This window comes from Lepidochelys kempii, chromosome 2 (genome assembly GCF_965140265.1).
Source record: "Lepidochelys kempii isolate rLepKem1 chromosome 2, rLepKem1.hap2, whole genome shotgun sequence".
NCBI classification, from domain to species: domain Eukaryota; kingdom Metazoa; phylum Chordata; order Testudines; family Cheloniidae; genus Lepidochelys; species Lepidochelys kempii.
The window spans coordinates 114,240,671-114,373,943 of NC_133257.1; the positions used below are offsets into that span (position 1 = coordinate 114,240,671).

Genomic DNA, 133,273 nt, shown 5'->3' on the forward strand with positions numbered 1-133,273 from the left:
TTAAGTCTTAGCCACTATAAAGCATATTTTACTTTTTTTGCTTGTAACCATTTGATCTTTTCCCTTGTACTTTAACTCACTTAAAACTTGTCTTTTTCATTAAATAAACTTGTTTTACATTTAATCTAAACCAACCCAATGCTCTGTTTGACTTGAAGTGATTATTAACTCCAGTTAATGCAACAAGCTGCTGTGCTTGTCTCTCTCTACAGGAACAATGGACTTTATTACTCCTCTGAATGTTCCAGGAGAGGACTGGACATTTCAGGGCAGCACTCAGGACTGGGGGCTTGTCGGGGATCACTTGGCTAATAGTAACCAAGGCTGGTGGAGCCCAGTGTGTGGCTGTCGTGTAACAAGCAGGTTACTAGAGTCAACACAGACACTCAAGGCATACTGGTATGTTGGCTGGGACCATCTAGACACAGAGCTATAGCATTTTAAGGCCCTCAGGTCAGGATCACAGAAAAAGGGATTGCACAAGCTCTTACTGGTCTGGGTTGAACTCCAATATGTGGGAAAGGCTCATGGCCAACACCAAACCCAAGAGGAGGAGACATGGGGTGCTCTGGTCAGGGACTCTCTTCTGAGGGGGACAGAGACAGCCTTCTGTCAACCTGACGTGATGTCCTGGGAGGTGTGCTGCCTGCCTGGAGCCCACATGCAAGATATTACAGAAAGATGGCCAAGGCTCATCCATCCTCCTGACCACTATCCCATGCTGCCCATCCATGTGGGCACTAATGATACAGCCAGGTATGACCCTGAGTAGATCAGCAGAGACTACAGGGCTCTCAGACTAAAAATGAAGGGGTTGAGGTTGTGTTCTTGGCCATCCTGAGGGCGAGAGCCCAGGCAGAGACATGTACATTCTGGAGATGAAGACATGGCTGCATAAATAAGGCCAATGGGAGGGCTTCGGTTTCCTTGCCCATAGGATGCTGTTTTGGGAAAGAAGGACAGCTGGGAAGAGATTGGGTTCACTTCACCAAGAAGGGGAAGATCATCTTGGCACACTGTCTTGCCAACCTAGTGAGGAGGGCTATAAACTAGATTCAAAATGGGCAGGCAACAAAAAGACAACAGATAAACATAAAAAGGTGACCTTAACTGCAGGCTAGATGACTGGGGGGGACGGGACACATGGAAAAATTCAATAGGGTAATAGGAGCAACAAGAGGGAAATCAGTGGAGGAATCTGCTCAATATCTTAGATGTCTATACACAAAAGCAAGAGTATGGAGAATAAACAGGAAGAACTGGAAGATAAGTCCACAAACTAAATTATGACTTAACTGGCATCACAGAGGTGGGATAAAGCTCATGACTGGAATATTGGTATAGAGGGGTATAGCTTGTTTAGGAAAATCAGAAAGGTGAAAAAGGAAGGTGGTACTGCATTATACATCAAGACTGTATACACTTGTTCTGAAGTCTAGAAGGAGGTGAGAGGCAGACCAGTTAAAAATCTCTGGGTAAACATAAAAGTGGAAAAAATATGGGTGATGTCGTGGTACGATAGACCACCAAATCAAGAAGAGAAGGCGAATGAAGAATTTTTAGAACACAACAGAAATATCCAAAACACAAGATCTGGATGTAACTACTGAGACATCTGTTGGAAAAGTACTAAGGCAAAATACAAAACTTCCAATAAGTTCTTGGATTGTAATGGGGACAACTTTTTGTTTCAGAAGACGGAGGAAGGAACCTGGGGAACAGCCATTTTAGACTTGATTCTGACCAACAGGGAGGAATTGGCAGAGAATCTAAAAGTAGAAAGCAATTTAGGTAAAAGTGATCACCAAATGATAGATATCATGATTCTAAGGAAAGGAAGGAATGAGGAGTACACAATAGACTTCAAAAAAGCAGATTTTAACAAACTCAGAGAACTTGTAGATAAGGTCCCCTAGGAACAAAATTAATATAAAGGGATAAAGGAGTTCAGGAGAGCTGGCAGTTTCTCAAGGAAACAATATTGAAGGCATGACTGCAAACTATCTTGATGCAAAGGCAAGACAGGAAGAATAGTAAGGGGCCAATATGGCTCTATCTGGAATTCTTTAATGCCCTGAAAATCCCAAAGGAATCCTACAAAAAGTAGAACATGGATGAACTGCTAATAAGGAATACAAAAGAATAGCACAAACATGTAGGGACAAAATCAGAAAGGCTAAGGCACAAAATGATTTACACCGAGCAAGGGATATAAAAGGCAATAAGAGGAGGTTCTTTAAATACATTAGGAGCAAGAGAAAGACAAAGGAAAGTGTAGGTCCTGTACTTAGCAGGAAAGGAGAGCTAATAACTCTGAATAATAATACTCTGAAACCTAATAACCAGTGACATTAACCAGGCTGAGATGTTTAATGCCTATTTTGCTTTAGTCTTCACTGAAAAGGTTAATGGTGACCAGGTATACAACAGAACTAATATTATGAGGTAAGTTGTATTTATTCAAGTCATCAAAGCCTGATTAAATTCAGCCTAGGGTACTTAAATAACTAGCTGAAGCAGTGTCCAAACTGTTAGCAATTGTCATTGAGAACTCATGAAGGATTGAAATCAGGCAAGATTTCCGGTCAAAGTTTCATTGAATAATAAAGCAGCAACTTGTGCATGTTCAGAATAACAGAGATCCTTCTGAGATTAAAAATATGATTTAGTATTCTAAATCTACTGGCAAACTGAGACTGCAACCCTGGTTTCCTGCTGATTACTGTAAAGGTCATCAAACCCTGAGAAAAAGCAGTAGTCTAAATAGAATTGAAGAGCAGACCGCTAAAGGCAAGATGCAATTCAAGAATTAAATTTTCCAATATATGTTACTTTCGTTTGCTACACATTAATATTTTGAGGATTTGGAATATCAATGGCAGCGTCAAATACAAGACCTACAATTATTTGCGCTGTTTAATCAGTTTTCCAAATAAGAGAAAACTTTCTCAGAGGAGGCAACATTTATTTTAAGTAAAACGAGGTATTGAATTTACATTCTTGGAGAAAGCAGCTCTGTTTGCCCAAAGAACAAGTATGGCCCAGACCTCCTTACAGTCCCTCTCATATGTGCCACCAACCTGACTATGGAGTGGCCACCTCTAGGGGGAGAGGAAAGGTCAGTCTTTATGCCCATTCAATTCAGGGCCTCTCTCCAGAAAGTGCCAACAGAGTGCTGGTTGTAGTGGTGAATACAATATGGAAAAATCACCTGCAAGGAACAGAACCATCAACTTATTTCAGACCCCGGCCATTGATAAGCCTTCAAATGGCATAAATTACAGTTTCCTTTGACCTGGGCGGGATTAGAAAAAGGGATCTACAGATTGCAGGCTCTATAGCTCATCACCAATGCAGTGAACCAGAGAAGAAAACTTTAAATGTCTCTTACCGGAAACTATTCTCATCTGGCTCCATATTATTGGCAGTAAATGATTCTCTAAAGTGGTTGCTGCTGTCTAAACCTGCACTAAATCTCAGAATAAGAGATCAGGCTAAGTCAAGGTGCACCCTTCTCCCTGTTTCCACGCTAGTTCCAACAAAGATCTCTTTCTGCCGGAAACCATATAAATATATACTATATTGTAATGTAGATATCCTGGGCAAAATCTCTCCAGCCTTCCCCGCCCAACTATTTCATTTTTGTTTCCCAAAATATTAAAATATTCTATATTTTAAGGAAAACATAGATGGGAGGGGAGCTTTTATCATTTTATCCCTTCATTAATTTATGTTTTTCCCCACAAGTACAAGATCTGCATTCTATGTACTGATGCCACATGCTTGGCGTAAGACCATTCAATCCACTGCCTACCGCTAGAGATAGTCAAAGAGCCTTTCCCCTAAATGAGCAATCCTTTCCTACCTTCCACCCACTGGATTCTTTCCCAGCTGCTCTTTAGTACCTGCATTCAAATGTTAATTTTCTTACCCAGAAAAAAGGCCAATTTACTTTTCATTTTTTTTGTTCATATTTTTTACCACTTTTCTAAAAAGCACTACTTTTGGGTGTTGTAAATGTCTGTCTAAGAGAAGGTATAAGGGAAGAATACCTATGCACAGCCAGCATAAAGAATCCAGTCAACAAGAAAACTGCACAGAAGGCAAGAATATTTGGTTCACTTCATGTGTTAGAGATGTATTTGCAATGCAAATTTGCAACCGGGGTTAAAGAGCAGAAATTTTAGAGATCTTGGGGTAAGCCCACCTCAGATTGGGTGGTGATGGGGAGGAAGGTAAAGCAACAGTTGCAATGTGATGTCCGTCAGACTATAAATCAAATAAATATGATTTTAAAATGATGTATCTAAGAGATATAGCTCTCTCTCAACTATAGCTCAGCAGATTGGAAGCTCCAGCAGGAAGTAGCAGCAATATAAGAGAAAAGTATCATCACTGAAAGTAGAGGCATGTTTCCATATAAATGGCAAGCGTGCTGGATATAGGTACTTTTCAAACAAAGAACATGAATAAACGCAGCCTAAGAGCTGATTTTAACATCTTCTAAAAATTGTTAAGAAAAAGAACTTGCATTTTATTTGTTGCAGACGATCAATGATTTCAAATCCATTTCATCCTGATAATATTATCCGTATTGGGCATTAATATGAGACTATGAAAAGCTAGGGCTAAACTGATAAAATAGATAAAACTTATTAATGATCAAGTTATTTTGAAATTGTGTACATCTTATTTTCAATATTTTTTTTAATTTTCATATTCACTGTGAACAGTGAGCAGAAGAAGGGTGAGGAGGAAAATAAAAGAGTTTTAACAGTTTAGCAAGAATGCTAAGTAAAGAACCCAAGAACTGATATCAAAGAAACGTTTATCATTTGATTTAGGGCTCATTACTGAATTGCAGCCACTGTACAGTAAGTTATTGTTAGAGATGGGCTCAAACCTAACACCTGGATTAGAATAATTGTACGATTTGGGCCCACATCTCCAGTGATTGCAATTTTTGTACACTCAAGAACACACAATAGGAAATTTCACAAAATGCTCAGTGCAAAGCGACTGAACGTGTGAGCGTAGAACCAAGTCTTTCAAATCCATTCTGTGCAAGGATATTTTCAAAGCTGTCAACTTTAAGACTATCCTAAGCTGTGCGCACTAACATTTTTGAGAGAAAGTGGGTGTGGCAATATGTTTTATTAGATCAACTTCTGTTGGTGAGAGAGACAAGCTTTTGAGTTTACACAGAACTCTTCTTCAGATCTGGGAAAACATACAGACCTTGAATGGTCCCTTGAAATGTGTGTTAATTACTTATGCTAACAGTCTGTTCTACCTTGTATTTAGCTGACACACTCTGGATACCTTTCCCAGACCTGAGCTCTATGCAAGCTCAAAAGCTTGTTTCTCACCAACAGAAGTTGGTTCAATAAAAGATATGACCTCACCCACATTCTCTCTCTAATATCCTGGGACCAACATGGCTACAACAACACTGCATACAACATTTTTGAGACATGAGTTTCTAGGCCATCATTTGCATGCAACAGTACAAGCTGAGAAATCCAACCGTGTCCCTATTAAATGACATGTTTGCAAGATTTAGGCTGGAAAGGAAAATTTCAGCTCCTATTCTATAATTGTCAGGAAAAGATCAATTGATTTAACCTGGTCATGACCCAGCTATTATTTAAAGGAAGTAATTGGCCAGATAGTGTTACAACCGCTAATACTTTCACACAGGTGCAGTGCCATCTGCTTCTGCTCACTCTCTCTGGTATGTGGCTATTAGATGAACAGTTTAAATCCTTAGCTCCTGAGGTTAGGATTTTTTTTTTAAGTAAGTAAAAATAGCTGGTTGAGATTTTATAATCCACAGAGGATAGCATCAAAAGCCTTGGATAAAATAGTAGGGAAAGAAAAGGGTGAAAAAGGCTTGCAGGGCATTGTACTTTCATGCTGAACAATTAGATCCAGGGATTTCTTTTTTTTTTTTTTTAAATAACCGATGAATCAATCCATTGTGATGTTTGCATTTTTAATACTCCAAATACTCATTTTTCAGAGACAACAAGATATGATTAATGTCTTAATTAGTTTTAGCTAACTCAGTGGCCTTCCCAACCTGAAATCACCAACTAGATAAGCCCACCCAATTTTGGGGCAGATAAAATCTCGCATGTCCAAAACTGCATATTTGTTGCAGAGCTGTTGGGGGCTGGGTGCATGAATGTGGAGGCTGCTTTTGAACATTTGGCTCAACAAGCAAGACGGTTATTAACTGTCTTTTCTTCAGCACTTCCAAGATAGAGCATGACCACTAGGTGCGGAGGAGCTTGAATTAAATATGATGCAGTTGGTCAGGATTTTTTAGTAAGGCAATTTTGCTCTGAAATCCACAGTATTACAATAAGCTCCAGATTCAAAATTGAATGCATGTGAACCTGCACATTACTTTAACACAATCCCAAGTTAATATTTTGACAACAGGAACAACTATCCATCCAAACTACATATACTTTGTCACTTAATAAATGTCTACTTTACTCTTGCCTTGTTTAATCATGACAGTAATATATGTTTCACTCTCAATTGATTTGAAGTACCTTTCAGATGTCCAATGCACTTATTGCATTCTATGTGCCTTGAGGCCTCACTCAACAAAAACAAGTACGTCCAGCTCCTACATTACTGAATTACCAGAAAATTTGCTTCAAAGTTCCATGGCAAAGGCCAGACTTTTTTGTTTTCTGCTCAAAATTTACAACAGGGACTCACCATAGCATTTGGTTTCCACAGGAAAACTTAATGATGTTTCCTGCTTGGATGAAACAGCTTTTCCTGTTCAAATAATTAGTCATGTGGTTTTGGCTAGCAGAAGTGCTCAGAAGTTAGAGAAGATCAGTGTTGGGCCTGGCAAAAAAAATATTTTTCTTTTAACCATCCAAATCCTAAAAATTACTGATTCATACACTATTGTAAAGCTGAATTTGAATTCTTTGCTTACCAGGCCAAAACAAAAAGAGGAGAAAGAGACTATTTTACTGATCCAAAAAACCTGAAATTAAATTGTAAAGGGACAAATTCTGATCTTTTGTCATATTCATTTTCATCCTGCTCCTTCTTCCCTCATCCCTCTGTGGGATGTCAGGTTCATATTTCCCCCACTGTTCTGCTGCTATACCAGTGAGTAAAATGCCTGTCTTAAGATCTCCCTCAGAAGCAAGTAAAAGTATAGATGGTTAATAAACAAACATGTTAACAACTATTGACAGTCATTTCCCCCATGATGAATAGCAGCTGTCACACTGCATATTTAGCATCCATGCAAAAGAGACTATGGATATAAACTCTTTTTACAAAATGAAGGATTTTGATTAAAGGCTGATTTGATTTTGTAAAAGAAAGACAGCATGTATATATCTATCTGTTGTAGTCCTGTTGCAGAATGTTGCATGATTACTAGTACAAACGATGAAGATCCTGAATAATCAGAGACAAGAGGGATCTAAATTCTCCTCCTTTTATCACAACAGTGCCTGAAGGTCCCAACCAAGTCAAGGATCCTATAGCAGCCGTTCTCAAACTATAGCAACCGAAGGACCCCCATTTTGATTTAAAATTTTCCCCAGACCCACTCAGCCCCAGGCCCTGCACCCCTTCACCCCTTCTCCCAAGGCCCCACCCTGACCCTTCTCTTCCCCACCTCTTTCCACCCCCTCCCCGAGTGTGCCCCGTCCCCTTCCCCCCCCCCCCCCCCCCGATGCCTCCTGTATGTCAGAGAACCAAGGGTGCACCAGGGGGTCCACTGGCCTCGCTGATCAACTCCTCCCACTCCCTCCCTCTGCCCCTTCCTTCCCAATGCTTCCTGCACACTGTGAAACAGCTGTTCCGCAGTGTGCAGGAGGCACTGAGAGGGAGGGGAGGAGTTGATCAGCAGGGCCGGCGGACCCCCTGGAGTACGTCCGCCAACCTCACTTTGGGAAACACTACCCTATAATGCAAGGTACCACCCAGACACATGGTGAGAAACAGTCCCTGCCTCAAAGAGCTTACAATCTACCTAGAAATGGAGGACATGAAAAGCACAGAGATAAACTACTTTGCTTAAGGCCACACAACAGGGTCAGTGGTAGAGCCAGGAATAACACCCAGGTCTCCAGACTCCCAATCTAGGGCCAAATCTGTTAGACCATCTCACCATCCTCACTGGATCAGCTCCTTGGGTTCCGGGTTAGTCTGATACAGAAAGTAGAAATTCTTGAACACCTTACGTTAAAAAGAAAATTTGTAATAAATGATACAGTCAGCACAGCAGACCTCTTCTTATGTCAGGACCTAACGCTCATCCACAATGATGGACTGAAAAGCCCCCCATCAGCATTGTTAATACTATGTTGGGGGTCCAAGGAGGGAAGGGGCACTGAAACAAGGAGAAAACTTGGAGATAGGCCCTTAGGGAATCTTGGCTGTTGAAGAGTGTGTGTGTGTGGTGGGGGGAGGAACTTGCGGCCATAGATAGGAGAGTGAGGTGCTGATATTATTGCTAGATGGACCCTTATGGAACTAATAAAGCCGAAATTGTTTCAGGCTAGGAAATAGTCCTATATTGCTGAAATGGGTGTAGTCAAGGGTGACAGGTACTGCAAGGCCCAAGTAGGAAACCTCTTCCATCTAGCTTTATAAGTCAGTCTACCCAAGACTCTCCTTATTTGGAGAAGAACATTCTGAACAGCTTCTTTCAGTGGATGTCATCCAGCCAGCATTCAGGCAGTCAGACGAAACAATGGTGGGTCCAGGTGTAGGATCCGACTGTTATTCTGTGAGACAACGTTAGGCAGAGCAGATAAGGGGATCTGGGGCTGCCTAAAGCCGTTCACCAGATCCAAACACCAAAACTGCCTGGCTCATGCTGGGACTATCATAGTCAGTGATACTACATCTTGCTTCCACTTCCTCGGGACACTTAGTATCATTGGGATCAGTGGGAAGGCATACATCAGTTCGAGCGTCACTGGGATGAGAAAGGCATATGACAGAGAGCCTGAAGTGGAGCGCCCTCAAGAGCAGAACACAACATTTCTTGTTCTGGCCTGTAGCAAATAGGTCTATTTTGGGGAATCCCCACTTACAAAAGATGATCTGCAACACTAGGTCTTTGATCATACATTCATGATTATCTGAGAACAATCTACAGAGGCGATCTGCTAGCAAGTTCTAAATACCTGAGAGAAGGAACTATGCTGATTTGAAAATTGTTTGATAGGAGCTATTGTCGTAGAATAAATGTTAAGTGAAGTTGCATGATGGGGTACGTTGCGGAAAAAGACCAAAAAGAACACACACCAGTAGGTGCACGGAGACACAGAGGCTTGGACTCCTGGATGGAAACTCCATCCAGACTACCCATTGAGGACTTTGTGGGGTTGAATTTCAAACACTGGCAGTTGGCTCCTGGAGAGAAGGTTTGGCAGTTGGCTCCTTGTGAGGAGAGGAAGCACTACTGGGCTCTTATAAGCTTAGGATATCCCTGTTAGAGAAAGAAGTAGGAAAGTTACTAAACACTATTATATTTACTTGTGTTAAGTAAAAGTTTTGTGTTATGTCAAACTGAGGATTTGAAGAGTTTTTTTGAAGAGATCTGCAGGTCCTTTGAAATAGAGTTAAGAGAAACAGCCAAGATAACCCAATATTTACAGGTCCTGTGAAGAAGATTAGAGTGGTAAAAAAGGGCTGTACTGGTGACCCAGAGGCACTGGTGTTGTATAAGATGTGTGCCCATGAAGGGGCAGGTCATGACAGCATGGAAGATTCAGGGTCAGTGGTATGATCTAGTGACAAATACATCAACTCCTGAGCTAAATGGCCTCCTGACAGAGCAGAGATGACCTGGTTTTCCCGTGCATGTTGACATAATGCATAGCTGGTGTGTGTTCTGTCAGCACCTGGACTGTGGATCGCTGCAATAGGAAGACTTTGTGTACCAGGCTCTGAATTCCAGGACACTTATGTGCAGATGAGTTTCTTGAGGGGACCATAAGGTAGTGTGTTTTAAGATGATCTAGGTGTTCTCCCACACCCCTGAGTGAAGGCATCTTTCACAGGAGTCTTGGCTGGTAGAGCTGCAGAGAAGGGTACTTTTTTGCACACCTGAAAAATTTTTCACCAGTTTAACAAGGGGAGAACTTCTTGTGGGACAGTGACCATGATGTCCATTTGAAGTCTGCTGGGTAGATATGTTGTTTTCATCCACCCTTGTATGAAGCAGAGAAGTCTGGAAAAAGGCATTTCTGGGAAATATCATCTTATGCCCCTATGTAACCGGGGGTGTGCTCTTATTGATGTCTTTGGGTGAGCTTCAAGTGGGTTGTTGAGGTCCATTATAGTTTGGAATTGTTCTCATGGAAAGTAAGCTCCCACTGTTTTGGAATCTAATGAGGCTCCTACAAACTCTGTCCTTAGACAAAAATGCACACTTAGTTTGACTCAGTTGACTTTGAGGCCCAATTTGGCAAAAAGCTTTAAGGTTACTTGAATTGAGTTGGTCGCCTACTGGGGTGACCCTTCCCTAGATCAATCCATCATTGAGATACAGGTAGACCTGGATCCCCATCTCCTCAACTGAAAAACTATGACTGCCATGCACTTGGTGAACACTGTTGGTGTTGTGGAAAGATGAAAGGGCAGGACCCTGAACTGGTCAAAAGAATCTAATCTCATGTGCATGGGGTGCATGAGCCAAGACTGTGTGACCCACGTGAACAAATACTTGGAAAAGAGCCTCTGCATTTGGAGAAAAGAATAATTAGTTTGGCCAAGTATAGCTATTCTATTTCCTTCCAGGCTCTAGTCCTCCTCATTTTCTATTCCCACTGTCCCCTTGTTTTAGTCCCAGAGAAACACCTAAAAGGTACATGTACACAACTGAAGAACCAGAATTTCAGTGAGACAACATACTTTGCTCTCCTTTAAATGCCTCAATCTCTATGGGCATTACATGCTAGAAATCTGACTCTGAACTTAAACGTGGTGGATTCTGAACAACTAACAAATGCTGCTATTGCTTGGCACATTAAACACACAGAGAAAACCTTTGTTAATATGGAGTTAAGTTGCATGGGCTCAGCAGTGCCCTCTACTCCTTGTGCTCTAAGAGTTTGAATTCCCAAAAGTATTGAAAAACCAGGAAATGCAGAGTTAAGGTGCCCTTACATTGATCATACAAAAACGTTAGTATGCAACAAAAAAATCAAAACACAAACTTTAGAAAAAACAGAAACTGAGGAATTAAGATGGTACTTCATAGATACCCTCCTCCCTTAACCTGAACTCTGCGCACCCCAGGGCCTATCCTGGATCAATGGTGCTTCACAATGTGGGGCCTGCAAGGCTGTATAAGTCCAAGACCTTATTTGCAGTTGTGAAGGGCACAGAGAAAACAGAATTTTCTATTAGATACAGGTAAGGGACTAGAATGTTCCCAGTTCCTCTGGGCATCCCTGCAAGGGAAGAGTTAAGGTTGCTTTGTATAGGAAGTAAGGTGGTGGGGAGGGAGACTATGAGGTATGGCAGAAGGAGCAGAACGAAGGCGAAACCAGTGATGAAAGACTTGAGTAGAGATCTACTCTTCATGTACCAAATTTTTTTCCTCTTACTCTCAAATCCGTGACTTTTCCTCTACTGCCTCTTGCGAGTGAAACACCATTGCCTCTCTTAGTTTCCAAAGCCACACTCATGTCAATTCAATCCCCTGGTAAAAACCCTTTTCTGCTGCAAAACACCCAAGAAATTTGTAATTTAATATTTAAATAAAAAAGAAGCACTTCTGCTGCTCTGTGTTGTGTCTATTTGTTTATACAGGCATTCACAGTGTACTGTACAATGCCAAGTACATTGTTGGCACTAAACCAGTAACAAATAATTCCTAAGATACTGGACAGCGTAAACAAAGGCACAAAATTAACTGGGAGAATGACAAAGGACACTAGGGAGATGAGATATCTCAATGTGGGAAATGCTAATACTGTTTATCTCTGTTTAAACATGCAGTGCTAAGATAATGTCATTAAAATAAAGCTGAACGCGGAGATTGCATTTTGATCATTAGTTAGCAGCTGTTCAGTCTGGCAGGAAAAAGAAACATATAAGCCAAGAGCACCATCTAGTGACAGAACTCCTGCTTTGCATAAGAACCAGTCAAACCATTTGACAGGTTTCAGAGTAACAGCCGTTTTAGTCTGTATCCGCAAAAAGAAAAGGAGGGCTTGTGGCACCTTAGAAACTAACACATTTATTTGAGCATAAGCTTGCTCACTTCATCAGACCATTTGGCCAATCATCATCCTAAAGCAACAGATCATTCAGGCATTTTATTCCATAAATTGTTAATTACGTGAGGTTTGTGCTTTCCTCTGAAGCAGATCAATTTCATAAAAGGCAATTCCTATTTTTTGTGTTTTTAAAGGTTATTTGCTTGATTATACAATTGATGAAGGATTTCTCCTTTTTAGGTGGTAGATTGATTTCATAACTATTGGGCCAGTGGAAATCTGGAGGAAGGTGGGCTAACTTCTTCAGAATCTGAGGAATATAAGCACATTTTATTGAGGTGCTAGGTGCATCTTCACAGTTAAGGTTGAGTTTTGCATATAGATATTTAGAAAAATCCATAGTATACTTAAATTCTTTGAACAAATTCGCAAGACAGTAAGTTGCACATGATTTTAAATGAACAGTTTTAAACTGAATTAGCTTTGGCCTATCACAATGGGACAGAACATTCTCCAAAAGCAAGGTCGGAGCCCTATTGCATGGGACCCATCCCTCATTCTAAAATAGAATGTGCATGTGGGCCCTGCTACAATGACTTTATATTTGAGACACTTCTCTCTTAGCACTGAACTTTTACTGAAGAACTACAGTCATCTATACATTTTCCATGGACATTGGCAGAATTGGTGACAGGAGCTCCTGGATCACTCTGCAGCATTGTTCTGTTAAGTGCCAGTAGGCACAACAAAGTGGTATGTGTACATGTCCCCAGCCGCTAACTCTCAAGGTTAAGAGGGTATGAAAGACCCCTAACACTAGACACTCTGCCAGTCCTCTTTCTACCAGCAGAGCCAATAACCCTTCCCTGCATGGGATTTGTTTTTCTCATTAAAATGGTTTCCTAGTTGGTGTTAAAAATTAGTTTACCTAGGAAATTTGAGTGAATGATGCAATTTTGTCCATCTAGGGTCTCAGAAAACATGACTTACAGATCTACCATTCTACTTCAAACGTGTATCTTATCCAAACTGAAGTCTCAGCCTGTCTCTCTGGCATTTCCCTGTGCATGTCTAGCTATCAACTCATGCCCAACATGGCTAAAACAGAAATCTTAATCTTTCAACAGCCCTCCCGACTTGTTCCTCTCTCAATTGCTGTGGACACCACTCCATTCTGCCTGCCACTCAGACCCATAACTGGCACAACATTTTCAACTCCGACCTCTTCCTTGGACCTCACATCCAGGTGATGCGCTCGCTAAATATTGCCAATTCTTTTTGCATAAGATCTCTCAGTTATGGCCTTTCCTATCCATCCAAAACAGCTAATGCTCTCATCCAGCCTCTTATCTCACATCTCAGTTACTACGTCCTTCTCTCTAGTGTTCAGAAATACAAGCAGCCCACGATGCCAGCCTCTGTCATCCTCATGGTAAATTTTCAAATGAGTAGTTTCAGGCTCTCTCCCATGTTGTCTGTCACACTTGGAAGTCACTCCCTGTAAGCTCATTGTTCTCCAGCAAAACCCTCCTTAAAACTGTGCCGTGATACCCGCAAAAAAACTTGACAATGGTTCGGCTGCGAGTGTGCTGGCACCACTGTGGATCATACTGACCAGAACGGTCTCATGTTTTCCTTGTGCTCCCCCATTTCTCTTTATCCAGCTGTTATTTCTTCTTTTGTACTGCAGCCGTCAGCTCTCTGAGGCAGGGACTGTCTTTTGGTTCTGAGTTTGTACAGCACCTAGCACACTGGGGTCCTGGTCCCCAGGGCTGTTAGGTGCTTTGTTAATACCCAAATTGTCCATTTGAAACATACGTCTACGGAGCTTACACCCCACGGCTGCTGGACTGCTTGACACGTAATTCCTACAGTGGGGGGAGGGAGGGCAGTAGGAATAATTTTATGGAGAACACAAGCTACCAAACACAAAGCTGGCTTGAATATTTTAGAATAGAAGACATGTATTGTTACAGCAACTGAGAAATAATTGAAAACAGACAATTCATACAGTTGAAACAAGGATTACTTGTAAGAGTAGCAGCTTTTCAGATGACTACGTCACTCGCACTGGTTGAGCAGAAGTACTCAACAGTGAAATGTAATCACCACCCAGCAGGTACTGTTCAGATGAAATCTTTGCTGTTATGACTGAAATAGTCTTAAATGCCCATTTGCACAACAATTTCAAAGATAAATTGGAGTATACACATCTTAATATGCAGAGGTACAGACATCCAAATAATACACAACACTATCACTTCTGTCCTTCAGCAACAACATTTTTTCAGAGGATTTGTCCTATAGTAGCATTTAATTTAGTTCATCTGATCTGTCAAAACCCTTGCCACTGCTCCCCAGCACACACCCCTTGTCCCATTAAACGAGAGCAGCGGCAGCATGGCCCATTTAAGAAAGAAAACCAATTGGGTATTTATGATTCCTGAACAATTTGAATCAGTTTCATATATATTATAGGTGCTGAATAGGCTTCATCTGTCAATGTATTTTTAGTGTGAGGAATCTTATGAGAGAAATATTTAAAACTAATGATTACTAGAAAGCAATTTAAAGAGATTGTGTTGATAGTCCAAAATCATAACTTTAGAGGCAAAGCTTTTAAATGAATCAATCTTTAGCCAAGTATGAAAAATTACATGAGACTCAAAATAATGGTATGAAGTTTAGATGTTTGTTTATATAGTTGAAGTTTTACTGCACTGATTTACATTTCAGCATGCTGGTCATCAACTCAACTATCAGATACTATGGCAAATATATATTATACATATACACACACACACACACACACCCCGACCGACTATTTGATCAAGGAGAACCAGTGGTAATTTGAAAGTCTGATCTGGGTAACACTAGATGTTTGACATTAATGCTTAATACCACTAAAAAAAACAAACTTAGATTTCCAGATGGAAAAAGAGTCTTTTTTTAACTTTGGGAAGTAACAAGGTCTTTTTACATCAAATAATGAAAAAAAATGAGATCATATTTTCAAAAGTGCTTAAATGGCTAAGTGTAAGTCCTATTTTCAAAAGTAACACAGGCTTAAGAATTTTTCTCATTGCAAAGGTACTCAGTGGCTGCCAAAATGTTAAAAATAGTGATGGAGAAAAAAGGAATTAAGGTCATGGTCAAGTTTTCAAAAGTGACTTAGGCACTTTTGAAAACAGGATTTAGGCAGACATGCCAAACTCATAAAAAAAAAAAAAAAAGGGCAGAAATTGGGCTTGTTTTTGGCTTAATTGGCTTGTGAGTTGCTTGTTGGCTAGTTTTTGACTTGTAGCTTGTTGGGCTTGTAGCTTTTTTTTTTTTTTAATAGGCTCCTGGCAAGCCGGGGCAAGGGGGACGAGTTAGGGGTGCACAGCAGGCCCACCACAGTCCCAGACTGCATGCCAGGGAGATCTAGTCACAGAGTGTTGGGGTTCTTAGGGATTAGCTTGTTTTGGCTTTGTTTTGAAATGGGATTAGCTTGATTTTTGGCTTATTGTGAAAGCCGGAGTGCTTATTTACCGCGTGAAAGTTGGCAACTATGGATTTAGGGCTTGTCTACATGGCCAATTAGCATGCTGAAAACCAGGGTGTGAATCTACAGAGCACTAGCACTAACTGGCCATGCACTAATTGGCTGGGTGGACCCTGCTACAGCACACTATTGTCTGCTTTGATGTTTCAAATGTATGTCAAAGCGTGCTGTAGCAGAGTACACATGGCCAGTTAGCGTTCAGCAAGCTAGTGTACTATAAATTCACATTGTGGCTTGCCATGCACTGACTTGTGTTGACTCAGGCTTCTAAGTAACATTACGGTCAATGTGAATTAGGACCTGAAGTCATTTGAAAATAGGCTTTAAGTATTTTTGAAAATATTACCCTTGATCTTTAATTCCTTTTTTCCCTTCTATCATTTCACATTTCAACATTACTTTGGCAGCCACTCTCAAGAGTACCTCTGTAATTAGAAAAATGCTGTAGCCTATCTGGAAAAGGGAAGTTACTTACCTTGTTGTAACTGGAGTTCTTAGAGATGTGTGGTCTCTATCTGTATTCCACCGTGGGGTTCAAATTCATGGAGCTCATGCATACCAGAGAATTCTTGCCAGTAGTGTCTGTTGGTGCACACCTTTGGCACGGTTCTCCTTGAGTTCCCTACCAAGGATATAAGGGGCAGGGCAGACTGATCACCTTGCCAGTTCCTTCTCTACTGCCAATATAGTCATGATCCAATGCAGAGGAAATGGAGGGCAGGTAGTAGAATACAGTTAGGGAACCACACATCTTTAAGAACTCTGGTTACACTAAGTAATTTCCCTGTCTTTTTTCAGTGCTGGTCCCTATGTGTATTCCACTGTGAGCGACTGAAACAGTATTCAGAGCAGAAGAAAGTGAGATGATGCAGGTGGTATAACTGCTTGGAGAACTGCTGTCCTAAAGGATGCATCAGCAGTGGAGTCCTCGACCAAGGTGTAATGTCTTGCCAACGCATGTGTGGAGTTCCATGTGGTTGCCCTGCAAATATAAAGCAGCGGTACCTCTTGAAATGAAGCTTCCGAGGTTGCTTGGTTCCTTACCTGGTGTGGGGGAGGAATCTGTGTAAACTGGTAACAGAGTAGGAAACAGCCAGATGTTCACTGAGAAGACATCTTGTCCTTGTATTGTTCTGCTATGGAAGCAAAGTTGAGGGAATGAAGTCTTAGCTCCACACTGGAAGCATGGGGCTCAGGAAAAAACACAGTAAGTGTATTGACTGGTTTATGTGAAATTCTGAAACTATCTTGGGAATTAATTTTAGGTGTAGTTGTAGCGAGACCTTGTCCTTATGGAATATTGTGCATGGTGGATCAGCCATAAGGTCCTAGGTTTAACTTAACCTTCTGGCTGAGGAGATGGCAGGAAGGAAGGCAATCTTCACTGACACGTGAGACATGGAACACGTAGCTAGCAGTTCAAAGAGTGGCTTAGTGAATGCTAAAAGAACTAAAGTAAGATCCCAGTGCAGGGTTAATTTCTTTACCAATAGAAAGGTTCTGATCAGGCCCTTCAAGAACCTGGCTGTTACCAGACGGGTAAATATCGAGTTGCTGGCGGGTGACATCCACTAATTGCTGACAGGTCAACCTGTAGTGAGCTAAAGGAAAGTCCCATTGTTTTGAGGGTAAGAAGATAGCGGATAGTCCGAAGTAGCAGGAATCTCTCTAGAGATATGATTTTGCTGGGTCCACATAGCGAAACATTTCCATTTGGCTAGATAACATTTTCTGATGGAGTCCTTTCTGTTATTATTAAGAATGACTTGTCAAGCTTAGAACATTTCTGCTCTGAAGCTGTGCACCCATCCAAATACCAAGCCACGAAACAAACAGCCATTGGTGTTGGGATGCCTGAATCTGCCATCAAGAGATCTGGAAAAGTCTGAATGCTGACAGGTGGATGGGATGACATTTCAAGGAAGTTTGGAAACCAGAACTGTCTGGGCCAGCTGAGGGTAACGGAAGCTGACTTGTGACTTGGCCAGTCGAATCATCTGTATAACCCGAGGTAGCAGAATGGGAAGCAAGACATAGCTGAAGTGATCTGTCCAATGACTCTTTTGTCTTCTAACTGAAAAGATTTGACAAGAAAGGTAAATCCTCATAAGTGTTCTCCCCTGGGAAACCATGAAGTGTAGCCATGATTTCTGTCACCTCTTGATGATCTTGATGCCATAGCAGCTGCATTGACTGGAGTTTGCAAAGAGGTTCTAGTTTGCCCTCGTCCATAAGGTCCTGAAACTGAACCCTGTTCTCCTGAAACAACTTGTTCCTAAAGTCCAGGAACTCAGAGTAATTCAGGAAACCTTGATAGTTTGAGATTCAACACTGAAGGCCAGTAAATGTAAATATACTTTCTTTTCCATAAGGTTGAGAAGCTTGACCTCCTTATCTGTGAGAGTGGCCCTTTGGTGTTGTCTGGATCTTTCCATGGCTGCCTGGACCACCAAGGAGTTTGGGTGGGTGAACAAGAACTCTGTTCCTTCAGCCGGGACAAAGTACTGCTCCTCTACCTGCTTGGAGGTAGAGGTATGTGTCATACAGTCCTTGTCAGTTGTCATGACCCATGGGTCTCCAACCCAGGTCCACAGGAACAACCATGATTCAACCCTCCACTTGTCAGCCTGCTGACCCAAGACCCATGAAGCCCAACACCTGTTTGAGGCTCCACCCATTGGCCGAGTCCCAGAGCCGTTGATTTGCTGGCTTAAGTAGGGCCAGCAAGCCACAGAAACAGGAAGCTGTTCTAACAGCTAGGATCCACTCTGCTCTGGACTGTGTACCTTGTGACCCCTGCTCCCCTTACTTGACTTCCTGACATACTGACCTGGCTTGGCTCCTGACCTCTGATGTGTGGTTCTGATCTCCAGTTTGTCTCCTGCTTCTGACCCCTTGGTATCCTGACCCAGCCTGACACTCAGCTCCCGATTGTGGACGCTGGCTCTGACCACTATGTCTGGATGCCCACAACCAGGCTTTGATCCCAGTTCTAGTATGGCTCATTTACCAGGAGTACAACCCAATTGGAGCTTGTAGGCAGCAAGATATCTAGGAGCTTATGCTAAGAATCCTGGACCTCCTCTAAGTAGACTAAGATCTTTTGCCACTTTCTGGAACAGCTCTTGAAACTGTTTGTGATCATTAGGGGGGAGGGGGAGAGAGAGAGAGAGAGACTGAAGCAACCACCTAAATGGGTGACAAGGACAAAACCCCTGTTGGAACCAGTGCCACCAGGGGATCTGGCTTGTCTTCCCCTTCTTGCATTGGGTCAGGGTATTTAGACTGATCCTGTGGAGGAAAGACTCCCTGCTGGAATGGATGGACTCTGGGTAACGTGTGTAAGGGTCCTCTTGCCAGTATATAAGTAAATAAGGCCAGTATGAGGGGTCAAAGGCAGATTGTAGTGATCCCCAAGGCACTGGGTACCATTGGTCCCAAGGAGAAAGCTCCTGTCTGTGTGGCTGAGACTAGTTCCAGGAGATTCTGTCTGGGCTGAATTCCCTGGGTGGAGAAGCTGGTTCCACTGGTATATCCGACTCTCCCAAAGATGAGAAAAGGTCAGATATAGCTCCAGCAGCAGCGCCATTGGTTCCACTGAGAGGAAATTGTGGCTAATGAATGGGACGGAGGATATACTTCTTCCAGAGTCCTGGATTCTCACAACCATTTGTATCTCTCTGGTAAGGATCAGTCTCCCATAAACAAGGGAACATGTAGGTTCAGGAGGACAACAGTATTCTCCAGAGTGGTATAAGTCACTGGCACCTTCAAAGATTGCATCGTCACAATGTTCCACCGGAGAAGGCTCTGGTCCAGAAAAAAAGGTGTAGGCAGTGGTTCCTTATGAGGCCATGATGGTACTGCTAGTGAATGAATGTCTCTGACCTCTTGGTTTTTGACGATACTGGTAGTGCCCGATGCTTCATGTCCTAGTGTTCTAGAGGACACCACAGTAGATGTTGAAGTTGATGTGGAGGCTGGTACCAAAGCTGCCTTGCTCCTATGATTCTTTTGAATGTGTCTATGTAGCTTGGGCGTGAAGGCTCACCTGACTTGGAAGTAGGTCAGGACAGGACCTCTCCTTTTAAAGGGTCTAGGAGGGAATCTGCTTTTATGTTTGGAGTGTGTGTCCCTTATTCTCAAGAAGGGGCCTAGCCAAAGGGTCCTTTCCTCTGCCCTCAAGTTGGACATAGTACTAGGGGGCATGCTCCTTGTGGATTCTAGCCAATGTGCAGCAGGAGTCTCCCTGGTCTGGATCTGACTGGGACCTCATTGCACACTCCAAAAGGTGCTTCTGAAGTTGAAGTTCTTGCACCTGCCACATTCCACTGGAGCAACAGATACTTCACTTAGCAGAGATCTGAGCTTCAAGGAGGCAGGAAGAGGCAGTGCTGGTGGCTGTTGCTGACTGAAAATGAGCGGGGGCAGGAGTTTCAGTTTTTGAAGACCGGTGTGCTGGGCATAATCTAAGACCTGCACTGGGAGACAAGGTGCGTTCCCCAGCCAGGGGATTCTAACGCTTACTAGGGAACTATAAAACATGAACTGACAAATAACCTGAATATTTACAGAAGAGAAGGATCCGCTCTGGAGAACAGTGGAGAATTCTCTGGCAATGCAATGGGTAAGGAGAACCTGGAGAGGTGGTTGATCCACCCCACCCTTATATTCTGTGTGGAATGAAGAGAGTGGGGGTGCAGGTGTGGACCAATGGACATTACTTGGAAGAATTTGCTGGTCTCAGATAAAGGCATGTGTACCCACAGTGGAACACAAATAGGGACGAGCACTTGAAGAATAACCCAGCTTTCATATTGTGCAGTGATACTCAGGCTGCGGCTCATGAGCCACAAGTGGCTTTTTTAATTTATTTCCTTCAGCTCTTTGCAGCACATATTTAAACACTATGTGATTTAATTATTAAATAACCTAAATTAACAACCAGTCAGGATGCTTTTGCTATGTTATTAACCAAATTAAGTGATCAACTTGCACTATTAACTTATTTGCTGTGAGAATATTAGTTGTGTGTGTGTGTGTGTGTGTGTACACACAAAATATTTCTTGTCATACTGTTTATGTGCATGCAGCCATCTGTGGGTCCAGCTAGTCATTGGCAAACAATACACAATTATTTGTACTTGGATGTGCAAATTTGATCAGTATCATTAGAGTTTAGAAACTGACAATTCCATGTACAGAAAGCATGTTCATGAACATTTGATTAGAGAAGCTGAATCAGAACATAACTTGCACTCAGTCACAACAACATTTAAATGTAGTGATGACATAATTCATGCAGAGGTTACTGTGCAGCTACAGAGCAGAAATCAAATACATGAAGTAGCAGAACATCAAGCGTCTGGAAGAATACGCACCACAGATTGATATCAAATTTAAGTGATTATTTTGGCTTTGATCCCTTTATATTGTTGATTGTCAACCTTTGTACAGGCATGCTATTACACAAAGAAAATGGCAATACATACAGCTTTAAGATCAATTTATTTATAAGTGCATGAAACAGGTTACAGAACATTATTAAAATACTGGCTTGGGGATTTGTATTTTTTTTTAACCAATGTTTAATCAAATAAATCTGTACAATGAGTACTGTCTACATACTGGGTTAATTTGTAAGTTACTGTATATAGATCATTACCAAAGATTTCCTCCAGTATGTTACAAAGATGAAAACTGCATAAAGACCCCCTGAAATCTTATGACTAGACAGGGCAATGTCAATTGTGCATCACTGCTTTGTAGCTGAAGCAATGGAGTGGAAATATGTGCAGAAAAATTTGCTTTAATCTAAAGTAATATGCCAACTTTTATTGCTACCCTTTGAAGAAAATGAGAGGTGAATGTGCTGTGAGAAACAGAGAAAAAACATTTGTATGGCTATACTAAGATCATTACTGCAATTAAAATACAGAAGATTAACTGCAAAACTTTTATAGTCAAGAAATTATTGTAGGTTCATAGTAAGGTTTATACACAAATACGGAAATAAAAAAGTTGCTTTTATAAAAATTTTAAAAGTATACAATATTTACAGATTGTTAGGTATCATCCATGGAAGTATTTTAATCTTAAATTAGAGCTAAACTATTATATAACATGCAGTACATACAGATATAACTAACTTTAAACATACTGTTTCACACAACGTAATATGAATAATTTCTCAATTAAATTACCTCTCAACTCTCACTATTCTTGCTATCTTTAAGCTTTACAATAAACCTCAGGGCAAATTTTCAGCTAATGTAAGTTTGTGTCATCTGAGAATCTGGCCTTTATTTCTAAAAGAGGAACATACTATAGACTAGGAATCACATAACACTTTCTCCACCTCCATTTTTCTAATGCCTGGAGAAGCTGCATCTACTAGGTTTCCTATAATTGAACATTATTATTTAAATCATGGTTGACCAAAAGCCAAAATAAATTCAATCCAAATCGATCTTTATCAGCTTGCTACTGCAATGACTATTAAGACTAGATTTTTAATTTTATTAATCCTCTCAGAAATCCTATTCTTCTCCCTTTTATCTGATTACATAAGGGCCAAGTGATGTCTGATTTTTTTCAGCTGATTCAAGATGTTCACATATGGTGGGAACTAGCTTAGCCCTAATGGTTCTTTTGAAGAGTCTCTACTGGATTCTTAAATATTTTTTAAAAAAAAACTTAAAAGTTCCGGCCTTCATAGACTGTATTGTTGCAACTAAAACTCTAAGGCAGGGGTAGTCAATTATTTTTTGTCAAAAGTTCAAATTTCTTAGTCAAGGTCCACATTCCAGAGAAAATAAAAAAAACAACAATCATAGTAAGTAAATAAAAATATTTTGTGGTCCATTCAAAAGCACCTGGCATTCTGGATTTGGCCTATGGTCCGCCTTTTGACTATCCCTGCTCTGAGGATTACCAGAAATGTACACAATCAATGTACTTTCATAGGTCAAGAGAAATGTTAAGCATTTTTTAACTTGTAGTTTGATTTTTACTATATCAATATATACAACTTATATAGTTTACACAGTTTTTAAATGGGAAGAACAAACACCTGTCAACCTAACCATTCTTACCAACATTCCTCTGAAAACAGATGACATTATTTAAGACAATAACTAAATTACCAGTATCAAGCTAAGGGGCTAGCTTTCAGAGAAAAATGGCTTTATTTAGATCAGTCAATAATTACTTATTCAGTTAATCTTCAGCGTTTATTGAAAAAAATGTTAGTTATTTAGTTTGGCTTATAGATTAGTTTCCCCAGCTCATAATAGAAGCTGGAAGAGCAAATGCTGATTCATTTTGATTACTGATAAAGGGAATAGTTAACATTCATGCAGTTTTAGTGATTTAATCTCAAATATAAACAAATTTTCCTACTTCTGATAGATTTTTTTCAGTGTAATAGATCATGGAATTGAAAGATGAACATTTGAGGTGAAAAACTTCTTGTAAGAGGAATATTTCTGTAGATATCCTCACATACTTCTACTCTAAAATCAATTACTTTTAGCTCTGCTGTAGTTGGAAATTACTTTGAAGTAAAATAGCACTGCGGGGTCTGATGTTGCATCTCTTTTAATTACACTACATATTAAACTTTCATGTAAACTAAGCATAAGGATGGCTTTAACTGCTTCAACTTTTACAGTCTGGAATCAAGCCATGGTCTTTCTGGTTCACGAATCACCGTAAGTAGGTAGTAAGGATTCTGCAGGCCACGGTCTGCAGTTACAATGCACGGAACCAAATGGAATTTACTTTAAAAAATTTGTTGGCAGGCAAGATTGAATAGAAACTAGCTTGTTTTCACACAGCTGTGTTGGGTCTCTACCTCTGTCAAGAGTGAAAAGGTAACAAGAGCTTTGTCACTCGAGTAAACAAAACAGGGTAAAATACACCCATCCACAGAGGCTAGCGCAAGGCCTATGTACCACCGAAGGCCCACTTAAGCTGTACTTTGAGGGCATAAAGGGGGATTTCAGCAGTGCATTGACCTTGTGCTGGCCACTATATTAGAGTGAATTTTACTCAGGAGATCTGCTTGCTGTGGATGATGAGTTGATGCATTTTTTTAAATGATCACTTTTGGGATTTAAATTCACAATATTGTTTATTTTTGGAATGTCAGTGAAATATGTACAGTTCCATTTAACAGAATACTCAAGCAGCTCATGGACACTTGTCTTACCTTCTGTATTTATTTTAAACTAGAATCTACAAGTCCAAAATCAGAAGACTGGTCAAAGCTCCAACATATGATGGATCAGATGGTTTAGCTACAGATATTATTTTGGACTGTAATTACAACTATAACTTCAAGTTTCAAGTATACATACAACAAAACCAACTCCTACAGTAGAAAGAAATGGTTGTCAGATATGTGAAGAGGGGATTATAAAACTGATTCCTTTCAATTGCAATGCAGAATATTTCCTTAGCAAGTCATTATTTGAAATGCCCCTGCTAAACTAATGGAATGATGTGTTAAATTAGGCTATGTGAGGATATCCCAAAAGTTAATTTTAGGTGGTGAATTTGAAAGCTAGAAATAGACCTACTGTCCAAGAGCGTCAACAACTAATTTTTAGTTCCTTAAATGTAGTCCATAAAAAAGAGAAGAGACTACACAAAAAATGGTTAAGAGGCAAGGGGGTGCCCAGGAGAAATACTACCAATACATCAGCTACATGGAAGAATTGAGAGCAAGTCTTAATCTTATTGTGAGTATAAGGATCTAATATTTTTGTCTGCATGGAAACTTCCACCTTCACAAATGTATGTGGAAGGGAATAGGGTTTGTGTCAGTTTCTTTCAACTGCTGACACAATGGAGATTGTTAAGTATATCAGTAGTGAAAACAAATAATCCCAATTTTAAAATAAGGTAACTTGAAAACAAAGTTTGTCTGAAAATTCTGTGCCTGTTAGTTACATATAAGATTACTGTAATTCAAAGTTTGTGAAAAAATATTTTACTCAATGTCTATTTGACAGCACTGCATATAATCAGTTTCACCTTTAACATACCTTTATAAACAGGGGAGAAGAAAAATTCTTATAAAAGAAATTTTAAATAATCAGGACGCGTTATTTAAGTTGTTCTACAGAAACTGGAATTTAAAATATGAATCAATTTTTGAGACAATTCAAGTTAAGAGTCCCTTTAAACAGTTCAAAATTATTCCTCTTCCCTCCAATTTGAAATTTTCTGGGGTGCTCTCTCCTTCCCCTCTATTTTGCATCTGACAAGTTCCTGAAGACTTGAGTGTGGTGAAGTGAGGTTCCTGCTCATCAGGCATCTCCTCTCCAATACTCTGCAGTCAGAGATTGGGGAAGGGGATAGGTCTGAAACCTGCCCCAGAATTACAGGCTGAGCAGCTGCAGGACTGAGGCTTCTGCTCTGCATGTTGAGCCACTAGGGGTATGTCTACACAGCAACATAAGGCCATGTAAGCAACGTAAGTCCCCCTGGCATCCACACCCCAATCACGTAGGGCTCAAACCTAGGGCTCCAGGACCCTGCAGGGCTGGAGGGTCCGAGCCCATATTAAGCTGCGACTGTGTGTCCAAATCCTATTGCTTTCCCATGTGTATGCGGCCCCTGACTTGACTCAGGTTCCAGAAGTCCTCCAGATGTATTCCAGAGTTCCTGGGAGCAACGTCCTTAGCCCTCTTGGTATCCGCTCTACTCTCTGGCCCCCTCTGGGCCTACATGTGCAAGGGCACCTGGGCAGCATGCGCACTGTCAGGGTGGCAAGTGGGAGCCAGCCCCAAAATTTCCCTGCAGCCTCCCCGAGTGGTGGCTCCAGCTTTTGCTCCTCCTCGCTGCTGTGCAGAGCTTGCCTGGAGCAGGGAGCAAAGCTGACAGGGATCCAGACTGCCAGGATCAGAAAGTTACTCACCTTGTGCAGGAATGTAGGTTCTTTGAGATGTGTCTCTCTATGGGTACTCCACTTTAGGTCTTTGGGTGCCCTTGCACTTGTAATCGGAGATTTGTGGTAGCAGTGCCCGGCTGGATCGCACATGCGCGGTCCCCGTCTCGTACCACCTCAGGCAGTTAACTGGCGCTGTGTGACCAACACCCCCTCAGTTCCTTTTCTACTGCAGAGATTAAGTGATAAACTCTGAAGCAGAGGTGAGGAGGGAGGGTAGTGGAGCACCTACAGGGACACACATCTCGAAGAACCTACAACAAGGTGAGTAACTTTCTCTTCTTCTTCAAGTGCTGTGCCTATGGGTGCTCTGCTTTAGGTGACTTTGGAGCAGTACCCTCTGGTGGAAGAAGGGGGCTTCGGAGTTGAAGTCATGACAGAAGACAGCACAGTGAGTCTGAAAGAGGCATCAGATGTTGCCTCTTGCTCTAATGAGTAATGCTGCGTAAAAGTATGGGCTGAAGCGCAGGTTACAGCCCTACAGATGTCCATGATAAATACGTTGTTAAGGAAAGCAAGAGGTCGATGTTTATGCTGTGTCTGTGTGGGACATAGTTTAAACGGAGCCATGCTTGCAGGCAACACGTGTAATCTTGTGCATCTGATGACGAAGGTCACGGCAACCATGTGGCCAAGAAGTTGCAGGCAAGTCCTGTCAGATACCCGTGGACTGTTTCATGTCGTGGATATGAGGTTGATTAGAGTGAGAAAACGTTGCCTTCGTAGAGAGGCTATGGCCTTGTGTTAGCCGACGGCCAAGGATGTTTGGTGAGGTGCCAGCTATGCCCGTTTATACCACCCGTGACTTTAACCGCTAGGACGCACTGTCCCTTCGCGGCGGGCAGCCCGGGCTAGGCTGACGGATGCCCCAAGGTCCTAACCACCCGTGACTTTAACTGCTAGAGCTCAGAGCTCCTTCGCAGCGGGCAGTCAATACTGACTGACAGGTGCCCCAATGGCAGCACTAAGAGCCTCTCCACACCCGTGACTTTAACTGCTAGAGCTCAGAGCTCCTTCGCAGCAGGCAGCCAGGATTGACTGACAGGTGCCCCAAGAGTTTGCCCCGTGGAGGCGGCACAACTCAACGCTAGGCTCTTAGTACTCTCACCTAATGGCCAGGCTTTAGAGCCAAAACGGCTGAGGTTCTTTAATTGTGTTGGCTGCTTTACAGTAAACCAGAGAAAACAAGTCAGGCTTATGCATAAATGGTTACCAAAAATTTATTAAGCTAGATTCTAATCATGTGGTTACAAAATTGCTAGTGCCTACTTATTTAAATGTAGAGATGTTACACACACAAACAAGTTACAAAACTGAAGCCACAATCCCAAAGAAAGAAAACAAAGTATAGAGCTCTATTTCAAAATATGTGTACACTAAAGATAGGAGATCAGGTGTGGGTGCTTCTTACCCTCCTTGCATCTCTCGATTCCAGCGGTGCCAAGCCAGGATCGGTCACTCAATTCCACGGAAAGACGAATAAGGGACAAGGCGTAGGGACCCTCTTAGCTGCAGAAGCCTTGGGAGGCTGTCACTTATCTGACCAGCAGATAGATAGTGAAAGCACTCAAAAATCATGGTGCTGTAGGTCCCCTACTTATACCTCTGTACTCCTTTATTCTCTTTCTCCTTTCTTATGCCAAATTGAGGCTGGTCTGTCGGGGTGACGCCAGCTTTCACAAGAGTAGTTTACACTTGCAAAGGAGAGAAACAATAAGTTTCGACTACTGGACATTTCTTTTATCAGGGTAAATATTTTCCCAACTAGGATGTTGGTGTGTGTGCATCACGCTATTTAGTAGGGGCTAACAGCCATGTCTGTCACAGGGCCTCTGCCTGCTGTGAGCTTAATCGTTGTATCTGTTCCCAGAGGCACATTGTAGCAGCACACCTGTGCTTTCACAGCTTCAAAGGCTGTGCTGGAATATATGTTAAGTGCCCTGTTCCTGCTTCCTCCTGTGTTTCCAGCAATGCTGGTCTGAGAGGGGGGGGGGCTGGCTGTCTGGCTACACCTTGGGAGAACTGAGATGGGCCCCAATGAACTCCAACTCTTGCACTAGTATTAGAGTGGACTTTTGTGCATTTATTTGGAGTCCTAATCTCGTGAAGAGGGTCACCATCTGTTTGGCGGCTTGTAACACTGCTTGCCGTGTTGGTGCTTTCAGCAGACAGTCGTCCAAGTTCGAGATTATCATGATTCCGTTTCTGCTGAGGTAGGCAGCAACCACTGCTAGTACATTTGAAAAAACTTGAGGGGCATTGGATAGGTCAAAAGGAAGAACCTTGTATTGGAAATGTTCCTGTCCAAAAGTAAATCAGAGAAACCTCCAAAGTGAGGGATGGATTGTTATATGAAAATACGCATCCTGGAGGTCGAGGGCCGAGAACCAATCCACTCTTTCTAGTGCTGGAATTATGGTGCCTAGGGTGACCATTTTGAAGTGCTGTGTCTTCACGAACTTGTTGAGTCACCGTAGATCAAGTATGGGTCTCCACCCACCCAACTTTTTCTTTATGAGAAAATAGTGGGAATAAAAATCCCCTCTCTCTGTGTCTTGTTGGAACAGGTTCTACTGCTCCTAGATTTATGAGATGGATTACCTCTTGACACAGTAGATGCTCATGAGAGGGGTCCCTGAACAGGGATGGGAGGGATGGTGAATAAGGGGTTTGAAAAGAAAGGGGCTGGAGTAACCAGTTGTATGATTTCTAGCACCCATCTGTCAGATGTGATCGTTTTCTAGATTGGATAAAATGGAACTAGGCGATCTCTGAAAGGTCAGGAGAGAGTAGACGTCTTCAGCACAGAAAGACATGGAGCTCTTGGGCCCTCAACAAAAGCTTCAAATTTGTTGCCTGGATGTCTATGGCTGCGACGCTGCTGCTGAAAAAATAGGCTGTCATCTTCTCAATGGCCTCTGACTCTCATATGCCGGTGTTGCTGTGAATACGGAGCATGGCTGTAACGCTGAGGGGCATAGTAACAATGCAGCTTGGAGGGCTGTTCCAGAGAAGAGTTGTCCCTGATAAAACTCCTGAAAATTGTTCTTATCTTTGGAAATAAAGTCAATAAATTCAGAAAACTGTGTAGTAGTAGTTGTAATCATATTTTGCCAGCAAGGTCTCATAATTGGCTATCCGGAGATGTAGTGTAGCCAAAGAGTAAACCCTGTGGCTGAAAAGGTCAAGCCTTTTCCAGTCCTTATCATAAGGTGTGTGCTTGGGCTGCTGTTGCCTGTCACATTCATGGAATGCGTCAACCACCAGTGATTTGAGTGCCATATGGGAGAAGAGGAAGTCTGTGCCTTTCACTGGCACATAATATTTTTTGTCAAGCCTTCTTGCAGGTTGGAGGAGCAGTTGCAGGGGTCTGACAAATGGTCTTGACAGGTTCCATTATTGCATTGTTCATAGGTAAAGCAATTTTGAAAGAAGAGGATGTATTCAAAATGTCCACTAGTTTGTGCTGTATCACCTGGACCTCTTCCAGAGAGATGTCCAGTGAACTTGCTACCCTTTTAAGTAGGTCCTGGAATTGTTTGAAATCATCCCCCATATTAGGAGGAAGAGGCATGACGGTGGAGGAGGCACAATTCTTACTGGTGGCTGCTCTCACTTTTCCTAAAATATTGAATTATCTTTAGGAAAACAAAATAAATATGCATATATACATGTCCAAATCATTGTAATTTATTTATTGCTAGCTAGTAAGTCTGTTGCTAAAAGTGATATTAACAAACATACAAATACCACTTTTCACAGCAGACTTACTCAGCCCTGGCAAGCCTGGGGACAAATTAAGCCCTGGATGGAGAGTTGGGGAGGGAGTGGGTGCCAGGCAAGATGGGGGTGGGTGGCTGGGGGAGGCAGTGGGGGGCTTGAGCCTGAACCAGAGCCAAAAGTCATGGGGCCCGGGGACAGAGCCTGAAACCGTGTGGCTGGAGCAGGCCTGTGACTGCGCAGCCAGAGCCCGGAGCTGGAGTCCAAAGCCCCATGGCCAGAGCCTGCTGCCCCACCACCACAGCACTGAAGCTCAAAGCCTGAGCCCTACCACCCCTGGGAAGGAAAAGAACTCACCATCTGCCTGCTCCTACAGCATTGTGCCTCAGCTGACTCCAGGTGGAGGCCCCAGCAACCAAACACCAAGGCAGTGCATCCAAGAGAAACAGTGAAAGGAAGGTGGAGGATGCGCTACTTCGCCCACCCATCTACAGCCCAGAAGGCTGTGGCCGCAAGAAAACCCACTAGTGGCTGTATTTGAGAAACATTGCCATAGGAGGCCAGGGGAAGAGAATATGAAAGTTGTCCCTGCCTAATCTGCCTTTGACCATCAAATAGCTAAAAAAATTAACAAAAAGTTGTCCTGCTCGGGGGGGGGGGGGGGGGGGGGGGAGAAAAAAAATCAGAGACGGGAGAATTGCAGGGGCCTTTTAAATGTTCCAAAAATCATTGCAACTCAGCAAATGAATTTAAGGTTCTTAAAATATAGGTCACGTGTTCCCTAGAAAAGAACTGATTGCCAAACACAGTAACATGTTTCATGGGTAACAGATACTATATGCAGAAACGGGGGGAGGGGGGGGAGACAAAAACAACTACTCTAAAGATGCAGCAGTTTAAACAAAATCTTTACATGTATTTAACAGCTACAATAAAGGCCGAAGAGATTAGCTGGGGTTTAATGGCTGGTTAGATCATTAATGCATAGAAAACACCCAGTGCCTCACAACTCTTACTAGTTATCTCACACACACACACACACACAATACCACTGTAGTTTGGATAAGCACACTGAGATTTCTCCTTACCTCAAGTACCTTGGTCTGAAAAATTCAGGCTGCAAGCCTCATAACAATTGTCTTCCTAATTTTGGCCATGACAAAAATACCATAACAGGTTCTCTTTATTTCCACTTCCAAAGTGAGCACAGCAATTGAACAAAACCTGATAGAGTGAGTGTATCATTTTCTGAGTTATGGTGCAATTTGGTCCATTTATTTTACCTAAAGCGAGATTCACCCATCCTTAATTACAACCCAGAATACTACCACATCTCAAGAGCAAAACTTCAAGTCTTTTTCCTGATCATCTTGCTATAGGGTGTGATTATAATGAACTACTTTGGATGACCATGTACAGCGCCATAAAGCTAATACATTAATGATGCAATATTACGTTTTAATGTATTAAAGGCATATTAAAATATGCTCAGTGAATGAAATGTCAAAACACACATGCAAGTGAAAAAGAAGTTTACAAACATAAGGACAGATTTTCTAAACAGTTATTATACAAAAAGCTATTTACTAGATGGTACTATGTACAACAAAAAAGACATGTAATTAAAATAAAAATCAACTGATCATACAAAAACAAAAAAACAGAACAAATGAATAGCAAAGTGCAAAACTAAAAGAATCATTATTTCCCTTAGATTAAAACAATCACAATTCAATGAACATTAGAAATATATTTATACTGCTATGTAACATTACAGATAAAGACAGAAGTATAAATCACTCTTTGGTCCCCGTGTTCGTACATTAAAACTGGTTTAACTACTGTCATTTGTTGCTGTAAACAACTGAGGAGTATGCCCAGAATTACATTGCTAACCATGGTACATAGAGATCAGTTCAATAAACATAAGAAGATTATCACCAAAAATTAAAAAGATCTGTAATATTTTCTTCATATAATACAGCTGTTCTAGCTATCTGAAAACAGAATTCTTCTTTTTTTATAGTGATGCATAGCTAATAATTAGAGTGAGCTGGTATTTAAATCTTGAAAAACCAAAAGAGCTTCTATCTTAAAGTTACAAGTGGTTGAAGTTTCTTCACATCAATTACCACACTGCCATTCTTCCAAAGACCAGAATTGTGTAGATATATTGCACTTCTACACTACTGTAGTGAATAATAACCATCAAGCGTATCCATTTAGGGCCATTCATATAAAAGATGCCTTGGTCTTGAAATACTGCACAGTACTATTACAATAAAAGAAATAACACTGTCCCAAGAAATTTACTCTGAGATGTTGTGTGAATTACTAGCATGCGCAAATTCTAAAATATATTTTTCACAAAATGGATTATAAAAAGACCATTCCCGGTTATTACGTGTATACATTTAGACTATTACCATTTTTTATAATAAGGGCCCAAGAGTGTAACAGCCATCTAACTCCCAAAAGCAGTCAATGGAATAAAACTTCAGGGCTGAAACTGATCTATTTCTTTCAAAGGCATAAGGCTACTGAAGATGTTTTCACCACTGGTAACTGCTTGTTCATTCAAATACTATATTTTAATGTGGAAAGGCAATAAGTTAATACTGTACTTTGTGACAAGCTAGTCATCCTCATATCTCCCCCATAAAGGAGAGCAGTTAAGAATTCTTCCTCAGAGTTGATAGTTTTGTCCTATTGACATTTGGTGAGCCACTTGGACATTGACTGCCTACTGTTGCTAAACATTAATACCATATAGTACACATAGACAACTAAGCAACTCAGACCATATTTTAGAGAGTGACAATTCTGTATGCAACGTATATATTTTTTAAACCTAATACATGCTTGAGCTAAAGATCATTCAACAGCTGGTCCTAATATTGCAGAGGTTTCCTCCTCTGAAAAATGCTGACCTATATCATAAGGTGGCACACATTAGCAAACACTTCACTGGCACCTCAATTGAGGTGAAAAGCACAGTTTACCATTCAATGAAATTTTAATTTTCATTCAAACTTCTGAACTTAGTAATGGTGTCTTTTGTAGTCATTGGCTTAATACGGTGAGACTGAAGAGTAATGGTGTCTTTTGTAGTCATTGGCTTAATACGGTGAGACTGAAGATGTTAAATTGTCATAAAACAACGTTATGAATAGAACAGCAAGTTAGTTAGATGTGCAAAAAAATCTGAAATCTAAGATGCAGCTTTCTAGTGAAAGTTAAGAAGTCTTGAAATTATTCAAGTTACCGAAGACTATGTTTTAGGAAAGGAATTTTTAGATCCAGACAAAACGTGGTTCCATAGTTTGTCACGTCATAAGAATTCATTACTCCTCCCAGTACTTCTGTTGATTAAACCATTGCATCAGATAACCAAATCTGTTAGTAAAAGCAACAAGAGAACAAGCAGTAAGAGGACAGTAAAATTATTTAAATTCCTTCCCCTAAAATCTCTCTCTCCAAGGCACATTAAATTAGAAAGAACATAACTTCAGTTATTTTATTTATACTAAGTTTTTTTTTTAAGTCAGTGAGTTGACTATCTGCAATCAATTATTTTTCATAAATTAAGTTATTGAGAAAAATTTAAATAATTATCTACAGATAGCAGCAGCCTACCAATTACGAATAATAACTGATAAACTAATGTTTATGGAGGAAAAATGGTAAAATCAGATTTTAATTTATTGTATTTTGAAGCAGTGAGCAAAGTGATTTTTAAGTAACCATTGTGACAGTGTCCTTTTGATAGTGCTGCAAATACTACTGTTTCAACAGGCCTGGAATAATCTTGGACATCATGACAGCAACACCTTTGGTGCATAAGCCCTCCCTCTCTATGCACACATTTATTCAACTGTTGTAAAGTACTCCACTGAAGCAGGATATGAATGATTCCCTCTTTCCTCACACAGACCTTCTTGCCCTTCTGAATTCTGCACTCCTGTAATATTTTAAAATTTCTATTCACTTTGAACCATTTTATATGTGCATTTTACATGCATATTACCACTGTTCCTTTTAAAGTAGAAAGAACACAAGTCTACTGAAAGCTAAATATCTGAAAACTCCACATAGGATAAAATGTGTTCAGAAATGAGGAAGTTCATGCATCGCACTATTGTTCCAGTTTTGATACTGATAGACCAGATCTTAACATTAAATTTACCATTTTTGTTCAGCAGAATACTGGAACAATCATGTACCAAACATAAAATATTTCTTAAAATCCCTTTCAATTTTTTCTTTGTTGTTTCTTTACTTGTTTTTTTAATTCTCTTTCAAAGCCTAGATCAGACCATGTTTTAAACATTAGATGTTTCAGAATTAAAGACTGGTTCTGGTTTTTAAATATCATTAAAAAGAAGATTTAATTGCAACAAGTAACTTCTCTGACATCACACTGGAAACAACTTCTTTCTTTGAAGATAAACACAAGTACCTTTTTCAGAAGGGTTAATGAATACCTACATTTCAAACAAAATTTATGAGTAAAGGAATAATTTAAATTTCATTTGTAAATATACATAATAGATTGTACTTAGTTTGCCCTACTCACAGTCTGCTTGATGATTTTTGGACTGATAAAATACCAAGTATGTAGAAATAAAACCATTAAAATCTCTTTTCTATAGGTGGTGAACCTCACAGAATTGCTTCACTAAAGTCCTCCTACATATAGTGCTAACCACATGAATTTTATGAACAGAGCTGCTGCAGTCCTATATCCCAGTAATACTCATGTACAGTTAAAAAAACAAGTAGTTACTTCATATGCTGAATGGGGTAACACTCAGCATTGAGTAGGATTGAGTTAAACAAATGCAAGTACCTTACTAGTTTACCTGAATTAATGTGGAATATATTCACAGCACTCCTCTATTACTACAATTTCAAATGTTCACACTATCAATAGTTAAAAAATTAAACTTCAAGTTTGGCACATGTACCTATTCTTCAGAAATGTCCCTGTATTTCAACACTGTTAAGAACAATGATCTCATCATCAAGTGTTAACCTGATTGGCAGCTCTTCAAGGTGCTTTATCTCACAACTTCACATACATTAATTGCACCTTTCCTGTGACTGAGGCACATAAGGTGCAGAGCAGTAGTAAAACAGTGTGGACACTAGAGGGCAGTCCTTTCCCACTTGACTGAACTTCTAGATTTGAAGTTCAGGTCCCATATTCTTCCTGTTGCACTAATCCATGTCCGCCAGCCACTGAAGCCACTTTCAGGAAACTTCTCTGCAGACAACAGGTTTCCTTATATCAACTGACTGTTTTCACAGAAGTCTCAAAGTGTAGCAAGAATCCTTGAAAATGAGATAATCAATGTCAGTACTGTCTGTCCAACTCCAAATACCAGTGCTTCCAAAGGAGCCATGTTCTTCCCTGCTACTCTGTAAATTCCAGCTACTGCTGCACCTAGAATCACAAGAAAAAACATGTGAAATTATTACACGAACAAAAGGTCAAAGCGGAGGCTTATGATGATTAATATCAGGTCTCAACATATTCTATTAGCAAACCTGTTATCAAACTATTACTGCAGAATTATTAACACCAATTTGCTTTACTTCTCTCACTGTCATGATAGGCATTAAGTATAGTTTCCCAGCTGAAGTGCAGTTTTTAAAAACCTAGGAAATTACACACATATATACAAATGTTCCTAACTTTCAAACAAATACTTATACATTTTATGTACTTATTTTTGTAATTTGTTAAGTTTTGCAGTTTCCTCAGACATTTTCACACTATTTATCTTTGTGTAAAGAAGCCTTGCAAAATTGCCAAGAAAATTTACCAACTGATACAGTCTACTTGTATCCCCTTATAACAATGCTTATAATGAAGAAAATAATAGTTTTATTCACTCCATCAAAAACATTTGAATTTTGCAAAGCTCAGATACAGTAAAATATTTATATCACCCAACAATGTTCTACATTTCAACTGGGTTCCCCTCCCCATAAACTATTTTTAGTGAGACTAAACTCAATTTCATCATAGCAAGTCAGTATCATTCTGACTTACCAGTGCTAAAATCTTTAAGAGTTGTATTAGAGGTAGATAAAAAAACATAATACTAGTAAATGTTGCAATATCACTCAGCAGAATATATGAAAAAGAATATCAATATAATGTTCTATATAATGTTTAACAGCGAGGAAATAATTTTTCTTGCACTTCTGCATGGGGGCTTTCATCAAAAGTCTGTATAGCACCAAGAGGCCAAGATAGGTTCTTGGTACACTAAAAAAATAGAATACCATACTGTAAATTAACCAGACTGCTACTAGCTTGCTAATATCACATGCAGTATGTGAGATTTCACAAATCAAGATCAAAGAATAAAATCATGCAGTCTTATTCACCAGTGATGTAATATGAGTAAAAGTGACATTATTAGCAGTGAACAACAGTTGGGAATAACATGCACTGCTATACCAGTGATGAAGCTATGAACCAGGAACATTAGGTTTTGCTGTATAACATTTAATCTTTGCCTTCCAAAATAGTGCTAGATGTTTCCGTTACAATGAAACTCAGTCCTGCTTAGTGTACCTTTGCAGTCTGTCAGTAGAAGAATATAAGAGCCTGCAACAGTTCTGTTAAGAGCAACTAATTTTTCTATTTGCTATCCCATGTGCTAGCATGATCTGGATCACAGTAATCCATTTTCAGTGCACCTTCTTTTTCATGCCTTCAGAAAACATATGGAGGGCAACACATCCTATTTCAGCATTAGAAGCAGTTTCTTAAAGGAATAAAAGGTTGGTGGAATGGTACACATTTAGTATGGAAAATGTACATGCCACTTTATTACAGTTCAGTACTTAAAGATCACAAGGAAAAGAAACAGCCTATTCAGGCTCCAGAAAGTAGGGAGAACATATGGACACTATTTGACATTAATGAAGACAGGTTTAGTTGAAACATGAAAAGAGCCCTTTGTAGGGTCAATGTATCATGGGATGGTGTGCCAAAGTAAACAGAAGCAAGGAATATTAACTTTAAGGAAAAACACTACTTTGAACTGATTTTCAGGCTCAACATGTCTAATTATGTATCTAATTTGGCACCTTCTAAAACCAGAAAATCTTGTTTTCATACCAACCATAGTGCATGCTGCTATTCCAAATCACAAAGTACTGTGTTCAAAACAATACACTCCATGTAGGTATTACTGGGGTTGGTTAGGTTAAAAGGGATTTTTTTTATTCTCAGAAAAACTATTCTGTGCTGCCATCTACAGTATCTCACCAGAAATACCACGCTTATATTATTTCAACCACCTGGGACAAACTCTTTCCTAAATGTTTCTTGCCTATTCACTGTCAAAATCAAACAGATTCTTTAGACAGAGCCCTTCTTCCTGCATTTGAGAGCATTTCTGTTGGTGAATGCACCCCAAACTGAAATCCAGCTGCTTGGTTTTAACAAACAGCATTCCTAAAAAATGGTCTCAAATTCTAGTGTCTTAATAGTTGGGACAGAGATTGAAGAGCTCTTGAAAGGCTTGCAATATTTAGATGAAAAAAAGTCATTGCTGTTAAAAGTCTCTCAAACTACCAAAGTTTGAGAGGTTAATCTATTCTTGTCAAATTCAAATTAGGGTGTGTCCAGCATTTGCATTTTATAAACAGAGGAAAATTGGAATGGAGCCAAAAAACACACTGGTTGAAGTCTGCCAACATAATAAACAGAAAAGTAAGCAGCAAATAAGTAGGGGAGCAAAGAGAGAAAACAACATCTGAGGAATATATGTATCAAAAATTCCTGCATCTAGAACATTGTGGCAAGAAGAAAAGAGATATGCATGACATTGTCCAATGTTGTTTAATCAATATCTTACAGCTTCTTGTCTACAAACATTAAATTCCATTAGACAACTTGCATGCTCTGTCAACATTTAGTTGTAGTGCAGTTAACAAATATTCCTTCTCCTGGCACAGAGATTCTGGACTTCCTGCCAATTAGTGGGACAGGATTTCCCATTTGTCAAATTACAATTTCTTTATTTAAATAAGCTATTCTGCATTTCCCAAAAACACAACAGAAGCAGGAGATGTGAAATGTAAAATGGAAACTCAAGTTGGTCTTGTCACGTGGAAATAATTACTTTAAATTTAACCTAGCTGAAGTACAATACTAAACAGGAAAAGGATGGAATACCTCAATTCACATCACAATTTGCAATGCAGTAAACTATTAAGAAGGGGAAAAAAATCATTTCATGGCCATAGCTGATCTTAACAAGTTTACTACAGCCTGCTGTGCAGGTTAAGCAGCAGTGTTCTCTGCCACTTGCCAAAACAGACAATACCTGCTAATAAAATTATTTTGCTCCTCTAGTATCTTGATTAGCAGCTAGTGATGCAGTGTTCTAAGCCAGCCCTTGGAAATGATGCACTGAAAGATTGAGGAGTACAGCACATTCAAAAAACATGGCAATGTGCATTATTTACACAAAAACAAATTTTGCCTACTTGTTATAAAGTTTTTCCACAAGACAGAACTCTCAGACAAACAACTGGGTTGCTCCTCCTTTTATGCATAAAGGAAGTGAATCCGTTCCAATAAAAAAAACATAATGTCTTTAAATTCCAACCCCAGTACCATATCTCTCCAGCTTCAACTATCGCAGTACATTAAAAAACACCTTATGTAAGTGTGACCCACAGTAAGAGCCATCTAGATCATTCTAAAAAAAAAAAAAAAAAAAAAAAAAAAGGCAATTCTGGATTGGGAAGTAAACTGCAATGAAAATACCCTTTAAGGCACGGATACCTAAAGGCTTGGAATAATTATGGTAACTAGTAACTTCCTGAATGGGGTGGCAGATATCTATCAGGAATCACTGCCAGTGTATGGACAGAGTGTGTACAGTTTATGTGACTTTATTCTTTTGCTTTTACTGGACAGCAAAGTTAGAGGGTCATCCTGAAACACCCCATTCTTGCCTGAGACAGGGAGTATCCTGGGGAAAGAGAATGTTTTAAAAGTAGGGCTGTGAAACGATTAAAAAATTAATTGCTATTGATCACAATTTTAATCGCACTGTTCAACAACAGAATACCAATTTAAATTTCTTATAAATATTTTTGGATGTTTTTCTACGTTTTCAAATATATTGATTTCAATTACAATGCAGAGTACAAAGTGTAGAGTGCTCACTTTAATATTTTTATTACAACTATTTGCACCGTAAAAAAGATAAACAGATAGTGCAATCTAAGTGTCGAAACATGATGGAGCATGCAAATGTTTAGCATATCTGGCACATAAATTCCTTGCAATGCCAGCTTCAAAAGTGCCATGTGAATGTCTTTTATCACTTTCAGGTGACATGGTAAATAAGAAGTGGGCAGCATTATCTGCTGTAAGTGTAAACAAACTTTAGCGATTGGCTAAACAAGTAGGACTGGGTGGACTTGTAGGCTCTAAAGTTTTACATTGTTTTGTTTTTGAGTGCAGTTATGTAAAAAAAAAAATTCTACATTTGTAAATTGCACTTTCACGATAAAGAGTTTGCACTACAGTACTTGTATGAGGTGAACTGAAAAATACTATTTCTTTTGTTTATCTTTTTTCAGTGCAAATAGTTAAAATTAATACGAAGTGAGCACTGTACACTTGGTATTCTCTGTTGTAATTGAAACCAATATATTTGAAAATGTAGAAAAACATCCAAACCTATTTATGATAAATTTAAAGTGCTATTATTAACAGGGCAATTAAATCTGGATTAATTGCAATTAATTTTTTTAATTGAGTTAATTTGTTTTGAGTTAATCTCTTGAGTTAACTGCAGTTAATTGACAGCCCTATTTAAAAGGCTTGTACTTTTACAGTTGTTCTTGTGAAGTGCAGGAAATGGCCCACCTTGATTATCACAACAAAAGGTTCTCCCTTCCTTCCCCCCACTCTCCTGCTGGTAATAGCTCACCTCTCCTGATCACTCTTGTTACAGTCTGTATGGTAATACCCATTGTTTCATGTTCTCTGTGTATATAAAATCTCCCCACTATATTTTCCACTGTATGCATCCGATGAAGTGAGCTGTAGCTCACGAAAGCTTATGCTCAAATAAATTTGTTAGTCTCTAAGGTGCCACAAGTACTTTTTTTCTTTTTAAGAACAAAACTGTTGCTGAAGCTGTTACAGAGTACCAGGGAATGTGATAAAGCCAGAAACATACTCTTTTTCTCTCACCTGATTTCCTGACCAATCCTTGGAGGGAGTGGAATGGGACAAAAAGGAATAGGGATGACATTTTGCCTATAGCTGAAGTAGGGAGTCAATGGCCTAGGTTTTATGGTCCCTACACCTTAACAAGAACCTTTAGACTTCAGTTTATCCAGTTTGCAAAGAGATCTAGATCTAACTTAGCTCATCCCACTGATGGTACTAATGACTCCTTGGTTGAAATTACTCCTGTAGTCTACTGTGGTTCTGTTCAACCAATTCACTTTAGTGTGGGAAAATTCCGTACATGGGCATTGTTTTAATGAATGAAATACAAGTTTCTACCCCTTTGCTTTTTTGGGCTTTACTCCAACTCTTAGGCTTTGTCTGCATGATAAGTCATCCATATAACTAAATCAGTTTAGAAACAGATTTAGTCAAGTTGGTGCAACCTCCTTGTGTAGACTCTTATTTTGCTTAGAGAACCTTTTTGATTTAGCTTAAGTTGGTGAGTAATTGGCTTAAGCTAAATGAATAATGCAGTCAAAACAAAATAGGAGGTTCACTTAAAAGGGGTTGCTCCAATTTAACTAAATCATTTCTGAACTGCTTTAGTTATATCCATGCAATTCTCACATAGACAAAACAAGGCCTTAGTTCCTCATTTGGGTCCAAGGATTGAGCGATGAGTGAGTGGAGAGGTTTTTTCTTTTGAAGAGAGGATTTCCCACATTGTCAGAAAAGTGCCCGTCTGTCTAGTCTGCATCTGATTGCTCAGAGGTCTAACTCCTTCAGGACAATTGTTTCCTGTCAGAGCATAAGTTGGTTCAAAGCGGGGATCCAAGACATTGAGGTTATTGGTGGCCTAACCACCAGGTAGTAGGACAAGACCAGCAGAGTCACTGTGGCAAGCCAAATACAGAGGAAACCATTGTGAGACTAAGGTTTTGTCTACACTACACAGCTTTTAGCGACAAGACCGTGACGCTAAAAGTCTGTCAGTGTAAATGCTGTCTGTCAGCACTTTTGCCAACAAAATACTTCCACTCCCCATGAGTGGGGTTTGTGTTGTTTACACTACCACTTGCTGCCACAAAACTTGTGTCTTTCGCGGGGGAAAAGGGGGGCTTTTTAAGCACCTGTGAACAACAAAAGTTGTGTCATTCAAGTGGCAGCGTAGACAAAGTCTAAGAATACATGATTTCCTTCCAATAACTAGAAACACTTATCACAGAACCCCAGGAGACTGGAGAGCTGTTGCTTCCAGTCTCAGTAAAGAAGAATGGAATTACACCCTTTCCAGAACAGAGGTCTCCCCTCGTTTTGCAAATATGAGGACACAGAGATTTGAAGAGTCCTCTGCTCCTCTGACAGTTCTGTACTGCCTTTATCTTCACACAGGAGAAGGAGCAACCAAGTTGACATTCTCATAGGAAAAACTACATGATTAAGGTAACAAATTTGTACGAACAGTTATCAGAATAGCTAAGAAATAACGTTCTTTTAAAAATAAGATGTAAAACTATATGTAAAAACAAAATAGACTTACTGGTTATCATTGCTCCAGATACAGAACCCAGAAATCCAATGCTGACCACAATGACAGAGATTAGTCTCCCCTGCCTATGCCTCTGCAGCATCACAAACATTAACACTCCCACAGCACCATGGACAAAGAGAGAGGAGAAGAGAGCCCATAGGAAAACCCAGTACCACATCTCTGAAAAGAAAGCAGTCAAATAAAAGTTAATATTCTGATGTATTATAAAGCAAGCCGTTTAGAAATACTGTATTTTATAATGACAGGTTTCAGAGGAACAGCCGTGTTAGTCTGTATTCGCAAAAAGAAAAGGAGTACTTTTCTATGATCAAAACCTTGATCTATGCAGGAAATAGCCCGACTTGATTATGTAAAGAGTTGTCACTTTGGATGGGCTAGCACCAGCAGGAGAGTGAATTTGTGTGGGGGGGTGGAGGGTGAGAAAACCTGGATTTGTGCTGGAAATGGCCCACCTGTTGATCACTTTAGATAAGCTATTACCAGCAGGACAGTGGGGTGGGAGGAGGTATTGTTTCATGATTTCTGTGTGTATATAAAGTCTGCTGCAGTTTCCATGGTAAACATCTGATGAAGTGAGCTGTAGCTCACGAAAGCTCATGCTCAAATAAATTGGTTAGTCTCTAAGGTGCCACAAGTACTCCTTTTCTTTTTGTGTATTTTATAAGACAAACATTGATTTCCGTCTTCAGAAGAAATCAATCTGAAAATAGCGGTATGTGCTCAAGACACTGTACCTATTAGGCCAAACATCTTAAAGAAACACCCCCAAGTATATCCAAAAATTCCAAGTAAAATTTGGGTCCACCTTCATCAGAAGAGCACCTCTGAAGCAACGTGTTTCCCTCAAGTTGTTTCTAAAACCAAATTTCATTGTACTTTCACGCTAATATATAGTATCTACTGTAGAACTATTCAACTATCACATGCAAACAAGCTTATCAAAAATATTTAACAAGGAAGCTTAAAAAGATGCAAAGATTAGTGATTTAAATGGGGAAAATAAGATGAAGGCTAGCACCTTAGCTAATCAAAAACTTAAATGAAGAGTTCTGACGAACAAATTCACCCCAAAGGAGCGGAATTTTTACTACAGTAGAACCTTGGAACCTCAGGAATGGAGGTTGGCCCGAACTTTGAAATGTTCCATAGCTCTGAAGCAAAAGTTTACGGACTTCAGCCATATGGCGGGGGGTGAGGGGGTTTGGGTTGGCAGCTGCAAAGGGGGTGTGGCGTGTCAGGGCTCCGGGTGGCTGTGGCTTCTGCCCTGGGGGAGAAGCAGGGCTCAGCACTTTAGACCTGTGAGGGGTGCTGGGGCTCAGGGCTTCAGCCCCACAGCTCCATTCCCAGCTTCCGCCCCACGGGGGGTGCTGGGGCTCAGGGCTCCCAACGGTTCCGCTTCCGGCTTCAGCTGGGGAGAGGGGTGCCAAGGCTCAGGGCTTTAGCTACAGAGGTAGCGCTGGGACTGGAACTGGTGCTCCCCTCATAGCTAAATCCCTGAGCCGCAGCGCCCCCTGTGGGGTTGAAGCCCCAACACCCTTTGTGAAGCTGAAACTGGGATCGGAGCCCCGGTGCTCCCAAGAGAAAGAAGCCCCCCGCCCCAGCTGCAACTACAAACCCCGTGGCTGAAGCCCTGAGCCTGGGTGCTAACGCTCTGAGGCAGTATAGTATTTGCTTTTTTGTTTTAGTCTGTGCTGCTGCCTGATTGAGGACTTCTGGTTCCACAGGATGTCCGGTTGACCGGTAAGTCCATAACTCTGGTGTTCATATCTCTGAGGTTCTACTGTACCTAAGTCAAAAACCTAATGTTTATAAAGAGTCAAATTACAAATGGTTTTTATATTTCTAGTTGCTTATTTACAATTAGTCAACAATGTCAGTCTAGTAATTTCTACTATTTCTTCAAAATATGCCGACATTATATTGTCACAGCTGGGTAACCACTAAAACTGAAGTTCTTAATGGTGTAATACATGTGCTTGAATACAAACAGGTTCCCCCTTTTAAATGTCAGATAAATGTTACTACTACTTTGAAAGTAAAGGAGCAGTAAGGATCATTGAAGGTATATGGGAATGAGAGAACTACTAAGAAATCAGAAAGGCCACTTAAGAATGCTCCCATTCACTCCAGTGCTACGTGCCTCAAACCCACAAATCTCCTGACTCTTTATGGGTGCTTATCCATCCCTTATTTGCATGCCAAAATCTCTAGCTTTCCCCTCAACTTCTAAAATGTAGTTATACATTAAAAACAAACAGTGAAAAGTTAGGGGTAGCATAAAGTATTTTTAAGAGACTGTCAAAAGATTGCCAAAGAACTAGATAACACTTATTGTAGTGAAAAAAAACAAACAAACCAAAAATCAATTAAAATTGAATTGATTGTACTAATCATGAAAACGAATTGTAGCATATTCCCTGTGTGTACTGTGACAAACCTCTGTCCTTGCCTCCCGTGGGTCCCACGTTTCCTGGCGGATTTCGCTAGCCTCAGAGGCTCACTGTGACCCTCCACGTAACCCTTCTCTCTCTAGAGACAAGGGTCACAGTCTATTGAGCCATTTTCATCATAAGCCAGCGAGGGAGGTGAAGAGAAGTTATCCGTCCTTGCACAGTCTCTGTTGTCTCCCAGTCTCAGTGATTAATCAGGGGGCAAAGGGCGTGGGGGGGAGCCCATGCCCACCCTCTACTCCGGGCTCCAGCCCAGGGACCCTAATAGTATCAGCTATGGTAGCTGACCTTTTAGAAACATGACATGTACAATTCCCTGGGCTACTTCCCCCACAGCAGCCCTCATTTCCTTAAGCTCCACTTCACCCTTACCCCCGGGCCTCCTTCCTTGTGCCTGATATGGTGTGTACTACTCAGTCTCTCCAACAGCGCAACTTCCTCCCACAGCTCCTGACATGCACACCTACCTGACTAACTGGGAGGCTTTTAACTAGTTTCAGACAGCCCCTGATTGACTTCAGGTGTCCCAATCAACCTAGCATTCTCCCTGCCTTCTGGAAAGTTCTTAATTGGCCCCAGGTGTCTTAATTGACCTGGAGCAGCTGCCACTTCACTTATCCTGGTACGAGGGATTTGTATAGCCTGGAGCTAATATATCTATCTCCCGCTACTTTTCTATAGCCATCTGACCTTGCCCCGTCACAGTACTTTATATTAATTTCAATAAAAGTCTCAAGTGAATGTTTAAAGTATAACACAGAACAGTACATATGGCAGGAATCAGGAAACCTTCCTACAAAGTATGGATCCAGTGTCCCATGAAGTACACAGGCCCTGCTTATGACCCACTGTAAAATGTGCTCTCTCTTTAACTGAATCCATTCAAGGTTGCCTTTTTAGAGCCTTTTCTACATTGTAAAATATACCCATTGCTGATGGTGCAACCAGCTGAACCAGTGCTGAACACAGTTTATCTGCAAGCATAGCCAAAAACATAAGTCTACAGCTCTGTTTCAGAAAATGATTAGTCAATCCCCATTTCTATGCATTAAAACTGCTGCTGCAGTCTTAGCCTGATATTACTACATTATTTTACAATCAGAAAGTTATTTTCACAGTTATAAGGGCTGCCAACTTTTCCTTTTTCCAATTCCATGGTCAAAGAACTACAAAAGAAACAGGATTGGATAGTGAGAGGATTTATAATTAAGAGCCTAAGCACTAGATGATCAAGAAACATTCCCAGAAGGTTTTTCTCTTGAATTTTCAGTATGAAGAGACAAGCTATTTGAATGGTATCCGCGCTGCAGTCTCAGCCAGGATTGTGTACCATCATGATAGTGTATTAATATAATACTGATATAAATGACCCCACAGAATAAGGTGCAAGAGTTGATAGCATCCACTGTTTTGGAAGAAGAAACTGTTCTGCTCTTGGTAAGTGTGCACCCCATGTGCTCAGGTTTGGATTCTTTTGGGTACCAGTGCCTGCTGAGTCTATACATGCACCCCATGTGTGTCCTCATATCTCCCACCCAAGAGCATAAAGATCCAGGCAATCCTAACTACCTCTCAGTTCCTTCGCCAATATAGAATCCAGGTGTTAAAAGACTCTGCAGTAGCAGGGAAGGAGAACTGGTCATAAAATATATATATCTGGACAACATCTCGAAGAACCACAGTTACCATAAGGCCTGAGCGTGGAGATGGTCCAGGTGAATTCCCCCATACTAGACTGGAAACGTCTGTCATCTGTGCGTTGGATGGCAATAGTGGAAATAAGGGTAAACCCTGCATACTTCTGGAGGATCTGTCCACCAATTTAAATATGATGGGATTTGGGGGTTAGTGGGATCTGCACTCTCATGTCTAGATGTCTGTTGAGTGGATATATAGACTTCAGCCACTCTTGCAAGCATTGAAGGTGAAGTCTGGCACGCAGAGTTATGAAAGTGTGAGAGGCCACATGCCCTAGGAGGCTGAGGCAAACTACTGATGTCTGAGGTTGGGCTTGTAACTGATTGACCAGACTTACTATGCAGTTGAATCTCAGATGAGGCAGATAAGCCTTTGCTGTGGTGGAGTCCAGTAATGCCTCTATAAACTCTATTGTTTGGGAAGGAAGTAAAACCAACTTTTCCTTGTTGACTGACTCGGAGGGAAGCAAAACACTGGAGTACCCGAAAAGGGCAAAAGTCACATGCTGAGTAAATCTCTCCCAAATGAGCCAGGCTGTCTAGGTAAGGAAAAACTTGGGTAACTTGTTTTCTGAGGTATGCTGCCACTACCACCAGGCATTTGATAAATGTCTTTGGGGCAAGACCTGAATACCAATTCTGCAGATGCACAGAGGGAATTATGGAGAACACAGTGATCATTCTTAAGATGAACCTGTGGATGAAGATGTTCAGCTGTTGCAAGTCTGTAACTGAATGTCAAACCCCTTTCTTCTTAAGTATTCAAAAGTAAGGGGAATAAAACCTGTTTCCCCTGTAATCTCGAGGGACTTCAACTGCTCCAAGACTTAGGGCAAGTCTATACTACAAAATTAAGTTGACTTAAGTTATGTGGATGTACACCCACCACAGTAGTTAAATTGGTTTGGCATGTCCACACCAGATCCTTCTGTCAGTGGTATGCGTCCTCACCAGGAGCGTTTGTTTGCACCGATTTACCTTGAAGTGTGGGGCACTGACAGCTGGAACAGTCAACGTAGTGTCTATGCTAACACAACGTAGTCAGGTCAACGCAGACCTAAGCACTACGTTGCTTGTGGAGGCAGAGTTAAGTTGGTGTAGTGGGTGATTTACAGCAGTGGGAGCAATATTGTAGTGCAGACACATACGTTGACCTAACCGTAGTGTAGACCAGCCTTAGAAATTATTCTACTTCTTGTTGTAGTGTGCTCTAGTTAGAAAGGTCTCTGAATATGGATGGGGAAGGGATAAGTGGGGTGTGAAGAGTCTGGAATTGAATGAATGGAGTACCCCACCTCTGCAATCTCCTGTACCCATCAGTCCATAGTTATGAGATGAAAAACTGTTCTCAAATTGAAGGAGGTGGGGGAAGGGAAGAGAGAATTCTTTAAGAAGTTATGTGGCTCCTAACTGAGGAGTCAAATCTGCTTTTTGAAAATGATGCTGCATAAGCAGCTGAAGAAGAAGAGACCGATGGCCTTCTCCTCTGCAATCTGACTCTTTTTGGACGCTTCAGACAGTCTGTGATGCAAGAAGCCTGGTTGTCTGATAGTGCTGAGGCCTAATCTGCCTTCGCCTGAGTGCTGATGTATACATTTACAAAGACCTCAATGTTGCCCTAGAATCTTTTAAGGAGCATAGGGCTTTTCCAGTCTTGGGACTAAACAATACAACATCGCTCAAATGGTAGGCCTTCAATTGCCACCTGGACTTCTTTAGGTATTCCAGAAGATTATAACAAAGATCTCCTTGTGGCTATCAAGACAGCTATGGACTTTGCTGCCGTGTCTTATCCAGTGCAGCTTGAAGAAGAGTATACCACCAGCATTCCTTCAGATGCAGGAGATTACAATTCTCCCTAACTCTCCAGAGGAAGTTTATGTAAAAATTTATCAGCACTATTCCAATTTAAGTAATTGTATTTTACTAATAAAACATGGTAATTAGCAATCATTTGTAAAATGGCTGATGAGCAGTTTTTTAGTCCCAACAAGTCCAGCTTTTTTGGTTCCTTGACATGGGTGTGGTCTTCGATGGTCACTGTTGTTTTGCCTTTTCATGAGCCATTACCAGGCACAGGTTGAGTGTAAAATTGTTCAAACCCTGCCGATAGGAACAGATGTTTCCTCTCTAGGCACTCAGGTGTAGGTGCCAGAGATGCTGTTGTCTGACATAGTAAGTTGGCTATTGTGATGCTACCAGGTCTAGTGCCAACTCTTGCCAAGGTTGCAGGCATTAGCTAAGATCTAACAAACTGATAGCTGGAGACCAGACCAGTTCACTTATGTGTTAGTATTGCTCAAAATAGGTATTAGTTTTATAACAATGTATACACTCTACAGAATGTTGGCAAGTTGCTGCATGTGTTAATCTTATTTATAATGTCTGTATTACATAAGAAAATATGGAAGTTTTACTTTGTAACTTTGAAAATGTTCACTCTAAACTTGTGAGCACAGATGGGAAGAGCGTTTCCCACCTCATGCATCCACAAGGGCAATCAAAATCAGATAGGCCATCAAGGAACATCGTAATATAAAGGATTGTGATATGGCCATATCACACCTTGGAAGTGCTACATGCAAGGAAGCTCATCTTATGGACTTGGAGGCTGAATGAAAGAAATAAAACAAAGACACAGGAACATTTTCCATCTCCTTGTTGTTTGAACTCTCACAGGGCCAAGACTAATTGAAGCTGGAGACCCCAAGGTGTTACTCCTGGGTCTGCCCTGAAAGACATTCTGAATTGACAGATCACCACAACTCTGTCATTCTTAGCATTGAGATTGCAACTTATTTGTGTGTATAAGTTTGCTTGCTTTAAGCTGTAAATAACATTCCTTTTCCTAGGCTACATCTACACTGCAGCCAGGCTCTAAGTTCTGAGATCAATCCATTGGTGATCGATTTAGTGGGTCTAGTGAAGACCCGGCAAATCGACAGCAGATAGCTCTCCAGTCGATCCCTGTACTCTACCTCTGACAAGAAGAATAAGGTAAGTCGTAGGGAGAGTTTCTCCCGTCGACACCCTGCGGTGCAGACCTCGTGGTAACTCAACCTAAGGTACGTCGACTACAGCTATGTTATTCACGTAGCTGGAGTTGCGTAGTGTAGGTCGACTTACCGCGGTAGAGTAGACATAGCCCTAGTTAATAAATCTTTAAGTTACTTTATTACAGGATTGGCTATAGGTGTTGTCTCTGGTGTAAGATCTAGGGTACCCACCGATCTGGGGCAAGTGATTGGTCTCTTGGGTCTTGAAGCAACCTGAATACTTCGTGATTTTTGGTGTAAGTGAACATTTACCACTAAGTCCAGCTTGCCTGAGTGGCAATATAGACTAGAGTGGCCCAGGGAATGGTCTATGACTCCATGGTGAGACTGTTACAACGATCCAGGAGTTCACATTTGTCATTGGCTTGGTGAACTCTAATTATAGAGCATACCACCAGTTTGGGGTGACTGCCCTCTTTTTGAGAGTCTGCCCTGAGGTAGGCACTTATGGTCATAAGCCACTCCAGACAGTGTGACAGCTGGCTCAAGCATGTTCTCATTTATTGGCATCACAAGATGTCCTCGCGGAGTAATATGCAATTTGTCAAGGAATTTATGAGATTTTCCCTAGAAAGCTTCCACTGGACTCTTGTGTCTGCCATGCAACAGAACAGCTCTTGAAAGGTCTGCATCAGGCTGCATGTTAGTGAAAGTGGGAACCAAAGTCTGATCATGTGACAAAAAAGAGATGGGAGCAAAAATGTTGTTCTCCTCAGCCTATGGATCCTCTTCTTCAGAGTCTTGCTCCTGTGACTATTCAGTTGGAAGGACTGCTGATTGGGCCACCTGCAATGCTCCCCATACTTTGACGGACAGAGGCACCTCATTCTGGCTGAAACTGTAGATGCTGACTTCCTGGCTGGCTGTAAGACCCATGGTACCCAGTAGGGCCAAGGGTGCTGATATAGGTATGCCCTAGGAGGCTAGGGGATAGGTACCATGGAGTCATGTCCCTTTTAAGCTTCTAGGCCTAAGGTATGTGCTCTAGTCTCCCTTTTCTGAAAGACAGCGATCAAAATGGCCTAGGACTTTGGGGAATATGTTGGTGACATCTCCCTGCTGCTATCTGAGCCAGAGGAAGAGAAAGAATACTCTCTTCTCTCTCTAAAGTTGAAGTAGTGTTAGCTGGAGTGCCAGGTGCTTACTCTGAACCCTAACGGATAGCACTGATGGACTGAGCATGGTTCTAGGATAGTGGTCGGTACCACAAGTGGAATTTTTACCACGACCTATGAATCCAAGACTCATTTGAACTGTCACCATAGGATTTGATCTTGGGTCACTTCTCAACCAGAGAGACAGGAACCTGTCCTCTGGGAGGCAGGCTGTTGATGATCAGCATATATATATATATTATATATATATATGCTGAGTGTCCTCAGATCTACAATAGGACAAAAAACCTCTCTTCTTGAGAATGAAGAAACACCTTGAGTAGAAGACTTTTCCCTTCAATTCTGGTGGAACTTCTATTACGACTTCTAGATGAAGTAACAAGGCTACTTCTGTATGTAACAAGCTCTTATGGGAAGGGTCCTTGAAAATGGTTGGAGAAAGAGGGTCGGTATAGGTAAAGAATGGAATGGGGGAGCCATGACAGTGATCTCCCGTCCGTACGTGAAATGTCATTGTAGATGACATGCAGTGGAATAAGGTGAGGAAACTTCCAAAGGTGATGCTCTCTAGACTGCATCCAAAGTGGCTCCCAATGGTACCATCAAATTGGCTGACATGTTGTGGGAGGGGTGTATTGCTGAGGAAGGCTGGCATCCTCTGCTGTATCTTCCTGGCATGGTCACGTCTCAGTATGTTATTTAGGTTGCGTAGGATGGTAAGATAGTGCCTATTGTCTTGAATAGGGCTGAAGGCAATATGACTTGCAGTATGGTGGTGGGGTGTAAATCCACAAAGAGCAAAGGTTGAACTGAGTCCTTGAATGAGCGGACAGGTAGAGCTCTAAACTCATTGAACAGGCCTAAGCCCTCAAAAGGCAAGTCCTCAATCGTGGCCTGTGCTTCTCTAAAGGGCCAAAAGAAATCTGATGAGGTTCAATAAGGATAAGTGCAGGGTCCTGCACTTAGGATGGAAGAACCCAATGCACAGCTACAGACTAGGGACCGAATGGCTAGGCAGCAGTTCTGCGGAAAAGGACCTAGGGGTGACAGTGGACGAGAAGCTGGATATGAGCCAGCAGTGTGCCCTTGTTGCCAAGAAGGCCAATGGCATTTTGGGATGTATAAGTAGGGGCATAGCGAGCAGATCGAGGGACGTGATCATCCCCCTCTATTTGACATTGGTGAGGCCTCATCTGGAGTACTGTGTCCAGTTTTGGGCCCCACACTACAAGAAGGATGTGGATAAATTAGAGAGAGTCCAGCAAAGGGCAACAAAAATGATTAGGGGTCTGGAACACATGACTTATGAGGAGAGGCTGAGGGAACTGGGATTGTTTAGTCTGCAGAAGAGAAGAATGAGGGGGGATTTGATAGCTGCTTTCAACTACCTGAGAGGTAGTTCCAGAAAGGATGGTTCTAGACTATTCTCAGTGGTGGAAGAGGACAGGACAAGGAGTAATGGTCTCAAGCTGCAGTGGGGGAGGTTTAGGTTGGATATTAGGAAAAACTTTTTCACTAGGAGGGTGGTGAAACACTGGAATAAGTTGCCTAGGGAGGTGGTGGAATCTCCTTCCTTAGAAGTTTTTAAGGTCAGGCTTGACAAAGCCCTGGCTGGGATGATTTAATTGGGTATGGATCCTGCTTTTGAGCAGGGGGTTGGACTAGATGACCTCCTGAGGTCCCCTCCAACCCTGATATTCTATGATTCTATGCCTGAAGCCAAGAGACTTGGTACATTGTCACCATAGTGGCCACAGACCAGGCTGCAGTGTCTGAGGCATCCATTGCTGCCTGTAGGGTTGTCTTGGCCACTAATTTGACTACCTTAACTAAGTCTTTAAAGTTTCCTCTCTGCTGTCATGCTGGAGCTTTGTGACAAAGGAAGTCACCCTGTCCCGTGTTAGAAAGTCATAACTGAGCAGTAAGGCTTTAACAGTTAGCCACACGCAACTATAAGAAAGCGGACTGTATGACTTTGTCCCCAAAAGATCAAAGCCTTTTGTGGTTCTTGTCCTTGGGGACACACTTACTCAATTTTGACTTTTCTTGTACTTCAGACACAATTAAGGAGCCCAGATTGGGGTGACCAAAGAAGTACTCAAATCCTGTGAGAGGTACCTGTTACCTCTCCTCAGTTTGTTTTGCAGCAGGCATTATGGCAGCTGGTATCTGCCACAGGGCCTTGGCCAGGTCAAGCAGTCCCTCACTAACAGGAAAGGCATCCTACTTGGACTCGAAATTAACAAGATTTAAAACAGCTTGAAGAATATGCTGTTTTGAAAGGCTTTGAAAACAGACTCCGGATAAAACTTTCAAACTTGAGCATCTAAAGTTACACATCTAAGTAACTGGTCTGATTTTCCACAGATGCTGAGTGCTCACAGCAAGTTCAGTATACAGTATCTCAGGGGGGTGGAAGATGTATTTAGCTGCCTATGTTTTAGGTATCCAAGTTCAAAAATTTTGATTTGGCTGGTTTGCCTGTAGTTGACTGGTTGGTCATATTCGTTCAAGATCAAATATAGTAATGGAAGTTTAGGAAAAAACACAAAGATACTGCCAATTGAAATCCAGTCAGGTTTTTGTTTGTTTAAAATAGACAGGCTGGGGGAAAGTGGGGGGGGGGGGGGGAGAACAAGGAAAGGTCTATAATCACTAGAAAGAACACTTCTCTCAGAGACGTAGAATTGAAACCAGGAGTCCCAAATCTCAGTATTCCTGTTGTCAGCAAATATTTGTGAAACCCACTGGCAAAATGTCTTTCATCCCTCTCTAGTGCCTGATCCACCTATTCAGCCTGCTACAGCTACCAGTTTGTTAGCTCAAGTGGTCTGTGCTTGGGATGAAAAGATCCAAACCGCACTGATGACTCAATTTGGGTTCAATATAGCTCCCTGTGATTAAAAAAAAAAAAACCAACCTCTTTAAAATTTAAACATTACATAAAAAAGAACTACATTGAAAAATGCAAAGGCTGCAAAATCCAACACCCAAAAGTTAGGAAATACCAGGAGGTTGCTAATGAAATCCCCTTGTTCTTATGAATTATGACAGTCTTATTATACAATCACATACATTTTTTTCCACAAGACCACTGCCTCATTCAGTGCACAGCATAGATGGGGCTCTGGAAATAGCTTAGGGTTGGGTAATGAATGAGGCTGTCATCTGTAGAATCCCTACCTCATTTGTTGCAGAAGTTAGATGGTATGGAATGAATAAAGCAGGGGTTGCAGGAAGAGGAAAGCAAAGTCTTATGCTTAAGGAAGCTGAAAGCCACCCTAGAGAATTAGATTCTATCCCTGCCACTGCCACAGAGATTCTATGTGATGTTAGTGAAGTCACTTAAACCAAAATGTTCTCAGTTGGCCTCTAGCTGTGTTTTTCTTTTTCTGGGTGCCCATGAGACACCTGGGACCAGATCTGCACAAGTGTGAGCACTCACAACTATAACTGAAGTCAACTGGAACTGTGCTTTGAACAAATAATATGTTATAAAAATGGCTATAAAATGCTAAGTTTTCTGGGGGAAACACAGGTCCTAGGTGTCTCAAACTGGGCACCCAAAATTAGTGGATACTCGACAATTTTGGCCTTCATCTTTCTATGCCCTTAGTAGAATTGATATACCACCGCCTAGTCACACAAGTGTGTTGTGCAGATAAATTCATTAATGTTTGTGAAGCACTCAGATACTACAACAGCTAATTAGAAAATACCCAGGATAAAATTCTTAATTTTGTATTCAGTCCAGGGTTTGAATAGGGTGCAGTAAATAAACCCAAGGCCATACACCAGATGAATATTAAAGACTACTCACTCGCTGAATGAGGCAAGGCTTCTGCAGGAAAACTAGTATTCAATCATAATGCATATGCTCAAGAGGGCCAAACTCTGGTTGCACAGGCAAACTGAAGCCTGGCATTTCGTAGAAGTGCTTCACTTTGCAATTTTAACATAGTGGCTTTTTTTCCTTTCTTTTTTATATAATTGTAGGATAAGTTATTGCCAGAAGAATAATACTGTTGCTCCACAATGTTGTATTAAGGCAGATAAAAATTCCTCAAAGACAATATAATGTCTAAAAAAAGAGGAGCCTGGAACATAAGCCATACTAGATTATTATTATTTTAAACAACTGACAGGGCAAAATTTTTGCTCAGTTAGCTGGGCTCTTCGAAGTGCCCAACAGGTTTTGAAGTGAAGGTGGTTTTCTATTTTCTGCACAAGGCTAATAAACTTTAGGCCTGATTTTCAGCGAAGCCAAGTAACACCAGCTCTCAAAAGTCAAGAATTCAAAGTGCTCAATGATTCTAAAAATCATGCATTTTTAAAAGGAAACAGAATGTCCATAGTAAACTGTGGAGACTAAAGTTGAGATTAACATAACATACTCCGACTTTAGAAGGTGTAATCACTCACTCTCCAGCAAGAATTTTTCAAATTCCCTCTCTAAGCAGGGATGTAGAGAAAGAGAATGAGGTATAGTGCAGGGATGGGGAAAACAAAACTAACGCAGGTGCATGAAGCTTAAATCCTTGGAATATGCAACAACAGGAAAACATGCAGAAAAGATATACAACAGTTACATGGGGTAGTGGAAATAAATGCTGCAGTTTCCTTGACTAAAGAGGTAATCTTTAAACATAATACATTTTAATGTAGCCTAAAAGTTCAGTCAAACTGTTCAGCAAACCTTCACTTTGTTTATATAAACTTTGCAGTCTTATATAAACATAACCATTACAAGGTCAATCTGTTCATCTAACTAAGATAGGCCTCTGAGGACAAAACCAGTTTGATTCCTGAAGTCAATACGTAAGGGTCTTCTTGAATGCATTCTTAGGGCGAGATTTCTTTGTAGATACCTTTAAAATGTCTTTCCTCACTCCATCCAAGAAGTCTCCTCTTACACACTGTACATGTCAAAGGTAGAATGAAATGCTTTACACTCAGTTGAGTTAAAAAATTCTCATAAATGCAGCAGGAGAACAAGTGAAGTAATGGTCAGCAAGCAAACCACTCATTCATGTATCCACCTTTCTCTCTGTATGGAGAGTCACTGTACCCAACTCTAAAGCAATTTATTCTACCTCTGTCAAATATTTTGAGGGAAGGTTTGTTTGATATATATATAATTTATTTATTTTACAATAAAATCACAGTTTATAGGTCTCACTAACATTAGCTGCTGAGTACGATTTAAAATAAAATAAAAACAACATTTAAGTCCCTAAATGCATATCCACGCAAGTCACAGTTTATATAAAGAGTGAAACACAAAATTCCTCAAAACTATTCAATATTATGCTACGAAAGTCACTCACTGTCAGCAATAGGTGTCAGCAACAGAGAAAGCAGAACATGTTTTAACTGCAATTGTAAATTAAGTACTAAGTGTATTCCACACACCTTTAGAAACTGCCAGATCCAATACTGACACCAATTGGTAGAATATACAGGTTTTAATTTTTTACTATTCATTAAAGTAAAAAGAGTGCCAGCTCTAAAAATAAATTACACAGCCTTTCACTAAATTCCATATAAGCATAAATGATGACCCTCATTACTTACTACTCAGCAATTAACTCAGATTCACAAAGACTAAGTGGATACAGTAAAACCGAACACAAACTTGGGGAAGACTATCAACTTGATCCTGCATCACTTACATTTGGTTATATACTCGGGGGGGTTTAGTATCTAGTCTTCAAAGTTAGAAACTATATGCTATGGTGGTGCTGTATAGCTATTTAGCTTTCTTCCAAATCCCCTCCAGACTTGATGCACACTGGGCATCAAGTGGACACTGGGCCCAACAGCAACAAACTGAGGGAAAGCATGGTTTCAAGGAGGACTGGAGGAAAAAAACCACATGATAAACAGCAACCCTTCTACAACCTTTGTATGCTGAATGATTAATACAGAAATCTACTTTGTCAGGTAAGAAAAACTCCCCTAGGACTAATGATGAAACTTTAAGAGGAAATATGCCACAGAAGCATCTATCACACTCTGGCATCCTTTTCCCTTAAAGGCGGCTTGGAATCCAGGATTTAAATTTTAATAAAACATAGTTAACTTTCCAATAGTTATGTTTGCATATATTCAGTGTATTTTTATTATTACTACTACTACATGTATTCAGGCTTCCAAGGCTTGAAAAGTTTACTTTATGTCCAGTACTCTAAGGAAAAAAACCTACTAGTCAAGTTGAAAATCCTGTTACCCTTCCCTCCAAAGTCATGCCCCCTATGATTTATAGAGAGAAGAGAAATATATTTTATACTTTGTTTTATTGTCAATGTTTCAATTTGCTGCATTGAAAAAATTTAAGTATGTCTCTTGCTTCTATTATGACTTCTTTCTACTTCCTCACTTTATTCAACTTTCTTATTTTCCTACAATACATTATGGTGTATTGCCAAAAGCAAGTGGATTTTTCAAGCCTTGCATGCTTATTATGATAAAACCTCAACATTTAAAAGAAAAGCACATATCTAGCAACTCAAGCCACAACTACATCAATGGAAAAAACATGGTGACGGGGGAGAGGAGCAGACAACTTATTTCAAAACCAGATTACTAATATTAATCTCTCAATGCTACGTAGTATGTTGTACAGCAGAAATCCAGACCCCGTTTAGTTCAGCACTCCCTCCTAGTCCAATCATACTTACATAGGAAATACTTGCCCAATAAGAGCACCACCACTCCAAAACTTTTGCCTATCAACACAACCAACAATCAATTGATGTGCCCTACATCCCATGCAAACCAGGTGACACTGTGCTCTTCAGTGTCAAAGAAAAACTAGGTTTCATAGTAGCAGCTGTGTTAGTCTGTATCTGCAAAAAGAAAAGGAGTACTTGTGGCACCTTAGAGACTAAGATGCATCCGATGAAGTGAGCTGTAGCTCACGTAAGCTTATGCTCAAAAAAATGTGTTAGTCTCAAAGGTACCACAGGTACTCCTTTTTTAAAGAAAAACTAGTGGGCAGAGTGTAGTAGGATGCGAAAGTTCAGAGTTTATTGAGGCCATCCCTCCCCCGAGGTTCCTTGCAACAGTTTCATTAGCATAGATAGTACTGGGCTAAGGCAAAGAGAGTCCCCCAGATAAACCTCCACAGTACTGGACCAGGCTCACTTTCCTCCAGATGAGTCTGGCAGTCAGCAGTCTCTGCACAGGCCCTTTCCTTGGGGAGCAGAAATAGGAGATATTGGGCGGTCCTCTTTCCTTTTTAACTGCCCCTTCATCCCCTGACAGCAAGCCCAAGTGTAGCGTGGAGGGGCTTAATGGGCCCCCTCATCAACCTTTCCTGGCTCAGTGTGGGCTTGCCAGCCCTCATCATCACACCTGGCCCCTTCCCGTGACCAGCCCCCAGAGATGAAGGAAACCACTCACTGTCAGCCCTCGCTTACCACAAGTGGAGGCAAAAGCGAAGCCCCCCCCCCCCCTACTGCTCTGCCAGTGATGTGGGACCCCACCGACGCTTACGGGGCCTCTGCCTTTAACAGGATCCCCGCGCTTATCCCATTTCGGAGTCCCGCCCTTTGCCCTGAGTCACCCCCGCCCCACGGGTCGGGTTCAGGCGAGAGCAGCGTGCACAGCCACCCTGCATGCCCCTCCCCGCCGCCGGGTCCCGGGGGGGCGGGGGCTGGGCCGGTTACCGGTGAGGCTCCGCAGCACGGTGCCGTGCGCCCACAGACTCAGCACTTGCTGCACCGACAGGTTGATCATGGAGTTGTCTCCCGCTTCCGCCTTCATCTTCCCCGGGGGGCTCCCCGCCTCCTCCGCTGCTCCTCAGCCGCCAGGGGCTGGCGGCGGCCGGGTCGCGGCGACAGCGGGGCGGCCGAGCTCCTTCCGCGCCCAGGCGGCTGCTGCAGGCCGACGGCGAGGGGGCCGGAGCGCTGGACTCCAAGGCGGCAGCAGCCTCCCCGCGGCGGGGGAGACATTGAGGACGGAGAGGGGTCGTGGAGGGGGCCGCTGGCTCGCCGCCTCCGGCTCGGCCCGGGGCCTCCTCAGGGGCAGGGGACGGGTCGGCGGGGCTCCGAGCCGGTGGGCGGGAGGCGGGGGTCGGCGGGGCGGGAGGCCCCCACCTCCCTCCTCAGCCTCTTCCTCATCATCGCCCCAGCCGCCAGCATCACCTGAGGCGGGGGTGGAGGCGCCCGCGAGGCAGACACGGAGCAACCGCCACCCCGGCTCTGAACCGCTTTGCGCGCGCCGGCCACCCTCGCGCCACCCCCTGCAGTGCACGAGCCGGCGTCAGCGAGGGACGCAACGGTAAGCGCGTGTGCGCTCGACGCTCGGAGGGAAACCTTCTGACTGCGCAGGCGCGAATCACTCCCTCTCCCCCGCTCTCTCTTGGGGGAGGCGAGAAGTGGCGGGCTGGTGCCTGCGTGCTGAGAGCGCAATTGGGTTTCATTGCAATGGGGGTGTGGCGTCTCCCTTTGCCCAGCCCTGGAGGCATCGCATCCGCGTACCCATCCTGTGCCCACCCACCCCATTTCTGCAGCCAGTAGGTCTTCCACCTGTTGCCACAAGCACATGCTGCTGCACCTGCAGGCTTGAGGTGGTTTCCATCATCTACAGGGTTTACAGTTTGGTTCAAAGGCTCTCAGCACCCTAACATTTTTTCCAGCACCCCTGCCACCACTCCTACACCTGGGGAGCTAGCCTTTTTAGTGCTGCCCCCAGGTGTTAGTGCCTGCACTTTTAGCTGCCAGAGTGGTGCCCACACACCTGTCCCATTACTGGGGTTCTGGTATGGTGGTACAAGCAGCCTGCTGCCCCTAGTGAATAGTGCCTGCATTAGGGCAACCAGAACCATCCTCACATCTGAGGCAGTAGCAAAACTCCCATTGACTTAAATAAGATCAAGTCCCTCATCTCCAGAGCTCAGATTTCCACAGCACTAAGCATTCCAGGAGGATAGTTAAAACTTCTATTTTAAAACAAATTAAATGTAATCTAATGCTGGTACAGGAGCTGCAACTTGGTCAGCAACAGAAGAGTCAAGGTGTACACACCCTCGTTTGTAAAAAGCATGACTATTAATGTAGCACAAGCTTTTGCTATTATTTAGTTTGATAGCTTTGAATCTGTCTTTATCTGATAGAGCATTTACCATCATTAAACTATGTAATACAAGAATAAAATTCACAAAAGAATGAGCTCTCCCTGCACTTGTCCACAGTAGTAACAATTAGTGCTCAAAATAGCACCATCTATGATGTCTCTGTGGCACTAACACTACCCACATTAATCCCACAGATAATTACCCTATAGTCTCAAACTACCCCTTCTGCCAGCTGCTTGCGGGGCGGAGTGGGGAAGAGTCTTTTTGACTCAGGCTTTAAGGCCAGAAGGGACCATCATGATCATCTACTCTGACCTTCTGCACATTGTAGGACACAGAACCTCACCCACTCACTCTTGTAATAGACCCTTAACCTCTGGCTGAGTTACTAAAGTCCTCAAATCATGATTTAAAGTCTTCAAGTTACAGAGAATCCACCATTTACAGTAGTTCAAACCTGCAAGTGACCCCTGCCCCATGCTGCAGAGGAAGGCAAAACAAAAAAAACCCACCAGGGTTTTTGCTGATCTGATCCTGGGGAACCAACCCCAAATATGGCAAACAAGTCCCAGCAACCAGACAAATGGGAAAGTATTCTTTGTAGTAACTTGGAGCCCTCCCCATCTAGTGTCCCATCAACAGCTGTTGGAGGTATTTGCTACTTGCAGTTGCAGATTGATTACATGCCATTGTAAGCAGTCCCATCATACCATTGCCTCCATAAACCTATCAATCTCGGTCTTGAAGCCAGTTAGATTTTTTGCCCTAGTATGCCACTTGGAAGGCTGTTCCAGAACTTCACTCCTCCGATGGTTAGAAACCTTTGTCTAATTTCAAGCCTAAACTTGTTGATGGCCAGTTTATATCCATTTGTTCTTCTATCAACATTGGCACTTACCAGGGAGGCGGAGGAGTTATTTAATTATTTATCCCTCTGATGTATTTATAGAGAGCAATCATATCTCCCCTCAGACTTCTTTTAGTTAGGCTAAACAAGCCAAGCTCTTTGAGTCTCCTCTTATAAGGTAGGTTTTCCATTCCTCTGATCATCCTAGCAGTCCTTCTCTGGACCTGTTCCAGTTTAAATTAATCAAACATGGGAGCATGGGCAGCCGGTGACTCGGCCGCCTGGGGAGGCTAACCCCCGGCCCCTCCCCTTGTGCCCAAGGCCTCGCCCCACCCCTTCTGCCCCACCTCCTTTTACCTCCCCCTTCCCCGCAGGAGCCCAAAGCACTCCCACAGCGGCCTCAGCCCCAGGGTAGCCCCCAGTCCTAGTGCTCAGGTGGCCAGCGCCGGGCAGGCAGCACGGCCCAGCACCAGCCGCCCTGGCGGCCGCCAATCACTGCAGGAGGCACCAAGTACACTGGCCTGGGCGCAGGGCCACAGTAGGCTATTTGGGGAGGCAAAGCCTCCCCTTGGCTATGATACCCGCTGCCCATGCATGGAAGACCAGGACTGCACATAATATTACAGAGGAGGTCTCACCAGTGCTGTGTATAATGGTACTAATATTTCCGTCTCTATGGAAATACCTCATCTGATGCATCCTAGGACTGCATTAGCCTTTTTCACTTTTGCATCACAGTAGCTGCTCATAGTCATCTTGTGATCAACCAATACATCCAAGTCTTTTGCCTCCTCTGTCGCTTCCGACTGATATGTCACCAATTTATAGCAAAAATCGTTCTTGTTAGCCCCTAAATGCATGACCTTGCACTTTGGACTATTAAGTTTCATCTCGTTTTTATTACTCTGGTTTTCAAGGTCCTCCAGATCTTCTTGTATGATATTCCAGTCCTCCTCCCTATTGGTAATACCTTCCAACTTTTGTCATCTGAAAATTTTATTAACACATTCCTACTTTTTGTGCCAAGGTCATTAATAAAAATGTTAAATGCAATAGGTCCCAAGACCGATCCCTGAGGAACTCCACTAGTAACCTCCCTCCAGCCTGACAGTTCACCTTTCACTAGGAAAGGTTATAGCACTCACCCAAGATGTAGGAGACCCAGTTTAAATCCTCCCATTGCCTGAGTTGGAGCAGGGATTTGAACGCACACTTCCAGAGAATGCCCTAACCATTGGGCTATGGAATATTCTGGGATGTCTCTCTCAATCTTTCCTGTTGAAGCTGTTCCACTTTGTATAAATAATTAAATTTTCATAGGGTCAGAAAGCATGTTAGAATGACTATATCCCAGTGGTTAGTGTACTTACCCGTGATGAAGGAAACCCAAATTCACATCCCTGTTCCAATAACTATAAACCTCTCCCCCCCGACCACCACCACCACCTTTTTGGGAAAAGGATTCGGTGTCTAACTCCATGAGAGGGTTCATGGCTGTGGATCCCAAGCAGAGATAGGTACCTCCTTCTGGCCCAGACTTAGGCCACACCTCTTTCCTTAGCATTTCCTATTGGCTAGTTTAGGTGAGAATGGGGATCCCCATTCTCAGGCATCTGATTCTCTCCATGCAGTCCACAGTCAGCCAGCATGCCTAACCTGGAGCTGTGGATTCCATTAGGCGGCAGCATGTCTAAAGTTAGGTGTTGCAACACTGAGCCCAAGTCCCTTTTATGGATCTATCACCTTGTGTCCAAGACTTGTGTAAAGACCCTTCATACCACTTATGTTCCAAAGTGGGGTTGTGGAGAAAAAGCAGCATAGAGACAAATCTGCATCCGTGTGCTATAGAAGGTAGCAGAGGACTTAGGCTCATTAGCTAGGGGATCTATAATTACGTGGCTCCAGTGGTCCTACGCCCCCTACTAGCCATGGGGATGCTATTCCAGCCCACAGGCTTCAGCAGTAGTTGCTAGATGCTGTGCTGCAGGTCCATAGCCTGCCTTTGGACTTGAGGGTGGATTTTGCTCTCCAGGCCCCATGCTCGTCACCTGCATAGAAGCCTCTGGCTTTGTGGGTGTGAAATAGAGCTGTGGAGGAACTGGAATTTCCATCCTGCAGAAAAATTTGCATTTAAAAAAATTCTGAATCAGAACAAAACAGAGTCAGAAATGTGAAGCTTTCTGTGGAATTGAAATCTTCAAAAATTCCATTTGAGACGAATCAAAATGGAATTTTTCAAAAAAGTCTGGGCCAACAAGCTGGTTCCCAAGCCACCTTGCTGGCTTGGGAGCAGGAAGCCTGGCAGCTGGGGAGCCCATAGGACTGCCAGGTGGGCACCCAAGGGAGCTGGCCACCCAGGAAGCTGGGGGGCCCACCAAGCAGCCAGCCTGTCTGGTTTCCATCTAAAGTTTAGACAGAATAGACATGTTCCTGCAAAAATTTTTAATTATGTTCAACTGGAATTTTTGCCATGGAAAAATTGTTTTCAGAAAATTTTCAACTAGCTTTAGTGTGTAATGAATGTCGCCTAATGAGAGCCAAATACATCAATGAGGCTGTCCAGGTCTTCAAGCTGTGATCCAGGGGAGAGTCTTCAGTGCTGTCTATTTCAGAAGTGAAACAGCAGAGACATCCAGTCACTGTGCCAAAGTAGCTCCCAAGGTTGAGGAACAACCCACAGAAGAAGGCCTTGAACACACCCACAGGATCTATATTAACTTTCCTCCTCCTCCTCCTCCTCCTCCCTGTGATGGCCATGTCCGGGAATTATCACAAGGCTCTGCCCTGTCCCAGCACCTGGCACTAGAGGGGTCAGGTTGCATTAGACATAAAAGGATGGAGAGTCATATGCCACCCGGTAGGGCTCATCTGTGCAGCCTTGCTTGTCAACACTGCTCATCTGTGCAGCCTTTTCTCTCCTCCACCTCATTGTTCCCCCTTCCTCATCACTTGACTATTATGGCATCTACCATGGTTTTCATCCTTCCTCTCATGAATCCTAGTGATGCCCATCTTGTTTTGCTGCAATGGGATCAAGCAGCTGAAGAAGAGACCTGTGTAGCTCGAAAGCATGTCTTTTTCACCAGCGGCATTTGGTCCAGTAAAAGGTATTGCCTCCCCAGCCTTGTTTTGGTGGTAATTAACTATAGCTGTTGGGAAAGTTCTAGGCTTCTTGGGTTGTGGTTTGAACAAGCAGAAGGTGTCAAAACTTAGCTTCAAAGATCCATGTGGAAAATAAACTCTCTGGTGGAAGGAATATAGAAAAAGAAAACACTTAAATCATCATGTAATTTGTAATTTAACAGACAGGGGACTTGCTTACTGTTTGAGTTTACAGTACTAGTAACAAGCTTTTTCCAAGAAATCAATACTAAAAATTACTGTAAAGTTATCAGTAGGAAAGGCGAACTTTCTCATCTATTTCAGAAACATAAGTCCACCTCTTACACATTGTCACTTAAACCAGCAGTACAAACTCAAAAGAAACATCTTCAGCTACATGGGGAGATGAGCAGAAGAATGTTTGTTCAGTGCCCTCTGGTGGCTGACGCTAGGAATTGTCCAGAGAACTTATTCTAGCAAAATGACAGGTTTCAGACTAGCAGCCGTGTTAGTTTGTATTCGCAAAAAGAAAAGGAGTACTTGTGGCACTTTAGAGACTAACCAATTTATTTGAGCATAAGCTTTCGTGAGCTACAGCTCACTTCATCAGATGCATTTAGTGGAAAATACAGTGAGGTGATTTATATACACACAGAACATGAAAAAATGGGTGTTTATCATGCACACACTGTAAGGAGAGTGATCACTTAAGATGAGCTATTACCAGCAGGAGAGTGGGGGAAGGGGGAAGAAAACCTTTTGTAGTGATAATCAAGGTGGGCCATTTCCAGCAGTTAACAAGAACATCTGAAAAAAGAAAAGGAGGACTTGTGGCACCTTAGAGACTAACCAATTTATTTGAGCATAAGCTTTCGTGAGCTACAGCTCACTTCATCGGATGCATACTGTGGAAAGTGGGATCTACCATGTCATCTACCATGGATCACTTTCCACAGTATGCATCCGAAAAGTGAGCTGTAGCTCACGAAAGCTTATGCTCAAATAAATTGGTTAGTCTCTAAGGTGCCACAAGTACTCCTTTTCTTTTTGCGAATACAGACTAACACGGCTGTTACTCTGAAAAAAGAACATCTGAGGAACAGTGGGGGGAGGGGGGAATAAACAAGGGGAAATAGTTTTACTTTGTGTAATGACTCAACCACTCCCAGTCTCTATTCAAGCCTAAATTAATTGTATCCAATTTGCAAATTAATTCCAATTCAGCAGTCTCTCGTTGGAGTCTGGTTTTGAAGTTTTTTTGTTGAAGAATAGCCCCTTTTAGGTCAGAAATCGAGTGACCAGAGAGATTGAAGTGTTCTCCAACTGGTTTATGAATGTTAAAATTGTTGACATCTGATTTGTGTCCATTTATTCTTTTATGTAGAGACTGTCCAGTTTGACCAATGTACATGGCAGAGGGGCATTGCTGGCACATGATGGCAAATATCACACTGGTAGATGTGCAGGTGAACAAGCCTCTGATAGTGTGGCTGATGTGATTAGGCCCTATGATGGTGTCCCCTGAATAGATATGTGGGCACAGTTGGCAACGGGTTTTGTTGCAAGGATAGGTTCCTGGGTTAGTGGTTCTGTTGTGTGGTGTGTGGTTGCTGGTGAGTATTTGCTTCAGGTTGGGGGGCTGTCTGTAGGCAAGGACTGGCCTGTCTCCCAAGATTTGTGAGAGCGATGGGTCATCCTTCAGGATAGGTTGTAGATTCTTGTTGATGCGTTGGAGAGGTTTTAGTTGGGGGCTGAAGGTGACGGCTAGTGGCGTTCTGTTATTTTCTTTGTTGGGCCTGTCCTGTAGTGGGTGACTTCTGGGTACTTTTCTGGCTCTGTCAATCTGTTTCTTCACTTCAGCAGGTAGGTATTGTAGTTGTAAGAATGCTTGATAGAGATCTTGTAGGCATTTGTCTCTGTCTGAGGAGTTGGAGCAAATGCGGTTGTATCCTAGAGCTTGGCTGTAGACACTGGATCGTGTGGTGTGGTCTGGGTGAAAGCTGGAGGCATGTAGGTAGGAATAGCGGTCAGTAGGTTTCCGGTATAGGGTGGTGTTTATGTTACCATCGCTTATTAGCACCGTAGTGTCCAGGAAGTGGATCTCTTGTGTGGACTGGTCCAGACTGAGGTTGATGGTGGGACGGAAATTGTTGAAATCATGGTGGAATTCCTCAAGGGCTTCTTTTTCAGATGATGAAGATGTCATCAATATAGCGCAAGTAGAGTAGGGGCATTACGGGACGAGAGCTGAGGAAGCGTTGTTCTAAGTCAGCCATAAAAATGTTGGCATACTGTGGGGCTATGCGGGTACCCATAGCAATGCTGCTGATTTGAAGGTATACATTGTCCCCAAATGTGAAATAGTTATGGGTGAGGACAAAGTCACAAAGTTCAGCCACCAGGTTTGCCGTGACATTATCGGGGATAGTGTTCCTGGTGGTTTGTAGTCCATCTTTGTGTGGAATGTTGGTGTAGAGGGCTTCTACATCCATAGTGGCCAGGATGGTGTTTCAGGAAGATGACCGATGGATTGTAGTTTCCTCAGGAAGTCACTGGTGTCTTGAAGATAGTTGGGAGTGCTGGTAGCGTAGGGCCTGAGGAAGGAGTCTACATAGCCAGACAATCCTGCTGTCAGGGTGCCAATGCCTGAGATGATGGGGCACCCAGGATTTCCATTTTTATGGATCTTGGGTAGCAGATAGAATACCCCAGGTCGCGGTTCCAGGGGTGTGTCTGTGCGGATTTGTTCTTGTGCTTTTTCAGGGAGTTTCTTGAGCAAAGGCTGTAGTTTCTTTTGGTAACCCTCAGTGGGATCAGAGGGTAATGGCTTGTAGAAAGTGGTGTTGGAGAGCTGCCGAGCAGCCTCTTGTTCATATTCCAACCTATTCATGATGACAACAGCACCTCCTTTGTCAGCCTTTCTGATTATGATGTCAGAGTTGTTTCTGAGGCTGTGGATGGCATTGTGTTCTGCACAGCTGAGGTTATGGAGCAAGTGATGCTGCTTTTCCACAATTTCAGCCCGTGCACGTCGGCAGAAGCACTCTATGTAGAAGTCCAGTCTGTTGTTTCGACCTTCAGGAGGAGTCCACCTAGAATCCTTCTTTTTGTAGCGTTGGTAGGAAGGTGTCTGTGGATTAGTATGTTGTTCAGAGGTGTGTTGGAAATATTCCTTGAGTCGGAGATGTCAAAAATAGGATTCTAGGTCACCACAGAACTGTATCATGTTCGTGGGGGTGGAGGGGCCAACAAAAAAATTACAGAACGCCACTAGCCGTCACCTTCAGCCCCCAACTAAAACCTCTCCAACGCATCATCAAGGATCTACAACCTATCCTGAAGGACGACCCATCGCTCTCACAAATCTTGGGAGACGGTCCAGTCCTTGCCTACAGACAGCCCCCCAACCTGAAGCAAATACTCACCAGCAACCACACATCACACAACGGAACCACTAACCCAGGAACCTATCCTTGCAACAAAGCCCATTGCCAACTGTGTCCACATATCTATTCAGGGGACACCATCATAGGGCCTAATCACATCAGCCACACTATATCAGAGGCTCATTCACCTGCACATCTACCAATGTGATATATGCCATCATGTGCCAGCAATGCCCCTCTGCCATGTACATTGGTCAAACTGGACAGTCTCTACATAAAAGAATAAATGGACACAAATCAGATGTCAACAATTTTAACATTCATAAACCAGTTGGAGAACACTTCAATCTCTCTGGTCACTCGATTTCTGACCTAAAAGGGGCTATTCTTCAACAAAAAAACTTCAAAACAGACTCCAACGAGAGACTGCTGAATTGGAATTAATTTGCAAATTGGATACAATTAATTTAGGCTTGAATAGAGACTGGGAGTGGTTGAGTCATTACACAAAGTAAAACTATTTCCCCTTGTTTATTCCCCCCCCCCGCCCCCGCACTGTTCCTCAGACATTCTTGTTAACTGCTAGAAATGGCCCACCTTGATTATCACTACAAAAGGTTTTCTTCTGCCCTCCCCCACTCTCCTGCTGGTAATAGCTCATCTTAAGTGATCACTCTCCTTACAGTGTGCATGATAAACACCCATTTTTTCATGTTCTGTGTGTATATAAATCTCCCCACTGTATTTTCCACTGAATGCATCCGATGAAGTGAGCTGTAGCTCACAAAAGCTCATGCTCAAATAAATTGGTTAGTCTCTAAGGTGCCACAGGTACTCCTTTTCTTTATTCTAGCAAAGCAAGGTTTCAGTTGAGACTGTGTTAAAAAGAAAAAGAACTGGACCCTAAGCAAAGACAGACACTTTGATCAGCTAATTGAGGCACATTAACAAACAAAGAACTACCAAACCAGAGTATTGAGATGAATTGTGCTCATTATTAGGATAGTGAAAATACTGCAAAATATTATTTACATTTTTGAAACAAATTCACTTTTACTGTGTTTTCCTCGCATTTATGTTCACGTTCCACAAATATTCTAGCAAACCACTTTACTGGACAGAGTATTTGCTTGAACAGCAAATGTTGCAGAATGTGCACTGAAAGCAACCTTTAGATTGGTAATTGCAAGTATTTGCACTGGGAACCTCATTCTAAGAGTTACACTCATCCAGCCAGGGAGCAGGAAAAAAAAAAAAATCTCTACCTTTGTGTCATCAGATTAACTCATACTTCAAATGCTCATTATCTGAAGGGTTATTCCGGCAGAATGGATCATGAGCAATCCATAGGCTGAAATATAAAACATTTATCAAATTTCAAATAACTAATGGGAGGGAATGATGATCTTTTGGAGACAGTTCAGGCATAGAAAAAACGGCTACATAAAATGACTAAATTTGTCACTTCAAATAATTCACTCAGTTTACTAATTATGCATTTATAACCCAGTTCTGTCATCATATGCACATGCATGTGGATGATGACTTCAAACAATTCCTGCACTGACAAGATGGCAGACTTTTACTCCAAGAGATCAGACTCCCCCTTTTATTGTATGTGCCTCAGTTCCCCTACTTGCAGATGGGATTAATGATAACCTTCTTAGAAGGGTGCAAGTCACTATAAAAGAGTTACATTGGTCCCAGACTATGAGAGAGATAAGATGGGTGAAATAATATATTTTATTGGACCAACTTCTGTTGTGGAAAGAAACAAGCTTTCAATCTGAAGACCTCTGAGTATCTCAAAAGCTTGTCTCTTTCACCAACAGGAGTTGGTCCAATAAAAGGTACCTTACCCATTTTGTCTCTATGAAAGAGCTAGTTATTATTATTATTTTATGTATAGAGTGAAATTCACCTTAAAATAAGATAAATGACTCAATCTGCTTTTTCTGTAACATTCTCAAAATATTAAAAATGACCTTCTGTACAATAAACAATTAGGAAATGTCAGGCTATGCTGTTTAGAGGCTCCATAATTTCTTCAATTTACAGTAAAAACTATTGAATAGACTTCATTGGAAAATCTTTAGTGGAATCACTTTCCATGGAAAAATATAATTCCATGGTAATCAAAATGCTTCTCAAAATTCTGCTGATTTTGGCAATTTTTTATTTTGGAGAAAAGCCCCCCAAAATTTCTGACAATGCTGAAACATTTAATTTTGACATTTATTGAACAAAACATTCTAATTTTTTGTTTTAAAACTACTTTTAGTTTTAAATTTTTAAAAAAATTGTATTATATACTATCATATAAAATACAAAAGTTGAAATCAAAACAAAATATTTTGATTTTGTCTAAACAAAATGTTTCAATTGATCCAAAGTGATCTTTCCCCCCAGAATTTTCCTTCACTGAGGATTTCAAAATGTTCAGGTTTCGTTTTGATTTGAAAAGAAGCCAGATTTCAAAATCTTGAAATCCTTCGCAAAACAGAGTTCTTATCCTCTCCAGCTCTACTAATGAGCTTTCCTACTACAGCCATGGTTACCAAGATTGAGGTTCAAAACAGATGAATGATCTTTTGGAGACAGTCTACCGCTTTATTTGAACTGAAGGGCTTTAGGGCAATCTGAGCATCTAGATAGAATTTGGTCATCCTCTGGCCTGATTTTCAACATGCTGACAAGTCAACCTAATGCAAATATAGTTAACAAGTGACTGTCCTATAAATGTCTGTAAGAAAATTGACTATCAGTAATAGATTTACATTCCTTTTGTGTGGCTGGCCCAGTGTAAGACTATCACTATATGTAATGTAGTAACCTTATGCACTCAAAGGATTTGTGGTTTCTGTCAGTTGTGATTTGAGATTCAGGTAATTTTAAGATATTTTCCCCTTTAATATCAGTTCTCCAAAAGCTGAAAAGGTGATTTCAGTCTCTCGGTCTCGATGATGGAGGAAGAGGTCTTGACAGTGATTCAGGAGAGGAAGAAAGTGAAGCAATATCATGAGCTATATAGGGGAATTTTTCCCAGCATGATGATAACCTCACAAGTTGCACCAAAACATCAAAAGAACACTCAGAAATGGCTGCTAAGCTTAGAGAACTGTGTTAGGAGGTGGAACATGGTGTATATTAGACTTAGAGGACTGTTTCTTACAAGCCAGTAGATGGCGCTCTGTTAATCATCTCCATACACACGTGCACAGATACTGCTTTTAAATAGGGCCCCTGTAACTATAGACAATAGCCTCCTGGAATTCATTATTTAAGTGGGAAAAGGGTTCTCTTATTTTTAATGTCATTCTTTCATCTTTATAGAGGGTGAAATATTTCTAATATTTGTGAATATGTGCTTCCCTTCCAATTTTAAGGCTTTTAATACATTTTTTTAAAAAAATCTATGTTACAGTGTCAAAGTATCCATCTATAAGGCCCATTGACTTCAGCAGAAGGGTTGAGTGCATAAAAGAATGAAGGTTCAGGCCCTGTGCATGCAGCAAACTACCTACAGCATTCTGATCTGCTTGAATGTGTGAGGAGTCATTTGGAACCTTATTCAGGAAAACACAAGCACATGCTTAACTTTTTCAGCATGTGCTTAAGTCCATTTGACTTCAGCAGGATTTAAGCATGTGCTTCAGTGCTGTCCTAAATGGAAATGGTTTCCTGAATTGGGGACTAAAGCTGTAAATTTTAGTGTGGATATCTGTGCCATGCAAAAAGGTCAAATCAAAAATATGATTTCAAACCCACACCACCACTCAGGAGAGCACCAGAGATGCTCATTTTGATCAGTTATTGCATGGTGCATAAATGAGAGAAGGTGCCTTGTACCATCCTCACCTGTTGTGTGCTCAGATCCTAATATAGCCCTTGTGTTGTTATTATCTGTGCTACTTTAATTGTATTTATTTGATCCTTATTGATACCACTGAGCAGTCTTTTTTCCATCTGTTCTATAATATTTCTATTCGTATTTTTATGGTAACTAATTTTATCTGCACTAATCCCTAGTTTATTCTAACTGGATACAAAAGTTCACCTAAATATTTCCCATAACATATATAATTGAGGGACAACTATAAATTTATTTACAGTTTCCTGATCCATAATCTGCTGAATTATGGATGATCCATCATCCTTTGTTCCCCCAGCATCTGTACATTGTGTATTAACTGGGGACAGACCCCTGTACCTTTGGTCTTCCATTCAGTACACCCACAGCTGGACATTGTTCCACCATTTTTAATACTTAAAAGGTACCAGACTGATTTTCTTACAATACATCTCTGTTGACACAATGATAGCCAAGTGGGATTTCTCATATGTTTAGCACATTAGCTAACAAGGTCACTGTCAACCTATTGTTCAATTTCTCAATGTCCTTTTTAAAAAATCCATGCCTGTAAATAACCCTTGGAAGTTTAGAAGTGAAATCTGTTCCTTCCATTCAATATTTTCCCTTTATCTTTCACATACACATTCTGGTATAAAGTATATATAAAGTTCTTTTTGCATCATAAGGACGAGACAATGGAACATTTGTTTTGTAAATATATATTACAACAACAACTAGGGCTGCCGTTCAGGAAAGCACTCCTGTTCAGGAAAACAATTCAGTATGTGCTTAACTTTAAGGACATATTGAAGTCCAACTGAAGTCAATAGAATTTAAGCATGTACTTAAAGTTAAGCGCATGCTTACATGCTTTCTAGAACACGGATGTTTAAGTGCTTTCTTGAATAGAGGCCTTAGTTATTGATTCCCTTTATTATCCCTAGTTCCATTCCCTTTGGCTCTCTCACAAACACCTTGTGCTAGCTTGACTGTCATTGAAGCTCAATGACTGCTGCTCTTGAGCTTACAGCAAATGACACTTGAACATCACGAAGTTGATAAGTTGAGCACGTAGCCTCTGCAATGCTTCTACCACAGCGTGCTTGAGAATTGACCACACGCCACAGATTGCTGTAGTTCTGACACTCTTGATTTTACTCTGCTCTTTCTCCAGCTTGTTCTGTTTCTGCTTCATTTCTTGACCTTTTTACCCCCATGCTGCTGCCAGCTTACTACAGCCTAAGAGCCTAATCCAAAGCACTCTGAAGTCAGTAGAAGACCTAAGAGATTTCAATGGGCTTTGCATCCAACCCTAAATGGCAGAACAGTACATTTGCAATCTGATTTCATCATAGTTTTCTTTTATTTGATATGTAACTGTGTTAAGTTTATGGATCTAAAATTTATTTTGCAGGACATCTCTTTTTGACAGTTCAAGCTTTAATATTCAGATTGTCTTCCACAGACTCGCTTGTACTAACAAGCTCTTTGTAACAGACTAGTAACTTGGAGAAGATTTTTTCCCTCTGGGTCACAGTCTGATTTCATCTATTCTTGGGCAGATGCTTTTAATTTCCCAAATATGTTTGCAATGCTGATATAAATAACCTGTAGTCATCCAGCTTAACTACAGTCAGTTTCAGATGAATTGCTTTTACATTGTTTACTCCACCAGATTTAGACTTATACTTCGTCTAATTGTGTTGTCATCTTCTCTTCATCTTTCTTGATTTCATTTTTCCCCCCTAAATCCCATGATATTCTAAAATCTCTAAGACTCATGTCTTGATTTTAATTTACTGATAGAGCTAAAACCTTTTGGCACCATATTTCACATATTTTACTGAGCTCAGTGGTAAGTTTCCATTTGAATTCCCGACATTTTTAAAAATCTGTTTTAACATGCATCTGAATTCCTGCCATTCCTTATTTCCTTTCTTCCTGCAGGTATGATCTAATCTTTTCTTTTTTGTCCCTCTTAATTGATTTAGGTAGACATTGTGGAGGTAGATACTTCTGGAAGGCCTGGTTACCCAGCATGTTTACTTACTGATTTGAACTATAGATTAAATGGGACCTACTTTTGACTGTAGATAGTGATGTGAGAGTGATGGTGGAGAATGTACTGATTCTCATAAGTACTGTAATCTGATAGGCTAATTACCTTTAATGAAAGGGAATCCAAAAATTTTATCAGGCTCTTTCGACTGACTAATGTGACAAGGAATGGGGTTTTCAAGAGCACTGGTGTGACGTAGGAGCATAGTCACTTAAGGGCTTGTCAACACAGTGTTTGTTCTGCTTTGCTATGGGCTTGTCTATATCAGCAAGTTGCAGCAGTTTAATTTAAATCCATCTCTAAATCAATATAGTTAAATCTGTGCAAAAGGACGTGCAAATAGTCTTATTTCAGTATAAAAAAAAAAGACTTATTTTGCTTTAGCTAAAACTGTTCCAAATCAACTTTGAATAAACCAAGAGAATCCATTCTTGCATCAAGACACTCTTTCTCACCATTTTTACGATATCAGTTTAAAGTCACATCTTTATTTACACCAGTGCAACTTTCTTGCGTAGACAAGACCTAAATTAGGGCACATCTACACTGGCAAAGTTACAGCACCGGCAGTTCCTGCACCACTCAGAGAGCACTGAGGGGAAACTGCTGTTGTGTGTTCACACTGACAGCTGCCTGTGCAATAGCGTGTTCACACTTGCGGCACTTGCAGCAGCATTTGGAGTGGTGCACTCGGGGCAGCTATCCCACAGGGCATCTCTTTCTCTTTTGCCTCTAAAACTTGTGGGAAGGTGGAGGGGGTCATGGGGCATCCTGGGTCCTGTCCCAATGCCCCGTGATGCATTGCTTCGCATCTCAGCAATCCCTGTGCTTCCATCCACATTTGGTGCCATCTTCCAACGGTTTGTGTACTGCACGCCCTGTCTCTTCGGGCTACAGGAACGGATCCCGCACTGCTGACCAGTCTGCTGCTCGCTCTGAGTGGCAGTAGAGTTATTCCTTAAACTGCAAAGGCAAGAGGAGTGCGACATTGATCTCGCCATGCGAAGTAGCTACAACACGAGATTGCTTGTGGCATTCACGGAGGTGCTGACCACAGTGGAACGCCACTTTTGGGCTTGGGAAACAAGCACTGAGTGGTGGGATCACATCATGATACACGTCTGGGATGACGAGCAGTGGCTGCAGAACTTTCACATGAGGAAAGCCACATTCATGGGACTGTGTGATGAGCTCGCCCCAGCCCTGCAGCGCAAGGACATGAGGATGAGAGCTGCCCTGTTGCTGGTGAAGCGCGTGGCGATTGCACTGTGGAAGCTGGCTACTCCAGACTGCTACCGATCAGTCACTAACCAGTTCAGAGTGGGAAAGTCGACCGTTGGAGTCATGTTGATGGAAGTGTGCAGGGCCATTAATCGCATCCTGCTGCGAAAGACCGTGACACTGGGCAACGTGCATGACATTGCGGATGGCTTTGCACAGATGGGCTTCCCTAACTGTGGAGGGGCGATAGATGGCACGCACATTCCAATTCTGGCACCAGACCATCTAGCCACAGAGTACATTAATCGCCAGGGGTATTTCTCAATGGCTTTCCAGGTGCTTGTGGATCACCATGGGCGTTTCACAGACATTGATGCAGGCTGGTCCGGAAATGTGCATGACACATGCATCTTTCAGATCACCAGCCTGTTCAAGAAGCTGCAAGAGCAGGGACTTTCTTCCCAGACCAGAAGATCACTATAGGGGAAGTTGAAATGCCCATTGTGATCCTGGGAAACCCTGCCTACCCCTTAATGCCGTGGCTTATGAAGCCATACACGGGGCAACTTGACAGCAGCAAGGAACGTTTTAACAAGAGGCTGAGCAAGTGCAGAATGACTGTTGCGTATGCATTCGGCTGTTTAAAAGCCCGCTGGCGATGCCTGTATGGGAAGCTGGACAAGGCCGATGACAATATTCCTATGCTTATAGCCGCATTCTGTATGCTCCATATTTATGAAGGGAAGGGTGAAAGCTTCACTCAGGGCTGGACCTCAGAGGCTCAGCGACTGGAGGCTGAGTTTGAACAGCCAGAGACCAGGGCTATTAGAGGGGCACAGCATGGGCCATAAGGATCAGGGATGCCTTGAGGCAGCAATGTGAAGCTGAAAGCCACTAATATTTGTTGCTATACCTGGGACTGCAGTGCTTGTGATGCTAGGAGGTGAATGGTGCACATGATGCAAGAAGGGGCCTTAATAGAATAAAGATTGCTTTCAAACAAACACAATCCTTTTATTAAAAGACAACAATCGGAGGAGAGAGTCAAATGAAAAAATGCATCAGCAAGGAGGGGGAGGGGGATGGGGGAAGAGAAGGTCTCCAGAGGAGGAGGGGTCCCGGGACAGCTACAGCTTTGTGTATGTCCAGGGATCATACCCAACCTTCTCCTTTGGAGTATAGTGCAGAGGGTGCTATACTTCAGCAGGGCCAAATTGCAGAGGGATGGGTGTTAAGTGCAGTCGGTAGTGGGAGTCCACAGTGCTGGACTGTGAAGACGGAGGACTGGAATGTTGTGGGTAGAGACTGGAGCCAGGAGGTTGATAACATTGTGTTGGGGGTGGGGGAGGGGGCGCATGGGAAAGTGTTTTGTGACAGTGGCTGCAGGGGAGGGTGGGCTTGGAGCTGCTCGGTATGAAGAGCTAGTATCACCTGGACCGTGTTCACTTGGTGCTCCATAATGTTTAAAAGCTGCTCCGGGGCTTCTTTCTGGTGTGCCGCATTCTCCTTTCAGTCCCTCTTCTTGCTGTCCTGCCACTCCTTCAATTCCTGTTTCTCGGTGGCGGAGTGCATCATAACCTCACGGAGAAAGTCCTCCTTAGTTCTTCTTGGCCGCTTTCTAATTCTGCGCAGCCATTCTGCCACCGATAACAAAGAGGGAGGCTGGGCTCCCATGGTCATCTCTGTGAAGTTTAAATGCAACATTTTACAGAAGCAGTATTGTTTACAACACTGATTCAGAGCTTTAAAACACAGCCAGTACTCGCACACCTGTCACTAACTGGCTGACCCCAGGCTAGCACACATGAGCCACAAGACCCCCAAAATGGTGAGTAGCCACAGGGGCAGGGTAAATCACTCTTCCTGGACCCTGCTGTACACTGGACACATGGATCTTGGGGAGAGCCAGCACTGTAGGGGGTACCTGATAATCATTCCTGTCCCCACATTTTCCACAGGCAGTGTTCACTATGGAAGATATCTCGCTGCTGAGGGAGAACAGGGAATCAAGGGAGGGTCTTCTCCAAGCCTGCAGCTTCCACCCTGGCCCCTATGTGGCTCACTTGTGTGCAGTAATGGTCCCCCCACATACACACTCCGTGACAGCACAGTGGCGTGGGAAAGTTACCATTAATATGGCAAGAAACAAAGCAGCTCTGCTGAAGAACCTGCAGAAGTGGATTGCCCAGTATCTCCACAAGAGTTGCCTGGAGATCTCTGAGGGAGATTCCCATGAACTGAGGGAGTCTATCAACAGCCTGTTCTGCCGCTCAGACTAGGCATACAGTGGGAGACAAGCCTGCTTTCTGCAATCCTCCTGGCCCCAACAACTCGCTTCAGCAATTCCCAAAATCAGATCCACTTACCAGGGGTCTCCTCTCCTGTTTGTGTTTCGCCAAGATCTGACTGCTGTGACTGGCTAGGCTCCTCTGGGGTAGAAAAGAGCTTCTGGCTGCATGCATCTCTGACCTCCAAGTCATCCTCTACCTCTGGGTCCCCCTCCAGATCCTCGTCCAAGATTTCCTCCTCCTGGCTCAGTCCACTCTTGACTGGCATGCAAGCCAACGAAGTATCCACAGTGGAGGTGGGGTCGCCACCAAGTATCTCATCCAGCTCTTTGTAGAGCCGGCAGCTCGTGGACGCAGCACTGGAGTGGCAGTTTGCCTCCTGCACCTTGTGGTAGGCATTCTGCAGCTCCTTCACTTTTATCCTACACTGCAGTGTGTCCCAGTCATTGCCTTCTTCTATCATGCATTATGAAATCTGTCCGTAGGTATCATAATTCCTATGGCTAGAGCAGAACTGGGACTGGACAGCCTCCTCACCCCAAATGCTGATGTCCAGCAGCTTGGAATTGCTCCAAGTGGGGGATCGCCTGGTGCATGGAGCAGGCATGGCCATCTGGAAAGATGTGCTGAGACCACTGCATGCATCACTGAGCAAACAGGAAGGGGACTTTCAAATTTGCAAAGGAATGTATGGGGTGGTAGCAAGAGCTAGCACTGGTAACTTGATAACTGCAAAGTGACATTACCTGCCTTGTCCCTGGATGAATATTTCCATTTCCCTGGACTGTACTGAGCTTTTGTAAACAATTGTCTGTGACAGCTTCAGTGAATCTGGGCCTAGATCTTCAGGAACAAAAGTTTTCCCAAAAACACATTGTGAGTATTTCAAGAGATATATTTTAAAAAAAGAAAGTTTAATGAAATGTGAATATTCTTATGTGATAGTTACAACAAAAGTTAATGGCTACATTATGCTGTTCCTATAGATTTCTAATGACACTTCTGATCTGACTATATGTTTATCCATACTTTTCAGTTCTGTTCACTCTTACGCGAGTATGGTTTTCACATTAATATGCCTGCACTGATTCTGCAGTTTGAATGTATTCATACTGCGTGAAATTCACCCTTGAGCATAGTGCTAGCATAAGATCCATGCACCACTTAATTCCCATTTAGTCCTTGATTTGAGGGCTGAATAGGGATTTTAGGGGTGTATGGCGTAGGCTTGTGCCAGCACTGTGAAGAGGCATGAATTTCACCAACTGGAGGAGTGGGGGCCAATCCCAGTGTATCGATAATAAGAAAAGAGATAATTTTCTAAGAGGGAACAATTTCTTGATAAACATGGAGATATAGTTTATATTCTTTTCCTTTTTAATAAATACTAAAAAAAAAAAAGTGTAAGCCTTAGGTCTACGAGCAAAAGCGTTCATGACTACCTTTGCAAGTGCAACTTCCCTTCTGTATCCAAAGGAGATGATAATTTGTGCAAATGGAAATTTAGGCACCTATCCATTTGTAAGTGCAGTTACCTGATTTGCTTGTGCAATTGCTTGATTTGCATGTGCAATCATGGTAATATCCTGTAACAGGGTGCACTCACCTCTTGTGAGGGCCCCCTTGGCCGAATGTGCGCCTGCACACACTATCTCTCTCTGATTGTCTCCAGAGGAGGGACAATGTCTTCACTCTCTTGGGGCTTCCTGGCTACAGCTCTCCAGTTGGGCCACTGTAGTTCAGTTCTCCACCCGGGGGGGGGGGGGGCGGCTCTCTGTCCAGGCCACTTCCCCTGGTGGCTAGTGGATAAGGTACTTGTGTCACGTTAGAGACTAACAAAGAGCTGGATGCGATACTTGGTGGTATCTCTTCTGCTGTAATTCCCTGGACCACTTCCCCATGGCCCTGTGCTATCTTCACCCTTACATCAGGGCCTTGCCCTGATGGAGTCCCTGTAACCAGCTCCAGCTCAGGGCTCCTTCTTGCTCTCCCTAGCTTCTGGAAACACTACCTCATCAGCCAGCCACACTCCTTCAGCTCTAGCAAGGAACTGACCTCCTTATGGCCCTACAGCTTTTCTTATACTAGGCTACTTGGCCCTGATTGGCTGTGTCCCACACAGTCAATCTAGGCAGCTTGGAGGACCCTCTCCACTGTCCTTTTTTGGGGCAGGGTGTGGCAGAGCCACGAGGCCTCCAGCAGGGTGCCTCAGAGGGTCTGGTATATCCCGTCACATTCCTCCTCCATGTGGAAATTTGTGAGGGTGTGGTTTGAGTTTTTTTTTATAATCTAAAAGTGTGAAGGCAACACACTGACAGTTGAGGAGTGGGGTTTAGGTATCTGTTCATCAGCACAGATACCGTACCATAAGCAAGCTTCCCCACGCTGCCTTCTGATGAATCTCAACCCTATTCTGAAAGGACCATTCTTAGGGCACATAGTTGTATGATTTCACAGGTAACAAAATAATTGCAAATGCACTCTGTTTAGCACCTATCTTTTCAGTTTAAGAAACGTTTGTACTTTTATTTTATTTCTAACAAAGTTTGCACAACCAAAATCACCACAGAGCTGTGAACTTCACCTCTGTGTGTCCTTTCCACAGCTGTACACCAAAAAAGACAGTTGGTTGTAAATTGCTTTAATTCATGCTAGCTCTGTTGAATCTGTTAAAGCTCAGACAAACATGATGTCAGCTGCAGAACCCAGCAGGGCACCTTCAGGAGATTAGATTTCGTAAAATTACAAAAACACTCTCTTTACAGGAAGCAGCAGACCTTTAAAGTCAATGTTTTATAATACAGGTCAAGCTTAATTTTTTCACCCTTCACTTAGAATAACAGCATGAGCTTGGTTGACCTAACACTGCTGTACAGATGTCCGGTGTAGCAAACACCGTGTGAACATTAAGTAGCATTTAATGAAAGAATCTCCTGACTTCTGGATCTAGGCCAGTCTTACAAGTTACGAGGCTTTTCAATTTTCATATGCAGTATTTTATGAGGATTATTATAATGCTGAATTGGAATTTCATTTAGAAATGTTTTAACTCTGACCTCTTCATTCTTCTTTTTAATATACAGCCCTGACTATTACTGTCCCAGACATTAGTGCATGACTTGAGAAAGTATTGTTAACCATCCCCAAACCTGGTAAGAACAAACTATTAGGTAGATCTTAAAAGCGATATAGGGACAGATCCTCAGCTGGTGTAAATGGGTAGAGTGGAGCTTCATGTGGTGTGAGGATAATGTACACCAGCTGAGGATCTCTCTCCATGATTAGGAACTCTACGCTCTTCTTAGTCAAGCAGTAAATTACTTCAACGCTTGATTTAATGGAGTTTACCAGGATGTCACCCTAAGCTTTGTTCAGTGTGAGCATCAAGTTTGTTATAGTTATCAGCATCTCGGTATGTTTTTAGTTTGATCTCTGGTGAGTAGCAGCTTAAATGCCCTGTGTGGCAAAATGAAACATGAGATATTGTTTAAGATATAGGGCCAGATTTTGCCACCTTTTATACCTCACTTTGTAAAAAGTCCCATTAGTTTCAGTGACACAGCTTGTGAAGTAAAGAACTGCTCAATGTGAATAAGTGTGTCAGAATCTGGCCATTAATCTGCAAGTGTCTATTTTTATTTCTACATCAGTTTTTCCTAGGGCAGCAGATGGGTGCAGGCAACAAAAGAGAACACAGGCACACGGAGATTCTGTCTGAACATCAGGCAGAGAGGTTTTAGTGATCCCATTTTCTTTCTACAGAATGCTCGCAAGTGGCAATGATCTGGCTACTTTGGGCACCTTTTTTAAATAGATGGAAGAAAGTATTTTAAATAGAGTTGGTTGCTTTGAACGTAGCCAGACAAAAAATACAAAACTGACCCCACTGATGTTTGTCTGGTCATGTTCAAAGTCAGTTTATCACCTTGTTTGTATTTCTAAATAAAATACTGAATATAAACCCGAAGAGTGAAATTCACCTGATGCAGAGAGCCCACCTCAGGGTTCTGCATCACCTAAGTCCTAGGTAAGCTTCAGGATAGGGCTGAAATGGCACATAAATGGTACATAGGCTTCAGGTGGATTCTCTGTGTGGGGTGAAAACTGCTTGAAGAAAAATGAAAACGCTCCATTTATCACACAAGTATAGCTACTCTTGGAGCCTACCTTACATCCAGGTGGTATATTTGCATTAGTTTCACTATAGCAAATTTAGGAACATATAAAAAAGATGATTGGCACGCTTCACAATAACCTCACATAAACGTACTCTGCCGGGGTGGGGGGAGGTGTCAAAACCATAGCAAGATTGGGTAAACAGTTCTATGACAGAATTGAGCTGTAGCTCATGAAAGCTTATGCTCAAATAAATTTGTTAGTCTCTAAGGTGCCACAAGTCCTCCTTTTCTTTTTGAGAATTAACATTGAAATTGTTGACAACACAGTATCTGTACTCTACATTTTAGCTGTTATCTGATTATCAACAGGACAAAAATATATTGGCCTAACAGCAACCCATTCTCCACTTGTCCCCTGCAAAGCTATATAGTGACCTGATGGCATCTTCAACTTGCACTCCCAATTTGCCCCATGATGTCCATTTCTCAGACGGTGCCACAGAGTGCAGCGGTTTGTCTGTTCCAACCCATTTTTCATCTGACTGACTCCTTGTGGCTCCTCTCCTGACCCATACACATACAACCAATACATTGGGAAATCTCCATTTTGAAGGCACACCAACATACGTTTTGGTGCACCCACTTACACCAGCTTGGAGTTTGGCTAAGGAACCATTTTATTTTGCATTTTAATTTGGTGACTGAAGATATCAAGGGACCTTTTACAGGAACCTCTGTGAATAAAGAAAAGGAGGACTTGTGGCACCTTAGAGACCAACAAATTTATTTGAGCATAAGCTTTCGTGAGCTAGTAACAGCCCATGGATATAAATATATTTGAGCAACTTTCTCTCCACACATTTATAGAAGAGCAATCAGCAGAAAATGCTGTTGAAGAAACAGTGCCTTTAAAATGATTAGCAATGTACTGATGCGGACGTAATTACAATGTGCTTGCTGGGAGAGTGGTGGGCTTTTTTCATGGGATAGTGCCAGCAATCTCGCTGGGTGGGTCCAGTTGACTTCACAGACCAGTAACATCTGATCCCCTGGATATTTCAGGCATTGCTGACTGCTGCTTTCTAAGAACACCAATTTCTGGCATGTAAATTCATTAGAGGTCAGATTGCTTTCTGTCCTGCACTGTGCCTCACAGAGCCCAAATGGAGGGTGTTACTCTAATTAAAATAAATAATACTATTACTACTAATTCATTTATACAGTGCCTACATTTATACTACCTCCACTTATGCAGTGCCTTTCATCACAAACGCTATAAAACACTTTATACATTTATCTAATCGATAAACAAAACTACCGATGGGGATGATTTTATTCCAGAGATTTATACTTTAGAGCAGTTGGAAAGTTGACATGTTCTGAGGCAACCATTTAACCAGTACAGTCATTATGAATCCTAGAATCATAGAAATGTAGGACTGGAAGAGACCTCCATAGGTTATCTAGTCCAATCCCTGCACTGAGGCTGGACTAAGTATTTTCTAGGTCACCCCTGACAACAGGTTTGTCGAACCTGTTCTTAAAAACCTCCAGTGGTGGAGATTCCACAACTTCCATAGGTAATTTATTCCAGTAGCTAACTGCCCTTACAGTAGGCAATTTTTCCTAAGGTCTAATCTAAATCTCCTTTGCTGCAGTTTAAACCCATTACTTCTTGTCCTGTCCTTAGTAGAGAAGGAGAACAATTTATCACCCTCCTCTTTATAACAACCTTTTACATATTTTAAAACTACTTTCATGTGTCTCCCCCCCCCCCCCAAATTGTTTCTCCTCCAGGCTAAACAAACCTAATTTTTTGTTTTTAATCTTTCCTTGTGGATCTTGTTTTCTAGACCTTTAATAACTTTTGTTGCTCTCCTTTGGACTTCCTCCAATTTGTTCACATCTTTCTTGAAGTGTGGTGCCCAGACTTGGGCACAATACTCTAGTTCAGGCCAGTGCTGAGTAGCATGGAAAAATTACTTCTTGTGTCTTGTTTACAATACTCCTGCTAATACATCCCAGAATTATGTTTGCTTTTTTTTGCAACAGCATTACATTGTTGACTTGTATTTAGTTTGTAGGCAGTCATTTCCTATTTTGTATTCATGCAAATGATTATTCCTTCCTAAGTGGTACTTTGCACTTGTCCTTATTGAATTTCATTTTCTTCATTTCAGACCATTTCTCCAGTTTGTCAAGATCATTTTGAACAGTAATCCTGTCCTCCATAGCTCTTGCATCCTCTCCAGCTTGGTATCATCCGCAAACTTTACAAGTATCCTCTCTGTCCCATTATCCAAGTCATTTATGAAGATATTGAATAGAACTGGATCCAGGACAGATCCCTGCAAGACCACACTTGATATGCCCTTCCAGCTTGACTGAACCATTGATAACTATTAAATATGGCTTTCATACGAGTTGTGCAGCCACCCACCCCTTATAGCAGGTTTATCTAGGCTATACTTCCCTACTATGCTTATGAGAAGGTCATGTGAGACAGTACCAAAAGCCTTACTAAAGTTGAGATATATCACATCTATGTTTCCTCCTATCCATAAGGCTTGTTATCCTGTCAAAGAAGGATATTAGGTTGGTTTGAAATGATTTGTTCTTTACAAATCCATGTTGACTGTTATTTTCCACCTTATTTTCTTCTAGGTGCTTACATATTGATTATTTGCTCCATTATTTGCTTGGTGTGGGTACTGAGGTTAAGCTGATTGGTCTATAATTCCCAGGGTTGTCGATCATCATCATCATCATGTTCCCATTATGCCTCTGGCATTTAGGGCAATGACGAAACTTCTCCACTCCTGTCTGTTTCTGGCAAGTCTTTCAATGGTTCCCCAGCTGTGCCCCAGGTTTTTCAGCTCCACTTCCACAGCTCTTCACTGCGTCGTTTTTGGGTGGCCTCATTTTTGCTTGCCTTCAGGTGTCCATCTTAGTGATACCCTGGTGATGGAATCAGTTTTCATCTGAAGCACATGGCCAGTCCATCTCCAGCGCATCCTGGTAATGACGGTGCTCATATTTTCTTGGCTGTCCTCTGTCAGTAGATCTTGGTTTGAGATTGTCCTGGGCCAAAAGATACGGAGGATTTTTCTGAGGCAGGTTGTATGGAATGAAGACAGTTTGGACATGTCATACTTTCTCCAGCATTCTGCACTGTAAAGTAGTGTTGAAAGGATGCAGCTCTGATAAATCTTGAGTTTGGTTTTGGTGTTGTATTTTGATGATTTCCAGACTGCATTTACGCTCCTGAAGGTGTTCCTGGCTTCACTGATTCTCTTCTAGATGTCCTGGCTTGTTCCACCGTCCTGGCTGATGGTGCTGCCCAAGCATGTGAATATTTCTACATTGGTGAGAACATGATCTTCTATTCGTACAGGTGATGGTGAGGCAATATTAAAGGTCTTACTGCGGTTGATTTTCAGTCCAATTTGCTGGGTGAATGTGTTGAGTCGAGTTGTTTTTTCTTATATATGGTGTTGGGTATGTGATAGGAGAGTGAGATCATCTGTGAAGTCCAGGTCTTCAAGGGGTGAGAAAGGTGTTCATTTAATGCCTCTCGGCATGTCTTCTGTTGTACGCTGCATTACACAGTCAGTGGCAATGTTGAAGAGGATTGCAGACGTGACACACCCCGATGTACTCTTGTTCCAACTTCAAAACTGAGCTCACTGTGATCAACACTGCATGTAAAGTTGGAATAGAAGCTTTTGATGATGTTGATTATACAGAGGGGGATTCCATATGCCTGCAGAATGTGCCATAGACTGGTCCTGTGAATGCTATCAAAAGCCTTCTCAAAGTCTATGAAGTTTATGTAGAGTTGCTATTGTCATTCTAAACATTGTTCTATTATGTTTCGTAGAGTGAAGAACTGATCTATGTATCCGCACCCTTTCCGAAAACCAGCTTGCTCTTTCTGAGAATGCTAACTGCCTCTTGATATATGCTGGACTATGATCTTACACAATACTTTGTTTGAGACAGATAAAAGTGTGATACCACACCAGTTATTACAATTACTTTTTATAGCTAGGTGCTATATTTGCCCTTTTCCAGTCCTCTGGGACCTCTCTCATCCTCCATAAGTTCTCAAAGATAATGGCTAATGGCTCAGAGATCTCTTCAGCCAGTTTCTTAAGTATTCTAGGATGTATTTGACGAAATCTACCTTGTTAATGTAACTCTTTACTTGTTCTTTCCCTATTTTAGCCTTGGATCGATTCAGCCATCATTTACACTGATGTTCACTATGATAGTTGTCTGATCGTTGCTTACCTTTTTGATGAAAACTGAAACAAAAAGGGCATTTAATACTTCAGCCATTGATGTGTTTTCTGTGGTCACTTTCACCCAAGCTGCCTTCCACCTTCAAATTTGCAATGAGTTCCTCCCTGTTTGTCTGAATCAAATCTAAAACAGACTCTCCCCTAGTTGCTTTCTCCACCTTCTATAATAAAAAGTTGTCTTCAATGCATTCCAAGAACTTGTTGAATAATCTGTGCTCTGCTGTATTATTTTCCCAACAGATGTGTGGGTAGTTGAAGTCCCCCATCACCACCAAATCCTGTGCTTTAGATGATTTTGTTAATTGTTTTTAAAAAAGCCTCATCCACCTCTTTTGCCTGGTGAAATCATCTATAATAAACACCTACCATGACATCACTCTTCTTTTTACCCCTTTTCTCCTTACCCAAAGACTTTCAACAGGTCTGCCTCCCACTTCTATCTCGACTTCAGTGCACGTGTATATATCATTGATCTACAAGGCAACACCACCCTCCTTTTTTCCCTGCCAGTCCTTCTGAACAAGCTGAACCAATATTCCAGTCATGTGACTTATCCCTCCAAGTCTCTGTGATGCCAATCGTTTTGTAATTGTGATTATTCATTAGTGTTTCTCGTTCTTCCGCTTATTCCCCATACATCTTGAAATAGTATACAGACATCTGCGATGTTCATTATATTTCCCTTCTGTATGCCCTCATCTCTCCTTTGTCTCTGCTATGATTGCTCATGTTCCCCCCAGATTCTGACCCTTCACCCAGGTCTCCATATTCTGGACTTACCTGTGGCTTTTGTCTCTTGCCCCCATCAGACCTAGTTTAAAGCTCTGCTCATGAAGAGCCCACTGACGTTACTCCAACATCCAAACTCCCACTATTTATCTGAATGGCTGTCTGGTGAACTGGTCCTAGAGATGTTCAAATATAACACCCACTTTCCAGCCCATGTGATGAGGCTGGGAGTGGTGATAATAGTGTAGGTCTTTTTTGGGGGGAGTGGGGGCCCGATGTTGAAAGTTGCTATGCACCTCCTATACAGTGCTGAGTGCTCTCAATTCCCATGGAAGTTGAGGGCACTCAGCACCTCACAGAACTGGACCCTTCAGAAAAATGAAGAGAGAAGGGGGAAGAGTGGTAGGGGCCTCTTTGGAAGGGGAGGAAATGAAGAAATTGGATCTCTCAAGGTGATCTTGACTCTCGGGCCTCAATATTAAAAAGCATGGTATATGAGGCCAGAACTGTCATCTGGAATGCATTTTGGGAAGCAAACAACATAATGCCTCTGAGATTCACAATCCAATAATACCCAGAAATCAGGATTTGAAACCATCTTAAGGACTTCCATATTCCAAGCTCTAGGTGTGTTGCTAAGAGATGCTATAACCCGCTGGTAATGGTGAAGGCCTGCCTATCACACTACCGGCTGTCAGTGTACTGGGTTTACAGTACAAGTGGAGTCTGTCAAATTCTTGTAGCCATGGAGCTGATGTGCAGTAACACAGCAGCTGCTGATGTGTGGGGACAGGGATTGTTAGCGGGAGAAACTGCAACAAAGAGGTTGGATGAGAACTGGTTGTGACCTCTCAGAATGAGGCAATACTCAGCACATAGACCGAGTATTCAAGTTTTTGTCTCAGGAGATGAAAATCTTTGGTTGGGGTCAGAGGAGTCCATGCTCAAATATCCAAACTCGCTTCTGGACCCGGCCCTCCCTCCAGCCCCCTATAGAACTCCTGTCCCCTGTTTAAAAACTTTGTCTAAGCTGCACAACTGGAGCAGGCTGTGATAGTGGCCCCTTGGCCCTGAGTAAATTCTCTTGTGATTGAGTCTTTGATCTTAAGAAAGTGTCAGTTCTTTGCTCTGTCAGCAGCCAATCACTATGATGTACTGCAGCTGCTGCTGCACTTTCTACTCTAACCATAGAGTGCTGCTTACACCTCCCCCTTCCCCAACCATCTTCCTCCCCTGTTTTTGTTCTGTTCAGAAAGCAGCTGAAGGGCCTGATTCTACTCTCATCATTATCTGCTTTGATACAAGGGTAACTCTATTGATTTCAATGTGTAAGGGAGGATAGGATCAGGCCAAAAAAGCTGGGCCCAGTTCACCACTCACATCAGTTTGACACCAGTGTAACTCCTTTGAAGTCCCCTCCGTTTACATGGGTGCAAGTGGAGAATGAGGCCCATTGACTAACTTTTGTGAGCCACTCAAGTTAAATGTACACAATGCGAGCAAGTCTCCTCACATAAAGTAAACCAGGAACAACTCCACTGAAGTCAATGGAATTATACTTGCATAACTATAGGGCAAATGAGAGGCAAATCAGTCCCAGTATTTGAACTAGGCGTGATCAATTTTTCTGCTGGTGTCAAAGGGTGCAAATCCACTGACTTCAGTGACGTATTGCCTACTTCTACCAGCAAAAAAGTTGGACAAATAAATTTTAGATATATACTTAATTTAACTCATTAATCAGTATTTTAGATCTGAACTGCTCAATGAGAGTCTTATTTTTGGATAGGTCTGATGGTACTAGGCATTTGAGCATGAGCTTCTCCTTGACCCTAAAGGCCATACCCTACAGGCCCCGATGCAAGTGATTACACAATGTTTACTTACTGGTTTAGTCCCAGTGAAGTCAAAGAGAATTTGAACTGGCATTAGTGGGACTACTCATGTGAATAAGAACTACTCACACGAGTTGAGCCCTGTAACACTCCTTGCTCATATTATTTCCCCCCTAATTTTGACTGACAGATCACTATTGTTTGTTAAACATTAGCAATATGCTTGGCCTTGTTCCACACATGAAGGGCTTGATTCTGCGATCCTTGTTCACATGGAGTAATGCCTTACTCTGCAGGGAGTCCTGTTGATGTCTATTATTTCATTGACTCCAATGGGGCTGCTCTCAGAGCCAGGCTTTGCTCAGTGTGAGTAAAAACCCAGTCCAAAGGAAGACCCACTGCTGAGGAATCTAATCTAAGTACATAGTAAAAGATCAGATAGAAAAATATACCTGGAGACTCAGAAGCAGGTGGGAAATTAAGAGTGTCAACTTTTTGGTTTTGAGTCTCCCCTCAGGTTTCAATTAAATTATGGTTGATTCAGGAGGGAATATATCTGTCTAATCTTTTGATAAATAAAAGCTAGTAAATTAAATCATGTTTAAAGTCAACATTACATTTTTAAATCAGGGTTATTGGCACTTGCCACCTGTTACATTAAAGTGGCTAAACAACTTCCTAACTGAAGTAACCATATACCTGGGGCTGTTAAACCAACCTGCATCTGTGATTTCCATCATGGGTTGCATCATTCAACACTTCAAGGGAAGAAAACCAGGGAAGTATCCTCTGTAAGAGGCTAATGAGATAAAAGAACCTCAAAATCAAGTGGACTGGTTCAGTGAATGCTTCTCCTCAAAGACAACTCTTGAATATTGTTCTTACTTCTATGTGTGTGGGGGGCGGGGAAATCACACAATGCTGTGCAAGCCAGCTTAACTATCTGAGGAGTTTATTGTAAAAGCTTGGGATGGTAAGAAAGGGAAGAGGAAGTGCAAACATAAAATCTATTTGATGGCTTCCACATGTCACATGCTCATCTGTGGAGAAAAAGTAAGAGCCCTGTATCTCTAATTTTTATACAGCTCATAATCAGACACTGTCTTCCTAATTCTCCTTTCCAGAGAATCATGGTGCTGCAATTCCTGTTCATGTGAACTTCATGGATAATCCTACCATGGGAGATTTTAACCTATAGAACACCCCTCTGTTCCCAGACTGCCAGTATAAAGATTGTGAAGGAAGACAATTATGAAGCACTCCAGTCACCAAAGGGTGAGCTAGTCGACCCTCAGGCCTTGATATTAAAAGGCATACCAAACAGAAAGAATTATTTTTAAGGTGACAAATCACTGATTGCTCATTGTAGATACGAGCTAGACCAGACTGGCACTGGGATCAAGGAACTCGTGGATTCAGTTCCTGGCTTGACACTGACTCACTGTGTGGCCTCGGCCAAATCACTTATACTCTCTGGTTCCCCATCCGTAGCATACCTAAGGCCCAAGAATGCTATCAGGATTAGTTAGTTTGAGCTGCCGGTCATCTCTACCATGGTTGGCGCTTCCCACAGCGACCGGTCTCCCAGGATATATGGGTACATTGACTGTGGCTCTGGTGGTCGTGTGGAAAGCACTGAGCTCCCACAGACCCAGGTTCAAGTCCCATGAATCTTCACACTATCCTTAAGAACCAGATGGGGTGGGGGGAAGAAGGGGAAGCAGCTCACAGCTGAAGGATCCTTTCCCCCCTTACCTCTACCACAAAGAGCAATGCAGCAAATGCAGTCCCTGCACTCTCCTGAGTGTGGTGACTGCTCTCCACTAGCATCCCTGTCACAAGTCATCCCAAAGGGAGCAGGGAGGGCTTAGAAAGAGGCAGGGCTATAGCTCCATCACTTTCATTGGCCAGAGGAGCTGGGTGGATGTAGAGGAGACCCCAAGCTGCAACCTTTAAGGCACTCAGACTAGGTGCCTCAGTCAGGCATTGTACCTTAAGGAGGCACAGTGACTTCTGGCACTCCCTAGACATGTGGTAGCTCCATAAGCCTCCAAATGGAGCTGTGCATCATAGTCACCATCTGACCATAGTTGTTTGTACAGCACCAGGGAACAATGTGCTCCCATTCCTGAGCAGGGCTTTTGGCTGCTATCCTAATTGAAATAGTCACCATTATTACTACTAATTGCTTTTGACACAGCATAATCTGATATGAAGTTTCCCAACCAAGCCTCAAAACACCTCTAAAATTGTTACAGAAAGATGATAGCTTCTCCATAGTTAAGATTGCAACTAGCTTCCATTATAAACCTTGTTTTTGTCTTCCTATTGCTTTGGCGTGAAAAATTGGTTTGGCCTGACTGTTGCCATATTTAGCCAAAGGGTGAACATTGCTGCCAAGTTTGAAGAAAGTATATTGTACAGGTTTCAATTTACAAGCTATTTTGAATTGCCCCAATTTGAAATGTACTTTTGCTTGTTTTGTTTTTTGGTCTTCCTCTACCTCCAATATGGCTTGTTACCCTCCTTTCAAACTTCCTACAGAGTGCCGGGCTTAGAGGTTTTCAATGTTTAGCAGAATGGTTTTGTTGTGGTAGAGTACATGAATATCAGCCTTGAATGTGGGTAGTTTTAGGCTGGGAAGCGTAAAACCAGCCTACTTTTACCTTTTGCACTCACACCTGCTTCATATAATTCACATTATGTTCCTAAAAAGAGGGATTAGGAAAGCCCTTTGATACAGGTTCATCAAGATCTTACTCCACCAGAGATATACATTTCCTTTACACACAATGAAACTTCCAAGGGGCCAACCTAAATAACACAATAGGCTGCTGCTTTATACCTGTGCATTTTAGAAGAGAATCAAAAGGCGTAACGAATCAGGCATAATGTACCCACCACATCAAACAAAGAAACCTTACAGTATAACAACAGGTCATGGGAACTCTCATGAAGCCCTATATTTTCATCTTACTGAAAGGAATAGATACATGTACACACTGAGTTGTTGCATTTCAACCAAGAAAGAAAAGAAGAAAAGCTACGGGCTCGGTCCTGGCCCCACTAAAGTCAATAGGAGCTTTGTCATTGACTTCAAAAGGAGAAGATTGGGCCTAATAATGCAGAGAGATTGTTTTCCCCCTATCTAATAAATGATAACCTTTCATTGGCTCCTCAAAAGCACAATAAAACTTCATGCAGGTGAATGGGAGAGAAAGAAAAGAAACAATACTCTAAGGTATAGGTATTAAATTAATTCACATCAACCTCACTGTCAGGTTACAACAATAACCCTGACACAGCATGCTGGAGATAATACTGCACATGTTCACTGAATGTAAAATAATCCAAAGATACACACATTTGAGGATTCTTGATGTGACAAGCTAAAATTTATGCCAGTAATAATGTAGAACAAGACTCAAATTCAGCCCTGATTTACACCTGGAATAATGCCATTGATTTTCAGTATGGTTTTCTGGGGTGTAATTCAGTGCAGAATGTCACTAAATGCCCAATGCACACACAGCTATGCATTTAGGGAAAAGTTTTCTTCTCAAATCCTCATTGCAAATACACTCTGGATTGAAAATCTTTTAACAAATGCATAAAGTCAGATTGGATTTGAATGGTTCTATGTAAATTGGAAGGAAATAATTTCTAATCTAATAAATTCTAATTTCTAATCTAATAATAAATCTAATCTAATTTCTATATGGGTTTATAGATATATATCACAGCTAAAAGCCATGTGAAAAACATTATTTAGGTTGCAAAATTTAGCCATCAAAAGTTAGGAAATGCCAGAATTAAGGTTGCTTGTGTTATCTTAATTCAGCCCCCTTTGGACAGATGCATGATGGTACAGTCTTTGATTATATGATCAAATGCTATTTTTCCCCCATAGGACCCCTGCCTCATACTGAACACAGAAGGGATGGTGCTCACATAAAGAGCTAGTATGTGATTATGTAAATGGCGACTGTGTCATAATGCTTATGCACAATGGGGCTAAAATAAGGTTGCACAGACAACCTTAATTCTAACATTTTCTAACTTGTGAGCACTAACTTTCAACCTTAATAATGTTCTTTTAGTGTGTGTGTGAGCATGTGCATCTACATGTGTGTGTATCATTTCCTAGGTTTTTAAAAATGCAAACTAAACTCCCTCATCCCCCTGTCAAGGTTCCTCCCCCACTCTGAACTCTAGGGTACAGATGTGGGGACCTGCATGAAAAACCTCCTAAGCTTATCTTTACCAGCTTAGGTCAAAACTTCCCCAAGGTACAAAATATTCCACCCGTCGTCCTTGGATTGGCCGCTACCACCACCAAACTAATACTGGTTACTGGGGAAGAGCTGTTTGGACGCGTCCTTCCCCCCAAAATACTTCCCAAAACCTTGCACCCCACTTCCTGGACAAGGTTTGGTAAAAAGCCTCACCAATTTGCCTAGGTGACTACAGACCCAGACCCTTGGATCTTAAGAACAATGAACAATCCTCCCAACACTTGCACCTCCCCTTTCCTGGGAAATGTTGGATAAAAAGCCTCACCAATTTGCAGAGGTGACCACAGACCCAAACCCTGGGATCTGAGAACAATGAAAAAGCGTTCAGTTTCTTACAAGAAGACTTTTAATAAAAATAGAAGTAAATAGAAATAAAGAAATCCCCCCTGTAAAATCAGGATGGTAGATATCTTACAGGGTAATTAGATTCAAAAACATAGAGAACCCCTCTAGGCAAAACCTTAAGTTACAAAAAAGATACACAGACAGAAATAGTTATTCTATTCAGCACAATTCTTTTCTCAGCCATTTAAAGAAATCATAATCTAACACATACCTAGCTAGATTACTTACTAAAAGTTCTAAGACTCCATTCCTGGTCTATCCCCGACAAAGACCAGCATATAGACAGACACACAGACCCTTTGTTTCTCTCCCTCCTCCCAGCTTTTGAAAGTATCTTGTCTCCTCATTGGTCATTTTGGTCAGGTGCCAGCGAGGTTACCTTTAGCTTCTTAACCCTTTACAGGTGAGAGGAGCTTTCCCCTGGCCAGGAGGGATTTCAAAGGGGTTTACCCTTCCCTTTATATTTATGACACCCCCAAACTACAGCATGTGGCATCATATTGACATCCACATGGCTTATCAGTAGAGTTAAAGCAGGGGTGGGCAAATGTTTTGGCCTGAGGGCCACATCAGGGAATAGAAATTGTGTGGCGGGCCATGAATGCTCACAAAATTGGGGTTGGGGTATGGGAGAGGGTGCCGGCTCTAGAGGGGATGCAGGCTCTGGGGATGAGGAGTTTGGGGTGTAGGAAGGTGCTCTGGGCTGGAATCAAGGGGTTTGGAGGGCGGGAGGGGGATCAGGGCTGGGGCAGGGGGTTGGGGCATGGGGAGAGGCTCAGGGGATGCAGGCTCTGAGTGGCGCTTATCTCAAGAGGCTCTCAGAAGCAGTGGCATGTCCCTTCTCCAGCTCCTATGCGGAGCCGTGGCCAGGCGACTCTGCATGCTGCCCCATCTGCAGACACTGCCCTTGAAGCTGCCATTGGAGTACATAGGAGCCAGAGCAGGACCACACCATGGCTTCCAGGAGCCATGTGGTGCAGCCCCCCCAACTCTGCGCCCCGGCCACAGAAGGGCTGAGTCGTGTGGTGCAGCCCCAGCCCAACGCCCCGCCCCAAGTGCCAGAGCGGGGCCGAGCAATGTGGTGCAGCCCCAACCCAGCACCCCAGCCAGAGCGCAGCCAAGCCGCATGGTGAGGCTCGCGGGCCAGCTTAAAACGTCTTGCGGGCCAGATCCGGCCCACGGGCCACAGTTTGTCCACCCCTGGGTTAAACCCTTTAGATTCCCCACACAGACCTCTTCCTCTTGAGTAACCGATAGCCATAGAAGGTAACAATCTACTATGTGGATCAGTGCTTAAGGGGGAGATGAGCTGCATACTTTACTAATGGGTTTCACATATATTTGCTGATAGCAGAGACCCAGGAGTCTTAAGTTCCATTCCAGACTCTGGAGGGGAGCATTATCTAATGGGCACAGACTCTTCTACCTCTCCTCCCTAACTTCATCCCTTCTGCCCCATCCCCACCAACCTGTCCATGGTCCTAGTCCGGTCTCTTCCCCACACCAGTCTCCTTATTCCAGTTCTATACTCCTTACCTAGTCAGTCTCATGTCTACACTACCGACATGTCTACCAGGCATGTCTACGGTACCGGCCGGATTGACGGGCAGCAATCGATCCAGCGGGGGACGATTTATCGTGTCTAGTATAGACGTGATAAATTGACCGCCGATTGCTCTAGCGTGGACTCCGGTACTCCAGCTCAATGAGAAGTGCAAGGGGAATTGACAGGAGAGCGTCTCCCATCGGCACACCGCAGTGAAGACACCACGGTAAGTAGATCTAAGTACGTCAACTTCAGCTCCGTTATTCATGTAGTTGAAGTTGCGTAACTTAGATTGATCGCACCCCATAGTGTAGACCAACCCTCAGTCTGCACTTCTTAAGCTTCTCAATCCAGTCCCTGTCTCCTTGCCCATCTTGTCCTACTCTCCCCCTCTAGACTCCCATTCCCTATCTCATTTTCCACATCCAGCAATTCCCTCCTACCAGCTCCTTATCCAATCTGTCTCTCTGCCACCTCCACTGTCCTCCATTTGCACCTGTCCCTGCCCCCAATCCCCACTGCCTCCTAGTCCCAGTCTTCCTGCCTGTGCTCCTCTACTAATATAAGGATTTGTCTACAGTAATGTGCATCACGGGGGTGTAAAGAGCAGAGTGCTTTAAAGTGTTGCATTCTAACTGCCCCCATGTAGACCCTGCTGATGTGGTCTGAAAGGTTCCAAGTGAGCATGAATATAGTACTGTTCCAAACAGGGCTACATCAAGGTATATTAACTATCTTTTCGAGTATGTCAGCAGGCACTATGTGGGGCAGCTAGAGTGCAACACTTTAGAGTGCTCTACAATTTACACCCCATTGGTTCATATTGCTGCACTGTGGGGTAGACAAGCCCTCAATCTCCCCAGTGTTTCTTGTCCCAAACCACTCCCCCGACTTTCCCCACTCCTGGTCAAGTTCTTGTCCCCTCTGTATGCTAATCAAGCAGTTTCTTCCTCCATATTGTCTGGACCCAGCAGGGGGCATTAAGATCATCGGAGAGACAGATTTCCTGCTTTCAGTTCTGTTGCCTGGACCCAGCCCCAACTAGCAGCCCAGATTTGCAAGTGCAAGGAAAATCCTGGAGCATGCCCTGTGTGGATGAATCTTCTGAGATTTTAGCCACAAAGCTCTTGCAACTCCCACCTGAGCATGTGCAAATTGATTTTCATAAGGCTTATAGCAATGGACAAATTTGAGTGGCTTTTCACGGGTTACAACAAAAGGAATATCTGTGACACAAAGCCTACGCCCCTGTCAAATGTCAAGTCCCTGCTCCAAAGCATGGGGCACTAGAGCTTGTCAAAGGAAAGGTTGTAGGAATTCTTTAACATAGGAAAAAAGCATATTTTCCCCTAGTCTTATTCTCAGAAACATCTGAACTGTTTTGACTGGTATTTTCCAAAAACATTAAGGCTGAGGCAGACACCTGGCATGGAAAATTTCAGCCCAAACAGTTTCAATGTGGCAAAGTTATTGGCAACTGTGCTAGGGTCTTATAATGGGAAGTGTCAGGCAACCTTAATATTAGGTGGTGCTACCAGTCCCACTGATAAACAAACAAACAAACAAGCTATTTAGGCCCAGTCCTGGAAGTCCTCCCTGCTTAGCTTGAATGGGAGTGTCACACACAGAGGGCTTGTAGAACTGAAGCCTTTCTGTTTAACTTGCATTCAGTAATGGTCTTGTTGAACCTCAATGAAATCTTTATCTGCAAATCAGCCATACACCCTCAGTGAATCTGTATAATTAGATTCATGATACAATACTGCAGTATTTACTGAAACGTGACAGATGGTTATTATTTTTAGAAAGAAGGCGCATATGACTTAGGATACACCTGTTGAAAATGCCACTCCTTCAGTGTGATAAAGGATAGTAAAAGTGTGTTCAGGGGCAAAACAGAACAAAAACAAACCTCCCTCTCCAAAACTCAAAAATAAGAGCAGCAACCCACGTTCTGTTTCACACGTACCACAATTACAGCTCTATCCAATCAGTGACAACTGCGTGAAAATAATTCTGACTGTTGTGTGACCTGGCAAAAATGTCATTTTCATATATAAAAATATGACAAAATGGTTTGAATTTGCCTCAAACTCTTAGGTATTTACCTTGAAAATGATAGTTTTAAAGGGGGGAAATAATCTGATTTTCAGGCAACCCCCATTCCCCCCAAACATTAGTGCTTATTTTTAAAAGTGTGAACATTTGTCCTTGAACAAATGAGGAGGAAGTGTGGAGAGGGGGCCACTTCAAGGGGGAGGGTCATGTTCCAAAGGAAACTGGGTAACTCAGTGGGAAAGGACAAAGCAGTACTGAGGAGGATGGTACAGTTCTGTGGTAAAGGCATGGCTCCAAGGCTTGGCTTCAACAAGGGAGACGTTAGTGAGTAAACAGAGGCTGAGAGCAGATGGGGAAGAGAAATGGTGGCAAGCTCATTGCTAGACTTTATTTGCCATGAAGAATGGCTGGAAATAGCTGATGGAGAGGAAGATGGCCGCAGCTGCATTTGGGATATGAAAAAGGAGGTATCATAAGGGTCATAGGCTGGGAACTGCAATGGTCAGAAAGCTCTGAGGGAAAAGTCCCATCTCAGTGCCTCTGTCACAGTTCAGGGCTAACTGTATCTTTGGCCCCTTTCTCAGTCTCTTCAAGGGCACCCCTTCTAGGACCATGCCAACCACTTGCACTTCTCTCAGGGTGCAATCCTGTGACTTACCTTGCTCTTAGACTGGGTCTCCAGGCTACAGCACCCCTATTTACTAAGGTTGTTTTCTTACCAGCTCCAACAACTGGGTTTGGCACTTGCCAGCGACTCCGCTCAGTGATCAGTATGAAAATGCAGTGACTCCAGACAGCTTCTTCAAAACAAAATTAAATTTATTCATAAGATCATGAGAGGGAACAGGTTAAAACAAAAGGGCCTATATACATATTACCTCATCTAATGCCACATCTAACTTACTTCACACACACACACCCCATCCCCCACTGCTGCCTTCTGTCTCCGTCTCTCTCTGTTTCAGAGCTGAGATTTTTAACTACTCCCCAACTTTTCATCTCATTTTCCTCCACTTGGATGACTCCTTTTCCTACGTCAGTGGCCAGGGCTGGGCCCCTAGCATGGTCTGAAGTAGATTTCCAGAGGTTTGAAACCTGTATTGTTCCGTTACGTACTAGTGATTGAGGTGTAACTAAAGCCATTCCTGCAGATGTGGAAATCTATAAAGGACTGAGTTATCCTTCTGCACCAATGGAGCAGAGAGCTGAATGGTGAACAAACGGACAGAGATACACATCCTTTTCAGAAAAAATAATGCACGTATCTCCCACATGGTCTTCACAGCCTCTCTTCTGAAAGTGCCATGGACCTGAGCCTGTGATTAACTGAGCACCCTTAAAGTCAACTGGTGCTGAGGGCATCCAGCCTGTGATTAACTGAGCACCCTTAAATTCAACTGGTGCTGAGGGCATCCAGCACCAGGCAGGGTTGGGACTTTTATAAACTACTTATGGGAATCATTTCACTCACCCTGAAATGCAGGCATCTCTCATGTGAAACATATCAACTGTGCTCCAGAAAACATCCAAAAAAAGATGTTGAAGAATAGCTCAACTGAAATTAATCAGAATGCTTTGGGTGGTAAAAAATGCAAGGAAAGTGTTTGTTACCTCAGTTAACTAACTGCAAATGACAGCTCTATTCTGGGCTACATACTGCAGTATAGCATCAACATTGCACTGTTGCCATAAAATGGAAGAGACAAATGCAGAGAAATCAGAAGTAGAGAAGAGCACGTTGAGAAGATTATCTTTCCATTTTTTTTCTTAACTGACCCATATGGGCAGGAGGAAGAAGATACTTTTATATATGAAAACAAGCCAACCAGGTGCCACATCAGCCCTGGATGGGCTGCAGTGTATTTCCTTTCAAATGTGCAGACTGCTGTTCGTTGATGGAACATGCTTTCGAGTGAGATAAGGCCAAGAGAGGAAATGCCTATTATCTGAAAATCAGTGGGACATTGCGATCAGTTAAACACCTCAGAATATGACCTTTAGCACATACAGTATGTGCAATATGATTGAGTTATACTTTATATGTTGTGATGGGGAGCTAGCCTCTCCTCATCCTCTGATGCCCCTGAAACTGCTCAGAGCCACTTTTATTTAGTGTTCAGTCTGTACTTTAGTCTAAACCCTTCCACCAACACAAGTACAGTGTAACATGACTTTTAAATCCCTACATCTTTCAGTCCTTCTTTACTAGGGCCCTAGGAGGAGAGGTACCATTTTCTACAGAACATCTTCATTCTGGCCTTAATTAGGTCCCCCCCACCCCCTTTCCCTCCTGGGTTTTATCTGGTTAGTCAGCCGAGGGCTAATGAGTTCCTTATCTCCCCTGCCTCTCCTTCTGATTAACTAATTGTTCAATCAGCCTACACTGGGTGAACTAATTGAGGTTACAGTGATTAGAGAGCTAGCCCACCTGTCCAGTCTCATCACTTTGTCACATGTGGCAGCCAGAACTATGTTGTTTCTTGATTTTTATATGCATTAAAATTTTCTATGAAACAAGTTAGAGAGATGGACCAGAACCAAGACAGTGGATCTAAACTAATGCAAAATTTAGGGAAGATTCAAACTTTGTGTCTTAGATCTGGTTTTAAAGTAGTCCAATCTGGATGACCATACCCAAACAATTCTGAAATCTGAGGACATTTAGATTCTGGGCTGGTTCTAGATAGCAACATGTTGACTTGGGCCTCAGCTTTAGTAATGGCGAATTAATGTCAGGCTAAATTTTGAGGTCCTGACTCAGTGTATATTCAGTTTTTACTTAGTCCTTTTCCTTATACATGCACATTCCCATTGGCTTAAGTGGAAGTTTGTTTCAGTAAAGACTGAGTAAAAACCTAAGGATTTGAATCATCATTGTTAACGTCCTTGTGTTGATTTTAAAAGAGGAGGGTAAGGGGAGGGGAGAGGGCGAAGATGTGGTACCATTTTATCGAAATGTACTATTTATTTTTTGTTTCAGTATCTGAACTAGCATCACACTCAGAAGTTTTCTGTGCTCCATTTTCCTTCCATGTACATCTCCAATATTTAGGTGCACTGCATGTATGATCAAAAGCTTCATTTTGATGGAGGAAATAATGAAGGGCTCACTCCATCTACCTGGAGTACTGGTAAGTAGCAATAGTCTGCCTGATGCCTCACTGAAAAGGCTTCTTGCCAGTGGAGATTTAAATCCAGGCAGATGAGCTTCTGCATGCTGAGCTATTTTCCAGGACTACAGTGAGATGCTAGCACTTTAATTATTTGTAAAAAAAAGAAGTGACAGCAAGCACTCACTGGGAGTGAGCAGACTGGCAACCAAAACATGTAAATAGCACAGAGGGAAATGAAAAATAGAAACAGGAAAAACAGCACCGTGTCAGACATGGCTAATGATGACTATCTTAGCACATTTATAGTTAGACATATGGCTTTTCTGTCTCTGTCAATAACAGAGTGATCAGATTGCTGCCACACAGCTGTGAAACTTCTGTAGCTTATCACAGTTGCTATGACACCATTAGAGGCCTGGTACTGTAAAGGGGATACAGGAAGATAAAACTGTTGAGACTGGTAGCTACTGGTATTAAAGAATTACATACTAAATGTATCATGGCTGTGCTAAATTAACCATCATTCAGAGACATTGGGTGTAAACTTCCGGTGTAAGGTGGGTTTGTTAACTTTTCCATCGCTTAATGCCTGATGCCCATGTTTCAAGAACTCAGTCTCAACTATGGAAGTTTTTCCCATGGAACTTGCTATTATAGTAGGGGGCTGAGGGAAAATGTATTAATCAAATGCTTTATTCAAAGAACTTCAGATAAGTTGGCAAATAAATTATTCAATGAATAAGTTAGATATAAAATTAGAAAATAATGAAAAATCAAATAATTTACTTAAAAATAAACGAATACACTGGAGAAATTTAGAATGGGTTGGTAGATAATTCAGGAAGAAAGGAGAGAGAGGGAATATTTATCTGATGAGTAATTCATTATGAATTATTTGCCCAGCTCCAGGGTCAAGATCTGCATTTTAAGAAAAAATTAAGTTTTCACTTTAAAGGTACCAACGTTAAAGCTGTTAATAAGTAGGAAACCATGGCTGTAGATCTAAACCTGGGGAGAACTGTAGTCAGAAATGGGGTGGCCAAAGACAGCAGGTTTGAGAACCTCATACTGAAAAGGGCTTGCTTGACATGGCTTTAAGCAAGCTAGTGTCCCATTCCCCCTTTCTTGTCACCTGTTTTCTGCACCTATATTCCCCCTCTATGGTCCAGCAAGGGCACCCACTCTTAGGCTTCCCCAGCCACCACCTCACTTGGGTGGAGACATGCATCTCTCTGTCCTAACGGGTGTATTTCCAGGTGGTGCAGCTCCCTGCCTACACTATGAACTCCCCAACAACGTCAGACTGCCTAAGGAGACCTGCTTTGCCTTTCTCTACAGCAGGGGTTGGCAACCTTCAGCACACAGCCCATCAGGGTAATCCACTGGTGGGCCACGAGACATTTTGTTTACATTGACCAACCACAGGCATGGCCTCCTTCAGTTCACAGTGGCCGCGGTTCGCCAATGGGAGCTGCAGAAAGTGGCTGCTGCTTCCTGCAGCTCCCATTGGCCAGGAACGGCGAACCACGGCTACTGGGAGCTGTGCAGGGACCTTGCCTGTGGACAGTCAACATAAACAAAATGTCTCGCGGTCCGCCAGCGGATTACCCAGACGGGCTGTGTGCTAAAGGTTGCCAACCCCTGCTCTACAAAGATAGTAAACAGTGTAACTGCCACAGTTAAGTTACCACACAGCTCTTTTCAGCAAGCACATTTATTCTTAAGGTAAAAACATTACAGAAAAAACACGTAGAAAACAATAACAGAATCTACACGCATGCTAATAAGCTTACCAGAGATAACCCCTGACTGCGACAAGGGCTCTGGTCAGGTAACAGTCCTTCAATCCCCATCAAGGGGTGTTTCCTCTGGTTACAACTTCATAACTGCTTTGGCTCAGAACAAGAACCACCCCCAGCCCATGAATCTGTGAGTCATGCTTTCATGCCATTTGGACCTTTCGATCATGTAAATAGGACTTGTGTAGACAAAGGTCTCCTCCCAAGGGTGAAGCTTCAAAAGTTCAGGTCCAGAGCAGTGTTCCCTCTAATTTTTTACATCCATGTGTGGAATGAATTTTGTTATGTGCACCAATATGGAGGTGATGTGTGACATATCACCTTCATATTGGTGCACATAACAAAATTCATGGGGTGGGGCTGAGAGGTTCGGAGTGTGGGAGGGGGCTCGGGGCTGGGGCAGAGGGTTGGTGTGTCGGGGGATGAGGGCTCTGGCTGGGGTGGGCTCTAGGATGGTGCTGAGGATGAGGGGTTTTGGGTGCAGGCTGCCCTGGGACTGTGATGGGGAGAGAAGACTCTCCCCAGCCCTCTCTCACTGCAGCAGGTTGGGGCCTGGGAAGAGGTGCCTCTCCCTGGCCATGGCAGCTCCAGTGGGGCGGGGCTGGGCTGGGCCAAGGGAGGGGCTCCTCTCCCCTGCAGCTCTGGTGGGCCTGGGCTGGGCCAAGGGAGGGGCTCCTCTCCGCCAGCTGAAGCAAGTCCGGGACAGGTCTATGCTACGGCCGGTGGGGAGGGGTGCCTCTCCCCACCGCAGCAGATCTGAGCTGGAGCCAGCAGGGAGGGGTGCCTCTCCCTATCTCAGCCCTGAGCCCCTGTATGGGGCTTAATACACAGCTGCGTGGCTGCACAGCTTAGAGGGAACTTAGGTCCAGAGCTGAGCATTCGCATTCCTCTCCTCCCAAGAATTTCTTAGGAAACCTACTCAACTTACAGTTCAGTCTTGTCTTAGTCCATTGTTTAAAAGAGTCCTTTAAAGTTCAAAACAGTTCCTAAGATTTACATTAGTCATGTCTCCTGGACAAGTTATACAGAATTCCACAATTACACAAACTTTTGCATTTTTAACGTAATGAGGTCCTAAAATACTTAAACTTAAATCAATAAGGTTTATCCAGGATAGTGTAGCAAATTGTCATACCTGTCACAAACACATGGATCACTTCACATACTACTGAACCGCAACCACCTCAGGGGTGAAACACAGCAGCCATTTGGCACCAGCAACAATATACAGTGTTTCTAAAGAGAAAGTAAAGAACAAGTCTTCCAACTGAAATTTCAGGGCAAAATATAATTGCTATTATTAATAATCTTTTTCATTCATGTTGCTTAAATTGCTAATTTATGAGGCATAGAGCACAAAGACTTCTGTTGGGGTAGGACTCCAATGTGTAAGGTACTGTACACACACAAGGCAAAACCTTCCTTACCCCAAACCACCTGCAGTCTAAACAGAGTGGAAGAAAACAAAATAAAAATTCAGGCTTAGTGGGCCGAACAGCTCTATTCTTTAAAGACCACATGGGACAGGACCTCAGCTTTATGTCCCATCTTAAAGGCTGCACTTCCAGTAGCCGGGTGCCCCACTATCATACTATGATAGTATCATACCATACTATGCTTGGGGCATTGTCAGTACAGCCAATGCAAGCATTCAAAAATCAGCCCTCCCCGCAACTCATGAGATTGGCTTTAAAGTCATGAACATTTTTAAAAATAATACACTTGCAGTTATTTTATTTGAGCCTTTAGCGTTCACATTTTTGATTTTTTCTTTGCAGCCACAAGGACTAGAAGAAACTTTCTTTAAAGAAATCATTAAAAGCTGAGAGTCAGCTGAAAACCCATTATTCCAGGTGGTGGGACTTTAAGAAAAGAGCATCAAATATTGCAAAGTTTGTGATAAAATCATGAAAGTTGGCAACATTGCAGTGGTCCAGTAAAGAAAAGATGTAGGCAACAGATGAGTGTTTACTTGGAGGGCTTCAATTCAAGGCTTGGAAGGCAAGTACCAAATGAGCCCAATGCGTCTTAGCTCTGAGATCACACTGTGTTCATGCAGCTATGTTTGCTCTTTAATGATTTAATTCAAAGAAGCAGGATGTGGTGTTTTGTTTATTCTGTGCAGTGGATTGCACAATAACATGGTGCAATTTTTTGGACATATAAATGTTTACACTCAATTTACTAGAATAGCAACCAGAAAAAAGAAAAGCGGGGGAGAAAGAAGTTAAAGGGTAGAAAAACTGTGTACAAGTTCCAAATTACTTTATCAAAAGTAGTAACCATAAGCAAACATAATAACCCTGAAGATATAAACATATCACTGTATTACCTCTGTGTATGTAACTTCTTAATTGGACATGTCACATAATGAATCCTCTTAGGGTATGTGTACACTGCAAAGAAAAGCCTGTGGCTGGCCTGTGCCAGCTGACTCTGGCTTGTGGGACTTGGGCTGTGGGGCTGTTTCATTGATGTGTAGACTTCCAGGTTTGGGCTGCAGCCTGAGCTCTGGGACGCTCCCATCTCTCAGGGTCCTCAAGCCCAGGCTCTAGCCCGAGCCCAGAAGTATACACAGCAATAAAAAAGCCCCGCAGACCAAGCCCCCCCACACCAGAGTCAGCTGGCACAGGCCAGCCACTAGCTTTTCTTTGCTGTGTACACATACCCTTAGTCTTGTTTTCTATCTTTGAAATGCTAATATTCCTACAACTGCCATGTAACAGCGTGGTGTGCCCCTTTAAGGGCTAGGAGGCTGGGGCCAGCCAGCTCTGTTTAACAATCAGACTGAGGTGATGAACGCTATAAAGGGCTGAGAGAGCTTAGCTGAAGAGAGACTGGCCCTGTGACTAGCTCTGGAGCAGAGAGGTGCACAGAGTGAAAGGCCTGTGGGTTCCTGCAGCCAGTGTTGATCAGAGCACTGGCTCTCTTTTGTGTTCCTTTGAGCAGGTTTTTGTTTGAATTAATAAACCATGCCCTGAGGGGAAGGCATGAAACAGACTTGGTCCTGGTGTTAGTCCTTTCTGGGCGGGGGCAAAACAGATCAGCACACCCACCAACCCACAGGTATCAAGCAATAGAAAATTTTACCTTAATTAGAGAGAATTCGCAGACCTCCCTACCCAATGCCCTGAAGAACAAAGAAATCTGAGCAGCTGTTAACTTTCAAGTGAAAGCAGAGCAAAAAAAGGAAATTTGTATTCAGTGTTGGATTGTTTTAAGTTGTTCAGAAACTTGAAAATGTAGATTTACCATGACACTGAACACATCACTGTGAAAACTGGTGCAGTAATATGGAGTAGCACATAACACCACAAATCAACGGTGGATATTTGAATAGTCGGAGCACAACCCATAGGCTGAAAATTGTTCATTGATCAAATACTTACAAATAAGGAAGAAATTTGTAGCAATCAGGAACAGTTTGTGAATGATATAAACATTTAAAGGGATCAAAGTAAGTCAGGCAACTTATTTACAATGCATACAGAATTGGCAACCCTAAAAAATCAAAAATTGAGGCAGGCCCCCCCAAAATCATGAGATTTGTCTCAAAAATTACTATTTTTGTGTGCTTTTCATGTCACATTTTTCTCCACAACCAAAAACTTACATTTAAAAAGAAAAGAAAAGAAAAGAAAGCTGAGATTCTCCCATAAACACATGAGTCCAGGAACTGCAGCTTTAAGAAAAACACCCCCTATCACAAGACTCATAATGAAATTGTGAGAGTTAGCCAGATGGAATGGTGGTGATGATTAAATGTACAGTGTCTTGTTTCTTATACCAGGATGGAACCGTTCTATGAAGCAGAGAGCTGCAGAGGAAAGAGGTCAAACTAAGTCTCCATTTGGTGACCCTCTCCTGCCTCTGAATGGCTCACAGTACATGGGATGGAGCAGATGCAAAAGTGTGTGAAGGACAGACACATGGAAGAGAGAATGGGGGCAGGTCAAACTGCTCTATCCTAGGCTGCTCCCTGTGTTATGTGGTAACCAGCTGGTGATTCCTTCAAACCAAGCCACTGACCCACCTGCTTTTCTGTCTGTTGACACCAGCCCTCTTCCTCTGAGACAGTCATCTCTGGGGTCAGCATGCATGGGGGAAGTGAGTAAATTGGGTAAGAAGGAGCCTTTCAGGAAAAGAGATGAAGAAGGGTTGCGGACTGAGTTGGTAGGGGAGACTTAAGCGCTACACTTTTCCTTCTACCTAGATATTTAGAACAGTAATATAAAGTAATTGTGGTAACTCTGTGATATCTGTGAGAAAATACTGACTTTTAATGAAAAAAGAAAAGAAGGGCTTGTGGCACCTTAGAGACTAACACATTTATTTGAGCATGAGCTTTCGTGAGCTACAGCTCACTTCAAAATTTGTTAGTCTCTAAGGTGCCACAAGTCCTCCTTTTCTTTTTGCAGATACAGATTAACACGGCTGCTACTCTGAAACCCGATTTTTAATGGTTACTACTGTATATGTGAGTTTGTGTGTATGTACACATACAATATTGTATTACATAGTTACATTCATCAGTGCTCCCTTCAAACAAGTCTTTGACATTACCTCAAAGTAGCACCTCTTGCAGTACTGACTTGATGATATATTGTTATTACATCCTCCCCAAAGTCACTTACTTGTGTACTATTTCTATCTCCGATAGATTGTTACCACATTAAACAAATTTGCCTGTCAAACACCAATTAGATAAATGAATTAAACGTTCACTATCCTGCCTTTAATATGACTTCTGCCTTTGCTGTCAGCTTTATAAATGATCGTACTTTGATCTTTCCAAGAACTGCTATCTGACTGTACAGCATCTAATCCAGTATCAATTACTCCATGCTGGGCCTTCTATTAAGAACAGTAATACAACCAATTTTTCTTGAAATCCTGCTTTATGTGGCAAACTGAAATCTCTTAACATGGCTCATGTAAAGGTTACACACACACACAGAAAAAAAGCAAGTGAAAACTGCTTTCTGACATGTATTCCTAAACTCTGCACTCAGGCTTGTGTGGAGTGTGAAAAATAGGGCCACCTGTAGCTTTATCAGCATTAAATCCATCTTTCTTAGAAATGAGAGCAAAGCTAAAAGGTCTCTGGTAGACTGCTTGGATGCATCCGGTCTCTTGATTTCACTTTTATTTCATGTCTATCAAAAGCATGTGGCACAATGAATAATCTAGAAGAAAAAGAGCAGCACCTGTGTGCTTGCATCATTCAATCCATTCTCAAGTCTAACAAACTTGCCTCGGAAGTTTCCCTTTGGTGTGTCATAAAGCTCCTGCGTCCAGAATGATTCATAGGTTCAATGAAAAAGAATGAGACAAATTCTCCTTTCAGTTACACTGGTCTAACTCCATTTATATCAACACATTTGCCTGGTGTAACTGATGGCATCTGGCCCACTGCCTGCAATGTACACAATAAGGTGATCCACAGGTTTGATATAGTGTTCTCTCGAGTCCCTTCCTTTCATGCAGACAGGCTGATTGATAAGCCAAGAGCTTATCTGGACGTTGTCTGGATGCCTCTATATCATCAAGAAGAGAATCCCCCCTTAAAGGGACAAAAGTACTGTTTCAACAATAGCGACCTCTAGGACCAATCCTACACAGTGTTGAGAGCCCTCACCTCCCTATGGCATGTATCATGATACAGCAGTCTCTCTGGTTTTTAGTATAACCCAGATACCTTAGTCTAGAGGGTGTATTACAGTGCATCAATAGAATTTCAATGTCAGACATGGCTGTTAGCCAAGTAAAGTTCAGGGATTCAACTCCCACCCTGCATCTTTATTTGTGCTTATTATAGGCCACACCCATCAGAAGCAAAGGCTTTGGCCACCTGCTAGAGCACCAGAACCAATAGTTTGGAAAGCTTTATGCCAGGGTTACAAAGCCTGTGGGGCTGAGCGTGTGAGGGGAATGTGAGATCTCTCCAGCAGAAGCCAACCTTCCGGTAGCATGCGCTTGTTGTTTCCACCACGCAGCTTGCAGCATGAGAGGGGAAAAAAACAAAAATGAAGGGAAACTCTAAGCTTTGAAGGCTGTGTCTCTCTTTGATTAGCTCCTATCAGGCTGGGACAGAAGGGTGAGGGTAGCAGTTGGAGAGGCCAGCTGCGGGTGCAGAAGAGAAGTAGTGTGGGTGGGGAAACTCTCAGACTCCTGCCTCTAGCTCAGAAACACTCCTTAGCTGGGGTGCTGAAGCCAGGGAGCAGCAGAGAGGGCCCAGCAGCTGCTTTTAGCCTGCCTGCTGGCTTCTTTTACACAGCTGCCCACCCAGTGTGCCTATTTTTGGCTACTGCTGGAGCACACAGGTAGCATAAAGACATCAGGGGATACTTTTTCCTCTCCTCTGGTCTGGATCCCTCTGTGGTGGAGAAAGGAAGCTATCAGTTACTTTCCAATAGTCCTGTTTTGGACAGAACCATCTGACTTTGAACCCATCTCAATAAATATCTGTCCCAGCCCCATCACAGCACACAGCTTCCAGCTGTCTCCTCCTCTCTGCTCCCTGCCAGGTGCTTCTCTTAGCTGCAGGCACACACCTGGCTCCACGATCTAAACCCCTGCAGCTGCAACAGGAGATGCTGGGTTCTCAGGGCTTTTCAAGAGTCTAGCTTTAGTCTGTTATTTTCTAAAATATTGGCCATCATTATGTTCTGTTTTAGACATGATGTGATAACTTTTTTTGCAAAAAACGGAAGGCTCTTTCGATACAGTTTCTGTGACACTCAGACCCCTGGACAAAGCGTCCCCAGTTCTTTGCCAGTAACTTGCACCCCAGACTTGACAAACGCACTATACCAAATACATCTTACAGGATATATATCTATAAAGAGTAACATATAAGGTATCTACAGACATCTTATAATTGTTCAAGATTCATAATCATTATGAGATGTATGTATGGGTAATATTTAAGGAATAATGAATTTATACTGAAAGTATGCTTAATGGACTTAAAATAAAATTTAGTCATCGGGGATAATATATCTCAGTGATGTCTATTCAGACAGGAGGGAGTTGTCACCCCATCCTGTTTAGCCAGTGAAGCAATGAAAAGCTCAATTGTTTAGCCTTCTCAATCCCAAGACTTACAATGGAAAACCATGAGAGGCAACTGCAAACAACTGAAACCACCTGAAGGTAAGAAAGGAACAGTACAACAAGACAAGACATTCATTGCCCTCTCAATGAAAAGAAACAAAAGACTTTCAGTGGAACACAGAGAAGGGAGAGGTCCTCTGGATCCTTTCACTGAGGAAACAACTTGAGGATTGAGGTGTTCTCATGATAAATTGGATCCTGGTACTTGTGAAGCCAGCCAGCTCTGCAACAGACTGAACTTTGGAGGTGGGTTGAGCCTAGTTTATTAGATAGGAAAGGTAACCATTAAAAAATGTAGACTCAGGTTCACATTTTATTGTTTTGTTTTGCATTGTATTGTAACTATGTTTCTACCATTCTTTTTTCTAGTTAAATAGTTATTCTTTCTTTAATAAACCTACTTTTGTTTTATTATAAGTGTTCACATGTGCTGTGTGATTTACAAGAGTGGTGGTTTAAGGTAAAATTAGTAAACTAGGGCACACTGTTCCTTTTGGGACAGAAGATCTGAGATTTCTGTGAGTAGCCAGTGTTCAGGGCTGCGTATCATAGGGGAACAATTCAAAGGGACTCCGAGACTTATGTACCTATTGTTAAACCGCAAGGCAAAATCAGAACTGGCCTAGTCTAGAGGAGAGTGTTTGAATGGCTGAAAGGCTGGTGGTTTTAGGGAGCCAACACCCATCCAGGCACTGGCAAGACTCCCTCATGCTTGGGAACAAAGTGACTCACACTTCTAGGTACCCCAAGAACCAACGCAGTCTCCAATAAGCAACTACATCTGTTACAATCAATAATTGATTTATATCGCTCCATTCATGTACATTGCACTGTGTAACAACCCATGGCAAGCAAGTAACAGATCCCTGCCCCAAAGAACTTAGAGGTACAGCTAGGTACAGTACAATACAGTAGAAAACTTTTTCCTCACGCAGCTTCTCCAGCCTACCCATAAGCTAGAAATTACTCTGAGTTGCAAGCAAGATGAATTCATTTGAGACGCAATTCTATCCCAGTCCTAGGCTTGCCCCTAACACTAAGGTCCACATTGGTTTCAATGTAGGCAACACTTTAAAATTGAAGAATGCAAATATGTTATTATTCAAATAGTTACTGTACAGGGTAATTATGCAACAGTTACAGATTCTGAGGTCCTTAGCTATTCAAAGTAGGTGCAAGAGTAGTAATTACATGGTAACTAATATGCAAAAAGAAAAGGAGTACTGTGGCACTTTAGAGACTAACCAATTTATTCTCTAAGGTGCCACAAGTACTCCTTTTCCTTTTGCGAATACAGACTAACACGGCTGTTACTCTGAAACATGGTAACTAAATATGTATTTCAGTGATCAACAGCCACCATTCATAGTTGTAAGAAAAGGACACAACTCATGAAATATTTTTTTTAAAGTTGTGACCCATAATTTAAAATGTTAGTGAACGTGTGCTGTGTTTTGTGAGATGTAATATGAAATTGCTTACCTCATCTCTAAATTCTTCTCAGCGAAGTACTTCAAGTACGGTTTAAGGAACGTAGGTACACACCCACAATCCTGCAACTGACTGGATGAGAATGCAGGATTGCATGGAGCTTCATTGAAGGGGAGCACCCCCAACCAGACCATTGGTGGGTCAGAGCGTAGGGCATCTTCCATTCAACCACTCAATTGATCCTGATTTATATTTTTGTCCTCTCTTTTTAAGATTACACCTCCTATAACCCAACATTCTTCATTGTTTCCATTAACTAACTATAAAACCAAAATAGGACAAAATTTAAAAAACCTGGTTTTGAGGATACAGGAAAATGTAGGTCATTATTTTTTTTTAAACTATATAAAATTCAAGTGATAACAATTTACTACATTCCAGTGTTTGGCTGACTGTATCAACTTTTGTCCCTTGTGACTGAAATGAAAAGTGCTGAGCAATGACTTATAATGTCACAAAGCAAAGCAGTTTGCATTCATGATTAATCACAGAGTTCTATCTATAGGCTTAGAAGAACTGTTTTGGTTTCCTGTGGCAACTTCAAGTTCACAAGCTCCTAAAAACATATCACAAATGACTGCTAAATGTAGTCTATATTCTCTTCACCTTATGATGCAACAATGAAAGAGCTGATAAATATTTTATATGAAACCAGATATTGGTGATATTGCACAAGTGATTCATTGAGTATAGCGATAGCATGAGAAATCAAAGTCCATTTGCTTTACTTAGACCTGAGCAAATAATTCTTACAGAATAGTGCAACATAGTCAACAAATTTAGATTCTTGTTCAGTTTGCAAATCGTAAACAAGCAACTGACTCTATATTCTGATCAAAGGTATTCTTTATTCAAAATTATTTGCTGAATAATTTCAGTCAATAATTCTTGGGCTGAAGATTATGAGAAATTTTTTGTGGATTTTTAATATTTGAAGTTCAAGCCAAGTCAGTTAGCTTTGATTATACTGCTGAATGGATGAGTATTTCTTTTAGAATCAGGTTTCTGGCATGAAAGCTCACATTTAGAAGTTTAAAATTTACTATCTGTAAATATTCTTTAATGCTTCTGTGAACATTTCTGACATTGAACTTATTGACGAGAATAATCAGAGGAAGCAAAAAACAAACAATAACAAAAATACAACACCCAACTCAGTTTTATGTTTGACAGAACATTCAATAGTTCTGGTTTTATTATATAAAGGTCCAAGTTTCCAAAGTGGCCCTTAATTTTAGACAAGTATGGTTGGAGTTTTAGAGGTAATGAGCACTTGCAGTTTCCCTTGATTTTGACTGGGGTTGTAGACACTCATTGTCTCTGAAAAATCAGACCCGAATTGTCTAGTTAGGCACCCCAAAATGGAGACACCCAAAAGTTAAGGTAACTTTGAAAATCAGGTCCCAAGACTTGTGTATCTTTCATTCATGGAGAGTTTCAATTACAAATTTCAAAAAGTAGTTACACTCTGTGAAAAACAGAAAATCCTAATAGCTATACAAAGTACAATACAAAAAAAAAAAACCAACAAAGAAAAACTAAAAATGTCATGCGATTTTTCCATTAAGAAAGTAATCTGCAGTGGACTGGAAATAAAAGGTCAAATTCACCCCTGCTATAGCTCCATTGATTTGACATCTATGACATTACACCATGGATGAATTTTAGTCAAACAATGTGTGTGTAATTAAGTTCACTGACTGAGTCCATAGTCTGCATGTCATAGAACAGCTGTGTTCAGATAGGTCTTAATAGTAGTTGCTATACACACACACGTATGCACGTGCCTCAGTGGTGCAAAGCTCCATGCTCAGCTGCTTGCCTGCTGCAGTGGGCAGGGCCCGTAGTGACTAAGAGATGCACTGTGTACAACTCACCCACCTCCGGCTGCACTACGTACACTTGTAGCTGACCAGAAGAAAGAGACAAGCTGACAGTCACACGCTGTATGAGGTGCCAATAGGGCTGTCACACGAACTAGCTCCTCTCTATCCTTGACAAGACAAAGTAGCTTTAAAATAAAATATTTTTTTTAAAAGGCTGAAAGCCAGGAATTTCAAAAATACAAGTTACACTGGGACATCCTGCAGGGGCGACCATGGTTCTGACCCCATCTTTCCCTCTGCCTGATGTAGCTAACTAGCTCATAAATGTGTATCAAGCCTGGTGTACACTACAAAGGTTTTGTACTTGTTTTGACTCATCTCCTGTAGGCACGCCACTACAGTGACACAATAATACCACTTCCGCAAAATGATGTAGGACCAAAGTCAATCTACATCTGTCGATGCCTATGTTGGTGAGCACACCTACTGGCCCACCTTTGTGAGCATCCAACCACGCCAGCTCAGTGCAAGCAAAGAGCTCCACCTAGACCTTGTGCTCCTGCTTGGAGCAGGGCAGGAGCCCAGGATCTCCTGGGCATGTGGGGAGAAATGGCTGTGCAAGCCCAGTTAAGGAATATAGATATCTATGGGGAAATTGCACAGGGGACACTAATCCCAGAGCATGAGCAGCAATGCTGGGTGAAAGACAAGGAACTTCAGCAAGCATTTCAGAAGCGGAGGGAGGGCAAAAACACATCTGGGTCCACCCTGCAGACCTGCCACTTCTAGAAAGAACTGTGTCTTATTTGGCATGGACCCCCACTAGCACCCCAAATGTGAGTATGGGCACTTTGTGAAAGCCAGGCAAGGAAACCCCTGCAGTGCACAATGAGGAGGACGGGGATACTAACCATGCGGTGACCCCCAGCTCTTCGAAACTCCTCCAGTGTCAAGCCAGTTCCACCATGTGAGCACAGATGATCCTGATGATGAAGGGTAAGGGAACTCAGGTAGGTATATTGGTACGTTATTCATTATAAGCATGTTTGCTTCCATTTTGGTGCCCTAAACCTCCTCTTCCCCCTCCATTCTCCCCTATTTAAAAATGAGATACATCCATGTGATTGGAGTACAAGGGAATTGACTTGATTCTTCACTTTACTTGTAACAACAGCACTAGAAATACACTTAATGCTTTGGAATGCATATACTGTTGCCACTTCAGTTAGCTATATGTAAGGAAATGAACTCAAACAGGTTGGTATAAGAGTCTGAATTACACAGTTCACAACAGACCATGGTCCTGTGCACTAACAGAGGTAGAGGTGGCATTTGCTTTTCCTTTCTTTGCCTTATTGGTCTAGGAAAGTCCCTTTTATCATTTTGAACAACCACAGAGATGCTCTGTAATCTTCTCCCAAATGTTTCTAGGGACAGCAGCCTTGTTTCTTCTCCCACAGTAGGAGATGTTCCCCCAACACTCTGCGATGAGTTCGGCTGGCACCACTGCACAGGCCAGCAGTCAGGGCAGCTTTCAGGGGCGATTAGCAGCTACATTTTCTGGGCCTTTGTCACCTTCAAGAGCGAGTTATCAGCCAAGATCACCACTGCCTGTGAAAATACTGGCAATATTCACCACATGTTCCCTATATTCATACCCAGCCACAAAGTCTTCCATGCAACAAAACACACCCCTGTCCTAGGCCCTACTCTCTGTGACACAGACACACGCAGGCAGGCATGTGTCTGACAATCTTTTCACTATTTCCCTGAAGGGAGTAGAGTGTGGTTCCTTCTCAAAGCTAAGAACTATCAGTTTGTTGTATGTGGAGCTCCGTGGCTGCCCCCTCCTCCCCTCGCCTAGGAGCTGGACCTGCTGGCCGCTTCCAGGGCTCAGTGCGGTGCCAGCCAGGATAGGTAGGGACTAGCCTGCCTTAGCGCCCCAGCACTGCCGACTGGACTTTTAACGGCCGAGTCGGCGGTGCTGATTGGAGCCACCAGGGTCCCTTTTTGACAGGGTGTTTCAGTTGAAAACTGACACCTGGTCATCCTAGTTCTGGTGTCCCTGTGCTGGAGGCCTGGTGTGAGCCCCATACAGATCCAGGAATGTGGCCTTTCACAGCCAAAAGTTCTGCAGCTACTGCTTTTCATCCCAAATCTGCATAACAAGGTGATCCCACCAATCAGTGCTCATTTCTTTGGCCCAGAACTGCCTATCCCCTATGTGGAGTTGCTTTGTGAAAGCCAGCAATAACATGATATTTCTATTTCTCATCCTCAGGTATCCTTTCTCCATCACCACACCACTGGCTGTAGTAGTAGTCGAAGTTCTGCAGATCCAGCAGAATTGTACATCCTGTATTAGCAATGGACATAAAAATTGCTCTGAGCTTTGCAGGGTCCATGCTTCTGCCAAAGAGATGGTGGAGGCCAAAAAGAGGCACATGTAAGTGTAGAAATTTTAAAAGCGGCATGAAAATTTTGAGATGGAATAAATATTAAGGGATAGAGAAAGTGGCATTTTGAGAACTTAACGCCTAAGTTCCCAGAAATCTCTGGGCAAATTACTGGTAGTCTGCAAAGCACTGCACCAGATGGTGGTGCAGAGCACTCCAGGATACCTACCTAAGGTGCAACAGTGTCTTCTGTTGATGCAGCCACTTGTGGTGAGGATGTGCGTCATGAGGTGCACCATTCACCACTAGTCTGGCACCTCTGCGGATTAACCCCACCTTCCATAGTCTGCATGCTGTCACACCATCTCTGCAGCTCCTCTCCCATCCCAAGAACTGCAGTGTCCTCTTCATGACTCAGGCCTCTGGCTAGATCACTCAGCTTTCCTCCTTCCAGGGTACAATCCTTCACATCTCCCTCCCACAGTGATTCAGGCAGTCTTCCCATTCACTGCCCAGCAGTGCCACTTCCCCACTGCCCTCTTCTCTGAGTTCCAGTCCAGGGATCCTCAATCCAGCAGATCTGGGCTTTGCTCTCCCAGTCCTCACTGCTCCTTCCCTGGATTGCTTCCTACATCTCCTGGTTCCCCTCCTTGCCCTGGGTGTACCAGCTCCAAACCCTCCTCCCTCTTCCCAGGGAGTGACTACCCTTTCCCAGCAGTCCTTGTCTGTTGCTAGCTTCCTGGCTTTATAGACCCCCAGCTGAACCTGCTTGCAATCAATTCCCTGCTCCAGGGCTCGACCTCCAGGTGCAGCTTGTGGAGTTAATAAACCTGCCTGACCACCTTAACCCTTTCCAGTCCTGTATGGGATAGACACCCCATCACAACATGCCCAAGCAATATGCAAGAGGCAGCAGCTGTAAACCCACAAAACTTCAACCAAATGCTGTAACGTAGAATGCTAAGGCAGTGTTTGACACCTGGTCTATGTGTCTGTTTTGATGCGAATTATCTTTCTCACATGCCTCCACATAACAAACCAATGCTTGTACACTGACAGCATTGCATTAAGCACAAGAGCTATTGGGTGGGTCAGTAAGAGTACTTACAGGGGGACAAGTTAGGTAAATCAAGCTAGGAGGTGGGTAAGTAAATACCATTGTCGACATTTACAGCTGGAAGAACTGCTTCAGAGAGGGTCAGATTCTGATCTCTGTGGAATTCCAATAGATTTACTTCCATACATTTGAAGGCAGAATGTGGCCCTCTTAACTTTCAAAATTTATTTTTTTAAAGCTGCAATGTCCCATCAATGTTCCTTCTTTGAAGTTGTTACACACAACAATTTCCCCATTTCCTGGGAATAGGTCTGTTTGGATACCACTAGATGAACAAATTCAGTGTATCCAGATTTTGGCTTTTGCAATGTTGTCTGAATGCTGAAAATCATTAGAATTCCATGTGTTCCTCCATGTGATTCTCATGGTATGATTTTGTGGTGACCTGACGTCATACTCAACCACAGAAACCCATGATCTAATATGCCATAATTGTTTAAAAATATAATGTCAGCCACACTGGTTTCCTATTCTCACAGGAAAAATATTCACCTTATAGAAATCTTTTTCCTTTTAAATATGGGCTCTGAACGATGGCATTTAAAATACCAAGTGAACCACAAGGATTAAAATTATTAAACTGGTGTGGACTGGATGCTTTCTTCACCCCCACCTCCCATTGAGAAAAATGAAACATTTAGTACATCTTTAAACTATTGTAGACCGTGCACTGCAGATTGTGGGCCTAGGTTTTATTTACCCTACAGATGTTTTTTTACCACTCTGGTAGTCCACCACCTTTGCACTGCCAGAGTGATGTAAATGAGAATTAGATCCTGTGAGTGTGATTTTTTTAAAATCATTTAGAACTTTGAATTATAAAAAAGTTCTGGTAAGAGATGGATAAAATGTAATTGAGCTAGTACAAAATGTTTTTCTGGAGAATTATGTGTGAGGCCATACTGCAGCAACATTTCTAATCAGCACTTTTTTTCCATATACTGGAGTTCTATACTTTTTTATTTAAACTACAGACATGCCATTTGTGTTTGGAGAAAAATGAATTTATCTCGAAGTCCAGCCCTTTTCCTAAGGGCTTTTGGCCTGTAGAGCTTTCCGGCCTTTTTGCTTTGCCTCACAACGGATGCATTCCCATATATAAATAATAGTGGGACCCAGCAGCACTCCAGAGGCAGAGTAAAGATTGGAATTTCCCAGGTCATGCTCTGGAATCCAGCTGTCTGCAAGACATGTGGTAATCGCTCTAACTAGAAAATATGTTTACAGCTGTTTTTTGTTTTCTGACACATGTTTAATGTCACTGTCTAAACTAATCCATTCTTGACAGACCAAGAAGAGCAGTCAAGATTACTATGGAGGATTTTTAAGGCACATGTTTCCATTTTTTCCCCCACTGGGTCCCATTAATTTCTTTCCCCATTATCTAGTTTAGAAAAAGTATCACCATTAGAAGAGGCATTACAGATTCACGTTCAGACTAGATTCAGAAGGGGACAATGCACCCCGAGATCAGTATTTCATCTTACTCAAGACATAGAAGACACACTTGAATCAGGAAAGAAAGTTGTTGCAAAGTCCTTATCGAGCGGACAGCAGCCTACAGCACTGTGTGGCACCTCAGGCTGACTGCAAAGGTGCTGCAAGTTATTCCTAGTAAGTTTTGTAGGTGGTGGATTCATCCAAGAAATGAGCAGCAATCAAAGCGTCATCCTGGAAGTCAGGGAGAAAAATCGGTTGCCTTAAACGTTGCCCCATTTGCCTTCCACAAAGGTCAGTTTTGGCTCCCCTAATGTTTCATATATACACACATGAACTTCCTCAAATTCAGGCCAAGAAGTAGGAGTATGCTGATGACATCTGTTGTGCTGACACTGGAAACTACTTCCACCGGATTAAAGAGAATCTCAGCCGAGACATGGATACTTTGAGGACTTGCTTCTGGGAATGGAGAGTAATTCTTAGTAAAACCAAGACAGTGGAAACTCCTTCACATCTAAGCAACCATTTTGCCAATATCACCTCATCCCAATCTGTGGCCAAGCATGGCCGCTGCCATTCCATCCAGGGAATGAAACCTGATTGTAGTCTGACAAAGAATCAAGAAATGTAGGGGTGGAAGGGACCTTGAGAGGCCATCTAGCCCAGCCCCCTGCAGTGAAGCAGGGCCAAGTTTGCTTAGACTGTCCCTGATAGGGGTTTGTCCAAACTGTTCTTAAAAACCTCCAGTGACAAGGATTCCACAACCTCCCTTGGAAGACTATTCCAGAGTTTAACTACCCTTATAGGTAGAATGTTTTTCCGAATATCTAGCTTAAATCTTCCTGGCTACAGATTAAGCCCATTACATCTTGTCCTACCTGCAGTGGATATGGACAATAATTTATCACAGTTCTCTTCATAACCGCCCTTAACATATTTGAAGGTGGTTATCGGGTCCTCCCTCAGTCTTCTTTTCCTCAAGAACTAACATGCCCAGATTTTTTAACTTTACTCAGAGGCCAGGTTTTCTGATGATTTATCAGAAAACATAATTTTAACATAAACTTATTTTATGTTATTTTATCTTATTTTATAACATAAACATAATAACATAAACATCATTTATCATTTTTGTTGCTCTCCTCTGGACTGCCTCCGATTTGTCCACATCTTTCCTAAAGTGTGGTGCCCAGAACTGGACCCAGTACTCCAGTTGAGGCCTCACCAGTGTTGAGAACAGGACAATTACCTCCTGTGTCTGACATACGGTACTCTTGTTAATACACCCTGTTTGGAGTGGCTCATGTCCAAGTGTGACAACCTCAGGGAAGACTGTCAAAAGCAGGGCAGACAAACAAAACTTGTGGTATATTCTATAATTAGATTTCACCAATTTAGCAACAAATGTGAACTCTAGATCACTGTAACAGTCTTACTATGGAGTCACAGACAGTCCCCTCAGGCTCTTCAGTCTATCTTGACACCCAGATAAGCTGGATGTGGTGATCAATGGTCACTAACACCAAGAAACACAAAATATTCAGATTGCTTCCAGTTTCCAGAGCCCAGGTACCTTAGCTTTCAGACTAGAGACAACACCTGTAACCAATCTTGTAATAGACTAAAGGTATATTAATTAGGAAAAAATAAATAAGAATTATTTACAGGTTAAAGCAAACAAGTATATATATCTAAAGAAGTTTCAGTCTGTGATTCAAAAGGTGACTAAGATGTAGTAATCTGTCAACACTAAATGTCTTTTTAGGGCTTAACCTAGCTCAACCCTGGGGATATCTGCCCAGGGGCTCTGAAACAATTTATATAGTGGGGGTGCTGAGAGTCATTGAACCAAACTGTAAACCCTGTATGTAATGGAAACCACTCCAAGCCAGGGCATGTGGCAGTACCCTCAGCACCCCTAGTTCTAGCACGTATGTCTCTTTTTGTTTCTTAGCTCTAGCCCTTGCGAGAGTCCAGACAGCAAAAAGATGAAAAATTTTCATGTCCGCTATCTTCATTTCCCTCTTCCAGCATTCAAACTGATGAGACGAGGCCTTCTGCACATACTTCTCCATGGGCGGATGGAGCAAATAAAAAAACTGCCAGAAATAGAGGGGAATGGACAAGAGTGACAGATGAGGCTGAGACAGAGAACTGCAGGCAGCAGATGCAGTCAGAGGAAGGCACTTCTCCCAGAGTTTCTTCTGCCACTTCTACAGAAGTGGCAACTGTGCCCATTGCTTACAACTCCCTTCCTGTTGGTTGTGATCAGTGAAGAGACATCACAAACCTCAAATCTGACCCTTTGAATTTCCTGGGGGCTTTGCATTTGAATCCCTAGCTCCACTCCAGTGGTGGCTTCTGCTCTGATCCAAAACCTAAATGGGATATTTTCCTGTTCCAGTTAAGATGCAGCCAAAATCTTATATAAACAGTCATTTTTACAAGATCTCTGCCCAAGATGGCAGAACCCTTGCTCTGATTCAGCCTCAAGCTCAAAGCCTAGATTAAACCTACTGCAGACTCACATCTGAGCACCTCCTCCTTGGTCCATCTCTAGTTACAATGTCTTTGGAGGAACATCAGCAGGCCTGGTATCAAATCCGGAAGTAGAGTCTGAGGCTACAAAACTGGGAATTCAATTTCAAAATAAGTGTTAAAAGTAAATGTTTTGTTTTTGACTCCATTTGTCAGTTTACAGTACATCATGCTAAAATGTGAGCAAGTGGTTTTGGTGTTGAGAACAGCCCTTTAATTGTAAAAGAATGTCCCCACCAACCTCTTCCCCATATAAGGAAAAAGGGCCAATCACTGGCAATAAATTGGTATGGGGGAGGGCAGAATCTCACTCGTTTATGACATTTTCCTGTCAGTAAACTGGCTACTACAATGCAGTCAGCAGTTCCCTACGTGTTGTGATGTTCACTTTGAGCCATGCAAGTACAGTACATTACGACCTACTATGAAATGTTTGGATTGCTGAGAAACAGAAGCATTCAGAGGCTGCCAAGCAGATACTTGCTATTCCCTTGAGCATTCTGGTTGTGTAGATGTACATGCATCTAATCATAGTAGGCATGTGACTATATTAGTCTTAATGAAAAGATGATATGCTGCAGCTGGAATCTTACTTGTAATTTATTTTACGGTCTGGCGTAGCAGATTATTTGCATTTTTTCTGATTGAGGATGAAATATCTTTCTTACAAACTCAGATCAGTGGTAAGCATTGGAGAAAAGGGTAAATATAAATGATCCACTTTCCTTACATGGAAAATGTACCATATTAGCCAACTGCATGCTAGCCTGATATATAGATTGGGGGGGTGGGGGTGGGCGGGGGAGAGAAAGTGTTTTTCCTTTTTCTTGAAAGGCAAAGGTTTGACTCAGCAACATAGGGAAATCATTTCCAGAAATCTTGAGGTACAAGAGGTGATTATAATATTATCCCCTTGAGTACTGGAAGGAGAAGAGCATTTGAGTCCAAATCCTATCTTTATAATGGGACAATCCAACACTCCAGATATTTAAACATAAACCCTCATAGTGGGAGAATCACAGTCTGGATCCATAGCTGAATTTTGAAGCTTAGACCAACCAAACCCACATTCTGAACTTTTTAATGTTTACCCAATGCTAGTATCATGTTGACTCCAGATGTCCTAGTTTCAAAGATCGCGGACTCCACTATGATAGGAAATGAGAGTGCTAATAAATGGATACCAGGACACTTTTAGAATAAGCTAGTTTATGTCTCTAAGAGCTAGAAATCATTAAGTATTCTTGTCACGGGTCAAAGTCATACGGTTAAATTCCTGTATTGCCAAACAAGTCCTAGCAATTATTTTGCAATGTAACCATTTTGGGGCACTTGACAGCCAAAAGGCAGTTCTGAACAGAAAGCTCTGCTCCTAAGTTGTTTAGCTTTTTTATTTCCAAATCGGAAATCTTGATTCTTCTCATGCATTCTTATGCCAGAAAACATATTTGAGGAAAACAGAATTCTGTGGACCTACTGCTGCTTTACACTAGAGTGCAGTCAGAATTGGTCTCACAATTAATACAATTGCATTATCTTTGCCATTATGAAGTTATTGTACTATGCTGCCTAGAGATGGATCAGAATGTTGCAGCTCAGACTATGGCTGAAGTTCTGTGTGTTTCAGAGTGAGGAGAATCTAGGCTGGGGATTTTGGATCAGGCGTATGGCTATAACATATTAGCACTCAAGAACACTAACAGGTAGAAGGTGGGGATAACCTGTACAGCATTTTAATTACAGTTGGCGTCAAAAAGAGGATAGGTGTTAGAAATGTGGTTATCCTTTCCAGTGTACTCAGAGGAGGGCTCCCCAGCCAACACCTTTAGCCACATTGTTTGAATATTAACCTGATCCTGAGTAAGTAACGGACTATGTAGCAGGTTAACATTTTATTTTAACTTTTCCTTAATAAACGTTGGTTTGCTTTTTTTTTAAAAAAGGTGGTACTTTTCAGTCAGATATATGAAATGTAAACCCTCTCCCCACAGTAATACAAGCGGGGGTGGGAGGGAGGGGAATGTTAACATATACTGGGTGTATTCTCATCTTGATGTATGTGGAGTTTACACATTGCATGCTGAGATGAGGTGAGGCATGCACTTGTATATACTACTATGAGATTCAAGTTGCCCATTTCCTATTGTTTCTTTGCTGGGGCCCTTTCTACTCAGCAGAAGCTGCTGAGTTCAACAGTTGTTCAGCTTGCTTGTGGCTGAACGGGATTATAAAACTGTGTGACTGGCCTACATGGACAGAGGATGGATAGGGGAGGGAAGTTCCAGACTAGGTCCTGTGGAAGACGGGATCCTTCACACTAAGCTTATGGTTGTCCCCTTTCCCCTGACAGCCTGGGTCCTGCAGCAACAACACTGGCATTAGCCACCCACCTCACAACTGCAAAAATCTGTTCTTCAGGCACTGAAAGGGAGAAGTCTAAGTGAACGCTGTTGGGCAGACAGCCTCTTCAATATCCACTCCCTGGAGGGAAGCCTGCCATGAAGAATGGCTGGCCCTTCACTCCATCTCTCCCCACTCCCTCAATAGCCACAGAAATCCCTGGAAGCCCCTACTGGAGGTTGAAATGCCATGGAGATGGCACTCTGCCTGTTTTTATGTTCCCCAGTCTGGAGCTACCCCCTCTTGCTTTTCTCTACTTTGGAAAGTAGGGAGAGTGGTGGAGTGGGATGGGAACTACACACGCAAGCGAATGAATACATATTTCATACTCAGCTAAATATCCATTCCCCTTCCCAACCCCTTCTTTTGGAAGTGAGCATTTTTGCTACTCACATTTTGTTAAATAGCAGCTGCCAGGACAGTATTGCTCAGTTCTAATTTTTGCTAGGATGAGCTTGTCCTGAACAATTGCTCGAGTTCACTAGGCCCAAGCAAACACCAGGAATTCAGGGCTTCTTGTGTCACCCATTAATTTTAACTGCAAATGTGTATTATGGCACATGGAAAGAACAAAGGAAATGCTCAGCTTTCTTATGTCCAGTAGTTGCATCTGAACCAAAGCTGTGGAACCAAAAACACCTTAAAAACAAAACAAAACAAAACACACACACACACACTTTAGGAAAGTCTCAGTTTAGGTTTGGATTCAAGCTTTGCAACTGTTCTCTCTATATATTGAGATGAGCCAGAATCAAAAGGTCCAAACACCTATGTAACATTAGGATAATTCAGAGCCAAGGTCTGTAGCTTGGCACAGACTATCCATGCCCCTTTTGGCTGCAAGCGATCCCGTTCCATCAGTTCATCCTTGTATGGATCTTCATTCAAGCTTCCAAATCCAAAGAGCAACTGGCACTGTTTAGTGACCTTCTGCACTGGTAGTTCTGTCTTTTGTGTCTTTAAATTGATTTTCCTTGCATAGGAAGATCTGGGATTTACCCTTTGACCTAGAGCCTGAGGTTATGTATTGGCACCAGTAATGGAGAATGTGAAAGCAGCATTTGGCTGGCAGCATGATCAGGTAATATAAGCCACCCTTCTATTAGGAAACAATCTGTTTGTCCTGTGCATAAGAACATAGGAATTGTAAGACTGGATCAGACCTGAGATCCATCTAGCCCAGTATCCTGTCTCTGATAGCAGTCAGTGCTTCAGAGGAAGATGTAAGAACTCCGCAGTAGGCAGATATGGAATAATAGATTCCCCCAGAGTAGACCTCATCCTGATCTTCCTGCTATAGAGGATAGTAACACACACACACACACACACACACTTGTTAAGCACCAACTGCACACTCAAGAACGGCCCCTGCCCCAAGGAGTCCACAATGTTAAAGACAGATATGAACAAAACAAGTCACTGTGGGAGATCCACAGGATGTTTTAGTGAAGATTCTGTATTTGGAATTCAGTGAGTGATACTACTGATAACAAGTGAGCCAAAGAAGAATTCAGATTACCCATTCAGAGCTGTGTTGGCTCTGCAGTCCCAACAGGACTAGTAAAAACTTAATTTTGGACAAAACTAGTTAGATATGTCTGGATACACAGGAGGAAGAGATCAGTGGAGTAAGCTACTCCCCTTTCAACACAGCCTCTTTTCCGATTGTAGCTATACTTTAACCCAGGCATGTTCTTGATTATTATTTACTGCCTAGGATCTCAGAAGATTGCTTGGACATTCTTTTTCTTCTGCACCCTTCCAAGTTCCCTGAAGTCGTCTCCTATCCATGAGTTATCCCATGACCCAGTGTCATTAATTAGATATGGACCATCACCAATTGATCCTTGACCATTGACATCAAAAGCCTATCCAATCTTTAGAGTGACATATTAGGTCTTGGTTCTAGTAAGGTAGCACACTTCCTGTTGTTCACCTTACAGAATGTTCTCTCTGTTTTTCTGAGCATGGAATCTCCAACAAGAATGGTTTGTCTTTCTTGGATAGCTGGAGAACTCTTTAAGGGCAAGCTTGATTTTCTCACTATTATTAAGTAAGTTTGGTTTCATCAAAGCCTAGAAGGGGGTAATAGCATCAAGGAAACAGTTACTACATTGTAACTGTCTCCTTAAATGACAGAGGTAGCCCACGCAACTTTAAACTTTATGTGACCAATTGAATATGTCTGTGTCAACTTAAGACTTCCATTTTTGTTCGGTGAACACCATGTTAATATTTCAACCTGCATTTTGAACTTTAGTGTACCTTTGAGCATTTGTTTTATGAGAGGAAATGGATACCTAGTGGAAAGAATAAGTCTTGGAAGCTGTGACAGCGCAATCAGAGGCCATCAACATTGAATGGATCTATCTCAGGAGAACCATCAGTTTGCTACCTGCAGGGCCATTAATTTTGTAAGACACTCTGCTCAGAAGCTGTCCAGGAGATAGATGGCGTCAGAGCCTGGGAATTCCCCAGCTGAAGTGCAGAAACAGAATAGGTATCTAAGCAATGGGGGGGCATTTCACCATCAAAAGCAAAGCAGGCAGACCTGCACACGACTTACTGTTGAAAGGACTTGGACCAAACCGGGGACTCTCAGGAATGGGGAGATCAGACCAGAGGGGCTGTGTTCAGGAGTTTGTGTTCCATAGATCGGTAAGTCTCTTGTTCCTTTCAACGGTAAGTTGTGTGCATATTAAGCTTAGCAAAGGAATTTCTGTCTCCTTGCTTTTACTGCCTTGTTTTTCCTGAAGAGTGTAACTAGGAAACCAGAACTCCCACCCCAGGGACCATGGCTGTGGAATATGTCTGAGCAATGGGGGCTTGGGACAGTTTCCAGGGTCTAGGCGGCTGGACTGTAAGATTCCACTGTCCAAGGAGAGTGTCAGACATAAGGACTGTACCTGGGAAAGCAGCCTCAAGACCCAGAAAGCTAGGAAGTGACCAGTCACTACTCAGCCCCAGGGGGATTCGAAGCATGTGGGACTCAGCAGTAGGATCCCATCACAACAGCCGTGGGTCTAGCCAGAGAGCAGGACTGGGTCAGGTTATGACACTTTCTACCATTGTTTAGCAAGTCACCTCCACAGGCTACCACTCTCGTCCTTATCTACCCATTTTCCAGATTAGTATTTAGCCACACAGCAAAGCACATCATTCCTGTACAACTGAAGCTGAGAATTGGAACAGGAAAGTGTCTGGAAATTCTAAAAAACAGTGACTAGAAATGGCAGTGTGGGTTTCCAGGATGAGATTCCTCCTATCCTATGATTTACTGTGTTCTTATGTAAGTCAAAGACTTATGAAAGGGGGCCCCACACTATATTCTGTTCTGATAAGAAGGGAGGAGGGAAGCTAGTGATGGTCCATTATATAGTTTTCAGCTCTGTATGGTTCAAGGAATTAGAGATCTCAATATGCTTTTCTTGTTTAGCTCTTGTCTATTTCTGGAAGAGTGGGGATCAAACGTACCATAGGACTCCGTCCCTACCTGTAGTTACAATTTATAGCAATTTTATGCATTATTATATTATAATCCTCATATTGCCCTGTTTGATCGCTTTTCAAACAAAAGTACAAAGAAACCTGATCTTACTAATTCCCTTCAGTTAGTACAAAGGGACTGGTAAGCCTGCTTTCTAAAAATCACTGGGCATGAAAAATAGGATTGCAGTTTTTTGGCAAAAGATTTTCCTCAGCATCGATGGGCTAAACTATTTTTAGATTGCTCTGAAGTATGTGTTAGGGCCTCTATAAATTAGTTCAAAGAACACATTTCTCTGTCCTAATCTGGAGAAAAATCTCACTCTTTTCTCACTGCATTGCACAACCTTGAGCTGAACAGTCTCACAGGGCAGCTTTCTTGGAAACTTTCCTCAAATAATAGTTCTATTTTAATCCCCTCCTTCCCCCATGCCCTCTTCCATCCAAGCCTATTATCCTTTCCCCTCCAGTGAGCTAGTCATGTGGTCATGGCACAGAGCTAGGAGCCAGGAGATCTGGGTTCTATTAACTCTATCATAGGCTGCTTATGTGCCAGTCACTTCAGAGCAGATTGTTTCTAGCTCCTAAATGGGAATGCAAGGAAGGAAGAAGCCCTATGCAGACTCTTTTTGTTAAGTCCTGTCAGTCCTCTGTGCAGGAATCGGTCACACACAAATAGTGCAAGGACTCAGCACGGGTAGCATTACTGTTCACAGTAGCTGACACAAGGGAGCTAGATCATGGCACCTCCACACCAGTCTGTACATCTAATGATCCAAAGGGGCAGCACATACCGCACATTTTTTAAGACAGGTGCAGTTGGCTGCCCAACCCCAGAAAACCACCCCAAGGTGACGCTACAGCTTAATGCTACAATTGCACCCTAACCCCTCAGTTTCCTCACCTGAAAACATAATACTTACCTCCCACAATGTTTAATAGAGAGGCCTAATTCATTAGTGCCTACAAGTCACAATGAGAGCCTGAGGTGTAAATTATTACACATCAGACAGCTGGCAGACCATTAATCCAGGAAGCCACTGCTCTTTACATTTCAATTGCTGTTGCATTCTGTTGAGTGTGCAAGACCACATTAGACTCACTTGCCCTTCCTCTGGCGGAGGACCTGAGGATCAAGACCAACATGGTATTTTCTGAACAGTACAACTAAGCTGCTTCATAGGATCAGATGCTTGCACTGAAACTGATCTCTCAGCAGTGTGAAAAGGCAGATTTGGTCTTTAAAAGAGAATGATTTCAGGATGTAACAGGAGAAATTATGGGCCACAGAGATTTAGAGTGATGACTCAGAGGATGCTGTTGCATGTGGTTAATCTCTGTGGCAGCTATTAAAGGATGAAATGATCATTTTAAGCCATGACACTGGCAGAAGGTGGTCAAGCTTCAAGCACATGATGGTTACTAGAAAGCTGTTTGACTTCAGAGGGCTGCTTAGTTGCCTATAGAAACATATAGTGGATTATAAAGGATTACTAGAGCAAGATGTACGCCCGATGGAGAGTTTAAAGACCAAAGCTCCTGGGGATTTGTACTCACATAGTTCTCATTGCTGGGACTGATTCTGCGAAAGGCACGTAGATTTCCTATTGCTCTGTCCATCATCTGCTATTTGAAGTAAAGCAAAGCTCAGGAAGACTGACTTCATTTTTGCGGTGTCTACACAACCACTCACACACTAGGTCCAGTTCAGGGTTTGTTCAAATATGCTAGTCAAAGTACTGCCTGCATGGGTGCCCTATAAAAGCTCTAGAACTGTAGCACTTGAAATGTGTCTTACTTGATTATCTCCGTTTCGGGCTGCATTAAATGATGGTGCAAGCCGTTGGCCTGTCAGTATAAAATACGACTTATAAGTTACAGCGCTTCACATCTTGCAAGCACTCAAGACACTAGCTAACTAATCCTCCAAATACCCTGGAGGTAGATATAGTCACTGGGGCTGGTTGAAAATTTTCCATTGAAACTGTTTGACAGAAGATTGGGCCTTGTGATTACATGACGTTTGCTGCGAAGAGGGTCTACTTTCCACATACAATTTCAATAGACATTCAAAAATCAACAAATGCCAAAATATTTCAGTTTGATATGTGGCTTAAAAAAACAAATCCCAAAACCCACCCAACATTTTCTGTGGAAAGTTGACAAAATAAATAGTTTTTGTTAAAGTTTTCTGTGAAAAGAGCCCCCTCCTTTCCCTCTCCCCCATTTTCCAAACAGCTCTACTAGTCAGTTTTATTATCCCTATTGTACTACTGGAGAAAGTGAGACATGTCCCCTGTTTAGAATTTGCACCAACAGGGGACATGTCACACTTTCCCCAGTAGTACAACAGGGGTAATAAAACTAGGGAGAATAACACCACTTCTAAACAACACCCATTTCCCTGCACTTGTCTGCAGGCATTTTGATAACCAATCAGCAATTGGGAGAAATAGGAAGATAAATGTTAGAGGAAACTTTTCTTCACTTGAAAGCAGATGGGTAATTGCCTCCATCTACTCTTAAATCAAGTTCTCCTTTCCCATTAGATGAGCTGTGCTCCTTCCTTAGCAGTGCACCTCTCCTCTGGTGCACTCTAAACACATTTCCACAGGGCAACATTCACCTCTGTGTAGAAAGCCTGCCCTGCAGTCAGGATCCTTTACTGAGCAGTGTAATTTCAAGAGGTAGTGGGCTGTGGCGAACTAAGCCCTAGCGAATGGTGATACAAATTTCTAAGTAAAACCTTACTTGGTTCAAGGAAGGACTTCCTTGATGAGGAAACAAAGCTTTTCAAGGTATTTTTGTTTGAAACCAAACGAACATCAGTACAAGCCTGGGTTATTCTTTTTGCATTTTGTAAAATTTTAGGGCCAAATTTTTTCTTCAGTTACAGCCATGTGACCTCCTTGATATTATGAGGTCAAAGGGATTGCACTGGTATAACTGAGAGAAGACTGACCCCTAATTTTATGAGGTTTCCTTCAGGCAAGATGAAACTATTTAGTGCAGAAGTGGGAAAACTATGGCCCGTGGGCCACATCCAGCCTGCAGGACCGTCCTGCTCTGCCCTTGAGCTCCAGGCCGGGGAGGCTAGCCCCCGGTCCCTCCCCTGCAGCCTCAGCTCGTTATGCCGCCAGCGCTCTGGGCGGCGTGGCTGTGAGCTCCTGCTGGGCAGCGCAGCGGCGTGGTTGGCTCCGGCTGGGCAGCGCAGCTGCCAGTCCTGGTGCTCTGTGCAGCATGGTAAGGGGGTGGGGAGCGGGGGGGTTGGATAAGGGACAGGGAGTCCCGGGGGGCAGTCATGGGACAGGGGGCGGTTGGATGGGGTGGAGGTTCTGGGGGGAGGGGAGAAAGTCAGGGGATGGGAAACAGGGGGGGTTGGATAGGCGTGGGGGCAGTCAGGGGACAGTGAGCGAGGTGGTTGGATAAGGGCAGGGGGTCCCGGGAGGGGGTGGTCAGGGGACAAGGAGCAGCAGGGGTTGGATGGGTGGGAGGTTCTGAGGGGGGCAGTCAGGGGGCGGGAAGTGATTGATAGGGGGTGTGGGCCAGGCTGTTTGAGGAGGCACAGCCTTCCCTACCCGGCTCTCCATATGGTTTTGGAACCACGCTCTGGCCCTCAGGCCAAAAAGTTTGCCTGCCCCTGATTTAATGCTTACTATTTTATGTAAAATAATTCTTTTAAACTCAGGTTGTTTACTCCTCTCCGTTTGAATCATGACCAGATGTGTTCAGGATAGCAATGGCATGAGTTTGATTAAATGAATGACCTTTTCTCCTCTTTCCTGAAACTTTCAGGGTCTTATGTTTTTCACTCTTTATTTTACCAGGGTAGTCTTTAAATTACTGAAGATAAAACCATAACTGAAAACTGAACTGCATGATTCTAAAAGAAACCAGATACATGATTCTAAGAGAAAAGTAATCTAATTTATCTCCAAATAAGGCCCCACATCCATAAAGTTAAAGTTACTATAGCTTTATAATACAGGATTATTTTTATTAGCAAAACTCTAATGTTTCTCTTAGTTGTAGAAAACATGGATGTGCAGTATACAAAACAGGAATTTAAATAATAAAGATAGGAGATGCATCAAAAGAAAAGCATGTAGCCAAATTAATTGCTTATAACTTTTTAGTTTCAAATGTTATTAGATACAGATGATGGGAGAGTTGGGCTATACAATATCAGTTATATAGAACCTATATATTATTTTGCTAGTAACTTAAGTTAGGAAAGCAATTAATAGAATGTAAGCTTGTGAAATGTAACTATTCCAGGAAGATGTAACATATTACCTCAGCTTCTGAGCACACACGCATACACACACAAAAAAGGACTCCAAGACTGGGGTCTTTCTAGAACCCAGTTAATTAACAATAATTTGTCCAAAAAATGACAATATTTGCCACTTGCCACAATGGTTTGACCCAGTCTAAGAAGGAAATAATGAGAAGTAAGTGAACCCAGAATCAGGATATTCTTTCTTACTCTGTATTTACTTACATGTGGCTCCTTGAATAGGAATTGATATTAACAGTAAAAGCAGCAACAAAGCTTACAGCACATATACCTTCTGAAAGCACACGTTCGCATACCTTCAGCCAATCAGCAATTGCTTCCGAGTTTGTTTTCCACTGCTCCCTGGCTGACACCTAGGTGACTTACGGGACCGGATATTCGGTACTTTGTGCACTCATTTAGCTCGGTTCAAAGTCTGTACAAAATGGGTGTAAGATACTACAAAAATCAATGGCAGCATTTTACATTTGCTTTACACAGATATACATAACTACATTATGTACAAAGCACTGGGGAATTGGGCACATAGGCTTAAACGTCTTCCATTATTGGCCCATCAAGATTAAACGCATTTGTGGCCTTCAAATAGTGCAACTCAATATTATACCTTCACTGGCTGCTAACCTCTCTGCAAATTCCCTTAGCTCCTCTCGAATATAGGCTAAAGCAAAAAGTGTGTTTCACAGCTTTATTAGATTTCATAGGTTCAAAACCTGCTTTAAGCTTTTGTACAAATCCCCCTGATGTGTCCTCTGTCCTGCTCCCTTAAGTTGCCATATCATCACCGCAAAATAGAGTGCATTCCAAGTTGTTGCTTTCCCACAAGGAAAAGTGTGCCCAATGGCACTGTGCAATATGGGCAAGGCAAAACCCCACACCCATTAAAACTCACCCATTCTGAAAAAAGAATGCAGACCAGGCTTATTGAAAAGGCTTCCTCTTATCCATTAATCTTCAAGCAAGCCTGCACATAGTTATAACTGAATCTGAGCCCAATTTTGAGCAGATCTGTACTGGTTTACAGCTTTGTATTGAAACCATGACAAATCTGCAAGTTTCACATATTTTGACATAAACCTTAGTGGGTGTTTTGCTCTTTGAGATTTGGGAATAGTTCAAAATGGAAGCCCTTAGTGGAGAAGTGCTGTGCGAAAAGAATACATGGATTGATGTTAGAGATGGACCTAAGCTACACAGTTCAGATCTGGGTCTTGATCACCCAGTGTTTTGGTCCAGAACATTTTGAAAAGAAGGGCCTTTTGCAAAATTTGGATCCAGATGTGGGTTCAGACCTCAAACACACCCAAAGTCCAGGTCAATCTGAAGCCAAGGTTTTGGTTGAGACTTCTTTCTTTTTCTTTTCTTTTTAAAGAATTGTTCCTACAAACCTCTGCAATGCACAATAATGCAAGTTCCAGTTTGTGCTGTTCCCTGCTCTTCAGGGTGTTGATACATCACATTTACTAGGATTAGATACTGGTAGTATTTCTCTCCTACTGCTCTTTTTAACTGATGGACCATCTGGGTAGCCTGATAGGCACCAACTGAGCTAGGTGCCCTATTTTATGGTACTGTACAATCATAGTAAGAGAATCCTACCCTGAACAGTTTACAATCTAATAGACAATGCAGACAAACAACGGGAGAAAGACAAACTTTACAGATGGGGAACTGAAGCACAGATAGACATGACTTGCCAAAAGTCACACAACTAGTCTGTGGCAAAACCAGGAAATGAAGCTCAGTCTCCTGGATGCCAGTCCAGTGCATTATTAGCTACATTAGCCTTCCTCCTGCAATCTCCAGTTGACTTTGCAGTTCAGCCCTTTCCTGTGTATTCAGTCCTCCTCAATTTTTGTATAATTTGCAAACTTGATTACAGTTGGATTTATGTCAAAGAAACAGCCAGAATAAAAGACATTAAGCAGCCATAGAGGGTGCACAGAAAGGCTCATTGTGTTAAGCTTAACTAGCCAAATAAGCCACATGTAGGAGGAAGCATCATTTCCTGAAAATGGACATGCTTCACCATTGTGACGAAGACAGCTCTGCATACCACCTGGAAGTGGTCCAGGAACAACCCATAGTCTGTTGACAACACTTTGAAACGCAATACAACTAAATAACTTTGTCTGTCATGATGGCCTCATACTGGAGACAAGAACAATGGAAAAATAAAATTATTCAGATACACAGAATTGTTTTATGCAACATTTGTTTCATGCAATGATTATTTTATGTATAAATGTTTTATGTAACATGGTCACAGAAGAATCAGGGAGTGACTGATTAGGTAACTTAGTTGTTTTGATTCTCAGAGTTGCACAGCAGAAAGGACTCGATGGTTCTTAATATTATGAAGGGCTAATTACACCAGTGAGAATTGTAAAACAGATTCCTGAGGCTGTCGGAAGAGGATTTGGGGAGAAAAATATCTGAGAAAAAAAAACAAAGAAAATAGTTACAGAAGATTATACCCATGGTATATCTTACTACAGTCTGACTGAAAGAAATAAGAGGATTACTTGGATCAGATTTGGATGAGAAAAGGGGATCTTTAAAAAAAAAAAAAGACTGGTGGAATATCTGAGGAGAATGTTGTTTGGCAAATTGTATTGTTGGGTAAAAGAAATGACACTAAGTTGTTAATAAGCCTTCTATTTGTATTGGGGCTGTCTGTGGGAGGACTGGGCCACACGAATCCAAATTTAATGGATTATTTAATATCTGTAACATGACCAAATCCTGAAATGAACTGAAGCCAGATGAAAAGAGTAGTTTATCTTCTTTCAGTATTTGAACAGCTCTTTGTAATTTTCACTGCAACACTGACTTTTTTAAAGGGCCACTACCTTTAGGTACATCTACACTACCCGCCGGATTGGCGGGTAGTGATCGATCTATTGGGGATCGATTTATTGTGTCTAGTGTAGACGTGATGAATTGATCCCCGATCACTCTGTCGTCGACTCCTGTACTCCACCGTGGTGAGAGGCAGAAGCGGAGTCAATGGGGGAGGGGCGGCAGTCGACCCCACGCCATGAGGACGCAAGGTAAGTCGACTTAAGATACATCGACTTCAGCTACGCTATTCTCGTAGCTGAAGTTGCGTATCTTAGGTTGATCTCCCCCCCACCAGTGTAGACCAAGCCTTTGTTTTTTAAATGGCCCCAAACCATTGAAATTGTAGTTAAACCTGAACTCTGAAGTTCCTAATACAGAAGGTTCAGTCAGTGGCTGGTGTGCCCTCTGATGGCTGGGCATGGCACAGCAGCCCCTTCTATGTCACTCTCAGGCAGCTGCCACCCAGGCCTGTTTTGTCTTGTGACTCAGCCCCCGGTCAGGAAGCTTACACCCTTACCCCTTCTGAAGTAACAAAAATCCTAAATGAAAACCTGAAGTCTTTGGGTGGGATTCACAAAGAGACTTGAGCATTGCAATGCTGAGTGTCACAGTGCCTTACTTTTAGGTGTCTAGGGAAAAAAAGACACCACAGGAACACCACTGGGATCCACAAAGCCAAGTTAGGCACCCAGGTTCCCAATACAATGAATGGGGAAAAGAGGTGCCTTACAATGTGATCCACAAAGCCGGTATGCTAGGCGGGGAGCTGTCTAAGCTAGCCACTGGGAGATGCCAATGACAGAGGTGGGTACTAAGCCCCATCCTTCACTCAGAGACAGGTACCTAAGTTCAGGTTACAGGGAAGGACCTGTCTCTGCTTAGCAGTCCACAAATGGAAACCTGGATTCAGGAAGTTTCAGCCCATAAGATGTTTCTTGTAGCAGTGAGCTAGGTGCTCTGTCTCACGCCACACAAAACAGCCAGAGGAGGAGAAGGAGGTTACTCTTGGGGGAATTCTGCGCTACTGCGCTCATGCATAGTTAACGAGCCACACATTTTTTATTTCTTGCGCAGAAAAAAGCTTCTGCCGAAATGTTGCTGCAGTTACATCTTTTTCCCCACCAGAGGGCACTGTGGTGCAAGAACAGCAGCAGCTCCCGGCCAGCTAGGGAAGAGAAAGAGCCTGGCTTCTTCGCAATGTCTGTCAGGCCAGGTCAGGAGACAGGGCTATGGGTAGACAGACAGTGTGGGATGCTGAGGGGGGGCAGTCAGACAGAGGCTCATAAGTGCTACTGGGGGAGGACAGATAGGGGCATGGGCTATATGGGAGTGGACGCACAGGGGGGAGGGAGGTGCACGGCCACATGGTGATGGGGGAGGGGGTGCAGAGCTACATAGGGACAGACAGTGGCTGAATGGGGGCATAGAGATACATGGGGACAGGGGGAGGTGGAACAGGGACACATGGGGGTGGCTGAGCCGCAGAGGAATGAGTGTCTGAGTGGGAGTGGAGGGACACACATGGACAGGGGGTGCAAGGACACATGGGGATACAGGAACACATGGGAACAGGGGCAGATATGCCTGTCTGAATGGGAGAGGCTAGGAGTCAGCCAGGGTCTGCATGGAGGAAGCTCCCTTGTATGTCCTTCCAGTTTTTGATCAGCAATGCTGTGCTGTACTAAATCAAATGCCCCACAGAAGTACTGTTACCTTTACCAACCAACCTTGTAATTTCATCCAAAAAGATATCAGATTTGTTTGACAGGATGGATTTTCCATAAGCCCATGTTAATTGGCGTTAATTATATCACCCTCCTTTAATTCTTTATTATTCCAGTCTTGGATCAGCCACTCCATTACCCTGAGCAGGATTGGTGTGACTGACAGGCCTGTGATTGCCTCGGTCATCCAGTTTGCCCTATTTAAATACTGGCACAACATTAGCTTTTCCCAGGGCTCCAGGAGTTAATGAAAATCAATGTTAAAGGTCCAGTGAGCTCCTAGGCCAGCTCTTTTCAAACTCTTGGATGCAAGTTCTCTGGACCCCACTTCCCCAAGGGCATCTCAGCTGCTTCAGGCTGGTGACACCATCCAGGCCGCACATGCAGCAGAGTCGGGCTCTGGCCAGAGAGTGCTCAGCACATAGGCCGAGAAGACTGGTCTCTTGCTGCCAATCCCACGTCTCTGACCTGGGAGAGCTGGTTTTTACTGCAGTACAATGGCGTAACAAATGCTCTGAGCTCCTATCACACTTCTAAGGAGCTCAGAGCACTTAGTGACATGCATCCCTATTGTCACCTGCACTCTACGGAGGGGGAACAGAGGCAGAGAAGGGGCGAAGTGACTTGACCAACGCCACAACATAGGTCAGTAGCAGAGCTCACAACAGTACCCAGGAGTCTTAACTGCCAGCCCTGACCTCACTTCCCTCCCAGAGCTCTAAAAATAAATAAATGCCCTAAAATAATTGAAAGTGGTATGATTATATTGTGTTATTTTGACAAATAAAATATGCAGAATTTTGTAGAATTTTAAAATAGTGTGCACAGAATTCTGAATTTTTTTGCACAGAATTCCCCCAGAAGTAGGCGGTAAGGTGCCCACCTTGTAAATTTCATCCCAGTGATTAGATTACTCACCTGGGACATGGGAGACCCAGGTTCAAACCCACCCCTTTGCTTGATGGGGACAAAGAAGAGCCCTGTTCAAATCCTCTCAGAAGAGGGCTCTAACCACTGAGCTGTGGGATATTCTGATGTGGGGCTTGCTCAGTCTCTCCTGTTGAAGCTGTTCCACTGCAG

At 42.5% G+C, this 133,273-nt stretch overlaps 2 protein-coding genes across 5 annotated transcripts; one reads left to right on the forward strand and one right to left on the reverse strand.

The window, feature by feature from the left end:
- Positions 1–21,262: 21,262 nt before the first annotated feature.
- Positions 21,263–57,848, reverse strand: TMEM170B (transmembrane protein 170B). Its single transcript, XM_073332056.1, has 3 exons — positions 57,209–57,848; positions 41,209–41,379; positions 21,263–34,892 (listed from the first exon to the last, which is right to left on the reverse strand). The coding sequence occupies exons 1-3, from the start codon at positions 57,303–57,305 to the stop codon at positions 34,762–34,764; spliced, it is 399 nt and encodes a 132-aa protein (XP_073188157.1). The 5' UTR covers positions 57,306–57,848; the 3' UTR covers positions 21,263–34,761.
- LOC140906997 (uncharacterized) lies at positions 57,077–106,930 on the forward strand. 4 transcript variants are annotated; one of them, XM_073332052.1, is made up of 5 exons: positions 57,077–57,821; positions 87,484–87,634; positions 97,584–97,734; positions 101,294–101,516; positions 103,306–106,930. In XM_073332052.1, the coding sequence occupies exons 1-2, from the start codon at positions 57,277–57,279 to the stop codon at positions 87,527–87,529; spliced, it is 591 nt and encodes a 196-aa protein (XP_073188153.1). In that variant the 5' UTR covers positions 57,077–57,276; the 3' UTR covers positions 87,530–87,634; positions 97,584–97,734; positions 101,294–101,516; positions 103,306–106,930. The 4 variants fall into 4 exon arrangements, with proteins under 4 accessions (XP_073188153.1, XP_073188156.1, XP_073188155.1 ...); XM_073332055.1 differs by lacking the exon at positions 87,484–87,634; XM_073332054.1 differs by lacking the exons at positions 87,484–87,634; positions 97,584–97,734.
- The last annotated feature ends 26,343 nt before the right edge of the window (positions 106,931–133,273 follow it).

What these genes read in the sequence shown, in the direction of transcription:
- LOC140906997 (XM_073332052.1), top strand. Translation starts at nt 57,277, where the DNA reads ATGGAGTTGTCTCCCGCTTCCGCCTTCATCTTCCCCGGGGGGCTCCCC. An exon ending in CGTCAGCGAGGGACGCAACG is followed by an intron (nt 57,822 to 87,483) that starts GTAAGCGCGTGT and finishes TCTCCTTTCCAG; the next exon opens with AGAATCATGGTGCTGCAATT.
- TMEM170B (XM_073332056.1), bottom strand. Translation starts at nt 57,305, where the DNA reads ATGAAGGCGGAAGCGGGAGACAACTCCATGATCAACCTGTCGGTGCAG. An exon ending in CGTGCTGCGGAGCCTCACCG is followed by an intron (nt 41,380 to 57,208) that starts GTAACCGGCCCA and finishes CTTTCTTTTCAG; the next exon opens with AGATGTGGTACTGGGTTTTC. An exon ending in ATCTGGAGCAATGATAACCA is followed by an intron (nt 34,893 to 41,208) that starts GTAAGTCTATTT and finishes TTGTGATTCTAG; the next exon opens with GTGCAGCAGTAGCTGGAATT.